This window comes from Falco cherrug, chromosome 12, assembly GCF_023634085.1.
Source record: "Falco cherrug isolate bFalChe1 chromosome 12, bFalChe1.pri, whole genome shotgun sequence".
Lineage (NCBI taxonomy): Eukaryota > Metazoa > Chordata > Aves > Falconiformes > Falconidae > Falco > Falco cherrug.
The window spans coordinates 25,506,955-25,646,944 of record NC_073708.1 but is presented as its reverse complement, the minus strand read 5'-3'; the positions used below and the strand labels follow the sequence as shown (position 1 = coordinate 25,646,944).

The window sequence follows — 139,990 nt, the reverse complement described above, 5'->3', positions numbered from 1 at the left end:
ATTCTCTCCTGCACATCCCACTGCTAAAAGCGCTGTCCTGCTGCAGAGCCTCCCCAGGCACCCCAACGATGAGCTGTGAACCCTAATGATGGGAGAGGGGATCACGGTGTCAGACCAGGACTGATCCCAGACACGTTTAGGGGCTTCGCAGGGCATCCATACTGGGGACTCAACACACAGACGTGGGGTCACCAGCCCCATACCCTCCCAGTCCAGAGATGAGACTCTCTCCAGGTCTCTGCTCCCCATGGCTCCACCACCCAGCCCTTTCCCAGGTGATGCTCTGCTGAGTGGGATTCCCTGGGGGACACATGGGGAGATGTAACCCCCCAGACCTGCTCACCCAGCATAACCCCGTCCCTCAGACCTGAGGGACTCAAACCTGCCAAGACCTGCAGAGGATGGGAAAAGGGACTAGGGTGTTCCAGGGTAGTCAGTGAGCCCCCACAGACTGAGGGATGTGTTAGATCTAGTCTCACCTTTGCCAGGAACAGGAGGACTTTAGCAGCACACCGTCTTCTGCTGGCTGGGCTCACTGCTAGTAAAAGGATCTGTGTTTAAAAAAAGAGTAAACAGAAAGGTCCTAGGACTGTTTGGCACACAGGCTGAGAAGAAGGGGTGAGCACAGGTGTTTTCCTGAGCAGCACTAACACCTCTGCCCTCCCCTTGGGGATCCCAGGGAAGGAGGTGGGTTTGCTGCTGGTTGCAGTCCACATCCAGGCGGCAATTGCGGGGCATTGCTAGAAGGGGAACTGAGCCCCCTGCCCTGCTCAGCCCAGCTCCTGCCACCAGTCAAGGGCAACAGGGTGATGTGGGAAGGAGCTAAGCACAGCTGAGTTCTCGCAGCCCTGATGCAAGGCACCTGGGGCTGGTGCCACCAGTTACCAGTGGGATCCCAGGTCTGGGTTTCCCCTGGATCCACCTCCTATTTAAAATCGAGGGGGGCCCACCCCAAAAGGAGTGTGAGGTGTTGGGGTTTGCTGGTTTTATTTCTCCAGTCCTAGGAACAAAAGGGGAATCCGGAGATGGAGGCTTGAGTCCCTGCAAGGGCAGTCAAATCCCACCTGGCGATCACGTTTGATCCCCCGGGGTGAATTTTGAGGTGGGCTCAGCAGAGATCCCCAGAACCGCACGGGGACCGGTGGTGTGGGCGGGCTCCCGGGAGCTCGGTTGGAGGGGTGGGACGGGGCAATGGGTTTGCCAGCGATGCCCCCCCGAGGGACACCGGCCAGCCCGCCCCGCGCCGGCTCCTGCCTCTGCCCCCGGGTTCCTCCTAACGAGGTTTCCAGCTCGGCTGAACCCCTGCGTTGCTTTCAGGACCGCAGCCGGCCGGAGCTGAGCGGGGCTGGGGACCGGGGGGGCCAAAACCGCCGTCCCCATCCCCCGATTTCCCTTCCCAGGATTATCGACGGTTCGGGTTACACCAGACAAACGCGAAAGCGGAGCAAGTTTGGGGTCGGGGTGCAGAAAATATATGTCACTGATTCATGGAAAGACGGGGGCGGGGGTAGTTGAAAACCCTGTGGCGATGCTCCCTTTGAAAGGGGGCGGCTGGGGGCTGCTTTCGGCGGTGGTCCCCGCGCCCTGTGCAAGAGTTTGTGATGGAAAGTCTGCAAAAGCCATTAGGACTTTTGTGCTGGGGCACTAGAAAAGCAACGCAGACACCACTCACTTTTCTAAATAAACATTAGTCTTAAAAAGTTTGCACTGCTGACCCCCGCAGCTCTGATTACTTGTAATTCTCTGAACCATATTTTAAGGCTTCAAACTTTTTCTTTTTCTTTTTCTTTTTTTTTTTTTTCTGTTGCGGGTTTTGTTCGTTCCTCCCTGCAGCCGTGCCACAGATGTGCCGCCGGTGCTGTGTGCTCCGGGGGCGGCGGGCCGGGCCGGGGGCCCCTGCCCGCCCCCCGGGCAGGTCCTTATTCCTCAGCCCCGCAGCCACAGCCCCTCCACATGTTCAGCTGCCTCCACGTTCCCTCGGAGAAGCTTTTTCTTCCGTTCTTCTGGTTTTGGTTGTTGGGTTATTTTTTTTGAGAGAAAGGTTAGGACCACACTCGCTATCCTGGTGCAGAGATGCTGTTCCCCTCTTAGGGCTCCCCGGGAGGGCAGAGGCATGCGGGGCTGCGGCCCCATCCCCACCAGGCTGTGCCCCGAAACAGCCCCAGGACCCCTCCTCAACCCCCCCCAAACAGCCACATCTCCGCAGCGCGGCGGAGGCAGCTGCTCCGAGGTATCATCAGTATAATTGGAGGGGTCACATGTTAAATCCTCGCTGTTGTTCGCGGTAATGTAGCTGTGTCCCTCTGTTGCACATTTACCGATTTCTCTCAAACCAACCATTGTCACAAGGTTCATTCCAGGAGGAGTGATCCAATGGGTTGCCACGGCAACTATAATGACATTAAAATAGAGACGGCAGCCGCGGCCCCCCCCCCCCGGGCACAGCCCTCCCTCCCTCCTTAAAAACAGGCAACAGCCCGGCAAAACCCCGCACCTTTCCCGCCGGGGCAGCCCGGGAAATAACACCCGTATCCAGATGCAAACAAGGGGGGGGGGGGGGGATAGTTATTTAAACCTTCCCGGGGGCAAACAACTGCAGCGCGGCGGCAGCTGCCCCCCGCGCCCGCGGAACGGAGAATTCACCGGTTCTGGGCCGGGGGGTGCGGGCGGCTGGGAGCGGGAAGGAGCCAGAGCCCATCCCTGCCCCGGGCGCCCACCGGGAGCGGGGCAAACGGTACAAACCTGGAGGTTACAAAGCCCCCGCCGAGGCACCTGCGGGTTGGGCAGTGAGACCCTCTCCCTCGGCCCGGACCCGCGCTGGAAATCCACTTTTCGCCACTTGGTTTTGGGGGAAAAGTTCGTTTCCGATTGATTTGCTTTTGTTATTTGTTATCGGCGCTTTCCCTCTTTTTTATTTTTCCCCTCGAAATTTGGGGCGAGGAAAAAAAATGTTTAAAAAAAGGACTCGTGTTTCCTATTATCACAAGACACATTTCCCTCTCGATGAATATTTCCCATCTGTTTTGTCCCGGGCACATAAAGAAGGGCGGCCAAGGAATACTGTGCAAAAGGAAAATTCTGGGAATATCGATTATAATATCAGATGGATCTGGCGGGGGGCTCCAATATGTGCGTTTTCCATACGGGAGAATGTATTGCCTATCTTTCGTCACCGGCAGCCGATAGGCAGCGCCTGAAATCGAGCTCTCCGGGATTTCAGCGACGCTTTCTCGAATATCTTTCCCGATCTCTGAGCGGGACCGGGAAATGAGTCTTTTCTATCAATTTCTTGCCTTTTTTTTTTTTCTTTTTTTTTTTCTTTTCACCACGGGAGCAGGAGTTTACCTGGCAAGGACGGAGGGGAAAGACCAGACAGCTCCTCTCACAGCCGTGGTTCCATTTCCTCCACCAAAATGTGCCCGACACCTGTCTGCAGTTGGGGTAAATCTCCACCCGGGTCAGAGCCCGCAGCGTGCCCAAGGCTAGCAGCGCCAAAAAAAAAAGGGAGATTCGGCGCAACCCGACCCGGATCCGATCCGCAGCCCGTTCACACGCTGTTTGCGGCGGCGGATCGGCTTCCTGCAGCCGGCCTCGACGGCAGAGCTGGCGGGACCGGCTCCTGCGCCCGCACCGGACCGTCCGCGCCGAGCAGCTGCAAAGTGCCCGGGGCCAGACTGGGGGGAAACTCCGGGGTCCCCCCTCGGAGCGCCCGTCGCGGGTGGGGAAGGAGCCGAGGCGCTCTGCGACAGCGACGGCGGGGGTCGGGGCTCCGGGGTCTGGGGGGCACGGCTTGGCCCCGGCCTCCTGAGGGGCTGCACGACCCTCCGGAGCTGCCTCCCTCGCATACAACCTCTGCGCTGCCGTGCTGCCCCCGGCAGCGGGGGGCACCCTATTCCTAATGCCACCCACCTCTGAGCAGACATGGGGGGGGAGGGACACGAGGGGACTCCCGCAGCCTGGCCACATGTTCCCCACCTCCGTCTGCAGATGAGAAACGCATTTGGGTTGGTGGGGTCACACACAGCCGGGGTGGGCGGCATCGCCAGCCGCGGTTCCCCGAGGGGAGCCGGGGGTGCGGTCTCCCCCAGGAGCTGGGGCGGGGAAGAGCGGCCGGAATGTGGGGAAGGACCAGCCGGAGCCGCGGGAGAGACGGAGAGGTGGCCGCGGGTGGGTGTCCCCTCCCGCAGGGCTAACGGGGGGTCTCGGCCCCCAGCCACAACTCTGGCTCCACGGGGCAGAGCGCCGGGCATGAGGCACCCTCCGCGGTGCGGCGGGAGGGGACCCCCGGGGCGGGGGGAGGCTGCCGGGGGCGCAGCCGCGGCTCCGCTCGCCACAGTTCCCGGGAGACCAGAAATGCCCTTTCTCGACGGTCTTCTGAGCTCAAGAGCCGTCAGAAACGTCCTTCTGAAGTGATCCTCTTGGCAAGGGCTTATCGAAAGGGAGACACAGAGCAGGAGCGTGTCCAAGAGGAGATGGGAACGTTGTGGGGCGGGGGAGAAAACGAAATTAAAAGCAAATCAAAAAGTAGAAAGAAAGAGTGAAAGAAAGGTGGGAAAACGAAATTATCCTCCTTGGGAAACGTGTGTGAGCTTCTCTTCAGCAATGCAGAAGGGAGGCCTTTCCACTAGGGTGGATAAATTTACTCGTGTCCCACATGACCGAGGGTGGGAGACCCGGAACGGGGAGGGGGGGGGGGGGGGGGAAGAGAAAGGTCATGGGACTGGGATTTGGGTTGTAAGTCACAGAGGAGACGTGGATTTCAGTGCCGGGATCCGCGTTAGGTGGCAGCGGCCTTGCATTTTGCAAGAGAAGTAATTAAATAGGGAAGGAAAAATAAAATAAAATTTAAAAAAGGGGGGGGGTTCAGAAATAACCCCAGTAAAATCTCGGGGTTAGCAGTGGGAAGGTGTGTTTGGGGGACACAGAGCCAGGAGAGCATCGCTAGGGAGACCCTGCACGCCTGGGGAAGGGGTTGTCCCCCGCACCTCCCGGCCGGCGGTGGGTGCTCGGCGCTGCACCCCGCACCGGCTCGGGGGGCGCCGGCCCGCCTTGCCCCGGCTCCCCGCTCCCGGCCGAGCCCTGCCCGCTCCTTTTGTTGCCTCTATTTTGCGGCCACGTCTCTCTCCCGGGAAGAGGAGATCACAAGAGCGCTGGAGGCGGGAGGGGGGCCAGCAGCGCCCTGCCAGCCGCCTGGCATCCCCCTCTCCTCGCCCCCACGCACCCTGCCGGGTCCTGCCACGGAGCGGAGTCGCGGTCCGAGGGCAGGGGGGTCCGGCTGGCTGGACCCTGGCACTTTTTGGCCCCGTCCCCAGACGGAGGAAGTTTTTCCTTCTCTACTTACTTTGTTCAAATTTAAAGCGACAGCGGCGGCTCCTCCGTCCCCGGCCTCCCGTGGGTGCGCTGAGCTGCGGCCGCGGGTGCCCCTAGCACGGCACCTTTCCTACACCCAGGGTCTTGCCCTGTGCCTCCCCCCCTCCCGCCCCCTCTTCCCAGCATGGGGAGCACCCCAGGTAATCCCGCCCGAGTCGGGGGAGGATTCCCACGGGTTTTGCAGGGAGTCCCGCTGGAACCAAGGGCTCCCGTGGGCCCCGCAGACGGCTCTGCTGCTGAGGAGTGACCCGGGGGGCAGCGGGGGCTCATTCAGGTGACACGGACTTGCCGAGACCTCCACGCTCGCCTCCGCCTGCGGGGAAAAGGGGAGTATCTGGGAATTTTTGCGAGACTGAAAGGAATCGCCGGTGTTGGTTCAACGCGTTTCAAACCGCCCGTACTAACGAAAGAGGAACGTAATTTCACTTAAAAGGCGAGTTAAAGCGGGGAAATCGAAATCTGATCGAAAGGGATAAGAACAGCCCCGAAAAGCGCCTCCCTGCCACCCTGCGGCGTGGACCCCGACGCTCGACACCCAGAAAGGAGCGGGGAGGCGGGGGGGGGGGCTGGAAAAACACCACCAGTTCGGTAGCTAGAAAGATCCCGAGGCACCGACACGAATCCCCCCTGTAGGAACGGACACAGAAACTCATGACACCCCTCCGGGCTCCCGGCCGACCTCTCAGCGGGGACATCATCTCCCTTGCCCGTTTTCATTCAGGTTTACCAGACCTGCTTTGGTACACGAAGGGACGAATAATTATAATTCACTCCATATCCGTCCGTATCATTTACCCGGGCCCCAGGGGAGGGTGCGGGCAGGCAGGGCGGTTAGGAAGCGAGGCAGCCCGCCTGCCCGCCGCTGGGAAAGGCCGCCGGGCTCCGGGATGCGCCGTACCGGCGGCGGGCGGGAGAGCCCTTCCCGGGCGGCGGGCGGCGCATCCCGGTACCGTCGACCCGAGAAGATCATCAGCACCTGACTGACCAGGAAGGGTTGGAAACTCGCGTGAAACCCTGTAGCGAGTGTTTTTCCTCCCGGCCGGGATCGCGGCGTCACCTGTTGCTGCCACGGGCTTAAGGCGCCGAGTTGCATTTTATTTAATTAAATAATAAAATGCGAACCGATCCCGCACGGGCACCGGGCTCCGTCCGAACCCGGGGGGAGCAGGAACCGGCACAGGTTCGCCCCCGCACGGCCCCCCCGGTGAGCGCACCGGCAGGCCGGTGAGGGGGGGAGGACGGGGGGGTGCTCCCGGGGCCGTCGTGCTGGGCTCGTGGAAACGCGCCCTGAGCTGCCCCGCAGCCCCCCGGGCACAGGCAGGGGAACCGCTGAGCCCCGGGGTGGGGGGCGGGTGGGGGGCCGGAGGCTCCCCTAGTTCAAAGGAGGGGAGGCCCCCGCCCGCGGCGGCCGGGCCAGATTCCCGGGAGTGGACGGAGCTGGAAACCTGGAGAGCGCGGGAAAGCGGCCCCCCATGGACCCGAGCCGAAGCGGGTGAGACTGGAGAGACCGACAGGGAGAGAAAGAGGGAGGGAAGAAGAAAGGGAAAGAGGGAGAAAGAGAAAAAGAGCAAGAAAGAGACGGAGAGACCAAAACAGGGAGAAAGGGAGAAAAGGCAAGAGAGGACAAGGCAAAGGAAAAGAAGGAGAGAAAGAAGATATATAAGAGAGAAGAGAAGAGAAAGAAAAATATATAAAAAGAGAGAAAAGAGAGAAAGCAAGAAAAACAAAAAGAGAAAAGAAAGGGAAAGAGCGCGAAAGAAAAAGCAAAATAGAGCTGTAAAGAGGGGAGGGGAGAGGGGAAAGAGATAAAAATAAAGAGAGAATGAGGGAGAAAGGGGAAAAGAAACAGGTAAATAGAACAGAGAAAGAAAGAAAGAGAACGAGATTAAGAAAGAGAAAAAATAAATGTAGAAAGAAAGAAGAGGAAGGGACTCAGAAAGGAAAAAAAAAAATGAAAAAAAGAGAGAATGAGAAAGAAAAAGCCAGGAAGAGAAGGAGGAAGGCCAGACGAGCCGTAGCTCGAGAGGCGAGGGGAGAACGCGGAGCCCCGGCCCCTTCCCCGCCCGACAGATGGACGCAGGGACGAGTGCAGGGCCCTGACCTACCGCGAACATCTCCAGGAGGATTTCAAAAGCACCAATTTAATTTCCAAAGCAATTTTCCTGCGGCTGAGTCGGCTGCAACAGCTTCTCCCGCCCTCCCCAGATCGGAAAATGGGATATTTTTTTTTTAATTAAAAAAAAAAAAAAAAACACCTCGTGTCTCTACTTTCTGTGCCGGCAATGGAAATAAACGAAAGGGAGATGAGGAGGGAAAGAAAATGCTGGAGGGCAGCTATTTTCCAAAGTTACGAGGCAGGAAAAAGTTTTCAGGTCGGGCACTGGGGCACAGGGAGACTGGGCGTTATTATTAAATCCTAAATCCACCGTGAAAACGGGAGTTTCTGCGCAGCCACAGGGAAGGGCCAAGGCAGTCCCGGAGGAAGGGCCGAGCTATTGGAAAAGATGCTCTTGATGTCTAAAGGCGGTTTCCATAATCCAGGTTGATTTATTTTTGTTCGGGGCTGCGAGGAACTAGAAAGAGAAAACCAAAAAGCTACCGGAGAAAGGAATAAGATCTTGACCTTTCCTAATTCTCCAAATCGGCAGTAATGGAAAGCAGAAGGTGCCAGGGGAGGAGGCGGGAGCGGGGGCCGGCCGGGCCGGGGTCCCGCAGCCCGCACCGGCAGGTCGAGACCAGCCGCCAAGGGAAGGGCCACTCGCTCCCTTCCTCGGGACACGCTCTGCTTAACATGGGCTTAGTTAAGCGAAAGCAGAGGAAGAAATTATCGGTGTTCTCTCCCGTTGCGGTCCCGACGGGGATATTCCGGGACGGGATCGTTTTATCCCGCCCCGATACATCCGAGGAGAAACCCCCGTTTTCCCCCTCGCCCGGGCTGCACACACAAGGAAAACCGCCGCGAAGGGAATACGCAGAGAGCATCGCGGTTTTGTTACAACCCCTTCATCTGACATATAGAAAAGAGTGCGGGCACATTAGGAAAAAAAAAAAAAAAAATCAGCTTCACAGGTGCGTGACCAAAGCCAAAGGAGGGGAAACCCGCATCCCTTCGGCCCCGCTGGGAAGCAGCCGCTGAGCCGAGCCTCGGTGCGAGAGGGAGAAGGGAAAAAACCCAAAATTGCGACACAGGATCGGGCCCCGCGGGGGAGCTGGGTCGCCGCCGGCCCGGCTTTGCCCGAGGTTTAACACTGGCAGAAGAACCACCGAAAGCAGCCCCGAGAACCGGGAGGGTTCGCCTGCGGACGAGAGGGAAGGGAAATGCCGGGTCGCCTTTTTTGGCCAGGGACTCCCAAGCAGCGACTGCAACAGCTAATTATTTTCCTTTCAGTGCTCGGTTATTGCTGGTGTCCTCCCCGCCTCCCCCCCAATAAATAAATAAAACCCTCCTTTAGGCAGCGAGGCGTGAAAAATGATCCTCGCTGAACGCTTAAAAATAATGTCCCGTGAAGATCGGGGCTGTGGAGCCAGCCAGCCCCGTAATTAGGAGCCATTATCCGTCCTGCCTCGCAGAGGCGAGATTCCACGTTAACCCCCCGAGCCGAGCCCGGCCAGAGGCTCCTGGCCCCAGAAGAGCCCCCGAGCCCTTCCCCGCCGTCCCCCGGAGCCGGTTCCCGGGGGGTCTCCGCCGACACCCCACACACACCACCACCCACGCCAAGCGAAGCAGATATTTGCGGGTGGCGTGAGTTTGACCGGGGCACGGAAAGAGCTCGGGTGCTTGAGGGGAATTTAGGGGATGGGAAAAACCTAAAGTTAGAGACGCTTGGGGATTTCCCCCGTACACACACCCCTCAAAAAAAAAAAAAAAAAAAAAAAAAGGAACCCAGCGGCGCCGGCGCCCGCAGCCCCCCGCAGGCCCGGGGGAGCCGAGCCCAGCCCGGCCGGCAGCGGGCGGCCCTTCCCGCGGGGTGTACCGCGGCTCCCGGGTAATGGGGGGCAATCCCCCCGCTCCCAAGTCACCTCAGCTTCAATCCCGGCCGGCGACCGCGGCTTAAAAAACCCGCAATGACTCCGCAAGGCAAAAGAAAGGGAACGGAGCCGAGGAAAGGTGACTCAGCCCCAGAAACCCCCTAGCCCCCTCCCCTGAGCGTGTGGGGGAAGGGGTCTCTCCGGGAAAACACCGCTTCCCTGCGGAGAGGACCCCCCTCCACCCCTCCAAACCCGGAGACCACCAACTTGGAGAACCCCCTGCCCCCAGCGGGGGCTGCAGGGGTGAGACGCGCTCCCTCATCCCCACGGCCCCGGCTGCTGCTACCCGCTCCCGGCACCCCTGGCTGATTTCTCCCCCACACTTCGCAAACAAACACCACCCCACCCCACCCCCCAATATTTTAAATCGCTACTTTATAAGAAAATAACTCGTCCTGTCCGTCCCGTCCCCCCCCCTCCAGACACACAACCACCACCCAGCCTGGCTGCACATCGCTTTCTTCCTTCGGATCCCGTCTCCTCAAAGCAGGCTCGGTTATTAAAGGAGGCTGAACAAAGATAGCCCCGAGAGCAGCTATCAGCGCATTTTAACTTCATCAAAGACTTCGGGGGAGAGGGAGAGGAGGGGTCTGGCACCTTCTAGTAATGAGCTTGTCAGGAACACCCCTGCCAGAGCAATTGAACAATTTGCACACAAGCAAAAGAAAAGGAGCGGGGAGGGAGGGAAGAAGGGGAAATGCTACAAAAGCCCCTTCAATTTCCAACCATGTGCTTGGCAATCTGGAAAATAGATTCATTGGCCTCCTCTTTTCTCCCATGTCGAGTCTTGTAGCCCCTTTTGTAGGAGCTGGACATGAAAGGGAGACAACCAAGTGCCGGACACGAAGATCGCTTTTCAAAAGCAAATGTGTGTGAAGGCGAGATGTGAGACCGCTCGCTGCGGGGAGGCGGCACGTTCAGGAACAACATCAACAAACTGCGCGGAGGTTCGAGGTGGCACAGACAGGGGCAGAGGAGGGGGGAATAAAAAAAAGGGGGGGCGGGGGGAGAGAAAAGAAAGGCCGACACACACACCCCTCCCCCGGCGCACACCGCCCGGCTCCTGCCCCAGCCCCGGCGGGCCCCGCACAAAGCCCCGCTCGCCCGGGGACCGGCTCCGTCCCCGGCTCCCTGCCTCGTACGTCTCAGCTTTTTTCTTTTTCTCCTTCTCCTCCAGCCGGCTGCAGGGGCAGAAAGGCCTCGATTCTTTAGATCAGGGACCCTGCCAACAAACAAACCAAAGAGCCACGTTTGGTCCCTGAAATAAATTTGGGGGGAGGGGGGGAGTTTGGAGGAGAAGGGAGCGCTTAAAGATGTTTATTTACTTTGTAAGTTGTTGCAAAATTTCGGCGGAGATCAAGTTTCATTCGGTCATTCAAATGCTGCAGGCCCAAGGGGGACGTGTGTGCGGGGGGGGGGGGGGGGGGGAACCCTCCAACTTATTTTCTCATGTGTCAACTTTTCCAAACAAAATAAAAGAAGGCGGAGGGGTGGAGTGGGGGGAAGAGAAGGGAGAATCTTTCTCCCGGCCCCCACCTCCCTCTCCCTGGAAACAGGCAGAGGGTTTTTTGGGGGGCCGCACACCAAAAAGCAAACAAAGAATAATAATAATAATTTAAAAATATTAACAAAAAAAATAGTAATTCCGGGGGGGTCCTTTCCCTTGCCGGCCCGTGGACCCAAAGCGGGCCCCCCCCCCTCGCTCGGCCGGTTTGCCAGCCGCCGCCGGCGGGGGGGCGGCGCGGAGCAGCCCCGCGCAGGCTGCGCGCCCGGCCGCGGAGGGGAGGGCGCAGCCCCGTGGGCCCCGGGCGGCGAAGCTCCGCGGCCGGCCGAGCGCCGCCAGCCCCGTGGTGGGTGGCAGCCACTCGCTTCCCCGAGGCCCGAGCGGGGCTCACGGCTCTCAGCGTGACAAAGGACATCGCAAAGAACGATTTGGATTATTATGATTTTTTTTTTAACCAGGTCACAAACATTTATTAATTTACACCAACGGTGGACAAAATTCTGTTGCCTTTTCCACATCAAATTATTCACAGATTCTCTCAATAAAATAGATATGACGGATGCACAACCAGTGAAGAGTTAACTGGACTCCGCTCATTAGCTCCCGAATAATCTATATACAAATAATTACCAATACACCAAAAAACCCACGCACGGAGGGGGTGGGAAAACGGGGATAAAAAAAAAAATAGTAAGGGAATTCTCCAAAGTTCCTGGCGGATCGAATTTTCTTTTAAACGTGCATTTGAATGTCTCATTGAAAAAAAAAAAAAAAAAAGAAAAGAAAAAAAGAAAAAGGAAAAAAAATAAACCGCAGTCCTGAGTTTCACCGACTTTTCTTCTTCTTCAAAATAAAGAAACCCTAAACAGTGCCTTTTAAAACCAAACCCGAAGCTTCAAAGAAACTAAAAATAAGATCGAACCGTTAAAACATTTTCTTTGAGAGCAAGGGAGAGACAGACACACATGGTAAAAGCGCCCGGGAGAGAGATTTGCAGGGACGCAAAAGGGCTCGCTGCGACCGGGGGGGCTGCAGCTCCCCTGGTCACTTCCCAAGGCGATTTGGAGGACCCCGGCGGAAAACCCGCACCTCTCAAAGGAAACATTTCCGACCCTAAGACTGTTCCTTTCTTAACTCCCCCCCCCCCGCCCCTCACCCCCCGCAAGACGTTGCGTGTTCAACCAGCCCAGGTCCCAGCTTCTGTTACGGCCACTTTATAAATACGCTTTGGCCCTTGCGGGATGAATTCGTGTTATTCTTTCCCCCCTCCCGCCCTTCCGATTTATTTTTTTTTTCTCCCGAGCAAACAGATCTGGATGCCACAGAGCCTGGAAATAAAGTAAAAATTAAGAAGAAAAAAAAAGAAGAGAGAGAGGAAATATTTCCTACCTTAAGACACAACAGGAGGTGATGGGGGGACGGGGAGAGGGAAGGGGAGCAGTTTCGGAGGAGGGGGGAGAGCTGGGAAGGGGCCGTTTGCTTCGCGACTCTCCCCCCCCCCCCCCCCCCCCCCCCAGCACACTTTAAAAATGACAGCTGCTCAGAGTTGTGATTTTACTGGAAAAGTTCTGGGCCGGCTGCAGGAGCGGCTCGTGTGCCAGGCTGACCTGGGGCTGTGCCGGGGCCAAGGCGGGGCTGAGCACGGCCAGGACCTGCGCCGGGGGGCCCGCCTGGCCGGCGGGGTAGGGCGCGGCGGGCGCGGCGCTGGGGTTGGTGCTGGGCGGCGGGGGCACGGCCCCCCCGATGATGTTGTCTATGGAAAAAGAGGGCCGGGAGGGGTGGTTGGTGCTGCCGCCGCCGCCGCCGGCGGGCGTGGGGTCCGGCTTGAGGGTCTGGAGGAGGGCGGCGGGCAGGGCGGTGGGGCTCAGCTGGGGGTGGTAGAAGGACTTCCTGCAGTTCAGCTCACCGCCCAGGAAGGAGGGCAGCCCCGAGGCGGCGGAGAAGACGGAGGCGGCGGCGGGAGGCGGCGGAGCCGGTAACGGGCAGTGCGGCGCCGGGAAGGGGAAGGCACCCGCGGCGCCGCCGCCTCCGCCGCCGGGGTGGTGGTGGTGGTGGTGGGGGGGGTAGCCCTGGAGCTGCAGGCCGTAGTTGTAGCCGTAGGGTCCGTAGGCGAAGCCGGGCAGGAAGGCGGCGGGGTCGGTGGCCCCGGCCCGCAGCAGCAGCTCGGGGTGCGGCGGGTGCAGCTGCTGCTGCCGCTTGAAGCGCTTCCTCCGGCGCAGGAAGCTCCCGTTGTCGAACATGTCGGCGGACTCGGGGTCCAGCGTCCAGTAGTTGCCCTTGCCCGGGTTGCCGGGCTCCCGGGGGATCTTGACGAAGCAGTCGTTGAGGGAGAGGTTGTGGCGGATGCTGTTCTGCCAGGCGGGGAACTTCTCCCGGTAGTAGGGGAAGCGCCCGCTGATGAACTCGCAGATCTCGCTCAGCGTCAGCCGCTTCTTGGGGCTCTGTAGGATGGCCATGGTGATGAGGGCGATGTAGGAGTAGGGCGGCTTCACCAGCGGGTTCTTCCCCCCCCGCGCCGCCGCCGCCGCCGCCGCCCGCGGGCGCCTTCTCCCCGGGCGCGGCGCCGCGGGCGCACGCCGGCTCCGAGCCGCCGGCGGGGGAGAGCCGCTCCGGGGACCCCCCCATGCGCGCCTTGGCGGCCCCGCTCCGCCGCAGGGCGAGCCCCAACGGATCGCCGCCGTCCTCCTCGTCCTCCTCGTCGTCGTCCTCCTCCTCCTCGTCCTCGCTGTACTTGCCCCCATCCTGGGGCGGGCCCACCACGTCGATATCCGCGTCCTCCACCTCGGAGAGCGGCTCTTCCTCCGGGGAGCGCTCGGACATGATCCCGCAGCCGCCGCCGCCGCTGCTGCCCAAAGTCATTGTTGTGCGGCCGGGGCGGCCGGGGCCGGGCTCCCCCCCCCCACCTAGCGGCGGCTCCCGGGATGGGCCCGGGGCCGTGCCGGAGGGCTGCGGCCGCCGCTGGGACTCCGCGCCCCGGCGCCGCCGCTCCGCGCCCCGCTCGCCGCCGCCGCTGCTGGCGGGGCCGCGGCGGGACTGCGGGGTGGTGGCTGCGGAGGGAGGGGCGGCGGAGGGGGCGCGGGGCGGGGGCGGAGGGACGGGACGCCCGGAGGCTGGGCAGGGAGCTTGCAAGAAGCGATAATAAATAATAGTAATAATGATAATAAAAGGAGAGAGAGAGAAAAGGGGGGGAAAAAAACGGGGGGGAGGAAAAAAATATAGCGGGGGGTGCGGCGGCTCCTTGGCTGGGCTGGGGGGAGAGAGGGAGGGAGGGAGGGAGGGAGGGAGGGGGAGGGAGGGGCGGGGGAAGAGGGAGGGGGGAGGGCAGAAGTTGGGAAGGCGGCTCCCCCCTCCCCACCCCCCCCGAGCTGGGACCCGGTGGAAACGCTCCCACTCTGCGCCTCCTGCCAGCGCTCCCCAGGCCTTTATACGGCCGCCCCGGCATCACGTGGCGCCCGCCGCAGCCCCCGCGGGGCACGGCGAGGGGCTACTCGGCCCGGCCCGGGTCCCCGGGGACGCGGCCCCCGCCCCCGGCGGGGATGCTTTCGAGGAAAGGCGCTGCCCGCTCCCCCGGCGCTCGGATGCCCCCGGCTACGCCTGGAGCCCGTTGCTGCGGGAGGGGGCGGCAGCGCTGGATAACACCCCTCCTCCGCCCCAAGCGTCCCGCGGTGCCGGTGGCTCGAAGAGCCCAATTCCTGCGGGATGCGACGACCGCCTCTCTCTGCCCGGGGGCCGCGGAGGGTCCTGTCTCCCCCCCCTGGGGGCTGCGCACCCCGGGGCTAGGGGCTGAGCTGCCGCCCTCGCCGGCGGGGACCCTCACTCCGCCAGGGCCTAGCCCTTGGCACCCTTGAGGGGTCGTGTGAATCTGGGAATCCCCGCTCCCCTTCTCCACGCACTCACGTCACCGACACGTCACCGAGCCCGGAGCACCCTGCCTGGAAACTCACCTCCCCCGAGGGCTCCCGCGGGCCCGCACCCGCGGAAAGGATGCTGCCGCCCGGCAGGTGCGGGAGGCGAGGAACAACGCTCTGGCAAGCCTCCCCCCACGCGAGAAATAACCAAAGCGAAGGCTACGCGTGTCCGCAGGGTGCTAGGACAGCACCCGAGTCCCACATACCCGCCCAACGGGGCTGGCCCGGCCGGGTACCACTTTCTGATGTGGCCCACCCGCAGCCCGGCCAGGCCCCGAGCACCCTCTGGGACAGGGAACCTCCTCCGGCCTCGGTCCCTGCTGTCCACCGCTCTCTTGCCATTGGTCCCCTCGAGGTGCAGCATCCCCCGACGGCTGGCAGGGAGGAGATGCTGGGCAGCGGGCACCCACCTTGCCGCTGGCTGCAGCCGAAGCGGGAGGATTTCCCTGTAACCAGAAGCACCCCAGGCCCCCCGGAGCCACGGCGGTGTCCCCGCGGGTGGCAGAGCCCGCTGCCCCGCCTGCGGCTGCCCCTTCCCAGGGCAAGGCCGGGACGGCCACCCCGGCGCAGGACGGGGGACACGGCCACGGCTGCAGCCGCCAGCCCCACGCCCCGTGGGTGGCTGTGGCAGCCGGTTGTCCCTGTGCCTGCCGCGGACACGCCGAGCCACACTCGCACGGGTGGGGTTTTTTTTTCCTGTTAGAGGCTCTGCAGATAGCCTCTTTCCCGGGGGAGGATGCTTGGGGAGGGAGGAAGGGGAAGGTTTCCTCCAAGGGGATGCCAGGGGGAGATCTACCCTCCACCACCACCCACCCCCCCCCCCCACACACACACACCAGGGCAGCGTTCAGCAGTGTGAGAATCCGCGGTGATGAATTGCCAGTCGCTGCCGTTAACAGGTGCGAGCATTTGGTGATAAAATCTCCAGCACTAATACCGGGGAGCCGGGCCAAACAGCTGCGCGGCCCCGCTTCCAAATGCCGGTCACAATTACTCAAGCCCTAACGACTCGGTGCACAGGCTCGCCGAGCTCGGGGGGACCCCGAGAAGCGGGCAGGAACGGGCAGGAGCGGGCAGGAGCGGACGGCGCTTCGCCTGCGCGTCTGCGGCTGAAGCGGCTGTCACGGAGCCGGAGCCTCTGCGCGGGTTCGGTCGCATCCTCCTTCCTCGCCGCCAACGCTGCGATCGGGGAGGATTTCTCGACATGAGGGGGAAAAATAGACATGCTGAGGGTTGTTCGGGAAGGTGGGAAGTCTATCCCGCGGGCGTGTGTCAGGGCTGGGGGAGCTTTCCTGAGCCCTTTCACTTTTATACTCCTCCGATGCCAATAACCTGCGTTTGCAACACATAACGCTTACCTCCCTCTCATATGTGTGTATATATATATTCTGCTATATATATTTATATTCATATATTTTTCTATTTTTTTTCATATATAATATTAGCTAACACGGATAAATGCTTCGGAGACGCCGCATCTTTCCTACCGACTTTGTTTAAACTCTCCGTTCATCAGCCCCGCGGAAAGGCGATGGGAAGAACAAATGGAAGAGAGCGGGGAGGGGAAAGACCCGAGCCGCTTTCCATTTTTATTAAGTAAAATAATAGTTATGCCTCCCCTACATAAACGAAAGTGTCATAAAAAATTCCGAAGCAGCTGCCAGAGATTTCGACCACACACACAACGGGGCGATTGAATTTCCACTTGGTGCATTTCATGGCAGCGAGGAACGGCCGGGAGCTGCGCCTTGTGCCTGTGCAGGGCGGCGAAGGGGAGGGCAGGGGGGCAGCCAAGTGCCGCGCTGCGAGCGGCCGAGGGCAACGGGCACGGCCGGGGGATGCTCCGCGCCCCTCCGCGCCCCCGCGGAGCCCGGCCGCAGGACGGCTGCCTCCCTATCGCCCTGCCTGGAGGCTGATCCCGTACGGCTCCAAGTGAAACAGATGTGGGTGTCTGCTGCCCGGACCCCCCCCCGGCCCCGGCCCCGGCCCCGGCTGCCGGCTCTCCCCCTGCCTGGAAGGGCGGGCAGCCCGCCGGAGAAGTCCCGGCAACGGGGGCTCCGGTGGAGCCGTTGGCCGCTGTACTCGTGGGCATCGGGACCCCCGACGAGCCCGGAAATGTGGAGGGAGGAGGCGAGAAGGGTCGATCTGAGGCGCCTGGCTGTTGATGGGATGCGGCTGGTGCCTCGTCCCGCTCCGCCCGGACCTCCCCCTTCAGCATCGCGCATCCAGAGCCGCCGCAGCTCGAGAAACATAGTGTCCCGATCAGCCACCATCGACACGGTTCCTGCCTCGTGCAAGGCAAAATACCGTCCCCGTTTAAGTCGGGAACGACCCAAAAGGAAACAACAGTGAGTGAGTCCCTGTCCCTGCATCTACGAGCGGCTCCTGTGCGCCCAGCCAGTATTAGCCTCGGCTTGGCCATGCACGACCGGCTGCAGAAACAAATCAAAACGAGAAAAAGTACCTCAACTACACCCGTCCAGAAATGATTTAGAAAAGGGAAACCCTGAAGTGAAACAAACCCGGCGGTGGGGTCCCGCACGCGTGTGCGCACCGACGTGCTGCCGGCAGCCACGCGCGGAGCGAGCGCTGAGTTATGATCCCGGGTTTGTGCGCCGGGGTGAGAACTGATGCGGTCTCCCGAAAGAGAAACTCTATCGATCTATCCGAAAAGATTGCCTTGTCATCGTCCCACTGTTCCCAGGCGTGCAGGGCTAGGAGGGAAGCATTTTTCCTTGGGCGGATTTAAAATTTTTCTGCTCTCCTCTCTGAAGCATTCCCTTACAAGCAGCCTCCCTTCCCATCTCCCGTTTTAACCCGACTCTGCTTTACATTTCACGTTCAATTCCGGTATCAAACGTGCGAGGGGCTGAGAGCTGGCGGGGTGGGGAAGAGTCTCCAAAAAGTGTCAAAATTAGGGGCGGAGGGGGGAGAAGGCCATCAACAGATCAGGATTTTTTTTTTTTTCCTCCTCCTTTAAACTGACTTTGTCTGTCCTGCCTGCCTTGATGAGGCGTTTGGTCCAGGGGTGTTGGGTCGGCGTTTTGATGCCCTGCAAATGGCTTTAGCAGGTGGATCCCCGGCCGAGGTTTCCCCCCCCCCGGGTCTCCCGGTGCCCCCGCCCGGGCAGCTCCGTGGGAGCGGGTGGGAGCCCCTGCAAGCTGCCAAACGGCAACAACCACCAGGCATTATTTTTTTTCCACCGGGAAAAGCTCATTCCCCCGCTTGTCTGCCGAGACCGCTATCTGCCATTATTTGGGGGGGTGCAGGAGAGGGCGGGGACACCAACCCCGGAGCACCGCGGGGTGCGATCGCTGCTTCTGCCGTGGCACTGACCATGTCCTCGCCTAAGGGAGGTGGTCCTGGCCGGAGCATCCCCCGGCGCTGGGGTTTACCGGGGGCAAAGCCCGCATCGGGCCCTGCAGCATTTCCCTGCGCTGCCTTGGGCAGTGCGGGGGGTTCAGCTCCAGCCCCGCCCACGTTGCTCCCAGATCCTTCCAGATGATCTGTTGGTTTTGCGATACATAATCGTTCTTGTTTCCTTTGCCAGGCAGCATCTAAATTCGTTTATTCTTATGAGAACTGCATCGACATGTCCCCCAAGGCTCAGTGATGGATTTTTCTGTATTACCTCGTTATCAAGCTTGGCTGACCTCTAACTTCTCTGAAAACATGAACAAGACAGACCTGCTGCTGCCTGGGCTGCCCCAGGGGGCTCTTTTTTCCACTTATGTGATTTCCTTTGATATTATTTCTCTCCTTTCCATATCCAAGGCTCAGACCTTCACTGCTCCCTGCAGTTCAACCTTTTTTCCAGCCCCGTAGCGCCAGCTCCCAGCTTGCAAAGATCAGTTTGCAGCCTGCACACCAAGAGATCCCAGTGCAGGGAGGTAAGTGGGAATGGTGATGCCAGACAGTGGGAGATGCATGGAATTCCCAGTTTGGAAACCACTGGAGCCAAGTGCCTGTATCCATCCCCACAGCACTCAGATGTTGGACAGCTCGTCTGTTGACTTGCATTTTCAATTGCAGGTGTCTCCAAATCCACACCAAAAAAGGCCTGGATTTCAAGGGAGGCTTTTCTCAGGCACCCCATATGCAGGGCTGAACCCCCATGAACCTCTGGAGAACAAGTCTCCCTGTCTTCCCTGCTCTTCAGACAAATGGGAAGCTTCTCTCCCCCCCCCCCCCCCCATACCCACGCATTTATTTAGGTGCTGTCATCTGACTTTAGGACCTTGGTTTTGGACTGGCAGTTCAAAACCTTTGACTGCTGCTCTCTATTCATAACTGATCCCATCCCACATGAATTTGAAGCCCACCAGGCAAGCTCATACACAGCTTAACACTCAACTGATTAACTCTGGCTCAGTATAAGCTTTTTTTTTCATCCTGTTCTTCAGCAGTCTGACATGAAAAGAGATGGATACGCGCGCACACACACACACTTACATGGCTTAGAGGAACACAGTGATTTGGAGCCATAAACCACCAGGTGCACTTTTGAGACTCACCAAAGCCAGCTCTCCTGGTTGCCATAAAAAACACATTAGCCAAAGGCCGATGCATGTGGAAGGCAATTACGCTCTGGCACATGGCAATGTGTATAGAACAGCCTGGTAACTGTGCCTACCACACAAGGAAAAATATCCCTGTGAAAACAAGCCTGCTAAATCACTTCATTCTTCCCTGAATCCCCTGAAAATAAAAGAGAAGATTTTTTTTTTTTTTTGGGGGGGGGGGGAAGATCTATGTGGGAAGGAATCAGATTTTCCAGAAGCGGGTGTACCAGTGCAAGAACCTAAATAAATGGCCAGATTCACGAGGACGTAGGAACTTGTGATGAGGTTTCCAAGTCCAGGTTTTCCATATTAGCTTCTGCTCATGCCAAATGTGCCCGGGAATTCCCTGCTGGTCAGTTCTCTGCATTCAGCTGTTCAGCAGCCTGAGTGCCCACCTCACCAGAAATGCCAGCTGAGGACCCTCAGCTTGGGGGCCAGAAGCAATACAGAGAGAGGGCCTTCAAAGGAGAAAATTACAGAGAAGGTGGAAAATTACTGCAACACAGCTTGACCGGGACAAAAAGTGGTTTACTCCTTTTAATTTTTTTCTGCATGCGGTAAATGCCTGGGGATAGCAGTCTTTGCATCTGTAAGTATCCAGTGATCTCCAGCTGGGCATCAGGTTGGGGTGAATCTGCTGTATCCTTGTGAAAAATCAGCCCTGCACATACATGCTGATACCTACAGATCTGCCTTGCAAACAGGTTCATAGATATGCTTTGCATCTTGTCATCAAATAAGACTATGCTTCAGTCAGCTGGAGACTGGGATGTTGCTACTGCACAGGAATACAGCACTGGGCTCCTTTTCTCTGTTCCCATCTTGGTAAGGAGCTGAATAAACAGAGGGAAAAAGTTTGCAATCCAAAATATGGGGAGGGAGGTGCATGCATGCATGCAGAGAAGCAGGGGCAGAGCCTTAACCCTTAACCCTGTCCTGTTTATCTAGCGAAGAACAGGCAGGTAGAAAAAATGGCAAACCAGGCATCACATAGTCTGGAGCTCAATCTGCATGGGTGGGTGAATCTCAGCTGCTGCCCTGCACGTGTACAGCTGTGGCTGCCGCTTCCTCCACTGCATCTCCACCAGGTCACAGCTTCACCCCCCAGCCCAGCTCCAGCACCTCCACACCCCAGCAGATCCTTCCTTCAGGTTCAGGACCCAAAGTTAGTCCCTGCTTTGCACACTGGGGTACACAGCTCTGGGACATCCCAGGCCGACTTTGTGCCAGCATCAGTGTGCCTGCAAGGGACCATTCTCTATAAAATAGGTGCTCTGCAGTGAGCAGCAGGTAAAAGGGACACACGAGAAACCCGTCCTCAGCATCTCCTGACCAGTGTGAACTTCTCCTGCCCCTTTCTTTAAATCACCAGAAGAAACCGCTGCCCCAAGCTTCACAGATGCAAGAGAGGGAAAGCCTATCAACACACAGATTAAAATTAATCCAGCCACTCTAGGGGTGTTGAAGCTTCACGTACACACACATCCCCCCTTCTTTCACTTACTGCAGGTGAGCCTCTGCTTATTCTTGCTGGGAAGAGGAAGCTGCATCACTCAGATGGAAGAAACAACACCAAAGACTGCTGGAGGAAAGGCTGGTGTTTCACATCTGGCTTTATGTTACTTGGAAAAACCTGATTTCTGCAGGATGGATACTCAGCATCACCCAGCTAACTCGATCCCACCGATGCCCATTATGAAATGCCTTTTTCTTATTACCACTTTCCAGGCTTTTATATAGTCTACATGTTGAGCATTAAAATTATGTTATAAGAGATTGTGAGGTATTTGAATTAGTTATCTGCTCCCTGAAAATACATTGCTGGGGTCCTGCGGGGGAAGCAGATGGGTGGGCTTCCATCCCAGTGCAGAGATAAGCATGCCATCTAGAGGAAATCCCCTTCACTGCCAGGCCCGGCAGCTGAAAATTATCCAATAAAGCATAATTAACCTCTGGCTTCAGAGAAAATCCTCTGTCTGTGCCCTGCTGCTCTGGGCTGCTGCACAGGCATGTCACAGGCCAGTGACGCACCAAGGCACTGGGGCAGCTTGCGAAGGTCCCAAGTGCTTCAGGGCCATCCTAGCCCGTGCTGGCACATGCTGACCTGTCCCTTTCCCATAGGTGATGTCAACTGCCCAGCCCCCACCCTGGTACGGATGCTGTGGTTGGGTATAAAGGAGAAGAAGACAGTGTAGGTGTTTCCATAGCCCATGGTCTCTACCATGTCTGTCTCTGGGAAAGGTAAGGAGGCTGCACATATTGCAGGATAAGAAGGCTGTATATATCGTGAAATGCCCTTGAGTGCTGCTAGCAGCAGTCCTGGACCTATGGGTGCCACTGCCCGAGCCATAGGTGAGGGCCCAGGTGCATGAACAGAGGCAGTGGCAGGGTCACCTTCTCCACCAGCAGCTCCCACCCTGTGGAGCACAGCCCTGAAGAACCCCTGTGGAGCTGATACGGATGTGCAGAGTAGAGCCCAGCAGTGGGGCTGGGGGTCTGGCCTCCTGTGGGGCAGATCCACATGTCCACTCATTTTTTCTAAGGAAAACTTCCCTTCCTGGCTGACTTCCCAGGCTGGACTGCTCTCATACACTGCTGCTATCATGGGCACCCTCATCCAAACTTCTAGGCATGGTTGTAAGTCTGGGACATGCGATGTGGGAGCATGTGGGACAGCAGGTACCGTAAGTCTCGTACCCTCCTGTAGTCAGAGTCAGCCCACTGAAACCCTCAGGATCTGTATCCCACACCTTCCACTTTTTCTCTTTTTACCGCTACCAGTAAATAGCACACTTGCAGTCACCAACACAAGACTGTTGTCCCACTAATAAAAACAAACTCCTTCAGCCCTAAAGATAATTGAAAAACAGTGGTCTAGGTCCAAGCAGAGGGACAAGTGCTACTGCCCAGCAGGTAGCTGCCTTGTAAAAACAGGAAGGCTTGCAAAAGGAAAAACTTCAGAGATGGAGAAAGAGCAGGGAAGATCTCACATGAGAGAAACCTTATTCTACAGAAAAAGCAGGTGCATGCTTAAGCAAAGAACATTTGGAGAGGAGCTGCTATTGCATTGATTTGCTCATATTCTGCAGGACTTTTTTTAATCTTTTCTTCGCTTTTTTAAAATGAAGATTATTCCTGCTTTTCTCACCATTTCAGAACCCCTCCAGGGTGCTCCTATTTGGTGCTCCCAGGCAAGGCTGAACCCAGCAACACCCGCAGCACCTTTTTGTTTTTATCAGTGATCTTATTTCCATTTTGCACCCTCCTCACCTTCTTCTCCCCAACACCTGTGGGGCCTGACTCCTAACCCATGTCTCGGAGATGCTGCTCTCACCATCCACGCGGTTGTTGTTCCCCCTGCTCCATGGCAGGGAGGGAAGGCACAGATATCCCTGTAGCTCATCGCAGGCGCTTGCCACTCACATGGAGTGAAAGGCTTCGTGGCATCACCCAAGGAGTCTGTGTGCTTTATAGGTCTCTTATTTCCTGTCATTACCAAGAAGAGCCTAGCTGTAATAAAAATCTGGGCTCCGATCCTACAAACACTTATGCCTGAGCTTAATTCTAAGCACGTGAGCCGTCAAAGGGGACTATTCATGTGCTTAAAATTTAAGCATGTGCTTAAGCGTCTGTAGGCCTGGAGTCTGTCAGAGCGGGGATTTGTGCCTTAAGCCCATATTCTGGGTCATTATCCTTTTCATGTCTTCTCTGGCATCTCAGAAGATGCTTCAAAGGGGAATTTTCAAGTTCTTCAATAAACTTTGCCTTCCCGAGCAGCCTGGATTCTTGCCTATTCTGTGGGGCAATTCTCTTCTGTTGCCTCCCCTCCCCCTGTTAGCGATAATCCTGTGCTATTTCATGCTTGGCCAGACAATTAAGCCCTCTTGCTGCTTGGCTCTGTCTTTGTTATGTATAATTGTTCCAAATAATTAGCCACTATTGCATGCTATTCTGAAACTACTTTGTATTGCAATTATACTTAGAGGGTGAGCATCAGCTCGGGGAGAATCCAAGCAGCAGACAGCCTGGAAAGAAAGGGCTTCGAGCTGGGGGACGATGGATACGCGCTTAAACCAACACTGTGGAAAACCTAACAATAAGTAACCAGCGAGGAGTAAATGTTGCTTGGAGAAGGTCTGCGGCTGGTGGGGTCTGGGCGGCAGAGCTGAGGGCGGGCTGCAGGGCCTTGGTCAGGGTGTCACCTGGCTGCCACCTCGTGGGTGCTGGCTACAGTGCAGGAGGCAAAACCATACTGTCACTTCCACGGTGACTTGGAGGGAGCATCTTAGCCAAAGGGCCAGTTTTGTCATCTCTGTACAATGCAGGGAACCCGCAGCTGTGCTGGGACGTGTTTGGGGTCTGGCAGGGAAACGTTCCCTAATCGTGCCTTTGGAATGGCAAAACTCGTGCTTTCTTGAGCGTAAAGACTCCAAATAATGAGATCAGTTCAGCAGCCTCCTGTTTTCCCAGCAGCAAACACATTTCTTTTGTGGACAAGTACTGGAAGGGACGCTCAGAGAAGTTACAGCTCCATCTAAGCATCTTTTTGAAACCAAAAATAATGTGGCACAGCAGAGCCCCCCTAGCATTACCCAGTCTCTTGCCTTTCAAGCACAGAACATCTGAAAAGGATGTAACCAAGACCTGAGTTGGCCTGACCTGCAGTGGTGAATTAAGTCCTCTGCTGAAGATCTGCTGGGCAAAAACCCAGGATGGCCAGCGACAGTGTGTTTAGACAGTTCTGTGCTTTTTGAGATCCATTTTCTCCAGCCAGGTTAGGACACTTGAAGACTCCTGAAAATGGATCTACAGGCTGGGTTTGGCTCCCCACACTCAGTTAGCCGAAGGAGTTTTAAAACAGAGTAGAGATGTGTGTGGTACAGATGGAAAGCATCCAAAATGTCTGAGGCAGCTGGGCCCATTCTCTGCAGATGTGGATCTTCCTTTGACTCAGCAGAGCCAACACAAATGGAAAACGAACTTTTCCCAAGCATGTACGTAAGTGGATGAGGTACATCCTTCCTGCGTGCAGCACCCTGAGATGCCATGAGCCAGGGCTGCTTGTTGGCATTGGATGGCACAGCTGATTCAATGCATGCATAAACCCAACTGTTGCAGTGTAACCACTTCAGCAGTCCCACTACAAAAACCATTAAATGAATGGACCTTGGATGCTCTCCCAAGAGCTGTTACGCTGCCAATGCTCAGCCTCTGCCACTTTGCTGCCTAACCACAGCCTTGCTTCTTAGGTGCTGTAAGTCAGGCCAGCTCCCAGCTCTGCCATTCACGTACACCTCACAGCACCTTTCAAACACAGTCAGGCTGCCAACAAGGCTCACCATCGGTCTGTCTCTGTCTGCCTGTCCGCGCCCCGCCCCCCGCTTTGATCAAGGGCCCAGATTCTTGCTGTGCTTCCACTTGATTCCCTGTTTTCACTCTAGGGAGAAGAGCTGCAGGGGGACAGGAGCACCATCAGCCCTGCATCTTGTCCTCAGCGATGGTCTGCAGCAGATGCTTAGGAAAAGGGTAAAAGAGGGTATAGCCAGAGAAATCCTCTCCGAAATCTTCCCACAGCCAGTAACTGGCGTTTTAGGAATTTTGCAGCCTGAGGGTTGCATCCAGCCCACTGTGTTTAATACCGACCCTCCCTGAACGAGCCTGACGCTGTTGGCATCTCGGCCGGTCCCCACGCCTGCGCCACGTCCTGCCCCCGGCGGCCGGGATGCTGCGGTGTGAGCCCCGCCGGGTCCCCGGGCCCGTGGCGGGGGCCGGGAGCGGCTTCCCAGGGCTATCCACTGGAGGTCAGTGTTGGCCTGAGCACGGCAGCTGTCACCCCAGCTGTCACCCCCGGCCACCGCGCCCTGGCCCCCCCCGCGGGGCGTTACACCCGGGGGGTGAAGTGCCGGAGGGCAGGGCAGCGTTGCTTGGCTCCGTTCAAACACGGCGGCTCCATCACCTGCTCCTGCCCGAATATGAAGGATCCCAATATAAAGGACCCAAATATAACGTAGCTGGGGTGGTGACAGAGCCCCGACACCCTGAGATGTAGCTCAGAGCTTGGGCAGTGCTGACTCCCAGATGCTAATTTTTTAAAAAATTCACTATCAGGTGGCAAAGCCAATCTCAGCTGGTCCCACTGTACCCACTGCCCACCTCCCCATTGCCAGCTGACTTTACTGACTCAATCTTGACCTCAGAAAGACACCACTGACTGTCTTCAAGCCTTCAAGCTTTGCAAAGAGCAAAGCACTGTGTAGAATAAAAGCTGGTTATGGTGTAAGATTTCCAACGCTGGGACTGCCAGTAGGCAGCTGGCAGCATCCAGGCAAAATCTAACACTACCAGAGGGACTGACAAGTTCTTCAGGAAATGTACTTTGGCTAAAATTTCAGCTAATGCTATGTTTGTTTGCACCACAATGGAAAACACTATTTATAGCTTGGGAATATCAGCTGGAAAGAGCATTTCTTACAGCTTGTTTTAACCTGTTGGGGAAGAAGCACAGAGGTGGGACAAGCACAAAACATGCAAAACGCTGTCATATGCAGACAAAAGTGGCAGCTTGGTTGGTCCTCCCTGGGCAGCCACTATTTCCCAGAGAAAAATAAGCATCTTTTCCAAGGTGGCAGTTCATTTTGGTTATTTGTTTCTGAACGTGCAGCCTGAGCGATCTGAATTCAGTCTGATTTGCAAAGGACCATTCCCGGAGCAGTCAGACCGTCTTGGCGATAGGCCAGATCACCACCCATATCTCTTTGGTGCTCAGGATTAAGTCCAGCCCCCTCTGCCTTTCACGGGTTTGAGACTGGGCTCTCCCCACCGTGGGATGTCCAGAGCACCCCTTGCCATCACCCTGAAGGATGATGTTCATTCCACAGCCTCAGAGAGCAAAGAAAGTTCTGCCCCTGGCTTTTGTGTGACCAAGATTGAGATAGTTATGACTGTCATTACTTAATATTCCCTAAACTCCCTAAATAAAGAAGGGAGGATTTCAAAGGAGACTTGGTTTCACAACTGAAATCTGGGTGATAATTACTCCTGTTTCATTCAAATCCCTCTTATTCACTAAACAGGGACATCCAAAAGACACTAAAACAGATGAAGGGCTCAGGTATAAACTTTACAAAGCTTAAAACTACTCTGTCCCAGCAAGGTTCATCCTTTACATGACATTTTAATCCTACTCATTTGCTAGATTCACCCTAACTGTAAACAAAGCTTTGAAATGAAATCTTAAAAGCCTGGTTGCGATACATTAAGTTAACCAAGAAGACACTCTTAAGGCATTACTTTAATGACAATCACAATAGAAGTTGCCAGAGGTTTATATGTGTGAGGATTATTATCTAGAGAAAAAAGAAGAAAAGGGGACTGTTCCCCATGCTTTCCAGCTTGCTTGGCAGCGTGAGGCCGGTGGTGAGGGTGGTTTATCGCTGCTTGCAGAGGGCTCTGGGCTGGGGCTGTCTGGCAGACAGGGAGATACAGGGCCCTGGGAGGGCGTGCAACAAAACACTGCACACCAGGATTTGTCCCGACACACCAGGATGGGGTTGCCCGCTCTCTCCGAGCCAGGTTTTCAGGGATCCATTCCACTTTGGTGACTCTTGCTTCATGACAGAGCCCCTTGGCTGAAGAGACCTACCTCTTACACAGACACAAGGGCTGGGTCTCCTGCAGCTGCCCCCCACCCAGACATCTGGAGTTGGGTGCTGCTTTCCAGAGAGCCCCGTGACAGGAGGGCATAGGTGGCTGGGGGACAGGAGCAAGCCACAGCCCAGCCCTTCAGACACCCCAAGCCCCACTGGCTCCACCAGCACTTGAGTTAACACCCAGAAACACCAGGAACTTGGAAAGCCCTTTCAAGTTCTGGCTCCCAGCTCCTGCAGGGCTCCAGGGTGGCTGGGGAGGAGCAGGCTCAGCCTAGTCTGAGATGTCCTGGCTCAGCCACCTCTTCCTGGTGCATCCCACCCAGGCAGAACCACAGCATCTCCTGCCCACCTCCTCCACCCAACGCTGTTTTCCTTTCATTCCGGGACTTGGTTCTTCCCTACCTCAGCAACCCTCCTGCTCATGGTGCAAACCCAGCAGAGTCCCAGCCTGGCACCCACTGATGCTGGAGGGAAGGTGGCAGACCCAGAGTTTTTGGTGCATCTCTGGCTCTGACCCCCTGGATACTTAGGCAAGCCTTGAAAAGTGCTTTTGCTTACAAAACATTACAGGGTCAGGTCCTGGGAATGACTGAAAGCTGTGACAAGCATCCTTTCTACCGACTGTCCTTGCAAGTAATTATTTCAGCATCCCCCCAGTTCATCTATGCAGACAGTATATTACAGACAGGAATGGCACTTTGCAAACTTTAGTTAGAAGATCTCTGCCTATAGGTATCTTCTGTAGAGAGCCAGAGCATTTTAAAGCATAAGTTTTTTCACAATGTCCTTTCTGAGCAGGGCTATCGCTAAGGGAAAAGCACAGAAGCTGCTGCTGGGACTAGTGTGAAAGCTGAAAATCTGAAGCTGGAGGGACCAGAAAGGATGCTCAAAGCCCAGCAGCTCAGCAAAGGCAGCAGACCAGAGCTAGGCCAGTTTTTAGAGATAGATAAAGCCCCGATTTTAAGGAGGCCAAGAGGAAAGAAGCATTTTCTTCCCTCCCCTCTCATACCAACCCCACTCTCAGTTTCTATGGAGCACACAGGATGAAAGAATGAAAAGCCACAAGCTCCCAAGCTGTGGGCAAAAGCTGACTCCTTGGGTACCTGCCTTATACCCAGCTTTTGGTTATGACCAGCAGCTGGGGAATGAGATGCTCAGTTTTGCACCAAATCTCAACTGACATCCAACTCTTCCTTAAGCAGAGGAAAGGTGCAACAGGAACTAGGAGAAACTGCTCTGCTTCAGAGGACACACTCAAAAAACAGGAGAGAAATCCTATCTTGTCACTTTTACCTGGAGGATGTTTAAATTAAAAGCTAAATCCGGGGCTGGGGAATTCTGCCTTCAGACCTGGTGAGACGCTCTGGCTGGCAGTCCTGTAAATAAAGAGCAGCAGCCTGGCCAGTGAACAGGATGGAATTTTAATGGATTTTGTTGCTAGAAAGAAAAGCTACGATTTCCTAATCTGATGTGCTAAATCTGAATTTCACCTGCAAGGGATTCCGAGAAGAGAAGACACATTCCCTGCTGTGCAAATGGAAACCTTCTAGTCTAGTAAGAGCTGTGTGGACAAACCTTGCAGGTGATGGAGAGCTTATTTCAGCTTTGCATAGGTCAGCATTGGTTAGTTACCATTCACTTTTTAAAAAAACTTAATAAAATAGACAGCTTTAGAAAGTGTCACTAAAAATGTAAGACATGGCAGTGTCACACAGCAACACAAGTCTGTCTCCCACCAGTTACAAGACTGATAATTTCTTCTCGCCAAGGTCTGGCCAGAGCCAGAGGAACAGCAGCACTGCACATGTTGGAAGGAAAAGCTTTATTTTAAAAAAGTCCTTTCTAACAATAAAAGTTATTTTTAAAAATAGTAAAAAGAAGTAGGCAGGGTGGTTGGAGTTTTTTTTCCTACAGGGGAAGGAAATGATAAACATCTTAAATATTCTTTTAAAATCCAGTGAATTGGTTTAGCGTTTGTTGTTGGAGTTTTTTTGATAACTTTCATTCCAGTTACATAGAAGGCACCCAGGGAAGAGAGGAGAAAGCTCATTTGTGAGACAATTCCTGCATGTTACACCACATACCCATCTCCTGGTTGTGCACCGCCTCACCCCGTGGGGGATGCCCTGCCACAGAGGGCATCCCTGGGGTCGGGCTGTGTGGAATGGACATACCCCAGGTGCAGCAAGCCCTGCCAGGCAGATGCAGCCAGAGAGCACCTTCTCCAGGAGAGGATGGAGCAGAAAATAGCTAACCTTGCCTCCAGTTAAAAATAAGCTGAGAAAGAGAGGAGTTAGGTCACCCCGCAGGTGTGTGTCTGAACACAGCCAGAGGCCGGGGACCCCCGACACCACCCCAGTCAATTCCCACAGCGGGGAGAAGTCCGTGTGTCCATAAATGTTCATGGGAGCCTGGGGGTGTCCAGCCAAGCCCCCCTGGCCCCATCACATGTACCGCTCCAGGCCGGCGGGGAAATTGGGCTGCCTCATGTAGGCATTGCTGGAGCCAAACTGGCCGAGGGGTGATGTGGAGAGCCCCAGGAGCTGCTCACCGTGCTCAGCGCAGGCAGGGGGCCGCATGGCCGGCAGGGCCAGTCTGTTGGGAGCCCCGTAGAGCTGTGGGCTGCCGGGTGAGTAGCTGCCCTGTGCCACGGGCAGGTGCGGGGGTGAGGTGGCGTAGGGGTAAGCCAGGGTGTTGGGGCCAGCTCGGCCCAGCAAGCCAGGGCTTACGGGCTGCGCCTGGAAGCAGGGAGGCTCGGAGCTACCAGCGGAGCAGGAGGGAGCCAGCTCGGCCCCAGGCAAGCCCAGCGATGGGTGGCCCAGCTCAGCGGGCGGCGAGGGCTGCAGGGCCTGCTGCCCGCTGATGAGGCTGTCGATGCTGAACATCCTGGGATGCTGTGTTGGCGGTGCTGCCCCAGCTGCATAGGGGTGGAAGACGGTGCTGGAAAGCTGGGGGCCATAACCAGGCGAGCAGAGGGCATTGGGGTAGGGTGCTGTTGGTGCTGCGGGGCGGCCGGCGGGCGGGGGCGTGAAGGCGCTGGAGTTTTGCATGTAGCCGGGGTAGGTGGTGATGTCGGTGCGCTTGAAGCGCTTCCTCCGGCGCAGGAAGCTCCCGTTGTCGAACATGTCCTCTGCGGCCGGGTCCAGCGTCCAGTAGTTGCCCTTGCCGGGATGGCCGGGCTCCCGGGGGATCTTGACGAAGCAGTCGTTGAGGGTGAGGTTGTGGCGGATGCTGTTCTGCCACTTCTTGGGGTTCTCCCGGTAGAAGGGGAAGCGCTCGGTGATGAACTTGTAGATGCCCCCCAAGGTGAGCTTCCTCTCGGCCGCGTTGGCGATGGCCATGGCGATGAGGGCGATGTAGGAGTAGGGGGGTTTGCCCCGCTGCACCGGCCGCTTCCTCCGGCGGCCCCCGGCGGGGGGCGGCGGCTCCTCGGGGGGCGGCGGCGGGGGAGGGGGGCTGCCCCCACCGCCCCGCGGCTCCGGCTTCACCGGCGGCGCCTGGCCGGCGGGCGGAGACCCCCGGGGTGGCCCGGGGGAGCCGGGGCTGGCCGCGGCAGCGGGGCTGGGCGCCGGCAGCGTGCACATGCCTCGCAGGCAGGGGAAGCCGGCCGCGTTCATATACAGCCCTCGCCTTCCTCCTCCTCGGAGGATGGGGCGGGGGGGCGGCGGGAGAAAGACCCCCCCGGAGGGGAGGGGAAGGGGGGAGAGGGAGGGGAAGGGGAGGGGGGCAGGCGCCGCCGCAGCTCCCGGCGATGGGGAGCTCGGTCCCGAGCCGCTTTGCAATATATAGGGCGGCCGCCCCCCCGGAGGGGCGTGCGGGGCCCAGCCCGCCCCAGCCCCTCTCCCCCGGCGGGAGGGGGAAGGCCCCTGGGGAGGGGTCCTGTCTCCCACGCTAAATCCCCCAGCCTCTGCCCAGGGCTCCATTCCGCAGCCATGCCCCCGAGCGGTCCCTCCCCCGGGGGTCCCGGGTGCCAGCGCGGCGGCCGGCTCCGCTGCCGGCCCTTCCCCGCGGGCCCGGCTTGCTCTTGAGCTGGTGTTTCCTCCCGGGAGAGAAACCGAACAAAACGAGCCCCGGCGGCCGGACCGGGGCGGCTTTGGTGCCGCAGCCGGCCCCAGCAGCAGCACAGGTAACCTCCCGCCGGGACCCCCCCTCGGCTGCATTTCGTTGGCTTTTTTCCCCTGGAAAAAGCGCTCACAAGCGGCCCCAGACGCAGCGGCGGCAAAGCCGGGCGTTTCTCCTGAAAACCTAGCCTCTGGGGTTAGTTACTGCGCAGCCCGGTGAGATCTTCTGGCTAAGGAAATCCTGGGAAAAGTTTTTTCTTCTTTTGCCCTGAGGGAAAGGAAAATGCTGAGCAGAGCTCGAGGCTGCCTGCTGGTACCCGCTGCAGGGTGGGCGAGGGGTGGCATCTGGGGGGAAGCGGGGGTCTCTGTATCGCTGCAGAGGGACTGAGCCCATGGCTGAAGCTGAAGGAAGGCACCGGATTTAGAAAGCCCTGCCAGGTTTCAGGGAAAACCTGTCCAGATGTCATCCTGCGCTCCAGGTCGGCTGGGTGGAACCGCAGCCCCCCATCCATGTCACATGCCCACACCAGTGCTGGGGGGCTGCTGGCTGCTTTGTTGGCACCAAAGAAACGGGGCTTTCACACCATCCTCACCCACTGCTGCTGAGCATCACCTCTAAGCCAGATGCTCACCTAGGGAGAGCCCAGCCCGGCACAGGTAAGGGAGCCACTGCATAAGGGTGGGCTGGATAAGCTGGGAGGGCTTTTACAGCCAGATCACTGTAGTTACATGTCTTATGTCCTGAGAAGACAGCTGGAAATGTCTACACCATTTAACACAGTGGCAGACCCCTCCGTATGTCCAGCATGGAGTAAAAATCGCAGCCTTCAACTTTTAAGCGGATTGAAAGCATCTCCAACAGTGGAGCAGGACACAAGTCTTTTTCCATGGAGGCAAATGATCTTGACCAGGCTGTATCCTCCTCCTCCCTTCCTTTTTAAACTGAAAAACCACCCAGCCTTTTGGAAAAGATTCTTCAGCCCTTTCATTTAAACATTTCCTAGTGGTTTTATATTAATGGATCGGGTTATTTCTCACCATCGCTCATTCTCCTGCTTGTGTTTGCATGTAGTTTTGTTCTTGCTTTATCTTTCCTGAAGATATTTGTGTCCCTTCTTCTATTCTCCAGGGCTCAGGCAGGGAATCGTGGGTCTAACAGTGCCTGGTCTGCCACAGACCAGCTGCTGCTGGAGTAAGCCGCCTCAGTTTCCCTTCTCCCAAATGAGGATATGAGGATAACAAGAAGAGCGTAGATGCTGGCTGGAGGACAGAGAGCAGGTGAGAATGGGTGAAATGCAGCCTTAGAGAAAGGTGCCTTTTGCCACAGAAGACACAGATCTTCAGGGAGGAAAGAGAAATCAAGGGCATGACTGGAACCATTCATTCACCTTGGGAGAACTGAGGAGAAAACAATGGAGGATTCATATTTCTCCCAGAGCAGGCATTGACTTAAATCAGAAGTATCAGAATATGGCCAATTAATTTCAGTCAGAGGATCTGATCTGACTTTTCCAGCCACTGGAGAGTGCAGCACGACAGACGCCCATGAAGGGTGTTACCAAAGATCACTCCAGAATGCAAAAGAAAATCCCTGGGGGAGATGGAAACCTTCAACTCTGCAGACATTAGCTAGTGAGATTTTCATGTCAATGCACGGATTTTAAAGTATTCTGATCTAGCACGAACAGGTTTGGGAGGGAAAAGGATTATGGGGTGTGAAGGAGGAACAGCTTTTCTCATTCAATCATACCAACAGCCCTTGCCTATCACTTGCTCTCTCCTTTTTTTACTAGTCTAAACATCGGAAAAGGAGTTGGAAATGGAAACTCAGCAGTATGGCTGGGTCTGGAGCTGCCTGCACCTGGGATCACATTTAGCAAAGGAAGAGACATCTCATCTGCACAACAGGGTACGAAGACCTGACTGCACGAAGTGTTTATAGCCCAAGACCCTGGTCTCATGTCATTTTACACACAGTGGGAGAAACCCTGACTCCATCTCAGGCTGTGGGCTGGCTGAGGCTCCAGCTGGTGAGTAGTTACTTTAAAGCTGATGGGACCATTCAAATTATTTTCAGCTTCACAGATGTCAAACTAGTTTTGACAGACGGATAAAACAGCAGGACAGAGGCAGGCAGGAGCTCACAGGCAGGAAACAAACTGTGTTTTACTATCAGAAAGGGAAAGCCAAAACAGACGCAGATTCTCACATATGCTTTATCACTCATGGTGCTCTTCCCAGCCCAGATCTTTTATAAAAAGGTGGAAGATGGTAATAAAGACAGCTACCAAACAAATGCAATCTGGATCTCTCTTTAAAATGGGGTGATGATGAGGGAATAAATCACATTTACTAAGTATGCGTAAGTTTTGCCAGCATCTGCTGCCTTCGGCATCAGTTCATCCTAGCTCCCAGAGCTTTTTCAACTGCTCTTTTACCTCCAGCCCCTGAACGATTTTGCGCTAGAGCTGCAGCCTCCTTTAGAAGTGTCTCACACGCAGATCACTTTGCAGCATGGGTGAAATTGCTTCACTGCAGAGGGGCAGGGCTGTGCACCCTCAGAGAGCTGCTGTTCCCAGCACCCCATGCACTCAGGGAGATATTGCATCAGTGGTACCCACGCCACGTTTCCAAGCTGCTCTTTAACCCACATGGTTACAGAAAAACATGTGTTTGCTTGTGCCAAAACAAAGCAATCCTCTACTAAACTGCATGCAGTATGGGGGTAACCGGGTGGGATGTTCACATTCCTTAATGTGGCTGTGCTGAGACACCAGTGGTTTTGCCCTATCTTGAATGAAACTGTAGCCTGGATAGCTGCACTGGGCTGAGTTGCGTTTGGAGCATCCCTGTTTGCAGAGCCCTCCCCTTAGTTGTGAAGCAGAGCCATCTGTCTCTCAGCCACCCCTTCCTCTGCAAGGAAGAGGGGACAGGAGCCCTGGGAGCGAAGATTCCTGTCCCAAGGGCTGTGGCAGTGAGCAGTCCAAAGCATCCTCCCGCCTCAAATCCACCATTGGCCTCTGGGTGATGCTTCAGTGACATATCACCTGCTGATGGTGCTCTTAGCATGGCCCTGAAATACCCCATCGCTTACTAATAACCAAACATTCAGGGACTTCCTTGGCCGAAAGCTGCATGAGTATGGCTGCCTTGAAATAACACCCGTCAGGTCTATTCCCACTTTCAGCACATCCCTGCCTGAATCCATCCAGGCTCTACACTCCCAGATGGAGACCCTCAGAAGAAGCTTGAGAGATCCTCCCACCACAGCTACTCTGTGTGATGGCAAGGCTTCACCACCAGAAGGTGACCCGTGTTGCTCACATAGGAGCTTGGTACATTGGGGTGAGGTGACTACGGTGTGGACGGGGTGGGGGGAAATCCTTTCCTCCTGGGAGATTTCCCTCATGGGTTGCCACCTTACAGAGGACATGGTGTAGAACAGCAACGAGAGCAAAACAGGAGACATGGAGGGTTGACTTTGTGGCTTGTAACCACAACTAGCACACATGCAGGAGTCAGGGCACCACACCACTTGGCTGCGAGATCAGCAGCCGTGCAAAAAAACAGCCCAGGACACCAGGCAGTGACAGCCTGGCGTCAAAGGAGCCACGGTTAAACACCCTTCCTGAGCTATTCCATTTCTTCAAGATGCAAGAGGTGGATAACCAAAGCAAATTAATTCTTCCTGAGAACTAACTCTTTAAATCACTAATGTATCTGTAGGTAATCGTGCAGCAAGGTCCAGGCAAAATAATTTCTTCACAAAAAGTATAGGTAAAGCATTTACCAGACTGGGGAGCATCAGGGAAAAATTCCTAAAGAAAGAAACTTGCAAACTATTCTTCACCTTTGTGGGGAAGGTGGTCTTTCCCACCACAACCAGTCCAGATTTTCTGCCCCAAAATAATTTTGATATAAAAATCATGACCTTTTCTTTTATTCCTATGGAAATAAAGGGGATGGCAGAAAAAAAATATTGTTGTCTGTTTACCAAAAGTAATATTCTTAACAGAAGCATCTACTTGTTGAAACTTGAAAAATATTCTAAGGGACTTGAGCTATTGAAAACCACGATTAAGGGGCAAAATTCAGTTTGGAGTTTCAGAGGCTTGGCTCTTAAAAACTTCGGTGTTGGGTTTTTTTTTGGTTGTTTTTTTTGTTTTGTTTTGGGTTTTTTTTTTTTGCAAGACTAACCTCAATATTTGGGGTGAATAAATACTTATTTTCCCCTTTCCCTGGAACAAAAAAAACACCAGAATTCCTGCCTCAGGTCTGTACCTTGTGGCCAAAACCCCAGCCTAAGAAAAGGCCAAGCACAAGGGTCAGGCTGGTTCCTCTGCCTGGTAGCTCAGATGTCCTGCCTCGTTGGTGGCTTCAACACACCAAGAGCAGCAAAGCGTGTCGTGCACAGGGTTAATAAACAGTTCAATATTTGTTTTTATAAAACAATATGAAGTACTCTAGAAACTCAAAGGGGCGGTTACAATCATTGTAATATAACCACAGCACAGGTCAGAAAAAAAACAAACCCCGTCTTGGTGATGCTGCCCTGATCAGGGCACAGCCTTGACTGTCCTCTGACCATCCTGGAAGGATTCAGGCTATGCAGCACCCACTCAGAGGCAGTGGAAGAAACCATCACACATAATAACTGAGGACAATCCCTGTAAGAGCAGATCTTCACAAGAAACCTCCATCTCCTGCTTTTCAACTACCTCCAAATCTCCTTAAAAATTGTCCCTTCCCACCAAAACACTGATGCACACTGACCAGGTTTCCCAGGTTTTGTCCAGAAGACGCGAGGCAGGTGGTTAAAGCTCAGTGCCCTACAAGGTCATTCAATAAGGCTCGGTCACGGCCCCTCACCAGAAATTTTGATGCTTTCATCATAGAAACAGGCAGCTGGGTCCATGGCAGAACCTGGGCAATAGGGCCAGCCAAAACCCTCTACAAATCCATCTGAGGATCACAAGAACGGAACAGGCAGGAAAACTTAGCCTGCACACAGGCACGGCAGCAGGAGTGCACTCCCACACTATTTCCCTCTCCCTGACCCCACACGTTACCCCAAGCCCTCGCCACGCCGGGAAGCCCTGCCTCTGCCCCGGTACTCGCTGGCTGCCACGCGAGAGGCATTTCTGCTGCACAGACCCCGTCTACACCACAGCTCCAGCTAGTCCCCCAAACCTGCCAAGGCTTACATTTTTCAATGAAATCAAGGAACTGAAGCTCAAGTGCCCCAGGGTGCTGTGCACCAGCACTCCCAGGCAAGGACTTCACTGCAAAATTTTCCCTTTTCCTTGTCCATTTGCCACTGTCTTACAACTACCAGACCAGCTAGCTGCAAGCCTAGGCAGACAGTTAAAAATCCCACCATGCAAGCTCACTACCAGCTCTCTTTTTTTCCTGTTTAGTGCTCCTGCCAGCAGTGATTTCATTCACTCCAACCATAATAGCCTTTTCCCTCCCCTTAGGCCAGGAGCACACCTCTGTCATGGAAAATTTCCCTCCATCCTGTACCTCCAGCCTGATCTGCCTGCAGCTGGGCTGGCAGGTTGTTGTTTTTTTTCTCACCACTTAAAATGCTTTTGAAACAAAGGCTCTTTAATCCCCCCAGCCACCCTAGTCACCTCTGGCAATCCCCTCCTGATAGTTCAGGGGGAGCACCAACCTCAACAGAAGGTACAGGGCACTCCATGAACTGGTAGGACCAGGTGGATGAAGGCTGGGTAGGACACAGAGTGTCCTGAGATGGTGGGGATGGAGCAGGCATGGGAGTGTAGAGAGTATCCCAGCCAGGGTGCCAAGGTGAAGCCGCAAGATGATGATGGTGACCTTGGAGGAAGAAGAGCAGAGATCCTCCCACCCAGCCCACATACTCACTTAGTAGCCTGGAGAGGGGTCTCCAAGGCCCACAGCACCAATGGGGGGGGGGGGGGGGCAGGGGCTGGCAGTCAGGCACAACACCTCTCCTGGGCATTCTAAAGCCTGTACAGAAGAGACAAGCCCAGGAGCAAGACAACTACCTTCATGTTCCCCAGACATAGAAGGGGTGGCCTGGCCACTGCCCAGCCCTTCTGCCCCAAATGGGGACATTTCACCACGTGCCTGTGTCGGTGGAGAAGCTGGCCATCTGGAGGGGACACAACTTGGCTAAGGTCACAAAGACTTCATCCGCCTTTGAGACCACCCCACAAATGACCAATAACTAAAATTTCATGCAATGATTTCAAAGCGCATGTGGTGCAGGAAAAGGGTCTCCAGTCATGACAGGGCAGCGTTCATCACATCATCTCCTCGTGAGAAGGAGAGAGAGAGATGATTCAGACATATCAGACTGGACAAGTATGAATCACAATGTTTGTCTCACATTCCTCCTAGCCAAAACCATCCCTGCCTGGTGCTACTTGGGGCTGGGAGAATCAACTCAGACATTTTATTATTTTGGGGTCCACAGAGATCCGGTTGATTCATTTCCATCTTCTGCTTCTGAAGTCCTGTGGACACTGGGGTCCTCCAGCTGAGATGGGAATCTCCACATCACAGCTGTGTGGGATGCAGGTAGGCAGCCGGCACCAGCATATCCAGGTCCTGGGCAGTTTCTCTCAGAGCTGAGTGCCTGGGGAGTGTGTTTGTGGTTCATCCATCACCACTTGCTCTGGAGGACCACACCACACCACTTCTCTTTCTGCAGTGGTACCCCAGCTACAGCCTGGCTAGTCAAGATGTGGACTTCAGTGAATTTCTTCTGTTTGGATGAGAAACAGTTAATACCAGTCAGCAGCATATTTGGGCCAGCTCTATGACCTAGGGGGGCCGGTTCCCCCAAAAGCAGCACTTGCACCTCCTCAGCCCCTCCAAGCAGTGTAAGCCATGGGGACCGTGGCCTCTCTGCTGGGGCTCCAAGCCCCTCTTACACCTCTTTCTGTTGGCTTTTTGTCTTTCTGCCTGCAGCTCCCAGGGCTTCCTGCAACTCACTTTCCTTGCTCACAGTCCTCACCCCAGGCACTATGACACAGGTCACAGATTTGTCCATCTCGTGGCAGGAACCCTTGCTGGTCCACACAGAGCTGGACTTGAGAGAGGTCCAAAGCCCTTCCACTCTGCGTCCTGCTGCTTCTCTGTTCATGTTGCCAGCTCAGAGCCACTTTGCAGCCTGGACCAGAAGTGTTAATACATTGCTTGAGAGGAACCGCAGCTTTTGATAACATCACAGGTTGAAGAGGTCTCGGGGTTCATCTAGAAGGTTGGCAATAAGGCCAATCCCATCTGGCAGTGCCACCTTAAGTATAAACAATGAGATGGATATAGACTTGAAACCTGGCTTGGATCCTGGTTACCCAGCAGGGTAGGTGCAAAACAGGACGTTGACCTTCCTTACCAGCTGAGCATGGAAGAAGCTCGGGCTGCACCACATCTCAGCCTCAAGGAGGGCCCATGAGCGCAGATCAGAGACCACGTGATGTCGACCTCAAACACCCCTCTTTAACAACATCCCATACAGTATGTCCCTGGGGAAAGGACAGAAATTATTTTTCCCATTGGGGGCACTGGGGATAGCAAGTCGAGCATAAAGGACTGACTCATCTGGAGTAAAGCAGCAAGCCAGTGGCATAAGCAAGACCACAGTCCAAATATTCTGATGGAACCAAGAATTTTACTCATGTTGACTTTGCAGATGCATCCAACTAGCATCTTCGGAAGCTTTTCCTCACCTACACCATGTTGTTTGAATTACACTGCATATATTGTATCCATTTAGGTTTTATTTGCATGAAATACATTCTTAGCATGACTCTAGGATGGGGCTGATGGCTTAACCCTACAGGTTAAGTTTCCTCTGAACCTCCATAATTTAGCTTTTGAATAGCAATGGGTGAATAACAGACTCTATGGTGGAGTTTCCTGACTGAAAAACCTGTGGTAAAAGAGCATAAGATCCTTCTTTTCCCACTGCAGCCAGAACTTCAGTATTTGTCTCACCTTTCGCTCCACCTGCTCCATCTGATGGGCTTGAGAAGGCTGGTGTCAGTGGCGAGGAGGCTGTGTGTGAAGCATGGCAGGCCTGCTGAGACCTGAGATGCCAGGGAAAGGGAGGGATTTTTCTCCCAGGGATGAGCAAGAGGATGCTTTACTCTTGCAGAAGAAGTGTTGAATGAAACACTCCAGCAGAGCTTTGCAATGGGAGCCAGGCTGGGAGGGAGGTGGTGTCCCATAGTGCTATGGGAAGAAAATTTCAAAATGGCATGAAATCATCAACTAGGAAACAACAGTTGAAGGTCCTCAGGAGGTAACAGGGGCACGCCTGATGCAGATTTCTGCAGGTCCAGAAGTCAGAAGACAAAAAAACTGAGCATCAGCTGCTCCCTTCCCCTTTCTTAGCCAGTTTGCTGCACTACACACACTCCTTTGGAAGATGCTCAGATGATTGAATATTACTCTTTTTTTTTTTTCCACCAAACTTGGAGCGCACAAACTTTGCACAATTTTTCCTGCCTTGTCTGTCTCAGTAGGCACGGTATATCTTCAAAGACTTAAAAGATCAAAAACGGGCAACTTGTCTCCACCACACAGGGAGGGTAACTGAGGCAGAAGGAGACACACAGGAAACCTGAAGCAAGCCTGGGAGAGGGTCAAAAAAGAAAAAAATTCAGGATCTGGTCATTGTTTTTCCAGCATACAGAGTCCGGGAGACGATTGTAAGAGCAATTTAGGAACCTAGCTCCAATCCAAACAAATGAGAGCTGGGTGTTTGCATCCTGCCATGAAGTTTGTTTGTTTTTTTTTAAATATATCAACAGCAACAAAAAGCAGTCCTAAGATGCACAAACACATTCAGGCAGAATGGAAGCCTCATGAACAGTGCATTGACACTGAGATATTTGAGATACACACTTAACCTCAGGGCTGAAGGGGTTAAGAGGAGCAACCAGCAGCATGCCAGCACCCACTGGAGAGCTCAGCAGCTTCCACCACACAATTAGCTGGTTGCAAACAGGTCCTAGTGGCTTTGCTTTGTAGGGCCACAAAATTCAGAGGCTGGCAGCTCCCATGGGCTTGTTCTTCTACCGCTTAGTCTCCCCTTGAGGAAAAGGGGGCCAGACACAGCCTCCAGCAATCAACAAAATCCCAGAGGATAAAAGATGAGCAAAGAAGGATGGAAGGTCTTTTCAGCAGTCAGGTGTCTGTGCTGCAAGTGTCCTGTGGAATGGAGGCTGGTCCCCTTCCCAGGGCTGCCAACCCTTGTGTTTTCTCAGAGTGGGAAGGATTTATTCACATTTAATTGTTGGGTTGTTTGGGGTTGGGTTCTGAGTTGTTGTTGGTTGGTTTTTTTTTTTTCTCCTGACACCACAGCTGAGGAATCCCAATTGCAAAGGAAAATGTGAAAACCGTGATCCTTCTTGCTCAGCCCCAGAGGGCAAAGAAAGATCTAGTGTTGCTAGTGGTGGTGAAAGCAGGCAGAAAGGGAAAAGTGATCTTTTTCTTTTTAAGCCTGTCTCAAGAATTTGGCTGGCCTAAGTGCCAAGCCTGAGGTGCTTCAGGTCCCCCATCACCAGCTGCCAGGAACATATCCCAGTGCTGAGCAGACCCCACAGAAGGTATGTCAGCACTGGTTGAGCAACAGTACTTGGCCTCTGGAGATAGGAAGTCACTTCTCCACAAAAGCCAAGACTGACTGAGAACCTCCCCAAGGGAGCAAATCACAGCATGCGTCCTCAGTCAGCAGGAGCCATTGCCAGCTGCTTTCATGGGGCCACCAGCCAAGAGCTGGGCTTGGGATAACCGTATCAAAATTCATTAACCTAATTATTGCTTGTGTTCCTGGGTGGCTAGAGAAGGACTTGGGCAAGCAGAATAAACATGCCACAATAGCAGGTGGTACCTCCGCATAGCCAGTGCCAGGACTTGCAAGGAGGCTCTGCCTCTTTCTTCACTATTTCCCCTACACACCCTCAGATTATAAACTTTACAACTCCGTACTCAGCAAGTGTCTTGTTCTGCAGAGACTCAGTGCCCCAGAGGGGCTCACAGGCCATGTTCAGGCTGATGCTTATGAAGAAACTCCTCCATTTCTACCCATTCTAGGGTGGCAATAGTAGCACCAAGCTCAGTCTGCCATGGAATGCTCTACACGGGATTCAGACCAGAGCCCTGCACACCATGTATGCTATGGGAGCAGGAGCAGAGCAGTCCTGTGCAACCTGGTGTCCTTGGCTACCTCCAGAGTATCAGCGCACAAATCTAGGAAAAGGCTCTGGACAGTTTACCTGTACATGATGAGGGTGGAACAGGCTAGTTTCATCTTTCTGGTTGGGGTGGAGGAGATTTCAGGTGGATTTGACAGCTCTCAGCAGTGCTTTGATCTATTGACTTAGACAGGATCAGACTCAGACTGGTGCTGAGCACATCCAACACCCTTCTTCCCAGGGTAAGACCCAACCAGGACACAAAGTCATCACTCCCCATATGTATCTGGGGAGCTCCCCCACAGACCATTTGGGGAACAGGATGGAAAAGATCCTTGGGATGTAGGAAAGTGGTGGAGGTTAATTTCTCAGGTGGGACATCTTTGCTCAACTACATAGAAGAAATGTGTTACCAGCCTTGATAATAGGTTGATAGTTGCTGACCATTGCTCAGCAGAGTTACTTGGAGACAAAGCACCAGAAATAGAAAGGGAAAGGTTGAATTTACGCCTGGCGCTCTGGTGGTGTTGAGCGATGGGTCTGCTTTCACTATCCTACTGCAGCCTCCTCATATTGAAAAGCGTTCATCGTCTGCCTCAGAGGTGTGTTGCAAGGGTTAACTCATTAACCTGCCCATCCGAAATGGTACAGGGAGCATGAAGAACATCCGTGCCCCGTGTCAGCACCATTTACTGAATCACACCTGAACTTCTGGACCAAGAGTCTGGGAAGCAACAGAAAAAAACCACGGCGAGGTACCACTGCCAGCCTACACCAACAGTGCCAGACCAGAGCACAAGCGGTCACATCACCACTGGCCTGGGCTTCACGTGTCACTGATTGACTCAAATTTTAATTATGCCCAAATATCTCCACGTCTCCCAAAACACAAAGCTTTCAGCCAGGCAGTTCCTGCCAGCCGAAATTTCATAAAGAGCAGCTAGTGACTAAGACAGCCCAACCTTCAAGTCAGATGTTAACAGCTTTGGACAAGTGTGGGATTTTTACACCCCTATCTGCAGGAAAATCTGATGTTTAGTGCCCTGACTGCGAGCGGGTCACTCTTAAACCCCTGAACATCCCAGGCAAAAAAAAAAAAAAAAAGAAGAGAAAAGAAAAAAAAAGGAAAAAAAAAAGAAAAAAGCGCCTGAGGGGAATTGTACTGGCTCTAATCCCTTCTGCCATTCTGCATATTCATGGAACATTGTCATAACACATCAGCGGGACAAAAGGTCTGTCGGCACCTCCTCCTCATTCCTTTGATAAACCACGAGACAAATGCTGAGTAAACACTTGGAATCCATTCACTGCACTATTCTCATCGGGATGAGAAAGGGCTCCTCTTTCTTGCAGGCCCAGAGCTGCTCAGCCTAATAAAGTACGGCCCACGGCCCGTGAAAAGAGAGGCCTATGGATGATGAAAACATGGATTATCTCATTTCACCCTCCTTGTATCAGACCCTGCTCACATTCTGAGTGCACTTGGTCTGACACGCAATTACACACACAAAAAAATAATAATAATAAAATTAAAAAAAAAAAGCGCCAGGGGAAGGGAGTGTTTGGCGAATGGAGGGACTGTCCGTGAAATTTCACAGATGACCTTTCCCTAGTGGGAAAGTAATTTGTTTCTGCCCCAGCCATCGCCAGGAGCTTTTTCATCAATACCAGCATTCCCTCGAATATTGCAGTTGGTGGGAGAAGAGATAACACTTCAGACACAAGCTTTGCAGGTCACTTTAATGGCTGGCGCTGAGCCCCCCGAGAAGTCAAAGGGAATTGTTCCTGGGCACCCCGTAAAGAGCTCCCTGGCCGCACCGCTGCCTCGGCTCTCTGTTGCCTGTTTGGCAGCGGCTGTAGGCAAAGCCTCGTTCTCCTTGCACTTGCATGGCTGTAAATCAAGAGTCCTGAGGTCAGCCAAGTGCCTGGAGAAGGAGGAGTGACTTCTGCGCCTGTGGAGGGATGCAAGCACCTCAGCGGTTTGGGACCTCTGGGTGAAAAGCGTGATGCGAGCCAAGTGGATCAGGGCATGAGATCTCCTGTGCTGGAGGTCAACGAGCTCCAGTATGGAGGTGAAACCATCCAGTTCCCTCAGTCAGGCTTGGAGCCCACCAGAGCACAGAGCAGACTGGTGGGGCTGGGACCAACACAGCTCCTTCAGCCTTTATTCACACCCCACAGGCAGGCAGAGACACTAGAGACATGTTGTCATACATCTAATAACCCCGAAAAAATCAGCATAAAGGTCCTCCTTACCATTAGGCGTCCAGTGACTTGACCAAGGACGTTGATCACTGAAGTCACCCCCAAGAGCTTTCTGACACCTACAGCAGCCTCCTCCATTGCCCAACTTTCTGGAAGCTGAGCTAAAAACGCCTGCAATAAACCAGAAAAAAACCTCACTTTAATAACCCAAAACAAGGCAAGGAACTGGTTCTTTTAAAAACAATCATCTGAAGGAAATATTTTCCACTTAAATATGATCCTTTATTTGGAAAAATATGAGCAGTTTTCAAAGTGAAAATTAATTTCAGAGGTAGTACACAGGGAATGAGCATACTTAATGCAATTGTGCCCACAATAGAAGACAAGACACAGTTATGGATTGCTGACATGATTAAGAAACAATAAATAGACTGCTGATTAACTAGGGTCTCTTATAAATAAATGTTTCCAAAACCTGTCCACTAACCCAGGGATGAGCGTACTGGTTGTAAACAGTGTATTCCATGCTTTTGTCTCTGACAAATCCTTAAGTTCATCCTTAAGTTTCAAACAACCAACAAAAAACACAAGCAGTTGTTCCTCATGGAACGTTGCTATTCAAATATTTACATTTTACAAGGTGTTTGTTACAAAACCTCCCAGAGGACTCGGCACAGTCTCACAGCAGCTCCAGTTGCTTGAGTAAAACCCATGTGAGCCCCCAGCCAAGCAGGCGATGCTGTCTGTTTGTTTTCCCCAAGCGGGTGACTCCCCTCTCCCTAAGCAACCAAGACGCAAAAGCAAGTGTGAAACTTGCAGGACTTCCAAAAGGCTGTTTATTTTGCTGCCCGAAAGCAATTTTCAGGCTAAACTGTATTTGCACAACGTAACAGCCACATTGCTCTGCCCCAGAATGGGTAACGAGCAGGCTGCTGCCAGCCACCTACAAACACCTACATGTAACCTGCACAGCACTTCATTAAAAGAGTATATTAATGCAATGATTTCCTTCCTTGGATGATGCTTTCATTTCCCAGTCACTGCATTTTAAATATAAAATAATAATAATACTAAAAAAAAAATATCAGCCATGCTGTTAAGCCCAGGACCTCTGGGATTAATTAGGCACACAACTCCCATTCATGTCCAAATGATCCCAACAGTCTTTGGGATATGAGCCTCAGGGAGCTCATCGCTCAATATTTCTTGTAGACATAAGACTCCATGCAGTTACTCTGCCTGCCCAACAGCAGCTCCAGCCTGCAGGGCTTTGGGGCTCTGAATTCAGCCCCAAGGGATAAATATTGGTTTTGAGCATGCAAAGATGCAGAGCAATCTCCCTTCTCCCCTGCAGCCACCGCCAGCAGCCACTGGTACCAGCCACCCTTGGCTCCCTTCCCCAACTGGGTCCCAGCTGGTGGAGGACAGATCAGTTATGAGGGGGAGCAGGAACAACCCTCAGCCTGTTCTGGGCTTTTCCAGGGGCTCTCATATACTTTGCACCAGGTCCCACAGCTTCTGCACTGTTCACCAGTGTCAGGATGCAGGCAGCTGCACTCCAAACAAGTCACCTGGGGTTTACATTCAACCCAGGGCTGCTCCGAGGATGCTCGGTGCTTGGCCAGGTAGGGGGGTTCATACATCTCACCCCAGCCCGTTGCTCTCCATAGCTGGCTCTGACACCCTGAAGAGCTGCCAGGCCCTGGGGAAGGGTCAGAATTTGGCCCTGAAGATTGATGGCGAGTTTTTCCATCGACTCCTGCAAAAGCAGCTTTGGTACCTGTTGCGTCCTGTCAGTAGCTCTTGGTTTAGAGCATCCAGCCTTAAATCGACAACGTTCCTCTCAAAACCCGATAAGTAATTGGGGGATCTGCTAATAAGGCTTGTCAAAATCAATTGGGGTTAAACACCTTTAGCTACAATAACAGTCATCTGACCCCGGGCTCCAGAAACCGCTGGGCTCAGAGGAACCCTGGGGGGTTATTCCTGGCTTCCCATTGCTTTGAGACAGATAAAAGAGCAGACGATGCAGAGCTGGGTAATCCGTTCAGCCCATCCCAGCCATGCACTGAAGTGACAGCTCCCAGAGTTTCTGCAGAGCTGGCTCCTCCTGGGAATTGTGTGTGGAGGGGCCAATTTGCTCAACAAAACCTGGGCAACCAGAGTTTTCTTAAATTCAATTGCCTGAAGGAGAAGGCAAATAGCATTTAAGCAGAGGAAAGTGCATTAAAACCACATCTTTGATACAATGGCTGATACACCCCATGCTGCCAACGCCTGAAATGATAATATTTTTTTTCTTAAATAAATAGCTCAGCAGCAGGATCCCAGCCTCCCCTAGCACAGGGAGGCTTCACGCTGCAGCAAGCCGCATTTCCAGCCCTCCAGGCCAAACTGCTTCAATGCTTCCTCTCTTTGCTGGGCTCATTACCAAGGGTGGACCAGCTCAGGAGGGACTGACAGCAATGCCCATGCTGTGCTGAGGATTCACACATCCAGAGGGCACTTTCAGCTTATGTTTCCCACCAGCTCCCAGGAGGCAGATGGAGGAACATCAGTTAGCACGGACATCCTTCCTGGAGTGGTATGAAGGGCTCTTCCTGCCCTTGGGAACTTACTGCCTTTAGAGAGCTGCCAGCCCTCGTCACAGAGGAAGGCAAAGCAGGGTGGGTCAGAAAGTGAAAGAAATATTCAGGGTTGGGGGCACTTCCATAACCCAATGGGCCTCTTGCTGTTCCTCCAGTTATGGGATGCACCACCACCACCTCCTCCCCAGGAGCTTTTCACCTGTGCCTTCCTCCCTCCTCCATCTGGGAAGCGCCTGTGACTGTGGGGGTATTGGGGACCTCAGGAGAGGGTCTTTGGGTATCCCAGGGGAGGCTGCCTGGGGACCCGAGACCCTGGGCTAGACAGAAGCTGCGCAGGGGAAAGGGACACAGCTCTTGCGCTGCGCCCCAGGCAGGATGCTCAGTGGCTGGCTGTCCCTTTGCACAGCAGCAGCTAACTTCATCCTTAAGCACAACATGTGATATTTGAGTGAAGTCAAGCCTATAATGAGGGATTTCAAATTGTCCTGTCTGGTCTCAAAACTTCTGTGGAAGTACAAGACAGTCAAAAAAAGCATCCCTTGCCATGCCTCCACAAACTGTAGCGAAAGCTGCCTTCAGGTTTCCCTCCCTGGAGATTTCAGTTTCTCCTGCTTCTGCAAGGATCCTAACAAGGTTGTCTCTGCCACACTGGTCAGTTAAAACTTCTTATCTTGGCTGGGGCCCAAAAATCCAATGCCAAGGTGAAGAATAACAGTACAGAGAGAAAACAGTTATGCCAACATTTCCAAACAGATGCATGTGAAGGCAAAGGGAGGGCAGCAACAAAACCTGAACAGAAGAGGAGATGAAGGGGGTGATAAGAGGGAATACCAGCAGGGAAAATGGGAAGGAACTAACTAAATAAAATCTTTCCTTCAACACTAGGGAAGAGCTTGCATCTGTGAAGGATGTCACACCAGGGACATCTGCATTGTCACCAAGAATCAGCTCCTGGCTTCCCCTAAGCCACTCTCTGCCTCTCTCCTGTGAGCCCAGCCCCAGCCAGCAGAGACCAGACACTCGCATGTGGGACCCCAGCACGTAAAACCTTCACTCCTGAAAAGTGATTATGGTCCCAGTGGAGAAAAAGAAGCTTTTCATAGGAATCTGAGAAGGGAAGCATGGGTTGTGATTCAACACAAAAATCAGCTGAGAAAAACCTGGGGAAGGCCAGCATGGAAGGTGCTGACCCCGGGGAACAGCAATACTTGGTCCTTCCTGGGGATGGGATGCAGCCAGGACCACCCATGAAGTCCTAACAGCCCTCAATGTGTATATTTATCTGCAAGCCCAACAAAAGAATTTAAAAAATAAAATCTCAAGATCTCCCTGCATCCAGAATCATCTCCCCAGAGCTACTGCAGGACAGCTGTACCACCTGTCCAAAGCATGTGTGTGCTGCTGTAAATCAGGGGTTACAACCACCCGCACAGCAGATGACATTATTCTGCTGAGATGGCTTAGCTCCTTGGGTGACATCAGAGGGGATCAGGCTTCAGGCAGCATCCCTTGGATGCTCCTGGCTGTGTAGATAGGGGCAGCCAGGGTGAACATCAGCTGCTGGGTTCCCCTTTTCGCCCACCCTCAGGGTGCAGGAGGACAGCTCCGGGGCTTGATCCTCTCACTCTGGGTCTGCACAAGGGAAGGGGAAGGACTTCTAGTCCCTAGCCCTCTCCTGAGCAGCTGCTGAAGGGGATGCGTGTGTCCCTGTGTGGGAAGGAAAAGGCTCAGTGGGTACTGGGGAAAGGCAACACCAGCCACACCACTGCTTGGGACAGATGTCAGCTCACGTGTGTCACATTTTATAAATCAGAAGTGAATCCACGCAGTCCAACACACTTCTGGTGCCAGCAGCAAGACCCTCTGCAGGGACACTAACTTGCACCTTCACCTGGGCTCTTTTTTACCAAAACCCCAGAAATACTAAATGTGAAGGGAAATTCAGAGCAAGTTGAAGGACTCTGCACAGCTCCACTCGAAGGAGACTAATTTCTAAAGAGAGTCTAAACCAACTGTCATCGGCTGAGGGGCACATTGTCCCTCAGAGCAGTGGCTGGTGCCATATAGGAGGTATTCAGTCTAAATTAACTCTCTCCCTAATACCTGAGCAAACATTTTCAGCTTGAGACTTAATATCCCTGGACATGTCTGCTGTCTCCCAGGTGAATCCCCAAATAAACAAGGTCAGCTCAGCTCTAATGCGGCTGTAAAAAGCTGTCAGTCAGCCCAGGAGGTCTGGTTGCAAGGTCAAACCAGTTCTGAAGGTTGCTGGGGCCAAACCTGGCCTGTCGCTCATTTTAAGTGCGGGAAGGTTTGTTTTCTCATTACGATGTCAGGTATCCCAAATTTAGGATTAGCTGTCGGCCGCCACAACATTGTTCTTAAAAAAAAAAAACACAAAAAAACCCCCACACCAAACCAACAAAACCCCCACATGCACACACACATCCCCAGCCCCAAATAAATCTGTGTGCCGAGCCTGCCTGCAGCTGGGAGCTGAAAAGAAACCTGCCCTTCAAGGAAAGGGAGGAGGGATGTTCTCACACATTGTGTGACTGTTTCTGGCACAAAAGAACCCACAGTAGCACAGAGCAACATCCTTCAGTCAAAATACACACTTGAATTATGGTTTCTCCACCAGAATAATCCACTCCCTTTGCCCAGCACATGGGGAGTGAGGCAGGGCACTCTCCATCTCAAGGGTAACACGTGGAAGCTGTCCCAGGCCAGCTGCGGGCACAACAACTTTGCATGGGATGGATGCTTGGTGCCACATGGGAAACGAATGCATCATCTTCCCCACACCTCACCAGCTATTTAAGAGTGCAAACCAGTTTGCCTCTCTGCACCCTTTCTCCCAGCTACACGTCACTGTGACCAGATGATGCTCTGGGAACAATGGCCAAACCAAACAACCCACCAGAGTCCAGTCCAGCCTCAGCTCGGTCCTCCCACCCGCCTTGCGATACCAGCAGCACGTCACAGGGATAACATTCACAGGCTGGGGGATGAAAGGGAACATACAGATGTGGTCCTCAGGAAAAAGACCTCCATGGTGCTCCCCAACCACAACACTGTTTAAGCAGGGAGAGGTAGTCTGTCTGGGGTGGATACTATGGAAATAAGTCCACAGGGAGAGATTTATTAAAAGATCTCTTAGGGTAGCTCATCCCTTTCATAAATCATGGAATCATTTAGGATGGAAAAGACCTTTGAGATCATCAAGTCCAACTGTTAACCCAGGACTGCCAAGTCCATCACTAAACCATGCCCCCAAGCACCCTAAGCATCTACGTGTTTTTTAAACACCTCAGTCAAGAAATTTTTCCTAATACCCAATCTAAACATCCCCTGGTGTAACATGAGGCCGTTCCATCTTCTCCTGTCGCTTGTTATCTAGGAAATCAGACCTACCCCCACCTGCCTACAGCCTCCTTTCGGGGACTTGTGGAAAGCGATAAGGTCTCCCCTCTGAGTTTCCTCCTCTCCAGACCAAACAGCCCCAGTTCCCTCAGCTGCTCCTCATAAGACTCGTGCTCCAGACCCTTCACCAGCTCCATTGCCAACCTCCACCATAAAACTCACTTGAGCTTTCATCTCCCACCAGCTCCTACGTTAACTGGCTTCAGCACTTCACCTTCTCCTGCTAAAAGCAGCATAAATTGATCCACGGCCAGTTTAATCCCTTCTTGGGGAGCCTAAGCAGCCCTCCTCCTCCTCCTCCTCTCCCTTGGTGTTAAGGCACAGTTTGCTCCTGCTGGTGTTTGGATGTGGTGTTCCTGCTGGCACAGGAGGCTGGCTGGGCAGGGACTGTCCAGGGCAGCCCAAGGCATGTGCCAGGGACCCCGTCCACAGTTGAAGAGGAGGGGGATTTTTCATCCTGTGTCTCAGGAGGGAAGGATGGGGAGCAGGGAGCTGCCCTGGCCCCTCAGCAAGAGAAAGAAAAGACAAATAAGCTCCTTGGAGGAGGAATTACCAGACTGCACACAAAGAGGCAGACTTGAAGAGACTTGTGCCAGGAATGCCTGGAGTGAGACAGGCTGACGACTGACAGCAGCACCCTCCCTCCACAGCAGGCGTTGAGGCGAGCCTGTGGCAAAGAGCTGGAGAGGCACGTTCCCCTCAGCCCCTGGTGTCCCCACACACCAGGAGAGGCTTGGTGTCTTGATGTCCCAGCGCACAGCTTGTGCTGTCACACTCCAGCCGTTATGGAGATGAATGAACCAAGTGGACTTTTGCTGTGATACCTCAAAGAGGTCCATCAGCACCCACCCCCATACTAAGCAGATTCAGTGGAGGTTCTCCAAATCCCCCAAGAACCCAGCCAGTGTTCCCAGGGCAGTAGAGAGGGCAGGTAACCTTCAACTCTCTGGGGCACACAACTGTGCTCGCCAAGGCTGTCAAAAGACCCCCTTCACCTGCAGCGCACCTCTAGGTTTTGCTACTAAGCAGCTATTTCAGCACGTACATGACCGAGGAAAGCATCTCAGCTGCTGGGGTGATTTATGGGGAGACATCATCTGGACGGCTGAACATTCATGTGTAACTATATAAAACCTTGGGTCCCAAGTCACGACCAGATTAAGAAATTGCCATCCTCCATGCCTGCAGCTCTGAGCTACAGTTCATTGCCACACCTCCAAAAGGGAGTTTTTAACCCAGACCATTTGGTTACCCAGCTAACTGCTCAGCCATGTAAAACAGTTACAACTGCACAGCACATGGGATGGGGAACTGGGGCATTGCTGGAAGAGCAGTTGGGCCAGGGAAAAGGTCATTTTCAACAGAATCAAGTGAATCATCTGCAACTTAAATGAAATTGAGTTGACGCTATCTGCTGCCTAACCCGCAGCAAACTTCCAAAATTATATCTCATGGTGAAAGAAACCTTCAGAAAGCAGACAGACAACAAAACCCTGTAGAATGCCTAGGGTGACCATTCATCACCTGCAGGGCTACAGTGTTTCCCCAGAAAGCTTCTTCAAGCTGTCCATCCTACAGACAGTTAACAATATCCAAAACTGTTGCTTTTTCCCCTTCTTTCAATTTTCAAGGTACGTTAATTTCAAAACTAAGAACAGTTCTTGTTTCTTTAACATCCCCAGTATTTCAAGTGCAACTTTGTTTCAACATCCCCAGAACTGTGTTTTTTCAACAATTAATACCACTCATCTTTTTCAGATCCACTCAGGACCTTACCTAGATTTAATATTTATCTTCCTGATCTCAAAGCCAAGGAGAAAAACGGAAATTTCTGTCTTCTGCTCCTATAAGACAATACTGTTGCAGCATTTGCTGCCACTTCCAACCCAGGCTATCAATGCATTCAGACTTCAAGCTTAACTCATGTTGCAACTCAGCCTAAAGTACCTGATTCTCAGTTTCATCCCATTACATCACACTCTCAACATCCTTAAAGAAATCCAAAAAACCACCCACCTAACCAGAAATTCACTTCTTGCTGAGGACCGCGAGACACTCCCTCTCCCAGACTGCCCCAGAGATGTCTCCAGAGCTGCTGTCACAAGCTCCTTGCTCTGCTGGAGGTCACTGCATCCACTGAGGAAGGAAAACGATCCACCCAGACACCCACTGCTTAGCCTAACTCATCACCACTTGACCATCACAGCCTTTACTCATTCCTGCAGCAGCTTACATGTAGGTGCTGCTCCATCTTCTCTCCTCACTTCTCCACGAGTTTCAGCGGAATCCACCTTCCAGCACAGGCACTGGTACACCGCAGCAGTAGAGAAACTTTGACCAAACACCAGTTCTCTTCCCTTTCCCAAAAGGCATCATTCCCAATTCTGGAGCATAGCATGATGGATGTTTTCACCACTATCAACAAACACAACACATGATGAAACCAAATGCTCTCACAGTTTACAAAGCGTGTTCCTCCCCTCTCCTCCTGCCTTCCCTGCTTGAATTCAGAGATGGCCAACAACTATTAAACACATCAATGTAAATGTTAGTAGATGGCTTCTAATAGGAAACAAAAATGTTTTGAGCAAAGCTAATTGCCGGGAAATAAGGTCGTTCCAATATTTCAGTGGGGGGTTATAAATCTCTTCGTTCCTGCCTCCTCCCAATGTTAAGGTTTTACAGATGTTACTGTCAGAGGGAGAAGAATGATTTCAGATGCTTGTTTCCACTTTACATAAAAAAAAAAAAAAGGCATAAATGCATGCAGCAAATTGCTGTGCGAGTTTTCTTTCTTGTAGAAAAAAACCCCACAAAAGTCTCAACAAAATACAGAAAATCTGCACTGGGACTCCTAAAATCTTATAATGGTATAAAATATTCAACACACCAACAACTAGCAAACTTTAACACATAATGCAACTTGTTCAGTTGTGTTGACTGCTGAAACGCTTCTTCCAGTCCTATGCTCCTTTTTACCCTTCTCCACCATCAAGTGTTCTCTGGAGGGACCCTCTAGCCCCACAAGGAGATCAGGAACCAGGCAAGTTCTTCCTGGGCTGAAAAAGGAAGAGGAGAAGGGGCTCAGCAGCCATGTAGGAGAGAGCTCTCTCTGCCAAAGCTAGATCTAGACCCAAATCCAAATGCTAAGAGGATGGAGAGAGGGAAGAAAGCCTCTATTTAGTACAAGAGGATGGTTAGATAAGAGGAGGAGACCTGGTGGCTGTCTCCGAGTTGACTGGACAGAGGAATTCACCATTTCCACAGGAAATATCCATCAGCAAAGGGCCTGGCTCAGCTTGTTGCCCCTGGCACAGCACGGCTGATGAGCTCTTGTGAGCCCCCAGGACCCCCAGGATTAGCCCCGCAGCCCTGTGCTGACACCCCACGGCACACACCGTGCATGGACACACAGCGTGTTTTCTTCAGAAACCATTCCTCAAGCAGCAAAATCTTGTTGAGAAAAATGAAAACAAGGCCTACAAAAATAAAGCACTCAGCTGCACAAACAAATCTCTCCCTGGGAAATCAGCAGACACATGGAGAGGACCAAAGGCAGACCACCACAGACCAGGGGTTAGTCCCCGCAGGAAGGTGCCCAGCGAGTTTCTCACCATTGTGTTAACTGGGGTAGTGCAGGCATTAAACAGGAGGATTATGCCGTGGTTCCTGCTTAGCACCACCACAGGACCTCAACCACCTCCCCAGCCTAGCTGGTGTCCGTGCTGTCAGCCATGTCTGCAGCCAGCATCCAAACAAAGACTTGAGGGGGCTTTGGATGTCCACATCCAAAACTGCCTCCGCAAAACCCAAGGTAGCTCAAATTGCGATGGAGACACATACACAAAGGCATACCAGTTTGCTCAGCTTTGACTCAATGAGATGATTTAACACTCACAGGTGTCGGTGTCACACATTGCAGTGTGTTAATGTGACCCTTTTTCCCAGCAAAGCTTAATCCATTATTCTCCTTCATTTACCTTTAACTCCTTGATACCACCCAAAGGAGGGGAGGGCTCTGCTTTTGCCATGCCTTCCACCCCCAGCAACCTCTTTGGAGCTTACTGGTATCCCTCCCAACGCACCAGGCTTGCTCCAAACATGCCTGATACAAGCCAAGGGGCCAGGACCTCTCACACGAAGCATTTGGGCTGCTCTATTTTTCCATTCCAGCAGAAGCTGTACCTCTCCTGCTGAGAAGCCTGGAGCCGGCACTGAAGATGATGGGTCTGTTCCAGATTTACACTATTTTTCCTTACTCTCAGAGATCACCGCTGAGCTGTCTCTCATCCTGCTTTGGCATCTTCTCGCATTTTAAACTGCAATCATACCCCACAGAAAAACACATATCCAGGCAAGGGAGCATCCAGCTCAGCTCCTCCTACATTCCCAGGACAGCAGTATGACTTCTCCAACCAATGGTGGGGTTACACTTTGGATCCAATTTCCACGAGACCCAAGTGGCACCCCTAAAATATATGCCAAGCCAGAAATAACCCACTGGGACAGAAGAGTCGAAGTCCAACATCTCTCTCATTCAAAGAGGGATCACATCTCTCCCAGAAACCAGACAGCCACCACACATGAAGCAGGAGGTACAAGTCTATCTTAAAATCTCCCGATACAAGTGGCTGGCCCCCGGCAAGGAGGGGGCTGTACAGGGGTGTGCTCCTGCAGCTTGTGTGGCTGTGCTTCTCATTTCCCACCACATGGACTACTCTGCAAGACCCACAAGTGGGGGGCCAGCTGGACCTGGGACCAATACCTGCATTTGCGGAAGAGAGATAATAGAATGGCCCATTTCAGGATCAGCTTGTTAGATTGCAGAGGCCAGCATGGCACCCCCAGGCATCCCTGCATGGCAGGTCAGCACCTCCTGAGCCATGAGCTCAGGAAACCCACCGTGAAGGAGAAGCCCCACCACCTCCATGCAGGGAATGGCTCCAGGTCCTTGCAGGAGCGGTGGCACAGCCACCAGGTGTGCACCCCAGCGTGCCTGTTTTGGGAAGGCTCCTCCGCCCCAGCTATAAATACCAGTCCTGACTGCACGATCCCCAGAGGCTCGCTGTGTTCTTCCAGCAGATGTGCCAAGACAAGCCGACGTGAGGCTCCGTAATCGGCAGTTTGTTGGTCTCCTGGGGCTAGCGAAAGCCCAGATTAGACTTTACAGCTGACTCGAACGCGCAAGCAACCAAGCTCTGTTAGGGCCACAAGCAACAGTGGAATGATTTAGGAGATGGGACCTTGAAGTTGCCAATTATTTATCTAGTTGATGACTCAGACAAGCAGTTTTACTGTCCAAACCTTGAGGGAAAACATGTGGAACTAATCAGGCTACGCTGAAAAAAAAAAAGTTCAAATTAATATAAAATAAATTGAACAATGCACACAATACCAAACCTGATTTTTCCTTCCAAATAGGCATTGTATCTAAGAGAGATGCTTTTTCTTGCTCATTTATTATTCTTTTGCTTTTAAAGGGCAATGCACGGCAGCAGAAGTCATTTCTGCAAGCACAACAAAACATAATCTCTTCACAAAGAAAGGCAATGGCTGTTTATTCAGCAGGTCCTTTCTATTCATGACGTTGCCATCTGAAAATAAGAATGTCATTGAAAATAATAATAAACCAATGTATTTTTGTGATTACCCTGGAAATACACCAATTTCAGTGTTAAACCAACCCATAAAAGCAAGGTTTTATGCTTAATAGGTACTGTGAGTTTGTTGCCTGTTAATGTAGACTAAAGAGGGAGACAAGATGTTTTAGTAGTTTAATGTTGGCTGGATGATTTGAGGTCCTCTATCTTTTGTGCCCCAGAGCTCTTGAGAAAGTCACTTCAGCTCAGGCATCCAGCTCCTGATGAGTTCATTCGCACAGAGATGCACATTTTGGGATCTTGCGGGATTTGGGGCCACCATGCTGCATAGTGATGTCCAGAGCCCTCACCCTTGCCCAGCCAGGATGTATGCCGTGTTAATCTCTAATTTCAAAGGTGCACATATGGCTAAACACTGAAACTTTTCTTAAAAATTATAAGTTTTGCTGAAAATTCATTCCTGAAGAGGGAGACTCAAGTACCAACCACATTAAAACAAGATGCTTAGAAACAGGATTGAAAACTATTGCACCCAGCATCAGAGAGGGCATAGATAAAGATGAGTCGGCTTAAACCCGACTCAGCCAAGCCAGCACTCAGCCTCCCACCAGCTCTCCTCTAACCCCTCGCATCCCTCCCCAGCACAGGCAAAGCCCTTCCCCCCTCCCATCAGGCACCCCCCACCTGGGGACCCCAGGGCTTGACTCCTAGCCAGAGGCTCCCGCTTGCCTGCCTGTTTCCCTGCCTCCTCCTCAACACGAAGCCTCCCAGATAACATCAGGCCAGGGCAATTATGTCCTCCCCAGGCCAGCAAACTAGATTTTCTGAATGACCTGCCCAGATCACATCTCATCAGCCTCACGCATCGGTCGGTGCCAGGACTCTTCCTCTGCGCAAGTTGCCAAGTATTGTCCTGGAGCCAGACGGTTTCCCCCTCCTCGTGTTCACCAGAAGACTGACCATGTCATTGCTGGAGCCATTCATTTCGTGCACGCTCCAGTGACTCGTGTCCCCACCCCTGCCCCAGGTCACTCTGAAACTTGCCCTGCCACCATGCCCTTCTCATTTGCCTTCTCCTCTCCACCACCCCTTGACTGACTTGCTTGAAGATGCCCCTGCCAAGTGGGCTGTGGTCGGGAGTTGGGAAGGGAAAAGCCCACAGGTCAGCAGGGGAAGGTACCTGCTGCGAGAGCTCAATTCATCCCTGGCAGAGGGATTGTGTCTCACCCGAGATATGTCTCCCTCTCAGATCAGCCCAGTGTTCTCCAGAGAGGGCTCAGCAGTGAACATCCCGCTGCTGGTCCATCCCCAGCAGCTTCCTGGCAGCTGCTGGTGGTTTGTCTCGCTTAGGATGGTATTTCAAGCCATTTCACGATTGTGTTTTCTATCAAAGAGCAGCAAGAGCCCAATTGCTGCCTGCCTCACCCTCCTCCAGCCCACAGCCGTGCTTTCACCCAGGAGACAAGGGGTGACCTCAGGGGCTCCTCTCGCCTGCAGAGAGAGGGGACCAGCAGGCATCCCGGGTGCCTACTGTCCACCTCCTCCCTACCAACGGGTGCCGGATTTAAGATACAACAACGGCCTCAAAAACAAGTCTGTTGACAGACCTGCTGGCCCTGCCACCTTTCCCTGCTGTCACTAAACCAAACCTTTCATCAAGAACGTGCCTTCACTCAAGCCACATGACAGAGGAAACCAGGCAAACACTGAACAGCGAGCAAAGAGCACACCTTAAAACAGGGCAATGGCCTCGTGCAGCAGCCTAGGGACTTTTTATTAAGGAAGAGAGCTAACCAGCACTCAGGCCAACTTAAAAGATTGTGCAGCATGATGGCAGCTCCCGTTTCAAGGGAGAAAAGCAGAGGGAGAGGGGATTTGGAGTCAGACTAAACCCTTGCGGCAGGTACCCATCAACACGTACCCCAAGGTCACACGTGGGAGGCAGCTTCTTTAAAATAGCAAGACAGCTTGGGGCTTTATTTACATTCAGAAAGGCTTTTTCACTCTGCTAGTGGTAGCTTCACCCCCAGGGACCTCATAGGTTGCTGGTAGTTTCACTCCTAAAGAAGCAGGTTTTGGGGACTGCCACACCCATGCAGAGCCCAGACAGAGGTCCCATGTCCCCATGGATGCCCACCTGACAAACCCATGCCCAGACAGGCTCTCACCACTACAACACACAGCCCAGTGTTGTCACCCCACTGGCGTCCTGTCCCTCGAGCATACATATCCTAAAGGTGGGGGTCAGGCTGATGCAGCCTCTGCCTGTGGCAGCCAGCAGCAGCACACCTTTCCACCTCCACGCAGCCACTACTCACAGGCACATTCTGATGGATGCCTAATTTTAAACACACCAGCAGCTCATTTCCTCTGCTCAAACCATCACAGGCTTAAAAACACAAGCCTGGGATTGTGAGTTTGCTGGGGAATGGTGGGTCTGTCCCCACAGCCGGCCACAGCAGCAGACTGGGGAGCCAGCAGCAGCTCAATGTGGTGGCATGCAGTTCTCATCTCTACCCTGCCTCTCGAGTGTTAAAACCACCTTTTTGAGGCAGAAGAGCCACAAAGGCATCACCTGCACATGAGCCAGAGAGCAGGGCTGGTGGGGTCACGGCCTTTGTGTCCCAGCTCTGTTGCCTGCAGAGGAAGGGTCAGGGTTTACTCACGCAGTTCACTTGCCCATTGCTTAGAGCTTGCTCTGACTTAAAACTGAGTCATAAAAAGACCAAGTAACTCAACTCCCCAGCATCACAGACGCTGATCTGTGGGCAGGGCTGAGCCCTGGCAGGCAGAGCTTGACTCCAGCCTGATAAACCAGGGCAGCTCTTCCAGCAGGTTTGCTGTGCTAAGGAGCTGCAGGTGCCCAGCAATGCATTTAACCTTCAGCATTTCTCTTTCTCCCCTCATCCTTTGCTCATTTTCTCAGTTTAAATTTAAGGTCTGTGGTATAAAAACAGCATGCAAAATTTTCCAGATACTACACAGTGAGTGGAGCTAGCAATGCTTCCTTAAAGCTTATAATACAGGAGTTAGAGAGAGTTGGGTAGGATTTTTTTTTTTCCTTTCACTAAAGCTCCAGGAGGTGATACAGAAATCCAGTCTGCTTTAAAAAGAAAAAACCCAAACGTTTGTATTCCTTGCGGCTACTGGAAAGAAAAAAAACAAACGAAAAGAAAAAAAAAAGGGAAATCAGAAAACAAAGAAAAAAAAATACAAGCTTCAGATGATTTCTAAGCAAATTTCATGCTCTCTGAGTGCCTGGCAGGCTTTCCAGTCACGCAGGCTTTGGGGCACCAAAGTCCCCTTGACTAACATCAAGCTTCTCAGCAGCTTGGGAGTTTTGGGACATTTACTGGCGGGGAAAGGGACCCGCAGGGTCACACAGGACAGACCTGTGCCCAACAGAGACCTCTGGCCAAGGGATCCCAGATTCTTGTGCTCAGGTGGCCACTCTGCCTCCAGCAACACCCAATGCAATACAAAGAAACTACTCAGCCACACGTCCTCGGCACTGCCGAAACCCACCCCCAGCACCTCCCCCTGGCACAACCCAGCCCCTCTCAGACAGTCCAAAGGAGCCAGCAACTTTTCCCCTGAGCAAGCCAATGCAGTAATAATTAAATCCAGATCTCTTACCTCTGCTCCTACCCTGGACCCCAAAGCAGGGGCTGCAGCACCACCATTTTCCTCCCTGGGCGTGAGCATCCTGGGCTCCGCTCAACAATTCTGCACCGACTTCTGGGGGCCGCAGGAGCCCAGTTAGCAAGTGCCTGTCCTTACCCATCTAGGCTGTGTTCCCTTTCCCTGCTGGAACTGATTAGACCAATTAGTAGCACATCAGGGTTACTCTGTGTTTGCACCAAGGACCGACACCTGTGGGTATTTGCCAAAGATATTACCCATTTCTGCATCCTTTAGCCTCGCCTTGGCTGTTTGTGGGGGCTCTCATCTCCCTATTTTTATCCTTTTCCCCAGAGCTCGTATTTTTATGGGACTGCGCAGTCCAGAGAGGACAGCAGGGTAGATAAGGCAGGAGTTAATTAATTTCTCATGATGGAAGCATAACAACCAAGCTAATTAAGGCTATTCATATGCCTCCTGTCCTTAGCTGCTGTGGTGATCCTGCACCTACTCAGCGAAACCTACCTGCTCTCCCAACAGGACTTAAAATCTCCCTTCTCCCCATCACAGTGTCAATTAATAGATCAGTCATTTTTTCACTAATTTTCAAAATTAAGATTATGATTTCTTACTATTATCACTAAGGTAACTCATGCCTTATAATTTTAATTAACTGATCTTAAATTTTAAAAACACACGTTATCTGAAGCGTAATGATCTAGTCTTTTATTCTACAGCAGAGATGGATGTTAGCAGGTTGGATGCAACTGCTGAGAGATGTCACATCCTTCGTGGAGGACAGGACTCCCAAACAGGTCCTAGTTCTCAGACTCAGCCCACAACTATGTTAACTTGTTCTTGATGCACTTCTCTATGAGCATCAGAAGGTGCCCTAAAAAAATTGCACTGATGAATTTCCCTGAATAAAATACCTCCTCTCAATACTTTGGACAAACAACAGACCTTGTTTAACATCCTGACCTAAACACCAGGAATAACTCTGGGGGTAAATGACTCTTAACTCGTTGCACTGATGCAGTGAATTCTTCTAAACCACAGTAAGCCTGACCTTCCTAAGGGACCTTGTCCTGTTAACTGCACTGAGTTAGCAGCTAGCGTGGTCAAATCTGAGCAGCTTCTCTTTGTAAGCAAAGGCTATTTCACCTTTTGCCACCCATTTGGGCTGTGTTTCTGCTGCGTTTCCGAGTCCCTTTGTGCAGTGATCTCCCCATCTGCAATGCAGGTTGCTTAGAAAATGGGAACACATCTAAGCACAGAGGAATAGATTTACTGTGAAGGGGCTGCAAAGCCATCAGTGCTCAGTCCCCAAGGGTTCTGCTCTGCTGTCTGCCAGTGAAGTGACAGAAGACCCAGGTGTCACCGGAATAGCAGGACACGCTGGGCCTACATAGGGGGCTGCTGCTGGTGCTGGTACTGCTCACACCCTGTGCTCAGAACTGCTGGCCCCAGCACAAGGCTTTGTCATTGTAACCCTGCCAGCACCTCCAGGCCCCTCTCCTCCACCCTCCACCAGCCAAGATGCCAGCCCCATCCTGCCTCTTCCCATTGCCCTACCCTGAGCTCCTCTTGGGAAGCACAAGGCTGTTACTGCTGGAGGATCCCCAGGTAGTATCTGCACAGCTGTGGCTGAAGAAGTAAACTAGTCCACGCTTTTCCATCAAAGCCCTTTGGAAGGAATAACAGGATGGAAGGGCAATTAGGAGATTTTGCCAAAACCCATCAATCAACAGACAAAACTCTTTAGGTTTTTGACTGTGTAGCTACAGTTGTTTCCCTCTAAAATTCCCCAGTGAAAGGGAATGCAGTGCTTACCCCTCCGCTTTTCCCAGCAGCTTCACTTTTAGCGCTCCCTCTGCCAGCCCAGGACAGATGTCACTCCTGAGGCACCCTGGGATGGAGCAAGACCAGGAATACTTCTCTGTTGTGGTACCAGGTATGCGACTCCTTTGCTAATGGAAAGCTCTCACCCAAGCCAATCTCGGAAAGTTGCCTAGTTGGTTCAGGATGGGAATGACAAACCTATCACGAATGTAGTGGCACAGAACAGCCACAATAATTAAGTTGGCCCCATCTAGTTGTTCTCATTAGATGCAATTAAATAAACTGACAATAAAGCATGACGTTCACCGTTGCCAAGTTACCAATATAGCAGATCTCAGCGCAACAAAATAATCCATGCAAAAAGAACTGTTTCTTTGTGGGGACTTTTAAAAAATGTTACGCCAGTTAAAGAAAAGCCGTCTTTTTTTTTTTTTTATTAGAAATCAGCCCTTTCAGCATAGGGGAAACACTGTGCAGCCTGAGAACGACGCTTGGAAGCTGCATCCTCCTCTCCGCGAGCCTTGCACCCCTCCTCGTGGTCGGCTGCAGCAACTGTCGTGTGAGCGAAATCCTCTGCTGGGCTTTGGCTTCCAAAAAGAGCGCAGCTAAATAAATGTCTGAGACACGCTTCCAGCTCTGGCACCGAGTATCGCCTTCTCCAGGTTGCGAACATCTCCGAGCTAGAGATGTAAACAACTTCTCCTTCTCACTAGACGTTAACTATAAGCATGCGTTTCGAACGTAATTAAACTGGAGGGTGTAGATATGTGTGACACATTGGAACAGTTACACTACCCAATCTTAATGTTTGTTTAAAGGTTACTCTTGGATGAAAGCTGGTTAGAGAATAAATAGCAGATGCTGAAGGCATCCATTATGTATTTTTGCAATTAGCAGAAAATCTTGGTACTTTTCTTAAAGAACATACATAATTTTGTGGGATGTTTATTGCTGGAAGCAATCTGCTCTCGCTAGCAGGAACAGCATCCAAGAGCCCAGGGAAGCGTCACAAGAAGTCACACATGGTAAGCCAAATGCAATGCTTGCTTCAGGAACAGCACTTAAAATCCTGAGCTCTCTGTCTCAAGGAAGTGGTCAAATGCACTTTCTTTCCGCAGAAAATTTTAAATTAGAAAGAACATGGTAAAATTATCCCCATTTCTGTTTTCCATGGACATTTTGACTACCCAGCAAAAATGTGGCTGCTGATTATGCTTTCATTTTAAAAATGCATCCAGGTCGTTTCATGCCATTGTCTTCTATGCCCATGGGCTTCTCCCATGGTCCGGCTACCATCTTCCCTCTTGGGGTAGGGAGATACTACTATACTCTGGAAAATCTTGTCCATCCAGGATGCATGGCCTGGAAAGCAAAATGGAAGTAAGGAAGCCACTACAGCTCCCAGAGAGCATCTCCCTCTCACAGAAGTTTGTGTGTGTGTGGAGTATGAGGTGAGGGAGCAGCTTAACTTTGGACTGTGCCAGTCCCTCCCCTGAAATAAAGGCAGCGATGAGTTCCATCATATCCAAATGAAACCAGAGGAAGTATTCAGCCAAGGACCGAGGTATTTGGGTGAGAACATAACATGGACCTCAAGACACCTGGTCACCACAGCTGGAGGCTTCAGCTGGTTCTGCTTTAAGAAGACAGTGGTATTAATGCCCCAAACAGCAACCTAAATAGCTCTCTGCTCAGTCAGGAAAGAGGACCACCACATATTACACCCTCCCAATCCTCTGACAGATCCTGATAGTGCCTGAAGACCTCCACGAGAGATTAAGTTTCACTCCTAAGACTTGATCCAATTGAGAATCAATTCTAAAATCTCTTCTCACATCTTATGGTACTAAACAAAAATGCATGCTGAGCACAAAAAGTTGTACAAGATACCATTTCCACGTACCATCCATACTCACACTTCAGTAGTTGCACAGCTATCTTTGCCATTTCTTACCATGAAGAAACTGCATTGTCCTAAAAAGCCCTCCAGAAGAAAGCAGATAGTATCTTTTGGGATGGCGCCTTGTATTTTCCAAGAGCTGTCTCACTGCAGCATCTATTAGAAGAAACTGAACCAAACCCTCCTATTTGTAAATTAGAAAGAAAAAGCGCAACTCGGACTGAATTTGGTTTAGGACTGAATGGTTCGCACTGTGCTTGAGAAGCATTTTAGACAAAAGCAAGCTTTCTGCCAAACATTTGAGGGGGAAAAGAAAATTTCTGCTTTGCTGTCTGAATGCAGTTATAAACCAGGATGACAAAATAGTCTGGCATTGCTGCCCACAATGAAATAAGCTGTGCATCTCATCCTTTGCAAGCACAACTCAATTTGTCTTCATCCTGCCCTGTTTAGCTTCTACAGCTTCACCCTGAAGACAAATTCTTTTCTCCACAAACCCTGGAATTCAAGGTGGCAGAGTCAATGAAGGGAGACAGGCAACCTCTAGGCAGGGAGTGCTTTTGCATGCATTTCTAGACAGCATAATCATGAAATAGCTACACTAAATGCAAGCATTGTTGCTGTGTGGAACAGATATCTATCTAAAGCTCAAGTCTGACTAGCAAAGCAGAATTGACCGAGCTTCTTTAAGCGTCTTTGCTCCCCTCCTTAATCATCTCACTTGCTTCCATTGAAGCAGAACAAGTCATTGCTAGTTTAACACCTAGTGACTGAGGAGGCCAGCTGCTGCTAAGCACTGTGCTGAAGCCAGCCAGACACATCTGATCTCACTCATAGAAAAGAGCACAGGTACTACGCTGAGATTTTCTGTAGCCGGGAGAGAAAAAAAAAAAAGCAAAGCACAATGTGTTTGACGTCAGTTTTGCAACAGATTATGTACCAAGCTCATTGGCAGAAACAGGTTCCGATTGCTTCAGCGGAAGGTATTTAAAGATTTTGTTCCTTTTGCAAGGCACATAGAGATTGGTAAGAGCACCCCCTTCCCCATCCCAAAGAGCATCTGCAATTCAGAAAGGTAAGGAAAAGACATCAAAAGGCAGAAAGCAAAAGAGGATCAAGAATACATCAGCTGAGCAGATTAGAAGGCTCAATAAAGATGCCTATTGTTACCATCAGAAATACTCCACAGACCACAGGCTGAAAACCACCATCTTACACTAAGCAATCTTTGAAAAATAGCAGAGCACTGCAAAATTAAATTCATCTATGCCCCCCTGTCTCCACCGAGAGATTTATAAAGGTCTGCAGATCAAGAGTGTGAGAACTGCTGCTGGATGAAACCAAAATTTTGAGTATTTTTGTTGCTGCCTCCTTTGTTACCTGATTAGCCGAATCCTCTTTGCATCATCTCGCAGCCTTCCGTTATTAGCAGTTAACCCCGGGATCTTTGGACTGTGGCAAGCACACAGCACCAGGTGCCCCGTCTCCGAGTCCTCTGCACTGTGTCTCGAAGAAATAACCTGACTGTGCCAATGGGCCCGGTGTTGCCCCCCCCCAGCAGAAGGCCAGCCGATAGCCACACATCATAGCTTTCAGATAATCTGTATCACAACAGGCACCGAACTGGTATTGAACTTTAAGCAGAACAGTAATCCCCTAAGCTGCTACTTTCCTAAATGCTGGCGGCTAGAAACTGCCAACCAGTAACAACAGCTGGCAGCTCCAGTCTGAATGGGGAGGTTTTTCCATTTAACTCTCCCATTCTCCCCAGTTCAGCCCGGGTAGCAGCACACAGATGTCCCCACTGTTGTAAGACACATCCTTCTGCACAAGACCTTGGCACTTCATCATGAACCGTCTCTGCTTATTAAGGACAAATGTTTCTAGCAGGGAGCATCTTACACCGAGGCAATCCTCAACCGTGTACTTGCGGTCTCCACCCGCTCCCACTCCATCAAATTGGCACCTTTTGGGCAGGGCTTTTCTGTTCAACTTCCCCACTTGTGGGAGTGGGAAGCTTGCTTTGGGGCAAGCTGGCAGAGCCTTGCCGCTGTCAGCCAGCCCTTGAAGAGACACCACAACCTCCGGGGGAGGTTTTAGCAAACCAGTTTGGGCTATGTAGTTTTACCAGCAGAAAGATACCTACCACTGCTGGAAAATCCCCTGCTTCCCCCAGCCCTTGCAGGCCAGCTCTGCAAATCTTTTTTTAGAGTAAGGTTTCAAGTTAAACATGCTGTTTACTGGAAACCTGCACATGAATTAAACAGCCCATTTTGGGACAAACCTTTACACAAAATGTGAAGTCTTACTTAAAAAAAAAAAAAAGCCTGGCAACCTCTGTTTGTATTATAAAGAGTCTTATGCTGTGCCAATCTCCTTTAAGGACACAGTCTGGAGCACAGCACATAGGCACGTGCTGCAACGCAGCAGAACGACATTCAGGAAATCAGCTGGTGACTGAGCAAGGAAGCATGAGAAATTAAGACAAAAAGCATCTCCAACAGCAGCTGCGCAATAGGTTTGCATTTCCTAGTCCACTTTCCTTCACAGATGTGCCAAATGAATTGTCACCGCACAACTATATGACTAGAATAATTTGATAAACCTATATAATCGAGAAAAGGTCCCAGTTCCACAGGCATTTGCCTGAGATCTTATCCTGTGCCTAACAGGGTCTTCAGGACTTCAGTTTTGATGGTGAAAACTGAACTTTTATACACATACCTGTGTGTATGCGGCCACACAAGCTATCTACACTAAGAAATACACACTTTATATAGATAGATATGAAAAATATCCTGTGACAGATAACTGCAAGCCAAGCACTCATATTAAGCCACAAAACAAAGTTTATTGGATCTCCTCAAATTCTTTGTACAGTTTTGCTGCTAAATAGACAACACATTGGCATATCACCTTTAATCTTTATTTCAATCAGAAGTCCAACTTGAAAGAACCGGTAACACATTTAATGGCATCTTCAATAAATAAAATGACAAAAAAAAATCTATAGTCTTTGCACAGACACATTACAATCCACTCCAAATTCAGTATTGCCAAAACACTGGGTTTTTTCTAAAAACTTGCTTCAAAATGTTTTTTTTTCTCTTTGTTTCAGCACTTAAATACACGGGAAAGTATATCATGAGAGAAAACAGATACTCCATTCTGAACAGAACTTGTAAAAACCAGTAACTTAAAAACAAAAGATAATTGAATCTCTCTAATTAGATTAAATAATCCTGTTTGAAGCCTTTTGGGAAAAACCCTGATTCTAACCTTCATATCAAAACATGCAGTTTCACTGGATCCTATCCTATGTCAGCATACTTATACAATAAGAATTAAATTCCATGATTTCTTGTTTTTTTTAAAGGGGAGATTGGTAAAGCAGAAGCATTAGCCTACCACACACACAAAAGTAGTCATGGTCCATATATTCTGCAGCAGTAAACAGCTATTTGTACTCGGTCCATTGCTTGAACTCCTACCGCACTGGAAAAGATACTGTAGTTTACCCCTCGTTTCTGTACTCGTCTCTTCCCCAGTCCAGCAGCCTCAAGAGCCTCAGCGAGATGAAGATACATGCAAATACAAATCTGCCTGCGCAGATCAGATTGCAGGATGAGGACCAACACATCTGACTCTAATTAGAAGCTAGGCCTAATTTAAAGCTTTTCCTAAAGAGAGAAAGCCATCAATAAAGAAAAGCTGAACCCCAAGATTTCCAAATTGCAATTCCCTGTAATTTGCAACACCTATTAGCATATCACAAACCAATTACAGTGTCAGTTAATGTAGGAAGAACCACTCTATCACTAAAATTAGTTAAAAGACTCATCTTCAAGCCTTCTGGAGCCTTCTTCAGTGAAGGCTTAGGGCATGCAAGGAATGCATGGCTGGGCCCCCACCGACCTATGCATACTATATAGGGAGAGAAAAGGTTACTTTAAACAAAAGGCAGAATTACACCACATCTGTGCAAACATTTAAACCAGTTTGTTTCAACCAGTTATTTGCTTATCCCAACTACTGCTGCTGACTATACTCGGCTAGTTCAAGAGAACATGATAAAGCAGGGCCCAATTTGTTTAACAGAACAAAACTTTTTTCCTGCAGGTATCTCCCTGTCAGCTAACATCATAACAGAAGTGCAATAATTTACAATATTTTCGAACAGTTATTAAAATGATACAATTTTAGGGAAACAAATTCACTAGTTTAACCATAAAAATATTTCCCCAGGTAACAAATCTTAAAGCATTCAGTAACACAGTATTTCAATAATAATAATAATAATAATACAGAAAATCCCTTCCAATTCTTAGAAAAGACAGAACTCTTAGATTTTTCTTATTGTACACTATTTAGGAGTTTTGCCACCTTGTGAAGACCATGCTGTAATTAAGAATATAACTACCATTTAAAAGAAGTGAGAATGGAAATACTGACCTGACTTTGAAATTATATTCTTAACCTTTTGCAAATGAAGACAAGGTAAAGCCCAGAGCCATGTCATCCAGGTACTCAAGAACTTACAAGACAGTTTACATCCAGAGTCATAAGAAAGCACCACTTTCCATAAAGTACTTTGTATGTCTATTGCTGAACAGCATATTAAATAATTCTGCGAGAACTGCTAAAACAGATTCTCATACTAACGGGAGCTTGAATTACAGAATTCAGGTTTGGGGATAACAGGGAACTTTGTGACAAAATTAAACTCTGATAAAATATCTGCTAAATTTGGTCCAGGCATCCAAAAAACAAACAAGGGCACATGGGTCTCTCATTGCTTAATGCTGTTCAGTTGATCCTTTAAATAATAATAAAAAAAAATTATATGGCAATAAGGAATAAGAAGGGCTGCCCACAACAGGCACAGAACTGTGACACAATAAATAGTCTCTTCAGAGAGATGTTTTAACTGTGGCTTTGCCATGTGAATAACTGAACTTGTACTAATGGAGAACTCTGAAATTTGTGTACCATACCCACAAAGAAATGATTTCCTATTTAAAAAACAGATCCATTTGTAATTAACTGCTTTTCCAATCATCATTAGATATGTGAAAAACAATTTAAAAAAATCTTTTAAAACAATTACAAGAGTGGACTGCAGTAGCAGCTATTCAAGCAAGATTCAAGCACAGGTTTAAACGAACTTTCAAGACAGGAATTAGCCTTCTTTGTCAAAAATTTGTACAACTTTTTCAAAAACCTGAAAAGAGAGAGAAGAATATTAATTTCATTAAGTGTTAGTCAAACAGGTAGTTCAAGTTAAGCCAGCACACACAATAATTGACAGTATTTTTTAAAACATGTAGATTTTTCTTAGAACATTCACAGTAACTCATTATTAGTGAAACTGGCATCAGTCCAGGAAACTGAGACAGAGTAGCAATACTACTTCAGAAAAGCAAAAGCTCATGAAAGTGAAAGAGACAAGACACTGTAGAACACAGAAACATTGAAAATTTGTTTAGTCCAGCTCATGTTCAAGCAGAACTAACTGATTTCTTAAAGTTATTCACATCTTAATCAGTTCTTCAAGAGTCAAAATGACAGTTCCACAACCTCCCTCAGTAATACACATCAGTACTTAATTAGCACACTAACCACATGCACACACATCTCGGAAAAATGCCAAAAATATGTACCCTGCCACTGTCATCCTCATGGCTTTTTTGGCTTATATACTTACTTCATCAACAGATTTAGAGGCATCCACTTTTCTGACTTTTCCCATTCTCTCATACAAATCTATTATAGGCTTAGTAGACTGGAGATATGTATGAATTCTAGGAGAAAGCACAGGGGGAAAAAAAGCATTACATAGTAAAATATAAACAGAAGGGAACTGAAAAGTTTTGAAGATAGTACCTCTTTTCCAGACTCTCCCGATTATCATCACTTCTACCACTGCTCTTGCCTCTTTCAAGACAGCGGTCAATACATATCTACAAAAAAACATGAAAAGAATGATCACAACCAAGAACACAAGGTGCTATCTTGAAAGCAGGAACAAAACAAAAATCCTGAAAACCTAAATAGGCCCGACGCACAAAATACTGTCCAGATATGGCGGATGTAACCAGAATTCACGTGGAAAGCTAGATTCATCCAGAGAAAAAGGATGATAGCTTTACAGTTCATCAGTTTACAGAAATGTGGGCTCTTCAAATGGGATTGAGGTCAGTGGAAGTAAAAGCAACGTCAAGCTCTGTAGTTCGACTGGGTCTCTGCAACTTGAGACGTTTAAAGAAGAAAATTACCCGATTTTCAAGGGTGTGTTCAGACTTTCTGAAAAGAGGCATGTCAAATTAGGCTACTAACACATGCCTGCACTGAAGGAAAGTCACTGTATGTTCTCTGAAGAATTTTTTAAGGCTACATACTAAGTTATTGTAAGTTACAAGCGTTCTTACTTGACGTTGCTATAACAGACTTAAAAATCAAAATTTAAGTAAAAACTGAAGAACTAACCATAGTTAAAAGCTACCCAATGAACTAAGTTTTAAAACCTAAAGTAAGGAACACTGATCCATGTCACTTCATGAATACATTTACCCTACTTGTGCAAGAGGACAATGGTTAACAATTTTTTCCTACAAAGTACACCCATAATAAAAAAAAATAATATTTAAAAATCCAGAAAATCTTGTAGGCATTTGTCTATTTGTAGATCTAGTAAAAAATTAGAAACCCAAAATTAACACCCCACCAAGTGAAAAAAATTAAATTTTATTTAAGTTTTTAAATAGAAAAAAATCTACCTCACTTGCTCTTTGAGCATAAAAGATAATGGCAATTAAGTTAAAAAAAAAAAAAAAAGGTTAAAAAACCTCTTACAGAATTGGGAAAAACAGTAAAAGGAAGAAAGTCAGCTTAAGGTGCTGGGATTCTCAGTTTTTATGCTTCAAGGGCACTGACATACTAAAAAGACAGCATATCATGGCACTTGTTAAATGAATGCAATGTATCACTGTCAAAATGCCCTTGTAATCTAATGGCTTGCTGAATAAAATGTTAATTACTGGCTATCCTACAGCACAGCTCACAACTATGAAAATAAAGACTGCTGCTGCCAGCACTTTAGAATTAAAGCAGACATTGCTATCAAGTTCATTTTGGACTAAACAACAGTTACTAAGAGTAAACAGAGTAACATGTTCTGAAAATTAACCAAATCATTTTCTAGAATGTATTTAAAGTTTTTATAAATTTTCCTTAAAAATGCAATTGCCTGAAGTACTTCTTCAATATCATTTATTTGTACATGATTATACCCAAGGGCAAGTAGCTGCCTGCTATTTCAAAAACATGCAGTTTTTCACCTGCAAAAACAGGTTGCGAGAAAATCCTTGAAATTGACGGGCGAAGTTTTTCTTCTACTCTTACACTAGTCCATTCACTGCCTACCAGTTTCATTGTTGTTCTTGAATGATTCTCACAAAAAAGCAAGAAAGGAAATTATAGAATAACACACTTTGTTACCTCATTGTCACAATCAAAAAACAGAACAAAAGAAACATCCGCCTTTCCATCCATAGTCTTATTCCAGCCTTGAAGATTATCTTCATTCCTGGGAAATCCATCAATCAAGAACTTGTTCTTCTGGGAATTGGCAGCCATTGTTTGATCCATAGCCTGATAAAAGAGAATTCAATTCATGATCTCCTGCACATACAACCATTTATCTACTTATTAAATTAACCCCAACAAGTTGACATGCTAAGTTGAGAACCATTTATCTTGGGATTATGCAATTTTACAAAGTGTAATTTTGTCTCTCAGAATCACAGAATGGTCAGGGTTGGAAGGGATCTCTGGAGATCCAATCCCCTGCTAAAGCAGGTTCATCTAGAGTCTGCCTCTCTTGACCTGGGGAGCCCAGCACAGCACTCCAGGTGCAGCCTCACCAGGGCAGAGCAGAGTGGGAGGATAACCTCCCTCAATCTGCTGGCCACGCTCCTGCTAATGCACTCCAGGATACCATTCACCTTCAGTGTATGCTAATTCCTTCACCGATGCACCATCTTTCAAACTGAAATCAGTGTTTCATAAAGCTCAAAGTCTCGTGACTCACAATCCCAGCTTTAAAGTTGATTTTCTACAGGATACTGGAAAGCGCTGTTACACAGTAAGATGTTAAAACATCCCTGATCTAGAGTTAATTCTAACAGAAAAATGCCAGATCAATTTAGTGCCATGAGCAACAGAAGCCTTTTCTGTCTTAAAGGAGATACTGTGGTTGTTTTCCTGAACATCTAATGAAGGCCAGTGCATTTCCTTCCACAGGAACATTAGCAGGTGCACTTCTTCACCTGGCTATCTGCTTTGATAAAACTTACAGAAACTTAGTGCCTTTAAGGCCCCTACCCTCCGGTCAAATATGACTGAGCTTATCAAGACGTCCAAAAGCTAGTTAAGGGAAATAAGAAACAGAGAGTTTCACCGATTCCCTACAGCTACTGAAAAAATAAATAAATAAATAAATAAAACCCCCATTCTCACAGATCCCCAGGTATCAGAGGCCATCACCTACTGTCCACCAACCAGCCAGAAAAACATGAGTAATTGCCAAGAGAAGTTCAGTACACAGTGCACACACCTACGTGTCTGCCATTTCATAAGAGTCATACTGAAGGAAGGGCAATTCATCCCGAACGCAGCCACTGCTTTGTCACTTAGTCTGCAAGAGTGAACCAGCAAGGAAACAGCTCGCTCCTTACCCTCTTCAGCAAGCTGATTGTTATTTCAACTGGTACAATTTCCCCTTCCTTAATGTAGTTCTCAATGAGTTCTCCATACTGTGAGCCTGGCCTTTTTCGTTCATCCCGAAGGAGGTCACCAGCAGAAAGGTGCGTGTACCCGTATTTCTGAAACATACAGAACAAACAGGCGTAGATTCCCATGAATTAGTACACGTGCAAAATTAACATCAGTCAACAGTGTCAACCACATTTATCTTCGCATTACAACATAAAAATGCAGGGAATAGCATCTTGCTGGTGATGAATCTATTCAGTCTTCAGCACAAACTCTTGACAACTCAGCATACTCTGTATACACAGAAAGCACAGCAGTACAGTGTCCTGGGTAAAACGCTCAATGGGGTTTTGGTCAGGTATTCATGTACTGTTTTCAAAGACAATTTTGTCATGTTTGGAAACGAGACCATCTCAAAGTCCCCAAGGCACTTCCTAATAAGTTACACTGTGCAATGAGATGTTTAACAACCACCAAATTTGATACAAACTATATTCCACCCTAACAGTTCAACTACTTGAAAATTGTAAGTGGTTATCAGCTACAAAGTCTTGATTTACAAAGTGAAGAAGTTGAGATAGCGCCTTTCCTTGCTATGTTTACACAATAGGTTTGTAATTTTATCTAATTACCTGGTTAAAGAAAAGCACACAAAGTGATTCCAGGTCCTTTGGAGCTGGAGGACTGTTTCAAGCACAGCACAAGCCAGAAATTCTACGTTCCTGTTGCAGTTCTGGCACAAACTTCCCGCTCTACCTCAGTCAAATAATTTATAACTCTGTGTCTAACACTGCAGCTACACAAACAGTCCTACACATGCATTCCTCCAAACCCAGCCCTGCATGCCTGCCCCTGCGACCTCCTTCCTTGGGATGAGCGTGACAACTTGGAGGGCAGCCCTCGGGTGAGGCTGGTGCCTTCTCCTAAGGATGATGTGGCAGATGAAGGTAAACAGTTACACTGGTGCCACCCTATGTCACGCCACATACAGTAAACAAAAAGAGAGATCAGGGCCAAATCTATCAGCCAAATCTATCAATTAGATATCAGTACGCAGGAAAACAGCAAACACTATTACTCTCTTCCTTCACCTCAACCTATACCTAAAAAAAGTTGCTAATGCAAAAACCCTATGAAAAGTACCTATTACACTTGAATTTCTCAGGCATTTACCATCATAAATAGACAACTAGTGCAAACATACAAATACGCTATGACCAAAGAGAAATGCATTGCTGTAATGGAGGCTTCAGAGCACAAAACAACCATTTTCTCAGCTCATTTAACACCACAAGAAAACTAACCAAACGTACTATGCAAATATAGGCATAAAAACAGGCAATAAAGACAACTCTTCAGTTATTACCTAAGCTAGCTATACATCCAAAACAGAGTATACCTATACATACTCATCCTAAAGTTTTTAAACAAAACAAAGGCAGCAGCAAAAAACTTCAAGGTTATCAGCTTGGTTACAGCAACACCCAAAACAAATTTTAAAAAAGGTGTCTGAGCAGCATAACAATGTGACTGCACACTTTTTAAGTCTGTGAACTTGGGATTTAAAAACTTGGCTACTGGACTAAGTACAACAGATATATTACACAAGCCACTAAATGACTTTAAAACCATTTCAGTTGCTTTCCAATTTCACCCACAAAAGCGTGGAAAGTTAGTTCTGCCATAGTCATAATTTAAGAAGGGATATAATTACCTAAATCTCCAAAAGTCTACACAGCTGGCAAAAAAAATGGAAGCAAGATCTTGCTCTAAATAACTGTGAAGAAAAAGCTCCACAGACATCCTCTATAAGCTCACTGTACTCCTGCTTTAATGTGCATTGCATTTGGATATGCCTATTTAATTGCAAATCTAAATATTAACTATGAACTACAGAAGCTGTACACCAGAATAAATCTTTCCTTATAAGCAAGAAACCTTACTCTGCTAAACCCTAAATTAACATGTAGTAGTTCTTGCTAAAGTTAAAGAATGATGATATTTTTAACATCAACTTTCTACAAAGGAGAAAACAGGAGGAAAATATAATCCCTTCGGTTTTAGAGGATTACTAAACCATTTAATTTTCCTTGGCATTTCCCTTTTCATGCATGAAAACGAAATGGAGTCAGACAATTTTTGGAATTCTTGGTCTTTTGCAACAGCAAACTACAATACTTTTTAACAGCTGAGCAGAAAAGTAAAAGATAGAAGTGTTTTAAAGTGCTGTTGTATAAATAGACTTGGTTTAGATAATAGTAAATTGTATTCTACAGTAACCTTCAGAATGGATTAACCAGGCAATAAGAAAAACAAACCTCTCCTTCAGGGGCAAAAACATCTATTTGTTAACTGTACTGAGTCAAGAGCCAAAGAAAACATGTCAGTTTAAACAATGCAAACAAGCACAGAGAAAGGCCTGGCTGCTGCTCCATACACCGAAGGCTTCAGAGATGCAGCGTTCACACTACTCTTGCCAGTTTTAATCAATGCGTACAGGGCACGAAGTTTTCTTTCATCTCAGGCAAGATAAACCCTCAGCAAGTGTCCTGAACTGCAGCAAATCACATCTTCAAGAACTCACTAAAAAGACTGTGATGTAACTGCACGAAAAAAAGGGGGCAAAACACTCTCACGCCTTGCCAAGGTCTGCATTGTGCCAGCATGACTTTCCAGCAGTGCCAAGTACATCTTGATGCAATCCCCAGAACAAGACTTGCTGCAACTACTGCCTAATTCTTCTCCTCCGAAATCAGAAAGGGCGCAGGACAGTGGCTGCCAAACAATGAAAAAGCAGTTTCACCAGTTCTCAAAGGACGATATATGCTAGATTCGGAATATCAGACTGAAAGGAAGACCTGAAATAGAAACTAGGTTAAAGAAAAATTCCCAAATAATTGGATGCCAAGCACCTAAAATCTGGACATATTTTTAGATTACACAGAAGAAAATAGAATTAACTATTCTAAAACTTATTTCAGAGGTACTGTTTTCTGCTATGCTAGCAGACTGGTGTGACGTTCTATAAGAAGAAAAAAAAGATTAAATTGGTTAATTGCTATTACACAAGTTCTCATTATTTTAATAACTATTTTTATATTTGGAGAACCATAATCCAAGTTTCTTGCAAAAATTAACTGTGAACGAAAAAGGTAAAAATCAGCTGTCTTCGGTACCACTGTAGACAGCTTCCTCCTTTGCTTTCAAGAAAACCTACAAAAAAAATAATCCCAGTGACGCAGCAAGGCAAGCTCAAGTTTCCATCAGTCCCACCGTAGAGGTGTTTCTCAGAACAGCACTTAGCAGGACTGAATAGAGCAAAGCAAAACATTTCTCGCTGGCCGGGTAAATCGGCCCCCATTCAGCAGGACAATCTGGGACATGCAAGCTGTACGTTCCACATCTCCAAATTACAACCCAAGCCTGCAGCCTCCCTGGAGTGCCCTTCTCTCCCCTGTCCTACAGCCACTCGTAGCTTCCTTCTGTCAGCCAGGATTTGCAGCTTCCACTCCACAGACAGAACATGGTTTGTTTTCAGTAAATACAATAAATAGATTAATACAACTAAAACACATGAGTCATATCCGTGTCACGCTTGAGTAAGGTGGAGTCTACCCTAACAATCTTCTCAAGGCAGTAAGAAAGGATCAGCAGCAGGCAGCAGCTGCTGCTGGGACGCCTTACACAGCCGGCTTTTGAGGGGCACAAGGTTTATTTCTGATTCAGCCCTGTGTGGTCCAACAACACATCTCTCCGCTAAACACACAGCTTGAGACTTCCTTAAGTAAGCAGAAGCCAAGAGAAAGCAAGAGAAACACAAATTACTACTTTGACCTTGACTCCTATCTTGGCTTATCATTGTTACTCTGAAAATGAAAGTCACAGGGCTTAAGATCTAAACAAATAAAACACACTTTTATTGCCCTAGTTCTGACCTGTCATATCTTGGGCAACATTAATAAACAACTGAAATTTGCTGTATACACAATTCAAGAACTAGTTAAAATAAAAATAGAACCATGTAAAGCCTGCAGCTTTTGTTGGCGTTTTTTTAATAACCTAAAAAGCTTTTGTCTGTCCTATTGGCAATTAGCACATCGAATTAGAACTTTGGGGTACAAACTATAGTTTGTATAGTTTATTATAGTTACAAACAGTAACAGACCTTGTGTCTTCTTATTCCAATTAAAAAAAAAAAATTGAAGACATTTTCTTAGTTTGAAACATGTTCTTGCCTCTGGGGGAGGAAAAACAAGCAAAAAGCCACATTAGCAAAACCGAATGCACAAGGGTATCCCACAGAGAGTGCCCCCAGGGAAGTGGGGAGCAAACGGAACACCCCAGGGCTTCAAGAACACTGAGCTCAATAAAAGGCACTGAGTATGTTTGGGAAAGTCCAAATTTCATTGTCCAGTGTTCTGCAAAATGGAAGCATGTAGAGATAAATCTTCAGGGGGTAGATTTAAACAATCACTCATCATGTCTTAAAAAAAACAAAGTTCAGAAATACACACTTATATTCCAAAAAACAACTATGAGAACATAAGGCTAAGCAGAATACTAATACTTGACACTCTTGAAAGAGATTTCAGAAATTGAGCTTAAAGCAAACAATTTTAAAAATGTTTTTATTTCAAGGAAGTTAATGCTGTCTCTCAGCAGACTTCCAGAAGACAATTAATACACGACAGCAAAACCAAAATCCACTGCTGCTTTCAAAGGAGCGTTTCTGATACAATAAGTTCTTCTTTGCATTGTTTCCTTCACCCTAGGAAATTTCCTTATCATATATCCCAAAGCAACTTAACAGCTTTTTCCACTTGGATATTAATTTATGCTTTTACAAAAGGAGAAGGCTCAGCATCCCACCTTGCTGAATTAAGTTTAGATTTAACCACAAACATATAGAACAGGGCTGTGGTGGAGGTGCATTTCAGGCAAAGGTTGTAAGGATTTCAAATTTAAGTACATGAAAGCATATTTTGTGCAGATTTGAAGAACATTTTTTTCCTTGACTTTACCACAACCATTTTATAAGCAAAGTTCAGAAGTCAGCAATACAACCCATTCATTTTGTCCTACACGCACATCGTAATATCACAGTCACAGAACTCACTGTAGAAACCATGAAGATTATTACAAGAACCTGCATTCAAATGACATCATTCAGCTACCTGCTCAAATATTCTGCCTCACACAACAGCTACGCAACAGTCCCAGATGATGGCAAGCTCCAGCTAACAGAGCTGTGGGAGGTTTCAGGGGTTAATCTGCAGAGCTGGAAGGGAAAGGGCAAGAACTTTAGAGGGAATTCTGCTTTATCCTTTCCTAAATAGGACGAACTGGTCCAGAGCAGCAGTTCTGCTGCATTTGCACTTCAGCGAGAATTCTGTGAGTTTGTGGAACATACAGGAGTTGTCCCTCAGTACTGAAGAAAACCAGCTTGGTTCAGTTGTCTCCTCCAACCTTATCTGTGAAGATAAGGAAACCTAATCTCTTACCTGCTGTTCCCTTTCGAACACTGTGTCAATACCCATTTCCGCTTGTTATTCTGTCTTCTTCCCTCAAATAATGTCTCCATTTTAGTCCAAACTTAGCATGAATACATGCCTTCTCCAGAAGGAAGGACTCCAGCACACACACATATTGAACAGTTATGATTTAGGCTAGCATTTAACAAATATGTATTTTGCCTACATCATGTGATAGGCATCACCCTTTTCTGGGAATGTAAACCATAGACAGCAAAACAATTACAACACCACTTTGAGAAATCATTCCCAGGTAGTACATAATACCCTCCTTACTCCATAAAACACAGCTACCCTTGGTTTTTTAATGAAAATCATATAATGCTAAAATTATACAAGATCTCACCTCAGTAAAGTGAGACTTCTTCCACACGTGATGTGCTCTGTCCCAAATATCTAGTATGAATAGCAACCAAGAAATATTTATAGCTTACACTGACTTTCTGTTCAGCATAAACTTCAGATTTACAGCAAGATACTGGGTCAGATTCATTCCAAATGTAAACCAATATTATTCAGTCCATTTACAACAGGATGAATGAGGTTTATTATTACTCCGTTACAGCCCCCCTTCTCTGTGGCAAGCCGCCAACAGGACTTAAAATCCAAACAAAAATACACCTTCAGCTTAAAGGTTGCATTGACTGCACACAGGCTATTCAACAGCCTGTATTCAACCAGCGCTCTCTGGGGGGCTGCCAGGGGCCAGGCCAAAGATGCCTGCTTAAAAAGGTGTTGCTCTCTAGTACCTCTGCTGCATTTCATCCACACTTCCCTGTTCACGTCCCATTTTTCTAAAGATCTCCAAGCAGGCTCGTATCAGTCCAACTCCCCCTTCAGCCACCTCAGACCCTCTCTCCCTCAAAGTTTTGCCAACAGCTCCTGCAGAGGTGTCTGAACAAGCAGGAATGCCATCCATTGCAGTCAGCAGGTCCGAGTGCTTTCTACTGTCAGCCCGCTGACCTCAATACTTCTTCCCATGCAGTGAACAGGATTAGCAGAATTAAAGCAAGTTTACATTTATTAATATTTGGACTTCTCTTTCTGGGCTTAGAAAAGAAAATACATACTATACAAGCAAAGTTAACTTTCTTCTTTCATTTTTAGCTGCAAATACAATTTGAGTAGCAATGACTCATTTGAACTCCTAACAAAGTGGTCTTCATCCAATTATATTAGTCTATCAAGCCAAAGGTATTTATACTTCTAAACACAGGCCAGCAGCCATACAAGATACTTCGGCCCTGAGGCTACATTAATGGTTTGGTGAAAGCCATTAATGACAGCCTATAAGATTCCCCTACAGTTTAAGCTCATTTGTTTGCTGTGTGCCAGGGGCAGGATTTGACCTTACCGAAAAGGCTTTATGAGCGCTATGAACCTTTCATTCCACAATTTAATTTAATGAATAAGCCGGTTTGAATGAGAGTCTGTAATTTGAGGTTAAAATCCTTCAGAACTAAAGTTATAACTGCATTTTCCAGTCTGGACCACATTCGCATAACTTAGTTATACAACACAGAGAACTAGGATATAATGGCAGCGTGGATAAACTGTAACAGTACTGCCAGGGCACCACCAGAATAGATGACACACAAAACGTGCCTGTGGCAGGAGTGGCAGGGATTTTTTTCCACCAACGGCTTTAGAAAGATGGGCTTTGCTACAGTTCTTAATCGTGTCTTTCAGTCTAAGTATGAATAAAATTTGATCCTACGTGGCTTTCAATAAGAAAGATATATAAAATTGCAGGGGGCGGGGAAAAGTTGTTTCAAATCCTACATATACATCTCGGGAAGTATTCATCCTTAACTACTGCTGTAATCATCCACTTGGATACACTGCAATTATCCCTGCCTCTTTGGGTTTCTAAAGGGACAGTACTACACCATGCAGCTTTCACCGTTCTTTCTTAGATACTTATTCTATTGCAAAGGGCTGTAAAAATGTGTTTGGAAAACTGAAAATGTCAATGTTCTAGCAGAAAGTCCTAACTTTTACTGCCAGTTTCGGGCTCTTTGAAAAGAGAGACCAAGATTAACCATCTAGGGGGTCAGGCCATCCTTTGACCTCTGTTGTGTTCTGCCACAGAACACAATTCTGCCACAATTCTAGTTCAGTTTTTTAACATTTGACTTTCACAACTTACAGAGGTGGCACCAGCTCAGAAAGCCAACGCCCTACGGTACCAGCCCTTACGCCTATAGAGCAGGCCTGAGCCACCACGGGCCTGGAGCCCACACACTGGAGACCAACCCGTTCCCATCCACCCTAAACCACCGTCGCCGTCCTCCCCGGGCCACACACCCGGCCGCCCGGGGCGGGCAACCCCGCAGCCCCCACCGTCACACCGGCCACACCGGCCAGGCTGGCCGGGGCCTCTGGAGCGCCGCGCTGCCGCCCCCCTGCCGAGCCCTGGCGGGTGTCCCACAGCCCGGGGCGGGACCGTGGCGGGGGGTGCGGTGGTGGGTGGGGAGGGCGGCGGGGCAGAAGGGGACAGGCCGGCCCCCGGCTAGGCCACCTGGCAGGGGCTGCGCGGCGGGACCCTCCCGGGGAGTGGGGACAGGCTGCCCCAAAGGCGACCACGCCAAGGGCAGGCACGGACTCCCGGGGGGGGTCTACAACCTCCTGAGTGTCCCGCACCCCCAAGCCACCCGCCGGGATGCGTAGTCCCGTACCCCCCCGCCCCGGCAGCGGGTGCGCGGCCCTCACCTCCACGATGCGAGCGCACTGCGTCCCCTTGCCCGCCCCAGGCCCGCCGAGGACGAAGACGACAACAGGCTTCATGAGGAGAAGGAGGCGGCGGCGGAGCAGCAGCAGGACAGCGGCGGCAGGGCGGCGGCCAGAGGGCGGCCGTGGAGCGGGCGGGGAGCGGCGGGCACCGAGGCCAGGGCTGGGGCGGGGGGGTTAGGGCTGAGGCACAGCAGCCGCCGCGCACCCGCTGCTGAGCTGTCCCCGCCGAGGGAAAGTGCTTCCGGGTTCCCGGCGGCGCGCGCCGACCGGGAGGGGCGGGGCTGGCACGTGCGCGCGGGGACGGCAGTGGGCCCCGGCAGTGCGGCTGCTTTCCGGTGCGCCGAGCTGCCAGCCGCCCTGCGGCGAGCCCTTCTCCCGGCCCCCGTGTGCAGCGTGCCCTGCGCCGGCCTCCGGGCACTGGCCCCGAACACAGCGTGCCCGCCGGGACCGGGGAGAGGCGGCCGGGCTGTGCCGCTGCCGCGGGGGCTGCTCCTGAGGGGACCGCCGCGCCCCCCGGCCGGGCACCGAGCCCCGGCGGCTGTCACAGGCCTGTGCCTGGGTGCAGGCCCTGACCGAGCCGCGAGCGCTGTGGGTGGCTCACGCCGCGGGACACCGGCTGGGAAAGGCCGGGGCCGGAGCGACGCTTTAGCATGACCGGGCTCTGTTGTGTCGGTTTATTTTGAAGCCGCCGGCAGCCGCCGCCATTCTTTCCCCCAGGCCCGGCGATGGCGGCGCCCCGCGCTGCCATGGCAACCCGCCGCACTGCGCCTGCGCGCCCCCGCCCTCCCGCTGACCGTTTATGACGCTGCTGGTAGTTTTAAATCCCCTGCGCGCGCGCTGGCAGTTGGTTCCCCCCGGGTCCGCTTTGATTGGTCAAGCGAGCCGTTTCCCACCGCGCGTCGATTGGGTCGCAACAGGGAGTGGGGGCGGGAGCTGAGGCGGTTGTGCCTTTTGATTGGCTGGCGCGGTTGGCGGCGGGGAACGAAGGGTCGGTTGTGCGCTGAGGCAGGCGCCGAAGTGGGGCGGGACGGGCCCTGCCGCGGCGGGAGGCCTGGCGGTTGCTGGTGCCTCCCCGCAGGCAGTGCGGCGGCAGTTGGGCCTTGGGGAGGGGGTGTCACTGGCTGCTCCCCGCCTCCCTCAGGAGACGCTGGCAGCCCCCTTCGGGTGCCCGGCGGAAGGAGGGGCGGTTGCGGCCAGGCCCTGGGCTCAGCCCCGCGCCGGCGCCCCTTGGCAGGGCGGAGAGGAGGGGTCAGAGCTGCGGTCGCCCTGCATGGACCCCGGCCCGGATCTGAGGTACCCGCTCGGCGCCGGGGAAGCGGCTCTGGGAGGGTCCGCCGTGCCCTTCCTTGCGGGATGAGGGGGTGGGCATCGCCCCCCGCCCGTCGGGGCACACGCCAGGCCCGGTGCTGCGCTGCGGCTCTGGTTATAAAGAACCGTGGGTGTGGGGGTGTGTTTCTGACCCGTGCTTGCCAAAACTTAGTGAAAATAGTGAGGCTTGAAAAAAGTTTCCCCTTTTTACAAGCCTAGATTTGGGACTTATGTTTTTGGGCATTGGCCTTTTAATGACAACTAGTTACCTGTTGCTGAAAACATGAGAGCTGCCTAGAGTACTGCCTTAAAAATGAAGTTCTGTCCTGGGAACTTAAGGAAATGCAAAGAAAGAAGCTTGGCAAAGTTTGACGCTTCAAATAACTACAAAGGAAGTTCTTGTTTATTTGTTAATAACTGCTGAGATATTTGCTGAATGATACAGACTGTCAAATGTTTTGTATTTTACTTAAACGTGGTTTAGTCAGCTCTTAAAAAATGTAACACTGCTTGTGTAAATAAGTTGGTTTGATTACATACTAATTTCTTAAGGCCTCTTTGAAGTCTAATTGCAAGTTTTGCACTATATTATTTTAGTTAAGCCAAGGCTTTGTTTTCGAAGTCTTCAAAGCCTAAGTGGATTGAATGCTGGCTTTAAAAAGTGACTTAAACAGGGCTTTTGGGAGCTGATCTAATGTTTGCTAAACCAAGATTTTCTGAGTGCCATGGGAGTTTCTAATGACTGATAACCTTTTCCTTTCCTACAGTATATCCAGAATGCTTTTTCTTGAGCTTTATCTGCAAACTTGTATTTTAGCCTACACATTTTCCAAGACTACATAAAGGAACTGACAGGTGGCAAATGAAAATTTTGTGTTGACTTTGTAGTTCATATCCTTGACATCTTCAAAGGACAAAGTTGCTACTTTGTTGGCCTGGACTTGAAGCAAAAAAAGTACCAATGGTTTATATCGCCTATTTGTTGTTTTTCTTACAGCGTCACCCCTTCGTTGCTTCTTACAAAGTATGTTTGGAGGTACTAAACTAATCCATTTTTCTTTTTTATCTGTGTGATCTTCTTCCCAGATTTGCTCCCGAAAGGATGGTCCCTTTCAGTTTCCCTTTGACTAAGTGTGCACTTTGGGACCCAGTCCCTATGGGTAATGTCATTGGCTCACATATTACCTGTTACAGGTATGAATAACTTTTTTTAAGTAGCTAAAGGTTAAAATAAATTAAGAATTATATGATATGAAGCCACATTTTATATTTTGAGTCTAGTGTATGACAAGGCACAAAGGAAAAAGAAACGGCTCGTGTGTTTCTTTTATCGGGATTTTCATCAGAAAGATCTGAGTTTCCCTTTCTGTGGTGTAACACAGTGAACTGGGTTGTGAAGGTGCCTCAGTCAAAAGTAACTTAGAATTTCTTTCCATTTCCTTCGCATATGGAAACATGTAAAATTAACTGCGTATTTGTAGTTTTCTTTAACATGTTTTTCCTGGTCTTTAAGTATTTACAGAGAAAAACTGTTTTCACTAAACTGGATATGGATAGTGTGCTTTAACTAAAATTTAAAACTAAGTATTTTGGTTGCTTCAGGAATCTGGATTAAAATGCAAAAAGTTCTGTTCATTTTTTTTTGGTTTAGAATGAGTTTAGAGGCAAATCTGAAGCACTTGTGAATTTCTAGGGTAAGATATTCCAAATCTGATTTGTAAAACAAATGGAGGGTAAAAATAGATCCGTATTACTTAAATGGGTAACTTTTGTGTCAATATTACAAAAATCTTACTGTAGTTATTTGAGCAAGTGTATGCATATATGTGCATATAAGGGTGGACAGCCCTTACGGGTTAGAGAGGCCTCTACTTGTACTTGCCATATAATGTTCTTTGAGTTAATATTAAAACCTCCAAGTTTTAACAGAGTTTAAAATAAATTACTTTTATTTTTATGGAGGCATGTAGTTAATCTTGAGCAGGTAGGGTATGTGCCATCATCACAGTATTCACATACACCAGTAGCTTTGCTTTCAAATTTGACCTCTTTCTAAGTCAAAATCCGATAAGCTATCTCAATCTAAAATAATGTTAATGTATTTACTGCCCTAGATTCCAAACTTGCTTTTTTTGACTAAATGGTGATTTTATAATTGCCTCATCTTTCTGCATACTTGCATTCCTGTGTCACTGAGCCCAGTCTGCTGCTACTTTAAGCATCCACACTGAATATCGTGCTAAAATGAGAGAATACTACATCAAAATTAGTTAGACTTTTTGGCCTATTCTACTCTTTAAACTTAGGAGACTTTTTAAGAGTTTCTGTGATTTGGTCTTAGTGTTTCTAACTTCTTCCTCCTGCTATTAAAATAATTCCCTTGTGTTCATCTCTAGTTCTTGTGACAACGTTGTGCTTCAGATGAAGAAGCTTTTCTCCCTCCTTACTTATTCTCCATAGAAAAGAGCTCTTCTCTCTCCTTGCTATTTATTCTCTATAAGAAAAAAATGTTTCTCCTCAGGTGTTCGTTTGCTGGGCTAGTCAAGCCAAAATATTCTTGTTGAGATGATCACACGGAGCATTCTGTGGAGCTGCTTCAGTTAAAATATGGCTTTCTTGAATATGAATAGTTGGGGTGATGCACAGACCAGGAGCTAAACTTCCATTGGCATTTTATACGATGTTGTTAATTCTTACCTTTTTATTCTTTAGGGCTTTGGGCTATTTCTGTATATTTTCTTTTTAAAGGACAAAAAAACCTCTGGACACTATTACAATATAACAAATACTTTTTTGAAAAGCATTAAAAATAATTTAGGTCCTAAAATTGCTTGTCTCTTTTTAGAAACCCAAAGTTATCTATGATGGAGAAAACCTTGCGACTTGCCTATCGCCATGCTAAGCAGAATGAGAAGAAATTATTTTCCTGTTTTTTGCTTGGGACTCTTGTGGTAGATGAAGGTAACTTTAAACATCAGATAGACAATATTGGTTGGTTGGTTAAGCTGTTATCAAGGAGCCTGAGTTGTTGCTTGTGGACTCTAACTTTATTTATTTTAAAGATGGGGAAGGCGTAACACTAACAATAGACCGCTTTGATCCTGGTCGAGAAGTTGCTGGTGGATCGGGCAAAATTCCAACTGCATCTGTCCCTGGAGACTTTTTGATTCCATGTACAATTAATGCCTGGGGACCTTCTTCAGATAACATTATAGTTCACAGTGCTGAAGATATCAGCATGGCGTTCAAGGTAGGCAGCTCTTGGCAACTTCTGGGCCTCTTAAGCAATAAACTGTCTTCTATGCAGGAGACTGGACCATGCACAGGGCTTGATTTCCAACAACCATAAATTTCAAACACAGCAAAGTTGTGGCTGAAGCTAGACTAGTTGATTGTGTGAAATGAGCTGCTCGTGTGTCATTGAAAAGTGTATCGGAAATAATATCAGTTAGTCTTCACAGGTGTTTAGGCATCACACAGTCTTTAATCTTGAACTAAAATCTTGCTGTCTGACCAAAGTTTTTTGGTTGGTCTGCCCACCAAAACCAGCAAGACAACAGGGATTGCAGCAAACTTGCTTAAACAAGAAAAAACATTTTTTTCTTTCAAATCTATCGTGAGTAAGTTGCAGTATTTGCATAGCTGTTGATCAAGTATCACTAGGCAAGTGACTTGCAAGAAAGCATGTAAAGTCTATGTAGGTTAGTAGTTACAGCTGAAACATGTGCCTGTCGCTTCTGTGCTCTGCTGTAGACATACAACCTGGTAAAAACACCTTCCATTCCTGTAAATGTTTGCCTGTAGTTGTTTTTTTGTGTATTTTATAATATGAATGACGTTTGTTTCGCATCTAAACTTTCTCATGATGGTACATCCAGATGTTAAAATATAAATTTCTTGAATGCAAGTAAGAAAAATTGACAGATCACCTTGAGCCTTCTAGTTGCCTGTTATTTTATTAATTTTTATACAATTTGAGTAACCCAGGTGTTTTAATACATTCTAAATCAATACTAAGATATGCATAGCTTAATTTCGTGTGTATTCTACATTATTCATTGTATTCAGTATAGCCATGAGCTTTGACGACCTGGGTTAATAGCTTTTTACACAGTGCCTACGGCAATAGTAGCTATAATGGAATTATTTGAGTTCCTAGTGTAATACAACTTGAATCATGGTAGCCATATGAAGACAATTTAGCGTATTTAACTTCTTTCTCTTTTCCCTACTTCTAGGGCGTGCAGCACAGCCTGTGCAGTAAAGAATCACTGGATCTTTCTAAACTGCTCACTGTTAGAGCTCACATTGTTTTCACAGAAAACCTGGATAATCTACATTTTACTTTTCACTGGGCTTCTATTACCACAGCAAATATCTTGGAATACACCCCTGTGAAGTCTGTCCCAATTATTCCCACAGCCCTAGCAAGAAATTTGAACAGTCCTATGAATATTGCACAGGTTCAAGGAACTTATAAATGTGGGTGAGTAAAGGGTGATGCTAAAACTATCAAAGTACCTGGTGGTTTGTTGCATTTCCTAAAGCAAGTTGGTAGGCAAGATCTCAGCTAGTGCTTTGCTTTTCAGTAAAATAACTGGCATAAAAATAACATAACTTCTTGTATTTGGAGTAAGTTAAAACATTATAAACAAGAAATGTGGGTGGGGCAAAAAACTAGTTCAGTAGTTCTTGCTTTTGACTTCAGTAGAAGGATCTTCCTACTGGGGCAGGGGACACACCTCTAATTAATGTAATAAATATAAACAGCATCCAACTTTTTAAATCGTATCAGTGCTTGCCCTAGAATGAAAATCAGATTAATATGAACCAAAGCTTTTTCTGTTAATCATGCTTATAAGATGGTATTAGGGAATCGTCATTCTGATTGATAACTCATTTAGTGAACTATGGATGGATCAGGGGAATAATTTGAAGCAACTGAACATCATTTTGTTTGGAGAGAGACTTTATGAATGCTTCTCACAAATTACTCTTCAACTTTAACATGCGTTGCACTTCTGGATTTGTTGTGAATACCATAGTACTAAGTAAATTTTGTCCTTGATTATTCTTGGATATGAATGGAATTGAAAAGCTGAGGAGTTGCTGTAAGAGTAGAGGAAAAACGTTTTTGAATTTTTTTTCTGACCTTTTTTACTTAACAGTATTTTCTGAACTTGTATTTGTGTCTCCAGGATTTTTTCTGAAAGACTGCTGTGCAAAAAACTAATAAAATGCCACCCTCTGCTTTCTTTCAGCTACCTTACTATGGACCAGACACGAAAATTGCTTTTGCTGCTTGAGTCTGATCCTAAGGCTTATGCTCTGCCATTAGTTGGAGTGTAAGTGTTTGGCTCAGTTTGTACGGATTAATACACTTAGTGATTTATGATGTATTTGAGGGATTACGTGGTGGAAGTTTGGTAACAGAACTGTCTCTAATAGGACATTTCTTTTCACTTCTAGTTGGCTGAGTGGGGTTACCCATATCTGTAGTCCTCAAGTCTGGGCCTGTTGCTTGCGATATTTATTCAGTTCTTCAATTCAAGAAAGGTAAGTCACTTTTATCTGTAACATATAGAAGCTATTGGCTGACTAAAAATGTATTCCACAGAAATGCATGGCAACATGGGCTCTGTTCAAACATATTTGAGGGATTTCAGTGATTTGTATGTTATACAGGAGGTAAGGCTGTCTGTTTTAAATGTTCTTTCTGGTTTTGACTTGTGTCTTGCAATTTTTCTATGACTGAAGTGTTAGAAAGCTGGGCTGGTATCTCAAAGACAGAAGAGGGTAAACATTATCATTAAGGTCGCTGTATTTTAGCTTAAATAAGAAGCAGGAAATAGCAGTTTAAACAGTGGTGGGGTTTTGGTTTTGAACTTTTCTTATGGGTGCTTTCTTTGACATAAGCTTTCTCCGTGGTTGTATCTGACCAACATATTGAAGCATATTGATTTGAAGCTAATACTGTCGTCTTATGACTTCCTGCTAAATATTCTGGGTTTATAATTTTTGCATTCTGATTTTTTTTTCTTTTTATTGTGATGTTAGTAAGTAATCATTCCTCATTCTCTAAATCTTTTCACTTTTTTAACATTTGCCAAGTTGTATTTATATGGAAGCTGGAAGGGAGTTCAGGTGTTTATAATTTAAAACTGCTCTTCAGGTAAATGAAACTTCAAAATATGCTGTATGCATAAGAATTTCTTCTGCTTGGCCACACTTGCTTTTAAATTATTAAATAAAACCCCATTTGGTGAACAAATGGGTCTGTAATTACAGAATAGACTTTTTTTCCCTTAACAATTTGAATATGCCCAAGATAAGAGCCCAATTAGATTATTAGATAGGCAAGTTAGATGCTTGACTCTCATTAACTTTCCCTGACTCCATCTTGGAAGTGTATTAGGCAGATTTGATGAACCATGCAAACAAAATTAACCTCTGCAGACTAACTGCTTGATCTGTGCATCAGACGTTTTAAACTCTTAAGTTGTAAGTATAATTTTGAAGTTACGTGTGAATACATTTTTCAAGCATCTTGTTTCTACTGCTTTCTCTATCACATCTATTATTTAAACAAAAAACAAACACACACACCCCCCAAACAAGCACATTACAAGTGCTATAAAAAGAAAAATTGTTTTGAAATAGTACTGCCTCTTCCTGGAAATGTACATTATTTTCGTTATCCTTGATCTTTTGTGCTAAATGTTAACTGTTGTTACTCACTGTTCTCAACCTATGGAAAAAAAAAGTTATAATTTTTCTTAAAAAAAAAATATCTTTTTGCTCATGAGCATTTCTTGTTTATGCTCGTGAGCATGGAATGTTTAGGGGTAACTGAAGGAATAAGTGTCTCTATAATACATCTTCAATTGAATGGAAAAAAATCACAGTATCATTTTTACAGATGTTTTCTTCTATGCTTTGATTGATGTCTTCCAGGAATTCATTTAAAGTACTAAGTGATCTAGAAAGTAGACAAATTATTCCCTTTGCTCTACTTTGATTTGATTCTTGCATGTGGCATCAGTCATAAGTTTGTCTGCTCTATCTATAGCACAGTACCACTCAAAATGCAGTGATTCACCAGTTTGCTAAGCTGTGGGATAGCCTGCTCAGTATGTTGAGAAACTAGGGCCTTCTTCCTATTTCTTGTTTGTTGGTTCTTTTTTTAAGATGTGGGTTTTTTCTCTATTTTAGGGTTTTTTCAGAAGCTGGGAGTTTTCTTATTGTGCTTTATTCATTGACACACAAGGAACCTGAGTTTTATCAGTGCATTCCATGTAGTGGACAGACTGAACTGGGGTTTCGGATCTTAACTTGCAGTGAAACAGTACACCTCTTCAAAGTAAGTGGCTTGGTTTCCTACTGCATCATGGTACTTTAAAATTTGACTATTAGTGTAAGTACTTCAATCAAAACAAATTATAGTGACTCCTTCTTTAAGGAGTTTGAAAATGATGTAGCTCTAGAAAGCTACCTTTTTACAGTGATTACTGAAAATTCCGTTTGGCTCTCAAATTGAGATGTGACCTCCAAAGTCAGCAACTGGGCCCTTTTCTGCTAGCACTAAGAATTTGCCTTTTAAAATGTAAAAGTGCCGTGTTGGACTTGATTTAGTGCTCTTTCTTACCAGTGACCTTTTAACTTTATGAGCAGAGATTCTAATTTCCTGTAGTGTTTGTTAATCTGGTATGCTGTGTGCATGCTGGACACATCTAACAGCTGGGATGGGTGGTGCACCTTGGTGCTTTCTGGAGAGCGAAACCAGGTGTTTGTGCTTTGCTTGAGCTTGAATGCAAAAGCGAATTCAGTGGTTAACTGATCTGCAGATCTCTTGCTGCACCATAGTAAGAAAGCAGGAACAATTTTATCTTTTGTACAAAGTAACTATTTGAAAGAATTTGATGATAGAATGCCTGGGAGATAACTAAGGAGGTTTGAGGAAATCCTAGGAAATCTGGGTTCCTTACATGTACAAGCCTAGGAAAACAGAACCTGAAGTTGAATTGTTAATTGCTTGATAAATGCTCCTGTGCTCTGGCAGAGAAGCAGCTAGTGTAATGTGTCCTGTGCTGTTTACTCCGTTCTCTTTCCAATTACATTTCCCTGTTCAGGGGTGCCTTCCACCTTTCACCTAGGTACAGCTTAGCTTTCTGAAGATTACGCCTCTTGACAGGGGCTCACTTCTCTTGTCTCCAAGACTTGCCCAGCTGTGGTGTGAAACAGTATAAAAACAGTTGCTGTTTCCGATAGTGGTGGAGGCTTGTGGAAGAGTATCTAAGCAGTTACAGCAAGGAAGCATCTGCTCATGGCTATAAATAGGCCAGCTACTTTACAGAGTAGCAGGGGGAACAGTGTTAAACAGGAAGGGAAGTTACATACCTCCTTGTAGTGGTGAAAGATTTGAGAGTTGAAAGTAGAGGACAAGAAACAAATCATCAGATATAACCATCCTTAAAACACATGTCCTTGGGAGTAGTGCCTCGGTGATTAAAAGTTGAAAGTTTCATGCTTCACAAATGCAGAAAATTCCATTCCAGAATGTTGAACCTTCAGACAAGAGCTCTATCCAGTTTGAGTTGAGTGCAGAAAACCAAAATGCAGAAACTGAGTTCTTCAGCAGAATTTGCAAGAAACTACCTATCGGAAGGTAAATCTTTCAGATGTCATTTATATGCAAAAATTAAATATTTATTGGATGAGGGTTTTTTGATCTCTACTGTGCCAGGTGTCAGTTCTTGCATTAAAACCTTTGTTTCTGCTTTTGTTTATTTCTAGAGTTAATAGTCTTCAAGTAAGACAACCAAGCTGACCATATTCTAAGAGAAAGTTCTCGTAGTTCTACTCTTGATACTGGTGGTTGTAATCTATGCAGTGGGTGTTTCTAAAAAGGCTTCCTTACTGATGGAGCTTAGTTCACTGTATTAAGCTTTCTTTGAGATCTGTCCTTTGAAGCAAATCTCTAATTGAAATCTAATTAAGTTGCTAAAAATTCCTTTTTCCTTCTAACTTTTCAGAACTGTGAGACCTAAATAGGTTGAAACTTAATGATTTTTAAGAACCGTATTCACCAAATTTTTATCAATGACTATAATGGCCTTTATTTTCCTTCAAATGATATCACGATCTTTACTGTAGCACTCCCTGTCTTTCTAATATAAATCAGTGCTTTGCTGTTAGAATGTCACTTACAAGGTGTGTATGTCTGGGGGTGTGGGGAGGGTTAGTATCTCTGCCTAAAAGCAGCATTCGTATTTTCACTCTTTGATTTTAGAACCATATGCTGTGTGAGCTCCCTAGCTAACAAGGGAGGAGATGTATAGCAACTGCTACTTGACAAAATTATGCTGATACTACACTGTAGATGGCACAGTGAAAAGCATGAAGATCCATGTTACTGCTGCCAAATCTGACGAGCAATCATTTTTAGTTTGATTTCTGTTGGTTTTAGTTCTCCCCTAGGCTGTTCACCCAGCAAGTTGTCAGCCAGCGATCATGACTCTGGTGTAGAAGATGAGGATTTATCCCCCAGACCAATTCCAAGTCCTCACCCAGTGAGTCAACAGGTAACTAAGTAAATAATTGTTTTGGGCATCTCAGATGTGACACTTAGAGCAGCAAAAATCGTTGTAAGGGGACTGGAGAGCATAAAGTTTCTGTCTCAAAGTGCTAGCAGGGGAAAACAGAACTGAAGAAATGGACCAAGAGTCATAACTCCTGCTCTGGTTAACCTGCCTTTTTTCCAGGGTTATAGACATAAGGATTATAGACACTTCAAATCCTGTATATGCTAGCATTTGGGAACAGAGATAGTGGTTCTCCTTGGGGAATCTTACTGCCATTAAATGGAAGAGCCACGGTGTTGTGAGGCAAAGACAGAGGCACCAAACTTTCTTATGTATTTCTGGGTAAATCAAATAAAGATCTGCTGGTCTGTCCTTTTATACTGAGGCATATACAAATATAATGAAATAGTAGCCCTCATACAGCATAGATCTAGAAGGATGTGACAGTTGTGGATTATAAAATAGGTTCTGTTGCACATTATCTAAAGGGTCAGGAATAAACAGAGAGAACACACAGTCTACTTCCTGAAGGGGAAAGATCCATACTCTGAAATGTGCACCAGGATGACATGGAGCATTCATTTGATAGACATGGCTATTATGCTGTATGAAAGCAATTTTGTCTTCTAGGAGTGATCCCAGCGATCTTGCTGCTTTTTCTATATCCGGATTCTCCAATTTTTAGGAAAGTATTCAATGTGTAGTTGGTTTGGCATTAGTAATGGTCATATATTGATTTTTAATTAAAACATTTTCTTTGAAATTCTGCATGTGAAGAGCTGGAAGACAGTATTTTAAAATTATCTTAAACTTGCCTGTGTAATTGTTCCTTCAGATTACCAGGATCTTTCCTTCAGTTCCTGAACTGTCACTTGTTTTGGACGGGAGTTTCATAGAATCAGGACAAACCTCTAAGCCTATGGGGACTTCAAATGTTAAAAGTTTACCCTCGACGCTACATCAGCCTATTAAAAAGAAGTGGTGCTCAGGATCTACCTGTCACCCCACTCAGCACTCTGAACACAAGCACAACTTTTCTGCTAATATGGGAGACCCCTCTTTGAGGCAAATACCAAGCCATTTAAACCAGAAACTTCTGACTTCAAGGCCTTCCAAAGGAAAGCAAACTCTACTACAGCAACAGATGCACTGTAAGAAAGCTTGCCCGCAATCAAGAAAAAGTTCTGGATCTTCTTCTCCATCAACCCCTTGTAGTGGACCTTCCCCGGATACATCTGTGCATCACCCCAGAAAGCCATCAGAAGGACTTGTATTAAAGCCTGATGGAATCGCACAGCAGGGAGAGCCTCCAATTAGAAGAACGTCAATAACCAGTTCCAAGCAGCTTCCTGCTGTTACACAGCCAGTCCTTTACAACTCTGCTTTTTCACCACAGAGCTGCAGAAGACCACCGGAACTGCAGGTGCCAGTTCAAGTGCCACCTTGCTGTCCAGCCAGCGCATGCAGCTGTCAGTTTCCTGCTTCTGTCCAATATAATCTGATAAACTCCTGGCAAGGAATTGGTAAAATAAGCCCCAAACATGGAGTGGAAATCCAATCAGAGATGGCTCAACAGAATCCATGTGCAGTGCTCCATCAAAATATCATTTGCCCAAATATTTGCTGCAATCCAGGATATACCACAAGCAGCCCTATGAGATATCATGGGGAAATGGGAAGCTGTTCTCTTGACAATAGCTTATCACCTGGAATAAGACTGCCTTCAAGTGCAAGCCCCTCTAGTCCGCAGTTTTGTGCAGCCCACTCACCGTGCCTCCACATGCCTGCTTCTAAAGCAGGATCAGATAATGGAATGATGGGATTATCTCCAGATGCATACCGGGTTCTTACAGAACAAGATAGACAACTCAAATTACTTCAGGCTCAGGTTTGTGGAAATGGCAGCTTTCTTCTCTGCCCTCTTAGTGATTATGCTTTGATAGTTCCCCTGCCAAAGGAATTAAATTAGCTGTTGTTTATCCTGGTTGGAACAAGAGAGCCTATCATGCCAGCTGCAGTTTGGGGATGGAGGGGAATCCTGATTAGTTCTGCTAATTGGTGTCCCTTAAATTAAAACTATTTGATTCTTGCCTAATTAAATTTTGCATTCATTTTTAATGTATTTCCATAACATGAAGATTTCCCTTTTAGCAGACTGTTTTAGAATGCAAACTTATACACCTTCTATATAAATGTTTTCATATGTATGTGTGTGTGTATATATATGCGTGTCTATGTCAAAGAAAAAAAAATTAATTGCTTCATAGGCTATATATTTTGGAATTATTGTAAGCATACAGGTGAAGGTGAAGCACAGGACATTGTTGTGTGTTGCTTTGTCCACCTTCAAGCCTGCAGCTTCCTGAGCTATTGAGGCTGTTGCTTTGAAAACTTCAGTTGTCTGTCTGCGGCACGCTAGCAGGATTCATCAGGTGTTTGTTGCTGCACTGGAAAATTGGGCTTTGGTGATCTCGCTAAATTTTGTTTTGATACCAAGTTTCTCCAAAGTACTGACCTCTTGAGTTACACTGCTGGCCTGGTGTTTTGCAGCGTATGATTTGGGGCTGGAGAGCCAGAGTTTACATTTTGCTGCTGGTGATGAGTAATAGGAATGGGATAGTTGCTCATAGTACAAATTTTTCCTGCTTAAGCTAGAAAATTATAACTAAAATATGCTCTAGCTATAGTTCCTGTATGTAAAATCAAGCTCTCAAAGCATGGGTTGTGCATAAGAGAGGGAAACCTCTCTTTATTGCATAAATGCAGCATTCACCGTTGCAGCCTTTCTCCACGGAGCTGTGAACTACTCGGTGAACAGGGTGGGTACAAACACTGAAGATTGCCTGGGCAACCTTAATTTTATCATTTAAGTGCTTAGTTTTGCAATTTAATATAAACTTGTTTTAGCATGGTGTAGGGACAGTTGGCATATAAATGCTTGGCTGGTAAGTCGGTAATAGGCTTTGTATCTGAATGAAAGGGACAGAGAACACTTCCAACAAATGCAGTGCAAATAGGCTTTACTCAGGTTGTCTTGGTGTAGTTCTGCCAGCGTGCTCCTCTTCTTTTCTGGCTCTGCCAACATCAAAATTGATGTTCTGATTTATGCTGCATGCACTGCTGAGAACTGGAAGGTTATCAGATTTCTGTGGCAACGCAGCCTGGATTTGAGTCCAGATCTTAGAGGAGCCCAATTTAGTAATTCACTTTTGCCTATTGTACTTTTATATTTTATTGTACAAATTACAACATTCTGATAACCGTTAACAGATCCAACGCTTGTTGGAAGCACAGGCTCGTCAGGCTTGTTCCTCTGAACCCGCCGCTGCAGTTAGCCGTGCTCTACAGCCTGAGAAGCAAGGGGACCTTGTTTCTATGGAAACACAGTCCTCGCCAGGTTCACACGTGAGGAAAAGTGTGAGCGTTGCTGTGAGCACAGGTAATGTTTTATTCTTTAAAAAATAGAATGGCGTCACTTTTTCTGCATGGTTTCCGTGATTTGTTTGGGCACGGAGGGAATGTTTTGCAGAAATGCTGAATATATGCAAGCATGCACCTGGATACAAAAACCAGTTAAGTTCTCTAGTTGTTACTTGCAAGTTTAGGCTGGAGCTACTTTTGTCTGCGGGCTGCAATGGCAGTGATTGCCATCACTAGAATTGTTTTTACAAAAGCTTTGGAAGGTCTTCTAGTTTAAATTGTGCTTTCCTGAAAGAAAAAATACACTACTTTTTTCTTTTTTTTTTTTTAATTAATACTTTTCAAAACAGTGTAATAGCTTCTGTCCCATCTGGTATTCTATTAAATATATTATTGATGTTTTTCATAAGCCCTGCATTTACATGCATGGAGAAGAGCCTGTGTTTGCTTGATTTCTAGCAAGTTACGCAGCTGTGTCTGTAAAGTTACATATTGATGTATTGGTTCCTGTTAAATCCATGGAAATATTGTGGTTAGTCTGGAGGAAATTTTCAAACTGGCTCAAGGTCAATGCATTAAAATGCTTTAATACAACCATTTAATTTCATCAAGTATGCTTTGGAAGAAAGTAGGACTTGAACAATGTTTTGGCAACTCTTAGCTGAAAAAAAACTGAGTGTGAGGAAACTATTCCTCTAGCTTTACAAAGCCAAGGGGTCTCAGAAGATAGTAATGACTTTCATGAAACAGGTAAATCTCTAATTCACTTCTAGGTGCTAGCCTATTTTGGAATACAGCCTCAGAAAAACAAGATGACTCCATACCACAAGGAAAAAAAGAGGATGAAGAGATTTCCAAGGAAGACATAAGCATTTCAATTAATGCTGAGCAAGATACAAGTAGTACAAGTATTGCTTCTTCCTTAAAGGTGGTTGACATGCCCAGCTTTGTAGACAGTATTCATCTTGTGGAAGAGGGAACTAATCAGAACACTCTCCAGTAAGTAATAAGAAATGTCTTGTGTTCACATAATAAGCGAAACTGCCTTTCATAAGTTACTACTGGCACAATTATTTTTTTCAGGAATTATAAATAGTCACCTGACTTCAGTTGTTGTGTTCTTTCCCTTCTTTGTTTTTTTAATTATGCTTTGAATTGTACAGCTCACCAGATGACAATTGCCTTTTAGAGTATGCATTTATCAGTCATGCACGTTTAGCTAGCCTACCTATCAGCAGGAGCTGATGGCAAAAGCCTTTAACTTGGAAAGCATGTACGGTGCTGGCAGCACTCCCTTTCTTACCTTAAATCCTGAGGGGGAAAGGGGACGCTGCTGTAGTCAGTTGTTTTCCTACAGTGGCTTTTACCTGTCAGCATTCAGAACCCTTTCAATTCTGAGAGGCTTAGGATGAAGGGTTTATGATTATGTGACTGTTCCTTGAATTTCACTACATTTTACACCTAATTACTTTGTGTGTAGTGAATACAGGTACTAACTTCACTGCTGTTAATATAATTATTTTTAAGAACAGATTCTTTATAGTGCAATGACTAATCTCAAACTAATTTGGGAAGCAACTCTAAAAATATTTTTAATTATCTATATGGATGTTGTTTTTACACAGGCAATAGCTCAACAATTTAACACTTTTAACGACCTAATATTCTCTTCAGTATAAAAAGCAGAAGAAGGCAGAATACCCTTCCAGTTAAATTAGGTTTTGAAAATAATCATATTGGGAAAGATGATGGTAATTAAGCTATAACTTAAATATTCATAGTCCTTGACTGAAGTATTATCTGCAAACGTATACTGCTACTGTAAATGTTACTGATTCAAATCAGTGTTTTGAACATTGTACTTTAGAGACATGCCATCTTAAGGTTCTCTCCAACTTGGATTCATAAACCTTTAAAATAGCTGTATAAGTACCTTATAGTGAGAATGTAGAGCATCACCCAGATTTCTTTGAGGAGGAGGGGAACATTTTTAGGAATGATGAATAATTGCTAGTGTAACAGTAACTGATAACCTACATTGGCTATCTAGTATGTGACGTGATTTAAATCTTATCGCTTTCAACACAGGCAATTGATCAGTTGAGTTCTGAAATTCCCTTATCTTACACTTGTCTCCTGAGGAGGAGCAGGAAGGGAGAGGAGGGTTGCTTAGGGATCTTTTGGGGATGATAGTACTACTGATATGTCTGGTCTCAAAAGGTTTATGCGATGCACACACCAGCTGGTTGAAGGGGATGCAGAGCATCACGTTGTAACTCATTCTAAAATATTTACCCTTTTTATCTGGAAACTTCAAGATAGATTATGGTTCCTCTTTCACATCTGCTATTGAGAAATATTTCAACTAAGTGTTTGTTCTGAGTTCATATACTCAGTGTGCATTGCATATGTGCGTACTTGTAACAGTGTCTTTGAGAAGTTTTTAAACTACCACAGAAGTCTTGCTATCCGTTACCTTGGTAAAAATGGCTTTTTGAATAACTTGTGTTTCAGAACATGTGGAAGATACTTATTCCTGAAGGCTTTTAAGTGTCCATAAGTGTCCACAAAAACAGAAGACCAACGCCAAATTTTGATTAACTTCATCTGATTTAAGCTTAAGTCACAGAGAATTACTGAATTTTGACTAGTCCAGAGAAGCCATGGCCATTTCCACATCATCATTTCAAAAAATACTTTGAAAAAAGTAGTTTCACGCTGTGAGGTATATTTTGTCAGTCCTCAAATGACTTTTGAAAGGAAATGACTGCAGAAAGGAGCAAAGCCTCAAGCAGTAGACAATAACTGCTTGAGAAATGTTAGGATCTGTTTCCATTACTCGATTTTTGGCCTCTTCTGGTGTTCTTGAAAAGATGAAGTGCATGCAGTGATACTTGTGCTTCTCCTGTTTGAAGAAAATACCTAGCTATCTCGGTGTTCTCTTCCAGAAATGGAAACGTTTCCCAAGCGCTTGTTGGCAGCTCGTCCTTGGGAGGGAGCATTAGCATGTCTTTACAGACCGAGCCAACGGAGGGAGCCAGCAACCCAGCGGTGGTAACAAGTGAGCAAAACCCGGAGCCACCCACCTCCTTGCTGCCTCCGCATCCGTCAGAGGATCAGAAGCTTTACCAGGACTTACTGGTAATTGATGTAAATTGGATATTCTGCACCAAATGCAACAGTCAAAACGGTACACTGCTGAAGTCATTTGTTATTGGCACGAATGAAAATTGCGTGCAGTTTTCGAGTTCCTGTGTTAAGCTCTACAGAAAAGCTCTAAGTTTGTGGCTCCTCATTTGTTTTTTTAAAGTTTAAGTGGTTATTCTGTACTTCACTCTTCCAAGCATACATGAAGTACTGTCAAATAATAATTCTTTAGTTCAAAGATAATGTCAGTTGATAAATTCCCAAATTAGTGCCCTTTAAAATAGCACAGCATTTTACCTTCAAGTCCCTTAAAGGGAAGATACTTTAATCTCAGTATGTGATGTGTTTAAATTCAGAACGGACTCTTACAGAAAGCTTGAAATGTAAGATATTCCAGCGTTTGACTACATGGCTGTGAGTTTACGTGATTGCATCTGAATGAATCTGATTTTGGCTGCTTTGTTAGAATAAGCTCTTGACCTATAGCTGAATTTTAATTTCATAAGAATAAACCAGGATTTCGGGTCTTGACAACACTTGCATGTCATGATGTCTTTGTCCATGTGGTCTCTCCCTGCCTTTTTTCTGTAGGGCCAAGTAAATCACTTCCTAAAGTCCTCAGAAGAGCAAGATCGCTTGCCTGTAAAATCAGGATTTGTTAATGGTGATAGTCCTAAGTATCAGGGTATTAATGATACAACAGAAATGGCTTCAGAGACAGACACGGGAGTGGTGGATAAAGAGAGTGTGATTAGTGCGACACTCAAACAACTGAAGAGTCTTGGAGTGACACTTGATTCACCAGGCAAAATGAAGAAAAATACCCACAAAGTGGAGAATGCCAGGTAAAATAGTGGCTGGTTTGAGTACTAATTTGCAGATTCAACCAAAAATGAAGATTGGCTCAATGATTAAAGAGGTGGGACTGTGTTCACTGCCACTGGGCAGTGTTTGGCAGCTTGATCCACATTTCCTGCAAAGATGAAACGCTGGCTCATGCTATGGGTATTTCTTATATTATGGGTTCAAGAGCTCTGCTAGCAAAACTCAGATTATTTAAATATAATGCAAGTAGCTCTAGCTCTTGGAGCACCTGGTGATTCTTAAAGTATTTTGCATGCAGTAGCACACAGTTCCCTAGAATAATAACGAAACTACTTGAGTAATTTCAGTCCTTTGGGCTATGTCAAAGTATTCCAAAGAAACAATGGACTTGGGTGGGTGAATGTTAAGCAGCTGTGTATTTTGTCACTGCTGCTTAACCCTTGTCTTGCACTTCACCAGTGTAAGTGAAATTATCATGGCTTTGATATATAATCAAAACTGGTTCTGTCCTAATTGCTAGTTATTGTGAGTGCTTTGACTTGAAACGGAAGGATAAGCAGACGTAATTTTTGAAGAAGGTGTTTGAGGCACAGGAATTTACTTACGTAGCTGCTTAGGCATAGGCTCACTGCCTGGTACAGCTTCACTTTTATTCTTATTGTCATCTTGATGCTAGTGTATAACTGTTAGAGAAGATTAATTAGGTATTTTTTTTGTTTATCTTCAGCTACGTATCAAAAGCTGTTTCCAGTCATACAGTTTCTAAGATCTCTTCTCTCCTCACCTGAATCTCATCAGGCAATTTTCTGGAATGTCTGGGCTACCTTCTTGGCTGGAGAGTCTGTCAGTGTTCTTTGAATGTCAATAATATGCTAATAAGTGAACCCATAAGACAAAACTGGAATTCTTGGGGGTTTTTTTCTTCAGACTTGGGGAGCAGGGTGAGATTCTTCCTTCTGCCATTTTTATGACTAATAAACAACAGAGAAAAGGTCTACAGCTCAGTAGGGAAGGAAACAACAGTGCAACTCTGTAGTGTAATTAGCAATTGTTCATCTGAGCCAGGAGTTTACTCCTCCCTAACTCCAGAATCTGTGCTTGGTGAAATAGGCAGACTCAGCCTTCGAGAGGAGGAGTTTATGTGTATGTACTAAATGCACTGGTTTGTGACCACTACCAGTGTACCAGAGCTTGTCCTTCCAGTCTTTAAACACCTAATATATGCAAGGAATTGGTATACCAAGCAACAGAATGAATGAACATTTCCCTTACTGAAGGATGCCTTCAAAAACTAGAACCTTGCAAGCTTCTGGAAGCAGACAGTACGTCAGAGTTTCTGTGAAACTCCTGGAATTGGCAAGCGTTGGGAAAGAGGAAATTATTTTTGGTCTCTCATTGGGCTTGTATCTTTTATCTAGATAGAAGTTCTGAGTTGGATGGCAGCATCTAGAGTCTTAGGATCAGAGACATATAACGTCACGTTCTCTAGTGAGACTAGACCAAGAGCTCAAACCTGCTTTAAAACCAAAACCAGCTCTGAAACCTACTAGGGGCCGGTTCTTTTTCATACAGGGTTGTGGTTAGTATTGAATCAGATTTGGGGGGGGGGGGGGGGGGGGTGTATCATGGGTTCTCTAACAGTGTGTAGGTACTGTCGGTGTGAGTAGCTGGAGAGCTGCCTTTTAGTATGTGCAGAATGTATGATCTCAGAACGAAACAGCCTGGTTGAGCCTGTGGTGTTCAGAAAGAAGGAAAAATTGCTAGTGGGCAAAATTAAATTTTCAGATTGTATTGTGAAATGCATACTTTTCCTGTAATGCTAAACTAATTTTTTGATGCTTTATTTCAGCATCTTAGCATGCATAAATCCTGAAGCAGTGGTTCCTGGACTAAATTATATGTCATTTGCCAATGTCAGCATGTGTGGCTTAACTCCTAACGTTGTTGATTTGAGCATGGAGGCAAACGCTATAGCACTCAAGTATCTCAGTGAAAATCAGTTATCTCGACTTTCTCTCAGCCGCTCAGGCCAAAATCCTCCTGCAGACTTCTCTTTCCAAGATATCTTGCATGCAAATATGGACAAGAGCATGGTGGGTCTAAGCTTAATTTCACCAAACAATATGTCTTTTGCAACTAAGAAGTACATGAAGCGATATGGGTTGATACAGGGCAATGACAGTAGCGAAGATGAAGAACTACAGGTTCAAGATAGCAATTCTGACGTTGTCAAAAGCAAAAGTATGGTGGACAAAAACTGTACCCCTGTGTTGGATGGCTTCAACCACTGGACTGAACTATCCAAAAGAATTGATGGAAGACTTCCCATTCATCTAAAAAGTCACAGCAGAGAGCTGACTACTAAGGTTTCTCCACCAGAATTAAACAGCCCTATATTAAGAAATATTACAAGTGATTTTTTTCCTCCCAGAGCAGATCAAGCAGATAAAAACTCAGTTCAGATTTTGAAGGATTTAAAATCCAAAACCAAATTGTTACCTGGGAGGGTTGAATTCACTGAGCAACCTGGCAGGAGGGACAAAGGAGACATTCAGGCCTGCCCTAGAAATCTCCATACTCCAGCCCTTGAAACGTTAGACCAGTCGAACAGCATGAATTCTGTTGGCACCATTCTTGATGTGAAACAACTCAGGCAGTTGCCAAAGTTGTTCTGAACATCCCCTGAGAGGGCTGACAGCCGCTGTTCAAATCTGAGAGGGACCTCTCTGTAAAAGACTACAGGAAACCAAGGATTAAGCTATCTTTGAAGAGGTCGCTCTGTTGTAGCAATGTGAAACTTTCAGAACTGAGTTTTCAGCCCAGGTTGGGGGCAGCCGCCTCTAAATGTCTGGTTGCGTCAGTGCTGATCAGCATTGAAGTACGTGTGCACTTTTGTTTACAGTTAGGTGTGATTTTAAAGTATCTGAAAGGTGGATGAACTTGAGCCCAAGGTGTACTCTTAATATACTTTTAACGACAAAGGTTATTTAAATGTTCTTCTGTTGACTTTTTTGAAACGCTGACTTTTACATGTTGGTGCCAACTGTGAGCCATCAATACTGTGTGTGGCAGAGCAGGGGTAACAGAGCTAAAGCACTAATTTCTAGAAATTTGCTGAAATTACTGGATTACTGTGTGGGGGCTGTGTCTGGTGGGAAGGGAAGTATAACTGTGGCTTTATTTTGCATAAAATTATTTTGAATTCAGCCAAAATGGCACGTGTAACTGTATCATGAAATCTTGGAAGGAAATTGGAAAAACTAGCACTTTTGAAACTTTTGTGATGTTCTTCATTTTTTTTCTGAATGAATGTTTTGTATTTATTTAAGAAGTACATATTGCTCATAAAGGTCAGAGTTTCCATTAAAAAAAAAAAATAAATCTTCAGTTGTCTGTTGTAGCCTTTATTTAAAGCATATGCCACATTGTTTCAAATGGCTAACTGGGAAGTGTGAGGGTGTCACTTGCTACTGAACTCTTCAAGAATTCCAATACTGGGTGGTGGGGTAATAACGAATATTTTATTTCCTTTGTTCTGTATTAACATAAAAATATTATTTCATTGAGCACTACAGTCTATTTATTTAGTGAAACTGCCCTTTTCCCTAACCCTGTGATAACTGAATTCTTCAACGTGTGGAATACTGTCATTTATTGTTTAACAATTCCATTTCTGCTAAGGTTTTGTTTTCTGATCAGATGTTAGGTGTAGTAGGTGGTTTTGTTTCCTGTGTGTTGTCAGTTCTGTAGTAACCCACTGGTGCTGGAAACCCCAGATATACCCAGTGCTGGCCAGGACAGTGCTGCTGCCTTCGGCGCGGACATCCGCAGACAGGGCTCAGCCAGCGTGACACCTCTGCCCTGACCTCCTGGTCTTGGAAATGAGACACCAGCGCTGGAAGTGACAGTTTATTCCCGTTCCCACTGCTCGTGACAGGAGGACAGTGTGGAATGACAGTTGAGCCATCTGTTTTCTCACTGGCCCATAGAGAGAGCATCAGCATGCTTTAACAGGAGTTTGAACAAACTTTGTTTCAGTGATGGCATTGTCTCAGCAGTTCAGCTGATGGCGCTGACCTTGTCTTTCCTGCTCCAGGAGTGTTAAACCAGAGATTAAAACGCCCCACGCTGAAGTCCCAAGCCTTTCCCGTTCAAAACCAAAGGACTCCGCTGTTATTTTGTGGTTTGTTTGAGTAGGCGCTAATTGCTAATTAATTTATTACAGAATTGGGGGTGAGATAAGCCATTTGGTATGTCATGGAACTAGTACAGAGAGAGGAAGGCAGCAGCTCCCTTTGAGCCGCGTCAGAATTTCTCTCATGCAGCCTCTTCCATCAACAAGAATATTTGCTTCCTTCCAGGAAAGGTGCTGCTTTGCTGTGCTGAAAAATAAAACCTTTCTCAGTCCCTGAATCTCCCCTGGATCAGGCACAAGCTTATTATCTGGCAGCACATTTTCTGCTGAATCAGTCAAAAAATAGTTAATGTTTTTGAACATTCCAGTGAGATGAATGAGGCAATTCATACCTCTGAGCTATTGTTGTAGGGGTTTGTTCTTTGTTTCCTATTGTAAAATGTCTGGAAACACAGGAAGATGACAGTCGTATCGGTTAATATTTTAAAGGCTTTCTTCAAATGCTCGAGGGCTAGAAACAATTTGAAAACAAAAGCCAAACTACTTGCATGCAGCTCAGGACAAGGGTGTGGTGTTAGGTTAAGTTACACAAATCATCTGTGACTGGATGGCAAACCTCTGAGGGAGCAAAACATTAATTTACTTGACCAGAACAACAAAAAAACCACCCTTCCCTACAGCGGGGTTTGCCTTTTGTTGCTTGTTCTTGAACTTGCTGTAGTTCAATTTCAAGATGCCTGGATTTTTTTCCTGAAGCATCTACTGCAGCTTGAAGCCAAAAATACGTGGGCAGCCAGGTCTGGCTTTGTTAGCGCCGAGCAGTGGGAAGTGCTGCTGGATCCCTGGTCAGGCAGTGGCACGCGTGGAGGGGCAGCCAGCGCGGGTTCAGGGTTTATTGTTGGGGTTTCTTCCTCTTTTTTTTTTTTTTTTTTTTTTCCTTTTCTTTTTTGCTTCTGCTGTTTCTAGCTCTCTTTTATTCCAATTAAAGGTAGATATCGATCACGCTTGCTCAAAAGGTCTGGGGCCTGCTCAGAGCATCACCGGCATCGTTATTCTGCGCAGTTTGGTGTTCCCTGCCCCACGGCGGGGCTCGCTGCCCCTGCGCCGCGGGAAAGCGTGGGGAGGGGGCGAGCCGCGGCCGTGGGAAGCCCCCCCGTGGCCGGGCAGCGGCGGGGAAAGCTGCCCGTTACCTGCCGCACCGGCGTCCCCCTTAGTCCCGGGATGGGGTCTCCCGGGAAGGGGCAGCCGTGCTGGCGGGGGTGGGCTGCCCACGGCCCCCGCCCCCGCGGGGGGCAGGCACGGGTGGGAATGGCCCGGCGGCGGCTCCCGGTGCACAGAAGATGCTCGGTTTCCTAATCTCCCCCGCCCAGCCCCGACTGTTCTATCTTTAACGCTTCCTGTTGGTTAGAGGAGCCGGCTTGAAAATGGTCGTGTTTCCTGGCGGGCGGCACGGCGGGCCCCGCGGCGCGTCCTCACCGGCCCTGCCCGCCGCCCCACGCGCGCCGCCGGCAGCCTGCGCGCCCCCGGCCCGGCCCGGCCCGGCCACTGCCCCGGCGGGGAGCGCTCCCACGGCCGCGGCCAGAGCGGGAGGCTGAGGGGAAGGAGTGAAAGGAAGAGTAACAGCTCGGGCATTTCCCCCTGCGGGAGGGCCCGCAGGTGGCGGGGAGACAATAGCGCGGCCCCGGCCCCGCCGCCCCCGCCCCACGGGCCGCCCCGCACGGCAGGTGCGGCCGGTGCTCAGCGGTTTCTCCCCCTCGGCCCCGGCTCCGCAGCCTCGCCCCGGCCCCGTAGCAGGGACCGGGGGGCGCCCCGGGAGGTGCTGGGCCCCGGCCCCCTCCTCCCCGCCCCGCTCCGGGAGAGATTTCGTTGATTTTCGGCTGCCCGGGCAGGCCGATCCCCCGCGCCATCGAAAGCCGCTCCCCGCCGCTGCCCTGGGGACCGCTTTAGCTGTGGGTGTCCGGAGGAACGGACCTGGGACACCCCAGCCACCCCCGCCGCTCCCCCTGCCTCTGCCTGCAGCCTCTGGCAATGTGGGGAGGGGGTCAGACGAGTCCCGTCGCCTCGCAAGCGCCGCAAACGTATCAAATAAACCCCCCCCGTGTCCCGCACCCGTCCGCCTCCCCGTCCTCCCGCACCCGCTCCGCTTGCACGGCGGCGTCGGCGAGGGCAAGGGCGTCCCCGTCCCCCCGGGCCCGCAGCCCGCCTCGGCCGCGCCGAGCACCAGCCCCGACGGGGCGGGCAGCCGCTCCCGGGCCCCGAGCCCCGCCGGCTGCCCCGCACTGCTCTGGAGCGACCGAGGGTCCCTTCCCCAGGCCCCTCTCCTCCAGACTCGGCCCTCAGCTCCGCTCACATCCCAAATTTCCCGAGGGCGAGGGGTGCCGGCTCGGTACCCGCTGCATTCCCCGTCCCCCAGCATCCCTCAGCTCGGCAGGGATGCTTGGCCTCCCCCGCCCCAGCAAGGGAGGTGAGACAGGGAGCTCGCCCCAGTTAAGCCCTTCAGTGAAAATACACAGTGTGGGGGGAGGAAGGCTGGGGCTGGGGCCACTTCTCTCCAAAACATCTCCTCTCGATGTGCTTAATTTACCTCCTCTTGTCCCAAAGCAGCCCACACCCCTCTCTCTCAGTATCTCCAACAATTTATTTTGGCTCATTAAATTTAATTAAGAACGGAGTAGGTGTTCCATATTTAATAAGAAAAAAAACCCAACAAAAAACAAAACAAAACAAAAAAAACAACCAAAAAAAAAGGGGCATAATAACCTCCAAGAGGACTAAAATAAAGAATTGCTATTCAGATGCGGGCAGCCACAGTGCAAATTTTTATTACTTTTTTTTTTTTTTTTTTTTTTGCAGTGTCTTTTTAAGAGCATCTAAGCACACACACATAAAAAGCTAGAAGGCATGCATTCCGGAGTTATTCCTATGCATATCCCTGCAATAATTTTCCGCTTTCCTTCGATAAAATTGCCAAATAATAATGAATCATTTCATAAATAATGGGTTTAGAAGCTTATCAGGGCAGGCGGGCCACTGCTGGGGTTTTATCTCTCTCGGCCACATTGCAGTAGTGTTCCGCTCTCCATACTAAATAGGAAACTGGACGTGATGTGGAATTAGAGCCTACCCAGCTGAAGCCACCCAACACTTACTACAAATATAGCCGCGATGCGTAGGCCACAAAATGGCTCCACTCACTTTTCCCAATGAAAAGCAAATGGTGAGTAGAGCGGGATCCGGCCCTGCAGCGAGCCGGGCGCTGGCTGGAGCGGGCCGGGGCTCCGGGGGGGGTGGGGGGGCACCCAGGGCTGCTCGGGGGGCTTCTGCTCCATGTAAGAGGCAGGCAAGGGGGGGAAAAACCCAGTCTTTACAGCGGTCGGATTTTAATTTTTTTTTTTTTTTTTGGTGCGGTGTGGGGGAGGAGTAGGACACGCTTTCCCTTTTGAAACTGTGGGGTGCGCCCCCCACCCCGGACCCCCGAGGGGGCGGGTGGGACCGGCCGCGGGGGAGCGGGGGGCGAAGCGCCCACCGGGCCCGGCTTCCCCCAGCCCCTGCCGGGGGGCACCAGCACCCGACCGACGGCCAGGGCCGGGTCGCTTGTTCCCGGGGGGGACCTTCCCCACCCCCACCCCCACCCCGCCCCCGGCTGCCCCCCGCCCCGGCCGCGCTGGGGCCGTTTCCCTACAAAGGGCCGGTGGAGAGGTGCGTTTCTGGGCTGGAAATTTCCTGCCGATCCGCTGCTGGAAAACAAAAGGATTTTGCGGAGCAGAGAACCAGCGGGCGGGGATTTAATGCCCCCCCCTCCCGTTTTTCTAAACGAAATCACCCCCTCAAATGAAGGCAAAATACTGCGGGTATTTTTGCGGTTTTGTGTATTTCGTTTTTAACGAAAGCGGGAGAAAAAGCCACGGGGATTACTTCGTTTTCTACGAAGGGGAAAAATCTTATTTTTTATGATTTCTTTGCCGGGGGGTGGGGGGGCCCGTCCTCGCCTTCCTGTTGATCCGCGGCGGGGAGCGGGCTCACCCCACCGCCGGCCCGGCCCCGGCCGTCGCGGCAGCTCGGGCGGGAGAGCTGCCTGTACCGGCCCCGTTAGGAATTAAATTTGCTCCATTAGGAATTACATTTTCCAACCGGGCGTGGGAGAAACGCCGCGGCCGCTCCTTGCGAGCCCAACGGGAGAAAAACAACTCCGTCTCCAGCCCCGTCTGGGATTTCCTCCCGGGGAGACCGGGCTTGCGATGTGTCCAAAAAACCGCCCAATACGCCCCAAATATAAGGCGCTGCTTTTTTTTAATTCTTTTTTGATGTATTTACTGTTTTCCACGCCAGGCCGTGGCCCTGTGTGCGAGGCGGTGGCTCCCGGTTGCGCGGCGGGGGGAGCCCGGGGGGGCCGGCGGTCCCCTATAACTGGGGCCGCCCCGGGGTGCCGTCCCCTCCTTCCCTCTCCCCTGTCCCCCCTCTCCCCACCGATCTCTAGCAATCCGGGCCCACGAGATCCACCCTCTCTCTCTTTTTTTTTTTTTTTTTTTTTTTTTTCTCCCCCCCTTCTCTTCCTCCCAGGATTTAGCAGTTTTATCCCGATGCGGGTGTCCTTCCTCTCTGTAAAGTCGTAAGTACCTTGAGGTGGGAGGAGTAAATTCAGCCTGACACTGAGAGCGCTTTTGTTGAAACAGGAGAGACTTGCGGTGTCCCTACTTAAATATGACACATGTGAGTAATCTCTTCCTATACAATATCGGAATAAGCAATTAGATTTTTCTTTCTAGAGGGCTGGTGGGGAGGGGGCTGGAGGGAAGGCAGAGAGCTTGTGCTTTGGGTTGCGTGGTTGGTTTTTTTGTTGGTTTTTTTTTTTTGTGTTTTTTTTTTTTTTAACCAGAGAGATGGTGAGATATGGCCCCCCAAATGGGTTTCCTCTCGCAATTCATCCCAGCAGAAACAAAAAAAAAAAAAAAAAAAAATACCCAAGGCAAAGGAGGGAGAAGGATGGGGAGGAGACCCGGTGTGTGGCAGCTCTATGTCCGGCCAAGTCTCTTATTTATGGGGGGGGGGGACACGACACCAAACCCGAAGGAGGCGGGTGTAGGAGAAACAGCATGGCAATAATAGCGATATCGCTGCCTGCCCTAGGCGCGAGGTGCCCTGTCGCGACAGTATTCGTTCTATGGCAGCAGCAGGGGGACAATGATGGTGTACGGGCGCGGACGGAGGGCTGCTCCGCGTCGGGCCCCTTCCTCCTTCCTGCGGTAGCGACTGCGCGGGGGCACTGACTCCGCTACGGGCTGCTTTAACCCCCTCTCCCCCAAAAAGTAGTTTCAGGTGTATTTCACTGTTTCAAAAATAATAATAAAAAATAAAAATGGGAGGAGAGGCTGAGGCTGCTGCCGGCAGGCCGGGCCGCTGTGGGGCTGGCTCCGTGGGACCCCCAAAACGGGGAGACATCCTCCAAGCGGGGGGCTGAGCCTCCTCCCGCCTGCCCGCAATCGGGCCGCACCGTTCCGCAGCCTCGGCTGGCCGAGCGCCCCTCGCTGCACCAGCCGCCCGCGCTGTGCCCCCCCCCCCCCCCCCCCCCCCCCGCGTAGCCGCGCACATCGCCGCCAGGCCCCGCTGCGCGGCTGCGGAGCGAGGGGGGGGTCCGGCCTGGCCGCCCCCCTGCGCGGTGCGTCGTGCGGGGCCGGGGCGCTGCGCGGCGTTACAGCGCCGCACCGTTCCGCGAGGCTCCGTGACGTCACGGCAGGGCCGGGGCGCTCCGTGACGTCACAGCACGGCTCAGCGGCGTGGCCCCCGCGGACCCCCGGCCCCTCTCGCAGGGGTGACGGGGCCGTCCCGCCCGCAAACTCCAGCTGATTTGGGGTGATTAATGCCTCCCCTTGCCCCCTCCCCCCCCCCTTGCCCCCCATTTTTCGCCTGTGAGGCCCGAGCCCCAGCAGACCCCCCCCGTCGGGGCGGTGCCCAGGGCGGGTACCCCCCCCACCCTGCTCCAGCCGGGGCCGCCCCTCACCGCTGCCTCTCTCCGCAGGACGATGGACAGGCCGCCCGCCCCGCCGCCCCCCAGTGACCCCCGCGATGCCCGCCCCCCCCGGCGGCACGACTCGGAAGCGGAGACCACGAGCGAGCCGGAGAGCAGCCGCGGGGGCATGGAGGCGCCGGCGGACCCCCAGCTGCTGCTCAACGGGGCGTCCAAGGAGGCGGGCCGGCCCTCCCCCGGGCCCCCCGCCGCCCCCGTGCCCGTCATCGAGCTGGTGCGCCGGGGGGGCTCCCTGGACATAAAAAGCCGGGAGGCGGCGGGGGAGGCGATGCAGAGAGCGCCGGGCGCCGAGCCGTGCCGCGCCGCTGAGGCCGCCTGCGAGGCCCGCATGGTGCAGCTGAGCCCCCCCGCGCTCCCGCTGCAGCCCCCCGGCAGGGCCATGCTCTACAACCTGGGCCAGCCGCTGGCCACCATCAACAGGTCCGTGTCTCCCCCCCCTCCCAGCCCACCCCCGGCGGGGGTCCCTCGGAGCGGCTTCCCGACGGGTGCCGCACTGGGCAGCGGGGCTCGGTGCCGGGGAGGGAGAAAGAGGGGGGGTGTGGGTGGGCAGCACCATCCTTCGCTCCGCGCGGGGCTCGGCGCTTAGTCATCGCGGGTTTGCATGCAACTTTGCAAAGGAAGAAAGGGGGAAAAAATAACCAGAAACGAAAAACTGTCGTTCCTAGGAAAAAAAAAAAAGAATGCACGGCAGAAATGCCGGGCAGAGCAGAGGGGGGCCGTCGGTAACCGCGCTGTTTGTTGAGAGCCGGTTTAGAGCCAGGGAGCGGGCTCCCGCTGCCCTCCAAGTCCCGCAAAAATCAGCGCCAGGGACGGGACCCGCTCGGGCAGGGCGGAGTGCAGCCCCCGTGTGCGGCGACCGCCCCCCGCGCCCCGCCGCTATCGCCTCTGCGGGGGGGGGCTGCGCTGCGGGGCCGGGCTGGGGATAACGGGGAGGGGGGCGGGTGTCTCCCGGCAGCCGCCAGCCGGGCTGTCCCACGCCGGGCAGCCGTGCTGCGCTGCGTGTCACCGGGCGGGAGCGTGTCGTGTGTCGCCGCACGACCCCGGGCTCGGCTTCGTGCTGAGCCCTGAGCCGCCCCCGAGGGGACGGAGCGGGGGGAGGCGGGGGTATCCTCACGGCCCCTCTCTGCTTCCCGTTTGCAGCGGGTTTTTCGGCGAGCCCGACACCTTCTCCATGTACGGCAGCAACCGGGTGAAGAGGAGACCCTCTCCCTACGAGATGGAGATCACCGACGGTGAGAGCGCTTCGCCCCTGCGCTGGCTCTCGGGCGGTGTGTGTGTGTGGGTTCCCCGTGTGCTGGAAGGGGGCGAGTTGCTTCACGGTGCCACGTGCTGGGATTAGACCCCCAAATCGTACAAGGCGAACGGGGTGAAGGCCCCCCCCCCCCCCCCCGCCCCCGCCGAAGGCTCAGCAGAGCTCAGACCTGTCCCGCCTGGCGCCCAGCAGCGTGCTCGGCGGATTTGCCTTCACGCAGCAAAGCAGTTCAGCGTATGGTTAATTACATCCCTGTTCGGCAAATTGCTTAGAGATTAAATCCGAAGGAAGCCACTAAATTTAAGTCTTTGTTGAAGTGCGGAGGCTGGATCAGGGCCATTGCAGTGACACTGTGTTTGTAAACCCTTCCAGCCAGGTCGCGATGCAGAGCCAGCCGTGGGCAGAAAGGTCCAACCTGCCTTTAAAGCGTCTAGAAACAAAGAGCTAAATTCTGTGCTGAGCTCTGCAGGGTCCCCCCGCGATGGTGGCCGGTCCCCGTGCCAGCTTGCCCGCACCTTGGTGCGGTACACATCCACAGAAACACCCCGCGCCTGGGTTGTGGCACAGCCTGGGAGGGTGGCAGCCTAGTGCCCGAGCAGGGACCCCAGGTGCGGGCATCCCCTGGGACTGGCAGGGGGATTTCAAAGAAAGGAAGGCCAGGAGCAGGAGGGCCGCATCCTGCTGCCTGCTCCCTGGCACTGGCCTGTGCTGCCCGCGCAAAGGCGTGTTCACCCAAGCGGTTTGCACGTGGAGGGCTGACAGGTTTATCTGCAGAGTTAACAGCCCCTACAAATGAGATCCATTGAAATGTGGTTTTTTCTTCACCATCGTGAACGCTGTATTGCAGTTGCTGGACAATTAATTTTCCTCCTTTTGAGCTAGCTGTCCCTTTCCCTCTACCCAGCTAATCTAAAATCAGATCAAATCATAATCCACATCGCTCTAAAATAATACAGCCCAAAATGACGGGCTCAGGGCATTATCTGCGTTCATCAGTCACTCTCTCCCGCTCCCTGCCCTCCTCCGTCTGCCTGCTCCTTTCAGACCGCGGCCCCGTGGGGCAGGGGCTGTCTCAGCCCCCAACACAAGAAGGTCTTTTTGTCTGGGTTTCGATTCAGAGGCTTAGTGGTTACGGTGAAAAGTCCATCAAATCAGTGTCTGACTAAAGCTTTTGACTTGCTATTAAATTCGATATTAAGGATTACAGAGATACTTGGTTATAACCAGGTTTTTGGATATGTGCTATAGTGCAGGTGTATAGATTGGGCCCGATCCTGCAGGATCTGGCTCATGCGAATTTCTGAGGCTGGGCTCAGAATTTTTTTGGAAAGAATAGGTACCGATGATGCTGTCTAAACAGGAGCAATTTTAGGGATGTGCATCCCCTGCTGAGGCGTCTGTGTGGTCTGCTGGGCTTTGCTCGTTGCTCTGATGGTCACCTGCTGGATGACACCCACGGCACACCGGAGCATCGCTCCTGCTGGTCCTCAGGCCTCGGGAGGTGCAGAAGGGCATGAGAGTCTTGCTGGGCACCTGGTGTTTGCTTTCCTCTGTAAGGAAACGAGCAGGGATTTTTTGCAGCTTTTCCTTTATCCATCTTGGGAAAAGTTTGGTACATCGAGTATCTTAAAAAATAGATATGAATGGAGATAAAAACAGTATCTGCAGGGGTATTCTGGAACTTTGGAAGCTCAGCTTTTTATTAGTTTTCCTCAGATCTCAAATTACAATTAAGAAAGCTTTGGTCGATCCCTTGGAACAAAATTCAGGCAAAAATTCTCAGCCGACTGCTTGAATTAATTACGAGGCAAGTTTCTTTATGAGAAATAAATCTCTTCTATCATAACACAGCTACAGGGCTTTTTTAAATTTCTCCATTGCTTGACATGTTTTGGCCAAAACCTGATCTCTTTCTGAAATATATGTTTAATTCGGTTGTTGCAGGAATCAAAAATCTGCAGGGTGTCAGAATTTGTGTAATATACTGGAGCTTGGTTTGGGTGCCCCTGGATGAAAATGAACAGGTCTTTTTTCTGATTTCTGACCTATTTATGAATAGATGTCTTTCAGTCAGCAACTTTCAGTGAGCAGAGACACATATTTGAAACCTGTGAAGACTGGAAATCTCTTGAGTTCTTTTTTTTTTTTTTTTTTTTTTTTTTTTTTTTAGTGAATGGTATCCAAGGAGTTTTTTTGTCATACTCTTATGGGAGTAAAATGGTTTTAAGTTGCATCTCCTTCTGGATTCAAGGCTAGTTGCTTTGTCTTGTCCAAAGAAAGCATTTAGGTGTTGCAATTGTATTATTGTAGTAGGTTGTAGCACATACTCCACTGCGTTATTAGGACTGCTGGGTAGCCTGGTTGTTGAGGTCCCCTTGATCCCCACCACCTTCCCCATGACCCCGTGGAGCAGGCTGTGCACATCAGGGACAAGAAACCTTCCCTTTCCATGAGCTCTTGCATATTAAGTCTTATGAAGGACATTTATGTGTTGTTTGGGAGTGGAAAAATTGGCTCTATTAAAGCATCAGACTGGGATCTTAGAGGTCAGAGATGAGCTTGTCATTCTGACATCCTCCAGCTTATCCCAGGGGCTCTTTGTGATTTTGGGGGACTCCCTGCTCCTGAGCACGCTTCAAGAAGTGAGTTGTATGGCTGCTTGCATGCTGGAGAAGCTGGTAGCGTTAATCTGGCTGCTTGGGCATGTGTCCCCATGCAAACCCTGTGGTGGGCTTATTTCGCGTGATGTGCTGGACCGAAGGACCTCTGTTTCCACTGAAGGGAGAAAAGTGTGATGGTGTTGAATGGACTGGAATGTGGGATTTCTCTTCTTGTGTCGCGCCAGATGGCATCTGTCAAGGTGCAGCCTGACTGGGATGCCTCCAAAATCACATCTGTTCAGCTGCTCTGCCACAGTCAAAGCAGCCAAGACTTTTGCTATGTAAGGATAACGACGACCAAGTGCCCCCTGGGATGCTGGTTTCACTGGGTGATGGCAGAGCTATGGCTTAAACTGCTCACCATGGCCAGGGACTTGCTCCCACCGGGCGGGAGTAGTTAGGCAAGCGTCTGAGAGGGGAGGCTACAGGGGAGAGCTGGTGTGGATGGGAATATCCACAGCCTGTCCGGTGGGTTACGACTCACCGATGTGTTACCTAGCAGTCTTTGCTTCATACTTTTTGAAGATTTTCACTGTCTGTGATGCTTCCCATCCTATGGGGGTTTCTGCCATGGCATTCTCCCAGACTTTCATGAGGCTGACGTGTGGAGACACCAACAGTATCTCCTGGAGGTGAGGATGGAAAGGATGAAATTATAAAAGCATCTTATAATAGCATCTCCTTGCATGAACTGGTTTCCATGGACCCAAGGATCTGCAGTCCTGATTTACCCCATTGCTGCTCCGGTGGCACAGTACTTTTGGGTGGACGTGCTTTTGGGACTCTTCTAGCGCAGAGACAATGTCTTGCTTGTGCCAAGAGGAGTTACCCTCATGATCTGAAAGGGGAATCGGTGAGTTTCGTGCATCCGTCCTGTGTAATGCCCCATCAGAAATATGGCTGTGAAATTAGAAATACGGCTGTGAAATTACAGGGATTTAACTGGAGTTCACGTGTAACTGAGCCAAATGGACACCTCTAGCAATTTAGTGTCAGGTAGGGAGCCTTTGCCCTGCGTCACTGAGGTGCAGAGAGAGCAGGCAGTCCTCAGCCCAGCTCTGAAACTGCCTCATCTTCCACCTGTGATCACCCTTCCAGCAAGGACGCTGCTTTCACTCTGTGGGTCACATTGCTGCCTCTCCTCATTGCTATGGGGTGAATCCTGCCACCCCGATTCATACAAACCATCCAGAGGGCTAGCGGCAATCCTATGATCTCTGTCAGCTTGGGATCCCGCCTACATCAGGGAGGATCTCTGAATCTTTCAGTTGTCAAAGCCTCTGCTCAAGCTAATTTCCTCCTCTCCCGATGATATGTCCTTAAGACTTTTTTTGGGATAGAAAATAAAACCATCTAGTGAGGTAAACTTTTAACAGAACCTTTGTTGCAGAGATACCTTAAAAATATAGCAGCCTGCTGCACATGTGTCATGGTCTAAGCCTTCCTCCTTGGAGAGCGGTAAATTTAGGCATCTCAGGAGACATCTAAAAAGACACAACTCCATTTTTCCCTTCCGCTAGATTGAACAGAAGTTATGGCTACCTCAGCTCATCAGGTTAGCTTCTAGTTAGCTGTTGTGCTAATGTCACTGAAGTAAGTTGGTTAATTTGGGAAATGGTGACCTATTCAGCAAAGTAATAAATGAGCTGCTATGCCCTGTTCCTAATTCTGCCTGGTTGCAATTGCAGGTCCTCATACGAAAGTGGTTCGTCGCATTTTTACCAATAGCCGGGAGAGGTGGAGACAGCAGAATGTCAACGGAGCCTTTGCAGAGCTTCGCAAGCTCATCCCCACCCACCCGCCTGACAAAAAACTGAGCAAGAATGAGATTTTGCGCCTGGCTATGAAATACATCAACTTCCTGGCCAAGCTGCTCAATGACCAGGAGGAAGAAGGAAACCAAAGGGGCAAAGTGAACAAAGACTCTGGGATAGTCCAGGAAGACCTCCTGCAGGACATGTTGTCTCCTAACTCTAGCTGTGGAAGTTCTTTAGACGGAGCGGCGAGCCCGGACAGCTTCACGGAAGAGCACGAAACACTAGATTCGAAGCACACGCGGAGCCTGCACCATGCCATTCTCCCCGTAGAAGGCAACGCGCAGCGGTGATGACCTTCGGCGTCGCTCCCGAAGCACCGAGGGGGGAGGCGAGACCCGAGCGTGTGGATGCTGGAACTTGTGCCCATGGGATTTGTGACTCTGCCTTTCTGCGGGGGCTCGGGCTCCCTGTCTTCCCCAGCCCAGGACGGAGCGGCTGGCGCGTTGGCTGAGGACAAGACCAAACCAGATGGACATTCGGTATTTAGGTACGTGATCGTACAAAGAAGAAAAGCATTGAAGTCATCTTCATTGTACATACTGCTCATGATGTGACTCTGCGGAGAGGAAGGAGATGCGGCCAGCCACCTCTTCAGTGTTTCGAGGGTTTTCACACCGTTCGACCACCATCGCTTTTTAAACAGCTGCCTGGTTGAAATGTGAAACTCCTCTTTCACTGCTGGTGGAGGCCATGGAGGCCACCGACGCTTTCCAGCTCCACGTGGTGCTGGAGACTGCTGAAACCCACCAGCGCTGCAGCATTTCTCCAGCCTGTGGCATATACAACGGGTCTGAGCAGGAGCTGGGGCCACGTGTTCCTGTTGTCTGAGAGCTTTTGACTGTATCTTTTTAAAGAGGTGAAAAAAACACCCTCAGCAAAAGAACTATTAAAAGCATTAAGACTATTTCTTTTTCTCTCCTTTTTTTTTTCTTTCTTCTTTTTTTCCCCCCCTTTTCTTTCTTTCCCTTCTACCTAACTTTGGATTTTTGGGGTTGTTGTATTTATGACGTGGGATTACTTCTGTTTAACGCTGTCATGCAGTATCCACTGAATGAAAAGGTACATAGGTGTTTTCTGCTGGCCTCCCAGTCTGCTGGTAATGCCCAGCAGGTGAGCTTCAAGCCTATTGTGGTCTCCTAGAGTTTCCCCAGCAGTTTCTGTAGAGCCAGAGCTTCTCTCAAGGAAGATGAATTTCAGAATTGGTAAGGGGGAAAAAAAAATAATTTGCTAGTGAAGCATCCCCTTGGACTGGGGATTTTTAAGTTCAAAAAGCGACAAAAAGGCAAAAGGAGTCGATGATGCATCAACAGTGCGCGTGTACATAGGGTTATAAAAGGGTTTTAATGGTATGCTTTGAATTTTTTGGTTTTATTGTGTGGAAATGGTGGTGGTTCAGCTGTGCCAATGTCTGTAAGCTGGACTGCAGCCCTGGATTTATTCTGGCGTTAGGAAGGTCCTCGCCTGCCCGAGGCTGGTAGGAGCCCACAGCCTCCCCCAGTCTTGAGAGGAAGCGCTAGAAGGAGCAGTGGGGTCAGTTCCGTTCCCCAGGGCTCGGATTGCTGCAAAGCTGATGTCTGCGCCTGAGCTGACCCTCTGGTCCCGGCTGCCTCCCTGGGAGGGTGTTTGGGAACAGAAGGGCTGGGGAGCAGGAGGCTGAGAGCTGAGGACCACACTGTGCCATCACTGCTGTATCAGGCCCGTCTCTCACCCATCGCCTGATGGAGCAATTCCCCCAAGCCCATCCCTGACTCTGCAGAGATGTCAAGGCACAGAAATCTCTACCGTGCTACAGTAAAAAAAAAAAAAAAAAACAACAAACCAAAACACTGACAAACATCCTTTGGAAGGGAAAGAGTCTTTTGAGCAGGGACAACTTCCACTGCACTCATTCCTTTCCGGGGGTGCTGAGGTACAAGGAAACACAGAGTTATCTGGACAGGCGTCTGCAAGCCCGTCCAGGCTGAATTCAGAGCCCCATCATTTCTGTCCCTGCTTGGTTTTAATGCCTCTTTGTAAATAATAGGTGGGAGGCTGGCGCGTGGGTTGGCACATTAGTTGCCTGGGAAGGGGTCCTGGCCCAGGCAAGAGTTCCCAGCATAGATCCCAAATCCTCCGAAACCACCAACCTCCCCCATCTTAAATTGGAGAAAAGGAGGAAAACTCCTTCCCCAGTCTGGACCGCCTGTGCATGGAGGGTTTGCTAAAGAGGGTTACCTGCATGGCTGGGCCTGGGGAGAGGTGCTGGCGGGTGATGGAGTGATGCTGGGGAAAGGGTTTGGGCTGCTGCCAGCACCAGGGGTAGGAGAGGTGGGCGGCGGGACCCTTCGGGAACGGGGGGGATATGCTGTTCACACAGGTAAAAGCCGTTCTTGGTTTTCAGCATTCGAAATAACCCTGGGGTGGGGTAGGTGGGGGTTTTACACCCTTTTTATTAAACTATTGCAAGAAGAAATCACCAATACTCAGAAATCCCTTATTCCCCACAGGTTTATTATTTTTTTTTTTAATTTTCGGTAGCTGAACAGTTGGGAAAATGGTACAACCTTGGTGGCACCCCCTAACACCCCCATGCTCATAGCCCTTAGCAGAGCACACCGTAGGTCTCCCGGGGTATGTACAGTTGTACTTTAATTGTGATTTGAATGGTACATTTCCTCTGCCCACCTCTCCTCCTGCCTGCTTCATCTCTCGCTGTGTGGACCATCGCCCCCCGTTTCTGTTGGAAACAGTGTTTTGGGGCAATGTACCGTGTGAGTGAATTCCTGCCTTATGATTTTTGGGTTTTTTAAGCCCCATCCCTTTCTCTGCCACCCTCCCCTGGGATTTCTGCATTTTTTCTGCAGAAACAAAGTAACCAGACCTGGTACCCTGAGTCTCAACCCACTGTGGATGTGCTATTTAGAAAACACATTTGTTGTAATGTGTGTGTATATATAAATATATATATATAATGAATATATCAAGAATATTTCTAAATAAAGTTTTACAAAGCAGCCTCCGTTTGCTGTCTGCCTCTCTCCCACCTCGTCACTCAGATCCATTGCTGCTTTGATATTTCATTCCTGGACATCGTGGGGTGAGAATGCCAGGATGGCCCACCCCCTGCCATCAAAAGTCATCAACAGGCAGCAAAAACCTTGCAAAAGGATCTGCTAATTTTTTTCTTGCTTGGCTCATGCAGTCCAGCTTGGGCTGGGCTTTTGCAGGGAGAGCAAGTGGGAGGAAGAGCGTGCCGGGCCAGCAGGAAGGAAGACGGGCGGTGGAGCAATCCCCCCGCTGCAGGCGAGTGTCACCAGCTGCCATGGCCTTACCCCCAGCACATTATTTGCAGGTCCCCCAAAGCCTCTGATGGACTTTTCCTCTCTTTTGATGAGGGGGATGTGGAAGGAGGGGGCTGCCGGGGGTGATGCTGCTTCCCTTCACACCCCACACACATTCAGCCACAATTTAAAGGCAACGACAGTAATTCCTCTTTTTTTTTTTTTTTAAAAAAAAGAAGTTGTTATCGCAGCCATATGCACAAATACTTTAAAAACTGATTGAGCTGGTAACATTAGTTAGGGAGTGTTTACAGGCTAACTGCTCCGTTGAACATGTGCATGTGTGTATATATATATATGTTAAATACGTATGTATGTGTGTATAACTACAGCACCATGCTGCAGATGGTGGCCAGCACCATACCCATAACATGGAGCAGATGAGCAGGAATGGCACCGCAGGTATTTTCTTGTCTGTAATTTGTTTGATTTTCAGAGTCATTACCTACTTAAGCAGGGTCTTTTAGAGCATCCCTTGCTTTCTTAAAGCATCCCCCCACAAGCTTATCTGCTAAACCCCCCCATGACCAGCAGCCTGGCAGGCAACCCTTGCTTTTAGAGTTTCTGGGTGACATTTCCCCCATGGGTGAAAGAGGAGGGGGGGTCCTTCTCCAGCTCTGACCTGGGGGTTGTGGGGAGACCTGTCCAGGCACAGCCCCAAGCTAGAGGCATGGGGGCCCTCACTGCCAGTCTGAGTAAACCCCCACAGTCAGGGCCAGGCTGGTTTCCATCCCTGGCACCGGGATGAGGCGTTGGGTGGGTGTGGGGCAGCGGGCGGCTGCTGGGTGTTTATCTGGGGTAGGGCGATCACGGCTGCACAGCTGGTTTAACCCCCACCCCCAGCCCTGCTGCCAGCCCGGCAGAGCTGATAGCTCACCCACTGCTTATCTCTCCCTCCCACCTCCCGGCCCTCTCCCTCCTTCCTTCCATCGCCAGCACAATTCTCCTTCCACCTCCTCTCTCTGCTTTTTTTCTTTCTTCACTTAAAATGTCCTTCATGGCCATGTGGCCTTTGCCACCAGTAAAGGGAAGAGCATCCTCAAGGTGAAGGTTTCAAACCACTCCCTGCACATATATATTTAATAAATAGCTCTATAGCCTACAGAAAGGGCTGGGAGGATGCTGATGCCACCCGCTCCGCAGTGGGATGGCTGACATGCGTCACTCCTGATGGACCCCAGGGATGGGGAGACCCTGGGAGCCACCGTGCTGGGACAGGCTCCAGGGACATGTCCCCAGCTGGGTGCCTGGTGGCCCTGTGTTGGCCATGATGGAAGTGCTCCTTCCAGCACCTTCTTCTCCAGAGTATCTGGACCTCACTGCTGCTTGGCCACCAAGATCAAATGTCACAGAAGGTAGCAAACATCATCTGCAACTTGTGTTGCAAGTGGTGATGAGCACAGCTCTGTGGATTTAAATATATGGGGAAAAAACCCCAACCCCACCTGTTTTTTTGTTTGTTTATGCAAAACAGAGGAGAAAGTTGGGAAAAGCACCTTAGAGTCCTGATCTCTACCACACAGGCACAATGACAGGGTGGTAGCCTGGGTGCCATGGGTGGCATTGCCCTTGGCTGGGACAGGGGTTCACCTCCCAGCAGTGGCATCACAAGGCGATGGGGGTTTTGGCCTGTCTCCTACTGCAGAAAATTTTCTGCAAATAGCAGTTTCTTTAAAAACTCGAAGTAGGTGCATTTAAAGGTATTTTGTTCACCCATGTTTCTAATGTGTCCCAGGAACCTGGCTGACATTCAGGCTCTGGTGGCACAATATTTGCCTTACCATTGCATGGATGACACCGGGGAGCGAGAGCAGAGGGGAAGTGGCATTGAGATAAAATTGAATTTAAGAAACCAGAGAAGGTGGGAGGGACGTCTATGTCCGAGACAATGAAAAAAACCCACAAAAACCCAAAATCACCCCAAATTTGGGCAGCTTTTATTTTCAAGCCCCATTATCTGGCTTTAATTACAGCCTTTCTGGCAAAGCGATGTTGAGGGCAGCCTGCACGGGCACCCCTGCCTGGGAACACCACCGAAGCCAGGAGCAAGGACCTGCTTCATTAAGAGCATTCCCACATTATTGAATTAAATATGCTCACAGAAACGACAGGACCCAAACATTCCCACCCCAGCAGACGATGGGAAGGCTCTGCCTCTTCACTATCACAGGCCAGTGACAACAGGAGGCAGTAATTTATGGCTTTCTGGGACTGCTCGATATGCTCCTCATCCTGGGGCTCATCCCCGACATTCCCACTGCCACACAAAGGCTGCAGCCGGCCAGCAGTGCCCAGGGGACACTGTGCTGTCACAGCGGAGAGGAGATGAGCAGCCAGCGGGATCCCCTTTCTCCTGCCAGCCCTTTTCTTCCTCTCTGGTCCTCCTGCCTCTACTTTCACCTTATTTCTTGCTCATTGATTTTTTTCAGTTCCCATCCAAATTCTTGGGTGCTGGAGGAGCTCCGTGGCTCAGCAGGGCTGAGGGTACATGGGAGAAGACAAGGTCACTCTGAGACCCTGGGGGCTCAGGAGGGGGGACCCTCACCACTGATGGGGATGCAGGATACCTCCTGTGGGGGGTCCAAACTTGTCCCCCCGGTAGACATTCCTTTTACCCTGCTCTCAGAGCTATTCTCAGCTGCCCTGGTGACCTTTCCGGGGAACAATTTACTATTGTGTTTTGGTGAAGCCCAGCCTCTATTTTTACACTCTGTTTTGCTGATGTGGGGAGCGAGACGGGAATCCAGCAGGAAATGGGAGGGAGCGTCTGGAGCACGGTTAAAACTGCACCGGCACTTTGATGTGCCGGGGCTGAGCTTGCCCGGCAGCACGTGTTGGGGCCAGGGGCTTCACTCCCTGCCCAGCTCTCCGCTAAATCCTGCATGGTACCAGCTTAACCCAGCCATGCCAAAGTGGGAATGGGTCCTACAGCAAACGGCTTGTGGCAAAGAGGCTATCAAAGCCGTGGTGGTGCTGTCTCCCTTGGTGTGTGCACGGTGCAAACTGAAAGGCAGCTTTCTTCTGGCATTGTGTTACTTAAGGGATGCTGGAAACAAGGGGAGGAGGTGACTTGCTGTCCGTGCTGGGAGAGGTTTGTGGACTTGCCCAGGGACATCTGGGAGAGCCCATGGCAGAGCATCCTGGGTCGCATCATGTGAAATGAGCAGGCTGATAGCAGGTGAAAGGGGCGGGTCTTTATGTGAGGTGTGGTTGAGCCATAGTCCTCCCTGATGTGGAACCCTGGTCTGGGCTTGTGGGGAGTAAGTGGCTCCAAATACGCCAAGAACCACAGCCTAGAGTGGCTAGGGGAGCGTGGCTGGCCACATGCCCCATTGGCCCTGTGTCTGTGGCAGAGAACACCAGCCCATCCAACCCTGGAGGTGTAGCTGGGGAGGTGGCCAAGCCCCAGGGAAGGGAGTGGGGCCAGCTCTGTCCTGTCACTGTCCTGCTTCCACCGCCATCATCACCCACAGCACAGCCCTCAGGGCAGGAGTAGCACCGTGCTGCCCCAAGGGTTTGCCCAGAGCCCACCAAAACCACAGGCAAGGTCCTCCTGCGTGTCTGAAGGGTCTAGCCACCATCTCACCCACTGCCCATCCAAGATCTGCCTGCAAGGGCCTGTGAGCAAGGGGACGCTTTACAGCAGCTGTCCCATCTCCAGAGCACTTCTCTCGCACCCCACCAGAGAGACATCCCTTCACACGCTGCTGGAGCTGAAATAAAACACATCAACACTCTCCCAGTCGTGTGTCTTGCAACCATCCAGCAATGCAGCATCGCTCTTCTGAGCACGCCATCTGCCCCGTCCCTGGGAATGTGCTGAGAGGGGACCTGGAGGCCAGCGCGGGTGGCCTGAGGGGCAGCCAGAGCTGGTTAGTAGCGTGCTGCCGTGGGCGCTGTGGGTGGGAGGCTGTTCCTCGGGGTTGGGGGGCTCTGTTTGTGCTGGGCTTATGTGCAATGGGTGAACTGGTGCCCTGCAGAGGCTGGGCCAGGGAGCAGGTGAGGAACAAACCTGGCTGCAGCTCCAATGTGGGGCTTCACGTAGCAGTCATGCATTGGCATAGACACTTGCATGCACAAGGAATCACGAACCTACTCACACCCCACAAATACCTGTCCATGGACAAGATCAGGCACCTGATGGGTAAGTGTGCACACTGACTTGCTCACAAATGCATGGCCCATGTGCTCTGACATGTGTGATGGGGCACGAACACCCTCACAAATGCACGTGCTAATTTTTGCACGTCCCACACCTGTGGGCACATCTGTGGATGCACCTCTGAGGACAGTCCTAAATAGAGATATTTGGATGGATGCGAACATGCAGTCCTGCAGAAGTCTTTTAAGCCATTCAAGCCCACGACATGCTCACACATGTGTCCCCCCTGCTCCTCGCACGCTCCCCTGCCGGTTGTCCCCACCAGGGTGGTTACGCTGTTTGTTGCACCAGCAGAAATCACTCCCAAGCTGCTCCCTGCCTCATCCGAGCAAACCGGGAGCTGCTTTTTCCCTTCTTCTAGGTCAGGTGGCACCAAACCATCCCAAGCAGGTACCGGATGCTTTTCCCAGGGTGATTCCGAGGGCGGCAGGGAGGGCCAAGCTTGCCGGTGTGCCAGAGGTGGCAGCTGTTGCCCCTGCCCGGGCTGGCGTGGGGTGGGGGGCTGCCTGCCCCATCCCAGGGGCCACCCTCCAGCCGGCTGCGCCCGCGCTCCGAGCTGCCCCTCTCCACCCTCCCGGGCAGCACGAAGGGCCGTGTGCCGGGAGCACGTTTTGTCCCCTCCAACGGTGACACTCCCCAGCGACGGCAATGCCACCGCCACTCCCCTGCGCGCTCGGGGCTGCTTTCCAGCAGGAGCTCGACGTCTTCGAGGTGCCGTGGCCCCAGGGGGCGTCCCCGTGTCCCCGTCCCGGCGGGCCTGTCCCACCCGCGGGTCCCGTCCGAGCCCCGTCCCCGAGCCCACGGGGCGGCCGGCGCTCCCCGGGCAGCAGCCTCCGGGCCGGCGCCTCCTTTGAACAGGTCTCGGGGAACCCCTCGCCGCAGATAAACGGCAGATCAAAGCCGACCGCAGCCGAGCGCTTCCTGCCAGCCCAGCGCGGCGGGGCCGGGGCGGCAGCGGCAGCAGCGCCACCCCCGCGGGCGCGCCCCGCCCCGCCCGCCAGGGGGCGCCGCCCCGCGGCAGCGCAGCGCCGGGCGTGGGGGGCGCGGAAACGGGGTCTCGTAAAAGGGTTTAGTGTTTTCTTGGCGTTTTCCAAAGAAAGTATGTTAAAGACTGTCCTTTCCCCTCTTCCTTTCCTTTTCCCTTTTCCCTTTTCCCTTTTCCCTTTTCCCTTTTCCCTTTTCCCTTTTCCCTTTTCCCTTTTTCCTTTTTCCCTTTTCCCTTTTTCCTTTTTCCCTTTTCCCTTTCCCTTTTCCCTTTTCCCTTTCCCTTTCCCTTTTCCCTTCCCCATCCCCATCCCCATCCCCTTTCCCTTACCCCCTTCTCTCTTCTTCCTTTTTCACTTCCCCTTGCCCTTGCCATCCCCATCCTCATGCCCATTCTCCCCTTCCCCCCTTCTCCCCGTTTCCCTCTCCCACCCATGCTGATCAGCAATCCAGGTCCCCATGGGGTTACCACAGGCTGCCAACCCTTACGTTACAACCACTGTATTTGAACATTGCAGCTGTTTTCCTGCAGAGTTTTGGGGTAGGAAGACACAGAGGAAGCCTGGGACAGCCGGCGTGTTCCCCCAGCTCAGCCAGGCCCTGGAGGTCTTGGTGCTTGCCGGGACGTGGGGGCCATGGGCTCTGTGCCAGTGGTCACCAGCTCGCCGTTGGCTCTGCCAGGGGAGCTGCCCAAGTGCCCAGGGATTTCTGCAAGGGTGAGTTGACCCTGCGAAGGCTTCTTCTTCCCAGTGGGAGCGCTGGTGGCTGTGACAACACCTTGCTATTTATTGAGTTTTAATTAATAGCCCGCCCAGTCCTGGAAACAGCCTCTCTTCCTCAATCCCAGGCAAAGGCATCTCTTGGGGGTCTTCACCTTTTGTCCTCAAAACCTATTCAGGGCTGAATTCAAGGGCAGCCTGTTCTCAGCCACTGTGGCACAACGGCACAGCTCGATGTTGTTTAGCCCTTTCCTATCCATCCCGTCCCTCCCACCCTGGCTCCCTGTCCCCAACTCATGGTACTCAGCTCAGCTGCAGCAGCATCCTGCTGAGGCTGGCAGCCTCCAAGCCTTCAAGAATGGGTTAAGGCTCCCAAAAGCTCCCCTAACTTCAATGTACTCTGAGAAATGGCTCTTTCACCCCTTGGACTCACATGAAATCCCTCTGGCCTCGCCATGTCCCTCCCACCCCCTTCCCCAGCAACAGAAATTGCTGCTCAGAGCAGAAGATGACATGATTTTTCCCATCTTCTCTACTACCTGCATCTGTTTGCTTGGGTGGCAGCCAGAAAAGTGACTTCATACATTTGATTCCCCACCCTCCCCCTTTATTTTTCATTTTATTTTTCGACGAGCCCAGCGCTTTCGCCTGTTGCAGAATCAAGGGTGAAGCATCCAGGCCAAATCCTGCCCCTGTGTTATGGTAATCGCGGCTGCCACCCAGCAGATGCAGCTTGCCTGAAATAATAAGGCTGTTTAACAGGCACGGAGAAGGAGAGGGAAGCTTTTGTTTGACACTTGCCGGGGTTGGAGTACACTTGTAAAGCAACAACTGGAGCTTGTTGAAAAGAAGTGGAGGTTATTAGATGTGTTTTGCTCACTGCCGATCCCCCCCTTATTTTTTTCCCTTCGGATGCCAAGGCAAAAGCTCCCTTGCTGAGAAGGAAGAGGAGAGAGATGCTACCTGAAAACGTGCTGCTTTTGCTGATGGGCATGGAAATAAATAGGGCTAGTGCCTGCTGGCAGGGCTCTGGAAGGTTAAACCCCATGGTTCAAGGATGCTTAGGCTGATCTCCTGTACTGGGGTGCTCCTCACGCTGCCCATGGCCCTTCTTTTGGCCCAGTAAGTCTGCAGGGGCTGAAGAAGGGAAAGCATCTTCCTCAGATGGTGCTGAGCAAGGGGGTCCTACTGAAATTAGCTCTTCTCTACCAGTTGGCGACCCAGAGGGTCATGCAGGGGTGTCCTCCTCATGGGGCAAGGCCTTCCCTGATGCTCCTCTTCTTTCCAGGAGGCTGGCACCTGCCTGTCATGAGACAGCAAAGCCAAGTGGGACTCAAGGGTGCACTGAGTTGCTCTCAGAGTTGTCAAAACACAGGGCTTGCCACCAGCAAAGGTGGTCCAGAATTTATCATGGCTGGTGGGCAATGGGTTACTGATGGGGCTGAAAGAAATTCAGGTGACTGCAGGAGCTGGGGTGACATAAAATCTCATCCTTGGGGGTTATAATCCCATTTTGAAGTGTTACAGTTTTGGATGGGCAAATGACTGAAGGTAGGTCCGGGTGCCACGGGGTTTTTATCTTCCCCCAGATAAGTGGGAACAAGAAAATTATTAGATGGGTTGGGAGTCCATCCATCCTTCTACCTCCCAATCTACCTCTCTGTCTTGATGCAGCTCTCACCAGCCTTATCTTTGCTCTGAAAAAAACCCAGCGATCCCCTTCAGAAGCCAGGAATAAAATCAATATATTCCCTCTCTAATTCAGGTAGCTCCCCATAAATCTTCCCAGCTTCAGTTTGGTCTCCTAGGACTCCCAGATCAGTTGGGAACCTATTTAATCAGCTGGGAAGATCAGCGCTGTTTGTTGCCGAAAGGCCCTTTGAACTCTTTGTCTCTTCGTTGAATGATGCTCGTGTCCCCAGAGGATTTAGCCAGACTGGCCCATTCTGTGTGACAAGTCTCAGGTTAATAACGCCGGGCGCTGGCAGCGCCCACCAAAGTCCGGCTGCGAGCCCAGGGTGCTGGGAAGAGTCAGAGCCCCTCTCTGCCAAGCTCTTATTGCTGCATCTGCCCCTGGCCCCTCACTTGGCTCGCTGCAAAGCTCCATAAAACTACACCAAATTGCAAGCCCAACAACGGAGAGCATCCAGCCTGGAGACAGGGGAAGAGAATTATAGCTCCTTTTGGAGAGGCTTAGCAAAGGATGGAGGGGGAGTGTGAAATCACAGTCCCCCCATCCTGGGGGTGCAGGCTTGGTTTTTTAGCATATTTGAGTGCATTTTAGGTGTTAGCTCACTGAGAATTAGCCCCACGCTGGTACCTTTGCTGAGGGATGGTGGCTTCTGGAAGAGGTTTCCCATGCTGGTCCAGCCCTTGGGAGCAGGGGGCTCGAGATCGCTCAGGATCTGGCCTCCAGGAAGCAATTCTAGAGCTGCCCCAAATCAGCAGGACTCCTTCCACTGGCTTGGACCAGTTTGCAAGCAGGGAAACATTGAAGTGTCACCTTCAATAGCCAGGTTTCTTTTCTAGGCTGTGTTGAATCTGTGCTGCAGGTGGCTGCTACCTGCCTCCTCAACAGCCTCCAAGCAACCCAGCCTGGTGAGAAGCAGCCAGATCCTCACCCTGTCTCCATCCAGCTCTGGCCCAAAGGGTCAGAGTTTCTTCTTCCTAAGGTTTCTGCTCTTCATAAACCACAACTTAGCATGGACCACCATCCAGACAGGCAAAGCAACCTAATCTATGAGCGCATTAGGGTGTCAGAAAACAATAATCCGAGAAGGAAACACATTATCTGGCCTTGTTACTTTACAAAGTAATTTAAATTAATTTTTCCCTAGAGTGGTTAGGGAGCACTGCAACTTGCCCTTGTCTATTCTCTCCGGCTAATGAAGCTTTACCAGCGACTGCTCGTGAATTCCTATTAAGACCTCATCTTAGAGGTTACAGGGCAAAGCAATTTCTGCTCCTGGGAAAGATGCCTATGAATTTGTAATTGTAAGTCCATGTTTGATAGGGATTAGCATCTGAAAGGGGTAGAGTGGTGGGTAGCAGAGAAAACATTATTTCAATTAGCAGAAGAAAAGCAACTTAACATTTGATTATAGTTTACACTTTTAATTTTCTACTATTCTGGCATCTGGGATAATTATTTCCTGAAACTGTCCACCCCCACCAAGCCAGCCAGCTCTTTCCTTCTCCTCCTCTTGGCCATCTTGGTTGAGATTCACATGGAAGTAGTTGATGAGTTGGGTCCTTTCTTCTCCCAGGCAATAGCCAGACTCACCAAATTTGGGTCCAGAGAGGAAGATGCTGTGCCAAGCCAGACTGAAATGAGACATGATGTTTCTCTTCACACTGAGGAAGTGCAGGATGAGGAGGATGGAGCTTTGCCCTACAGCCAGGCTCGTGGTCAGGCTTGTGGCCAGCAGCTTGGCATGGCCCTTGTGCCTGACTCCCAGGCAGAGCCCTGGTGCCTAGAGCTTCTCTCTGTGTTCAGAAATTACTTTCAGTCCCACCTCTCCTCCCGCCCCATAAAGGCAGGTGCCATCTACTCTGCAGGGACCTGGCCATTGCTCTAACCTGTGCTCCAGCTATTTTTTTCTGGCTTCTCTGCCTCCCATTTCCTAATGACGATGCAATCAGTTTTTGGGTGGGAGATTCCTCGTGAGAAGGCTTGTTGTTATTTAAGGAAGATCATGAAATCCATCCTTAATGAAAGGACAGGAGAAAACCCTTCCACCAAGTTACAGTGAAGCCTGAGATTATCATTTTTATGGGCTTCCAATCTTTCCTGCCTCATGTCTTATCAGTGAATGCAGCTGGAGGCTTCAAAAACCCTCCCAGCTTGCTGCTGATTTTATGGGATGAAGATTAGAGATGATCGGATAGTAAATTATTCAATCCATTCAATATCACTGGGCAGGAGGGAATATCCAGAGTGAAGTCAGCTCCCTTCTCCCTTTCTGAGCATCACGTATTGGGAACCCGGCTATCTGCCACTCCAGCAATGCAGCGGCACTTCCCCCTGTGCTCAGAGATGATTAGGGGGGCAATATGCCCTCTGAACAGATGGGAAAGCCAAGGGGGAATCACGGATGCAGGCTCATCCCCTGGCAATAAGGCAGATCAGAGGCAGATGGATTTTCTTCGTGTTTCAGGGATTTTTAGTTTGATTCCTCCCAGCCCAGAGCAAGGTGGGACAGATCAGGTAGGTGTTTTCTCAGTGTAATTTTCCAAGGTTGCGGGCCCCCAGGCTGAATGTGAATGTGCTGTCAGACCCCTGGCAGCTATCGACCCCAGGGATGGAGGAGCGGGGAGCTCAGAGAGGACAAATCCTGGCAGCTGTGTGCAGACAGCTGGATAGAGAAGGGAGCCCATTGCTGTCCTTAGATGTACGGAGCAGGAGCATCAGGCCCCAGCACAGAGGGTGGCCAGTGTGAATGCTGCCCAGAGATCCATGCCAAAAATCAGCTGGTGTAAAGAACATCATTCAGAAGGTCCCATGAAACATGCATGGACCACAATGATGCTACTGAGCAGGTCTCAAGGGAAAATTAAGCACATACCTGGTGCCTGATGCTGGGGCCATGCCTGGGCCCCATCTCAGATGGCTGCTGGGTACCAGCTCCCAGTGAGTGTCCTGCCAGGAGTGGTCCTGGCTGACCTCATTGAAGCATCCAGGCTGCCTGGGGGGGGAAGGGAAAAATCCACATCCTCGCCAAACAAAGGTCCAGGAGGGATCATGGCCACCACCATGTCACCCCCTTCTCCATACTGCTTAATCAAGGCTTGCAGTTAGCATCAGCTCTGGGAGACTCAGGAATGGTCCAATGAAATGTTTAATAAAATGCTGAAAGGTGTGTTTTCTCCTTGGCTCTGTGTGTGTGTGTGCAATAAGGGAGCAAACGGCTCAGCTGAACCCCAGGCTGGCAGAGGGAGAACGGAGCCAGTGTGGGGCGATGCCCTGTTGCCACACCATTGACAGCGGGGGTTTCATCAGCATGTAAATAAGAACACATATTGCTGTTTAAAGGCATTTTTAAAGAGGGGAAGTGAGGTACAGAGCTGTGATGGATAAAAAGCCTCAGTAGGGGCTGCCTTTTTCCACTGCTGTTTATCCACGCTAGGCTAAAAAAAATATGCCCTTTTCATAGTGGTTGTATCTCCTGGCTCTCCCCTGAAAGCATCCACCCCAGGCAGGATTTGAAAGCCAGTGTTGATGGGAAATGAGAGAATTCTGGGGCAAGGAATATTTGGCAAATGTTGAAAGAAACAAGTAATTAAAAATTGGTTTTTGTTTTGTTTTTCTTTTTGGAGTAGCTATTAAAATAGAACAAATTCATCTTTTTTTTTTTTTCCCCTAGGAAAAATACAATCTCTTCTTCAGGGGATGTTCAGGCTCACTCTCATATTTTCTTTATTTTTACGGGTCTTTCTGAGAGATGTGGAGGATGAAGGAGGGAAGGAAGTAGGGAGGAAGGAAGAAAAGAAGGAAGGAAGTGAAGGAGAAAAAGATGATCTCCTATATAACACAGAGCCCCACAATGTTTTTCAAAGAGGAACTAGCATCTGTGCTCTGAGCTGTTTCACCCAGGAACACATTTTAGGCTCAGGAATGTTCCTTTGAGCAAATATTAATTTTGGCTAAAATTTTCATATTTCTTATGGGAAAATCCCACTGATTTTTAGATAATATCAGCATAAATCTTGGAATTCGAAGACTTGCTGTACACTAGACCTGTTGTATAGGCAACTGCTCACATGGGTCCCTAAGAAAGAACTGAGCTAGCTCTGGGTCCACTTGGGTTTGACTAAATACTGCCAAGGTGATTTGCCCTTCTGTGCCTTAGTTTGCCCTCACCTGTGAAATGGACCTGTAGGGCTTTGAGTCACCACAGCTAGGTGATGCTGAAGGCTTAAATGAGAGAGACAGCAAGATTTCCAGCATGCTGCAGCAGAAACACATAGCTTCTCATCTCTGCAGGTCCCAAGCCACAGCCAGAATGACATTAATATTTACCAAAATTTTGGACTTTGCCCCTGCAACAAGGTTGCTGCCATTGGAGTGACTTGCTATTTTTCACACCCCCTAGGCAGGACCCAGGGATATGCACCCAAGCAGGTGCCACGGCAGCTTCTGTCACAAGAGCACATACCTCCCTGATAGCTGCCCTGGGCTAAAGAAGATGCATTGGAGCACAGGGGAGCTTTGAGATAAGCAAACAAGCAGCAAACGAGCAATTCCCTGGCCTCATCAGCAAGCCCCAAACAATTTAATAATTAAATTTCCTATAAATGTGGGAATGTGCACTGGTAAAGTGTTATTTGCTCCTCAGGAGGGACCCAACAGTAAGACCCCCGTCTGGAAGGTACAGCAGCTCTGCCTTCATCTCAGTGTGTGGTTTGTCATGTCCTGTCCCCCCAGCACATCATAGAATATGGGTGGATCCTTGAGATATTCCTATCCTTGGAAAATCAGCCCAGGGATGCTGGGCTGGGCAGGGCTCTGGGGTGAGAACACAACCTGGAGTACATGTGGAGGAGGAGCAGAAGGAACCCACTAAGCAACCTGCCACAGCCCCAGGCATGGCTGGGCGTGGGTAGCAATAGCAGAGAGATGTCTCAGACCTTGAATTTTCCAAGGGCAGCAGCAGAACTGGCTTCTCTAGGACTCCTGATCTGCCGATAAAGCCTTCTGCTCTAAACAGCTAGTGTTTTGCTGGGCTTTTGGTAAGAGTCAAGTAACAGCTGCAGATGTGGTGGTGGGAGTCTGTTACAGACCACCCGACCAGGAGGAAGAGGCAGGTGAAATATCCCATATGGAGCCAGGAGAAGTCTCCCAGCCGCCAGCTCTTGTTCTCCTGGGGGACTTCAACTTGCCAGCGCCTGCTGGAAATGCACCACAGCAGGGGGAACAGCCCGGGGGGTCCCTGGGGCGTGTGGCAGGGACCTTCCCGACACCGCTGGGCCTGTGGGCGACGTGCTGGTCGGAGGCCGTCTGGGGCACGGTGATCACGAAATGACAGAGGTTTTGGTTCTCAGGGAAGTCAGGGGAGGGGTCAGCAGAACGGCTGGGCTGCCGTGGGCTCCCCGAGGGCAGGCGGTGGCCTCCTCAGGAGGTGGGCTCAGCGCTGGGCCAGGCCCGTTAATGTCTTCATCGACGACCTGGGGGGGGATCGAGCGCACCCCCAGTCAGTTTGCGGACAGCACCAGGTTGGGTGGGAGTGTGGATCTGCTGGAGGGCAGGAGGCTCTGCAGAGGGATCTGGGCAGGCTGGACCGATGGGCCGAGGCCAGTGGTGTGAGGGTCTACAGGTCTCAGTGCCGGGTCCTGCGCTGGGGTCCCACCAGCCCCACCAGCGCTACGGGCTGGGGCAGGGGGCTGGGACTGCCCGGTGGGAAAGGGCCTGGGGGGGCTGGTGGGCAGCCGCTGAACAGGAGCCAGCGGTGTGCCCAGGTGGCCAACAGCACCCTGGCTGGTATCCAAACCAGTGTGGCCAGCAGGACCAGGGCCGTGATTGTCCCCCTGCTGCACCTCGAATCCCGTGTCTGGGTTTGGGCCCCTCACTACAAGAGGGACACTGAGGTGCTGGAGCGTGTCCAGGGACGGGCAGCGGGGCTGGTGAAGGTCTTAAGAGACCTTACAAGTCTTGTGAGGAGCAGCTGAGGGAACTGGGGCTGTTTGGCCTGGGGAAAAGGCGGCTGAGGGGAGACCTTATTGCTCACTACAGCTCCCTGACGGGAGGCTGCAGCCAGGTGGGGGTCAGTCTCTTCTCCCACGTAACAAGCGACAGGACACGAGGAAATGGCCTCGAGTTGCACCAGGGGAGGTGTACATTGGATGTTGGGGGAAATGTCTTCACCGAAAGGGCTGTGAGGCACTGGAACAGGCTGTGTGGGGACGTGTTGGAGTCACCATCCCTGGAGGCATTTAAAAGGCCTGGAGATGTGGTGCTTGGGGACATGGTTTAGTGGTGGACTTGGCAGTGCTAGTGGACTTTATGATCTTAAATGTTTTTTCCAACCTGAACCATTCTATGATAACAAGCAGGCAGCAAAGATTGCAAGCTCTGCGTGCTTTCCCAGACAGATAACGTGGAAGCAAGTCATGGGGAACGCAAAGTTCACTCTCATTTTTATTTCTTCACCAGCCATTCCTTTTTCTCTGTTACAGTATGAGACCGATTTTATAGGGCCTTATTATGGGCAGGTCCCTGTTGTGCCACTTCCTTTCTGGGTGCAGTAGGAGAGTCCCTACCCCATGGAGTTCGTAAGTAAAAACTGGAGGGTTGGGAATGGGATTACCCCATGTTGCAGGTGGGGATTTGGCCATGGAAAGGAATCTAAGAGAGAGCCGGGAAGTGGTGTTCAGTCTTGTACAGCTCAAGCCAGGTCCAGCTTGTTTTCAGGATACACTACATCATTCTAGATACAAGGGAAAGAGGAGAGATGAAGGGCAATCCGCAACGATGGGTATGTATTCCTGAGGGTGCTGCATGTTCCCAAATGTGCGTCCCTTGTGGGTGGCCACATGGGGACCTGGCACCCAGGCAGGGTCCGTGGCGGGGGGACGACTGACCTAGAAGCTGGGGAGCTCAGGTGCTATGAGGGGGATGCTCAGCAGCCCTGCAGGCTGGGCTTACAGGGATGCTATGACACACCACAGGAAGACTGACAATGAAACCACTGGCTCACAATTTTAAAATTCCCTTCAGGAATAACTCAAGTGGCACAGCTGTGAAGCCAAATAGCTTTTATTCTTCCTGCAGAATGGGTTTGTCAGCCATCCACACCCAGCATGGTCTGGGAAGCTGCTTAATTCGGGATCTGCAGTCTTCCCTGTCCTGCAGCATTTGCCCAGCTGATGTGAAGGGCCAGCCTTGCTGTCTGCTGCAGGTCTTCAGGTATTTCTACCTCTTCTGGTGTCTAAGAAATTTTGGAGACAGCCCTGAAGGCTCAATAAAATGAATGCCAAGTTTGCGCTATTTAACATCTCTCCGTTAAACAAGGCTTAGGAGGTGGGAGGCAGTACTTGGCATCAAGTCTGGTTTATTAACGGATGTTTTTAAGCTGCAGATGTGTTTTGCTGGGTTGTTAATGACACTTGTTGAAAAGGAAAGGGCAAGGAAGCGCATGGGGGCCGTGCTGGGCAGCTCCCTGCATCTCCAGGACTTGGGGTCCGTGGGGTGGGGTGGGATGTCAGAGCTGGGGCGTCGCTGGACCCCCGGCTCTCCTGCTGCAAGGGGGAACACTCGGGGGACACCCAGGTCCTGTTCAGCCACATTCCCCAAGCACCGAAGCCACAGACTTACCCATCTGGGTGTCTTTCTTCCTCCTGGCGATGTAAATGTTTTGTGCCTGTGTGCCCTTCCACGCCCTAAGGGGACTATCAGGTTCGAGTCACCGTGCCCCATATTCCCCGCCAGCAGGAGACAGGCACCTCCTTCCACCCCTTCCCACAGCAGGATTTGAATAACCAGGTGTGAGCATCAGCCTCCCTCGTTAATACGTTTGATAATTGACCAGGCGCTCATTCCCGTGGGAGGGCTGCGTGCCCGAGCGCAGCACCCTGCGAGGAGGGGCCGCCCGGCTGCTGCTCCGCACCCTGAGAGCCCGTGGCCTTGCCTGCCGCCATGCCCGCCCGCCGCCTCCTCCTCCTCCTCCTCCTGGGGCTGCTTCTGGCCCTGCAGCCTGCCTGCTGCCAGGAAGGTAAGTGCAGGAGGCTGCCTGCCCTCCCGGGGAAACTGAGGCAGGGGCAGGCAGGAAGGTGTGAGAGCCCCGGGCAGGCAGGAGCTGCTCGGTGGGGTGGCTTTGGGGGCAAGGGACAACTGTTAAAGAGCCTCTTGGGAAGAGAAAAAAAAAATAAATCCCAACTCCTGCCTAAGCTTTACCTCCGGCTTCACATCAGTGGGCAGTGGGGACGGGTGGGTGTCCGGTGGGTTGGGACGTCTTGCCAGAGCACCGAGACTTTCTACCTGTTTTGCTGAAGGCTGAAACGGCCATCCGAGGTTTATCTTACCTGCTTACATGGAGATAAAGCAGTTCTGATTTACCTCCAGCAGGACTGTGCACTGAGATGAGTAATCTGTTTTCTTAAGGATTTTTTTTTTTCTTTCTTCTCACTCTTGTCCCTGAGCAAGTGTTGTGCTGGGTCGCTCTCTGAGCTCACAGGTTTTCCTGTTAATCTGTAATTTTGATCATTGCTGAGGTGAGGGAGCAAATATTTTCCTCTGCAAGCCGTCCTCCCGTTCCCTTCCCAAAGACTTAATAGAGAACATTATTTTTAGGAAATTTGTGGAAGGACTTTCCTAATGCTAGAAATAACAAGTAGTAATTAAAACTCATCTGATGCTGCCAAAGTCCCGGAAAATTCCCTCCCCCTTTCTCCTTCTGATGCCCCAGCCCTGACCGCTCTTCCTGTGTTTGTTTACCAATTTGCTGAGGATTTAACAGTCTAGGGTCTACCCTGTCAGCAGGATTGAAAGTTTTGCTGTTGCCTGGAAAGAGAAAAAAACCCCAACCCTTTAATGAGTATCAGAGCCTGGCATGGCTTCCTCAGAGAGTGCAAAAGACAGGGGCCAGCTGATGCTTTCTAAGCATTTGGGGAAGATGGATCAAAAAGTAGGTCTATGTCTTCAAACCAGCCGTTGAGCATGGAAACAGGGTTAAAACATGTGCAAGGGCTTATGCTAGCTAGCATTGGCACTTCCCTTGGTCTCAGGTGTAATCACAGATGTGTGGACACTGATACACATCTGCCAGGGGCTGCAGATCCCGCATTGCTTAGTTTGGCCTAGAATAACTTGTTTGGGAGGGAAAACCACATCACTGCTATGGAGTGAAACATAGAGGAGGTGGCAGAGCCCAAGGGACAGGCTGTCCCACGAGGCACATCCCTAGTAAAGCATTTTTGCAGAATCACAGTCCTGTTTCCACAGGCGAGACTCATCTTTTAAGCCATCCCTCCTGGCAGGGCACTGAGGTGTGCTCTGGTGGGACTCCAGACAGGTGGTGCCCCCCAGGGCTGCCATCCACATACTTGCTGCCCGAGAAGATGCTATCAAGCTCTTGCCTCTGCCTAGTTCCCATTCTTCCTTTCTTATGCATGTGCAAGTTCCCTGCTCCCATGGGGGTATTTCAGCCTGATGTGCAGGCACTGGCTGCTCCCCCTGCCATCCTCACCTCTCCTTGCCGCTGGGCTTTCTGTGGTCTCTCAAAGCCAGAACCACTTGATTTTGGATTGGTATTTTTCCTTTTGCTTTTGGATGCTCTGAAATCTGGTGGAAATAGCTGCCTGAGTGGTTTCACTTGCAAAAACCTTCAGTACTTCCTGAGCATAGATGCTTGGAGGAGTTTTCCTACCGCTTCTCTCCTCCTTTGCTTGAAGATCATGAGATGCACATTTGGCGATTTCAGTCATTGCTGACTTCATTCCCTGCTTGACCTTGAACTCCGTTAAGCCCAGCAGAAACCTCACCGAGGGCTGGACCTGACCACCCCCTCCTAGGCTTGGGCGGGAAACCCTGACCCCGGCAGGAAAAATAAAGCACAACTAATAAATAAATGTGACTGAGATAACAGCCAAGGGCAGAGCGAGGAGGAAGCAGAGCGGGCCAAAGCTCAGCCTGGAGGCAATAGGTAGGTGTGTTTGGGGTGCACCCGTGGGGGTGGTGGGCAGCAGGGGCGTGAGCATCCTTGCCCATCAGGTAGGGCAGGAGGGGACCAAACCCTGCTCTCCCTCACTGCCACCAGCAGCTTGCTAATACAATGGGATTTCAGCTGAAACACCTTGATGCAAGAGGCAATTTCCATCTGAGCTCCTCCTGCTTGAGTTTTGGCCCTGGGACCTTGCAGTAAACATGGCAAGTGTCTCTGCAGGGAAGTGGGGGACTGAAGGACATTGTTCAGGGCTGCTCTTGCAGCCTCTTGCCCTGGGGGTGCCACCATTTTCCGGACTGGCATAGGTGGTGAGTCAGCTGGCTAGGTTGATTTTGCTTCCAAGAGTTAAAAAGAGCTTTGTTTTGTGGGTTGCTTGGTTTTTTTCTTTTTTTTTTTTTTTTTTTTTTTAATAGAAGCCTCTTGCAGTAAAGACTCAAGGAGCTGGGGGTCTTACCAAAAAGCACTCTGCCTCCCCAAAAGCAAAGGAAGGAGATGAGGGCTGTCAGCAGCAGCAGCAGCTGTGAATGAGAAGTTTGCACACACGGAGCACACAGCCCAACTTTATTGCTGCTAGTAAAGTTTATTTGCTGCTTATAGCAGGGATTTGTCTCCTGTGAGACAGATGAAGTGTTCAGCTGGCGTAAAGCTCCCTAGTCAGGCTGATGTACCAATTCACTCATCCTGTGGCAGGTCAGCTTCACAGGTGCTGGTGGTGGGGGCTGGGTCCAAGTGGTCCAAGTCTGGCAGGTAGCATCCCCCACCTGCCCCATCTGCCTGTGCAGATGGAGCTCATTTATGTGCAAGGCTTGGTGTTTTGATCAACACAAGGATGAAAAGCCATGCCTGAATAAATAGTAATTTAATCCCAAAGGGATGTGTCTGCATGGGCGAGGTCTCCTTTTGGTGTCCATGTGACAACACTTAAGGATGGGTTTGACTGCATCTGAGTGCTCCATCACCCAAAAGCCGGTGGGAGGCAGGGAGCAGCTGTCCCAGCAAGGGCTGGGACAAGGTTTCCTCTTCTCATCGCCCTGCCCTTGAGTTCCTCCCACATACAGGAATATATCTCACAGCCTTCCTACCTGTGGCTGGATCACTGCTCAGGTCTGGCTAGAGAAAAATGAACCTGTGAGTCCATCCCGGGCCATAGATGCTGCAGCCTGCTCCTGCCCCTCTATGGCCTGGCCCCCCGCCAGCCCTGCCTGGCCTTTGTGCTAAAAGCTGTTGCTCTGAATACTTCACCCTTCAGTTTCCCATCATAGATCAGTTTGCTGCTCTGGAAACTTGTTGAATGGTGCATTTTGCTGAAATCCACACCAAGAACCATAAGAGTGACAACTGAATTTTACACCATCCCTGTTGGGGGGTCCTTATTTTGCTGGGCAGTATTTGGAAAACCAGGAAAGATGTCTGTGGCACCTAGGTATGGAGAATAAAAATCTTACTGAAACCCCTCTGCCGTATTTCCCCTGTCACTTTGGGTAAACACTCTCCCTTCCTCCCCCCATGTCCCCCAGTCCTTTGTCCCCCCAACCCAGAGTCATCTGTGCCCCACTGCGTACATATATGTATGTATGTATGGGGTACCAAAGCTGCAAGGCAACATGGTCCACATGCAAAAGCCAGTGAAACTGCCATTATTTGCACTTTATTTCATTGCTGTCACCCAGGTGAATCTGCCTGAATTAACAGCAACATGCTCTGCTTGGGTTTGCAGGACCCAGCTCTTGGCTGGACGTTGCTAAAGTTGGACAGAAGTTTGGCAGATAAAGCCTGAAGGTGTATTTCTAACGTGTCCTCTTTTTTTTCTGCAGCCCGGGGCAATCTCCAGCCATGGTCACAGGGTGTCATCGCAGTAGTTGTGTTTCTAGTCTTGGTGGCCATCGCTTTTGTGGTTAATAGGCTCTGGTGTAAGGAGAAAGTGTAAGTGTGGGAGCCCCACGGGTTGCTTTGGGTTGGGCTTAGCTGCCTCTGCATGGGTCACTTCCAGCTGCCTCCATCCCCGTGCCAGGACTGGGAACACTGTGATCACTGTGCCAGGACCCAGGCAGAGAGAGCAAAGACTCCCTGTGCTGATCTCCCTGTTCTCTTCTCCCTGTCCTGGTCTCTGCTCCCTGTTACTTATTGCCAGGTTCAAGCTTGCACTGTCCAGGTGCTGCAGTGAGAAAGCGCTGCGTTGGGGATGGCAGAGCTGCAGCATCATGACTGGTGTGCATAGGCATGTGTCTTGAGGGGCTGGCCTGAGCCTGGTTTCCTATGAATTTGGGGGTGCAGTTACCAGGTGCCTTATATCCCTTGGAAAACAAGCCCAAAACAGCTTCGTTTGCAAAGCAGAGCGAGCCATGTCATCAGAAGGCACTGAGAGGAGCTGGGAGAAGAGGGAGGTAGCTGAGCCGTGGCAGCTGTCTCCACCCGGAGCCCACAGCACAGGCAAACCAGGTGGCCTCATTCATCAGAAAAGGCTCTGGCAGAACCATTACCTCTGGTCCATTGCTGGCCAAGTAAAGCCACAGGCTCCTGCTCGCTGCCCCAGGCCCACTCGCTAAGTTGCAGTAACTTGATCTTGAGTTTGAGCCCAAAGTCAACAGGGGATGAGGACTGAAAGTGCCTTATAGCTGGGTTCCCAGTTTCTTTCCAGTGGCATGGGCACTTTGGGCTTTGCACCCTAAGGTGCTGGAATCTTCTTGGATCTGCACATGGAGACTTGGGGTATATCCCGATGCTCAGCAGATTGACTTCTGCCCTAGGTGCATTTACAGGGGGCCCTTTGGGATGCATTTAGGGCCAACGCATAATGCAATGTAAAGAGAGAGATATATATATTTATATGGTCTGATCTGCAACTGCAGTCTTTGTTTCTCAAAGAGGAACCTTTGTCCTCAGGCTGGAGGAGCTCACAGCCCATGGAGTGGGAGGCAGGGATGGTGTTTCCTACCTCTGCCTGTGGCTGGGCTGCCTCTTCCCAGCCTGGAGGCAGAGGATGCTGAGGAGGGCTTGAGAGGGGGGGACGGTGGCTTGTTTTAATTAATCTGGCCTCTCTTCAGAAGAGTGGGCAGCGAGGCTCGGCAGCCTGGCACACTGCCAGCTCTGCACTGTCACTGTGACAGCAGCTATCAGCTCAAGCCACTGCCTGTTTATGCCAGTCTGCTCCTCGGAAAAGCCTCTGAAATTGCCCTTGGGCAAGTGCTGGAGAAGGCAGGGATGTGCACACTGGGTGGACCTGTGCCCACCCTCCACAGCTAAACCCCCCTGGTGCTGTTTGGGGCATGGCTTACTCCAGAGCTGAGCTTTTGGGCTCCAGCTAAGGTCGAAGACCTGATCCCTGTGCTGTGGTTCCTTCTTCGAGTGATCCAGACTCACATCTGAAAGCAAACAGCTCTTCTTTGCACATGTGTGCGGATGTACACCCCTCCTGTGCCAGGGCTGCAGCACTGGCAGAGCCTCGGCATTTCTGTCTGTCAGTTGGGACCCATAGGGAATATTTTGCAACAGATTACACAGAAGAAGACTGGAAAAACCAGTTAGCAGGAGAAAACAATCCCATGTATTGACAAATGAGTCTTGCTACCTGCCAGGCTGGCACTGGGAGTACTAACTCCAGAGACATGGGTTGGCACTCAGCAGCTGGGCATGACCCCTGCAAACCTGCCATGAGGGCATCTGTCGTTACCCATGTCTTGCTGGGAAGGGGGTTGTGCTGGGTGTTTGAGGCCAGGATTACACATCCAGGTTCCTTATTGTCTCTGTAGTGTCGGAGCAGTCCCTTCCTCTCTGCCATCACCATTGCAAGCTGCTCCCTGGCACAGCCCCTCTGTCTCTCTGTCTCAGCTGCTCTTGTCTCCCTCTCCAGGGAAAATGTCGAGACGGTGGTGAGTGTCGAGGACAAGCAGGAGGCTGTCATGTCCAATGGTCACGAAGGGAAATACCTAACTGCTGCAGCCGACTTCAGGTGAAAGACTTGCTTAGACCTCCTCCACATGGCTCCCAGGCTCTGTTCCATCCCCCGGGGACAGTTCAGACTTGCAGTGCTGCAGTCTCTCCCACTTGGGGTCTCACATGTCCCATGCACCTGGTTTTGGGGCTGTTATCCACTCCAGGGACTAAGAGAGTGGTGAGGGAGTACCCCCTCCTCCCTAGTCTTTCCTCATCCCTGCAGCTGAGCCCCATGGTCTGTTCACCACCTTGCAACCTGCCACACCACATTTTTCTTATACTACATCACAACTTTCAAACAGAGAAAACCACCAAAAGTGGCCATAGGTCAGCAGATATTGACTATCAAAACAGCCCTTGCTAGGAATTAGAGCAATTCCCACGCTGTGCTTGGCTTTCCCTCCTGGCAGCGGGACCCCTCCCACCCTCCCCACCTCACCCCTTGCTCGATGCATGGCTGGCACCAGCAAGGTCAGGGCTCCGGTGGTGGCTTTGGGGAGGCTGGTCTTGCTGGGGGCGAGCTCAGCGCTGTGCTTCTCCCTCCCAATGCAGGTCCAAAGAGAGCCAGCACGCTTACGAGAACACCCTGGAGCCGGAGGAGAGGGTGATCACCACTGCCATGTAGCAGGCACCCCAGCTGGCTGCCCTCTTTCCACCTCTCACTTTGCTTCCCGCTGTTGCGATGGGCATTTTCGCAGGGATCCTCTGCACTGGCATCCCCCGGGTGCAGCAGCTGCCTGACCTCTCCACAGCACCACCATCTCCTGATCTTTTCCCTTCCCACTAGCGGGACACACACCACCCACTAGTGGCGCCCACGCTGGTTCCCGGGAGAGGTCTGGAGATGCCACCTCTCCTGCCTGGTGGTCACCCTACCTGGTTGGGGAGGCTGATGTCCCCCATCCCAGGGGGGTGCTGACCTGCCCCAGGCGTGGAGGGGTCCACACTGGGTGCCTGGGACCTCCCCACACCCCCAGCTGCCCTCTGGGGAGCTGCTGATGGAAAATCCTCTCTCTTCTCCCTGTTTTCCCTTCCTTTTTACAACTGACACCATGCATTTTAACATCAGAACAAACCTTCTCCCCTGTATATATCTTCCCTGTGAGCAATAAAGAGAATTGTTTGCCCATAGGACAGCAAAGAGGGCTGTTTTGTTAAATCACCCAAAGGACTTTCTGGTATCTCAGCGCTCCCAGCCTTGGGGCAGTTTGGGCAGCTTGTCCTGGAGGAGGTGCTGCCCAGCACGGCGCAGGCAGCAGGCTTCTTCCCCAGGCAGGGGCTTGCAAAACACCATTTTCCTACAGCACCAAAACCTGATAAGTATTCCCTAAAACAAAGATGCTACAGTCCTGGTGGGGATCTCAGCCCAAAATAGACCACTTCCCACCGCCGGGAGCCCTCCAGGATGGAGCAGGGAGCTGGAGCTGGTGCCACTGCTTGCCATGAGCCACTCTCTCACTTCCCACGGGTGACTCTGTCGATGTCCCTAGCAGATGGTGACACAAAAAATCAGGAATGGGAGTAAACTAGGAGCCACATGAGAGTAAACTAGGAGCC

At 49.9% G+C, this 139,990-nt stretch overlaps 6 protein-coding genes and 1 long non-coding RNA gene across 9 annotated transcripts in view; 3 read left to right on the top strand and 4 right to left on the bottom strand.

Moving 5' to 3' along the window:
- The window catches only part of LOC114016166 (uncharacterized), a 1,671-nt gene extending 919 nt beyond the window's left edge, over positions 1-752 (bottom strand). The window contains exons 1-2 of the long non-coding RNA XR_003560482.2: positions 480-752; positions 1-82 (exon numbers count right to left, since the gene is read on the bottom strand). The exon at positions 1-82 is cut by the window's left edge and continues 83 nt beyond it. This is a non-coding gene — a long non-coding RNA (uncharacterized LOC114016166). The remainder of the gene's footprint in view (positions 83-479) is intronic.
- An 11,508-nt stretch (positions 753-12,260) lies between these two features.
- Positions 12,261-14,004, bottom strand: FOXD2 (forkhead box D2). The gene is given in 4 exon segments (XM_055724906.1): positions 12,261-12,915; positions 12,917-12,960; positions 12,963-13,413; positions 13,415-14,004. Coding segments are annotated over 4 exon segments (1,332 nt in total). The 5' UTR covers positions 13,763-14,004; the 3' UTR covers positions 12,261-12,426.
- Positions 14,005-29,466: 15,462 nt separating this feature from the next.
- Positions 29,467-30,639, bottom strand: FOXE3 (forkhead box E3). The gene has a single exon (XM_005440401.4). The coding sequence runs from the start codon at positions 30,637-30,639 to the stop codon at positions 29,467-29,469; it is 1,173 nt and encodes a 390-aa protein (XP_005440458.4).
- A 34,644-nt stretch (positions 30,640-65,283) lies between these two features.
- On the bottom strand, positions 65,284-79,695 carry CMPK1 (cytidine/uridine monophosphate kinase 1). The gene is made up of 6 exons (XM_055724614.1): positions 79,468-79,695; positions 71,188-71,334; positions 69,950-70,102; positions 68,336-68,412; positions 68,157-68,253; positions 65,284-67,673 (listed from the first exon to the last, which is right to left on the bottom strand). The coding sequence occupies exons 1-6, from the start codon at positions 79,540-79,542 to the stop codon at positions 67,632-67,634; spliced, it is 591 nt and encodes a 196-aa protein (XP_055580589.1). The 5' UTR covers positions 79,543-79,695; the 3' UTR covers positions 65,284-67,631.
- A 237-nt stretch (positions 79,696-79,932) lies between these two features.
- STIL (STIL centriolar assembly protein) lies at positions 79,933-103,117 on the top strand. Its single transcript, XM_005440345.4, has 16 exons — positions 79,933-80,781; positions 81,883-81,990; positions 83,642-83,757; positions 83,859-84,046; positions 85,035-85,282; positions 86,058-86,141; positions 86,266-86,352; positions 88,009-88,156; positions 89,352-89,461; positions 90,263-90,377; positions 91,213-92,265; positions 93,648-93,816; positions 94,571-94,796; positions 96,746-96,938; positions 97,536-97,789; positions 99,619-103,117. The coding sequence occupies exons 1-16, from the start codon at positions 80,759-80,761 to the stop codon at positions 100,442-100,444; spliced, it is 3,948 nt and encodes a 1,315-aa protein (XP_005440402.3). The 5' UTR covers positions 79,933-80,758; the 3' UTR covers positions 100,445-103,117.
- Positions 103,118-104,972: 1,855 nt separating this feature from the next.
- On the top strand, positions 104,973-114,562 carry TAL1 (TAL bHLH transcription factor 1, erythroid differentiation factor). 2 transcript variants are annotated; one of them, XM_055724924.1, is made up of 5 exons: positions 104,977-105,121; positions 106,465-106,614; positions 107,921-108,349; positions 109,070-109,161; positions 113,530-114,562. In XM_055724924.1, coding segments are annotated over exons 2-5 (942 nt in total). In that variant the 5' UTR covers positions 104,977-105,121; positions 106,465-106,612; the 3' UTR covers positions 113,949-114,562. The 2 variants fall into 2 exon arrangements, with proteins under 2 accessions (XP_055580898.1, XP_055580899.1); XM_055724923.1 differs by lacking the exon at positions 106,465-106,614 and having other exon boundaries at positions 104,973-105,121.
- A 2,645-nt stretch (positions 114,563-117,207) lies between these two features.
- On the top strand, positions 117,208-139,564 carry PDZK1IP1 (PDZK1 interacting protein 1). Of its 2 annotated transcripts, none has more exons than XM_055725114.1 (4): positions 117,208-117,380; positions 136,315-136,423; positions 138,351-138,449; positions 138,986-139,564. In XM_055725114.1, the coding sequence occupies exons 1-4, from the start codon at positions 117,350-117,352 to the stop codon at positions 139,056-139,058; spliced, it is 312 nt and encodes a 103-aa protein (XP_055581089.1). In that variant the 5' UTR covers positions 117,208-117,349; the 3' UTR covers positions 139,059-139,564. The 2 variants fall into 2 exon arrangements, with proteins under 2 accessions (XP_055581089.1, XP_027658537.1); XM_027802736.2 differs by lacking the exon at positions 117,208-117,380 and adding an exon at positions 131,611-132,550.
- The last annotated feature ends 426 nt before the right edge of the window (positions 139,565-139,990 follow it).

What these genes read in the sequence shown, in the direction of transcription:
- FOXE3 (XM_005440401.4), bottom strand. Translation starts at nt 30,639, where the DNA reads ATGAACGCGGCCGGCTTCCCCTGCCTGCGAGGCATGTGCACGCTGCCG.
- CMPK1 (XM_055724614.1), bottom strand. Translation starts at nt 79,542, where the DNA reads ATGAAGCCTGTTGTCGTCTTCGTCCTCGGCGGGCCTGGGGCGGGCAAG. An exon ending in CGGGAGAGTCTGGAAAAGAG is followed by an intron (nt 68,254 to 68,335) that starts GTACTATCTTCA and finishes GCTTTCTCCTAG; the next exon opens with AATTCATACATATCTCCAGT. An exon ending in CCTCTAAATCTGTTGATGAA is followed by an intron (nt 67,674 to 68,156) that starts GTAAGTATATAA and finishes CTCTCTTTTCAG; the next exon opens with GTTTTTGAAAAAGTTGTACA.
- STIL (XM_005440345.4), top strand. Translation starts at nt 80,759, where the DNA reads ATGGACCCCGGCCCGGATCTGAG. An exon ending in CAAGGAACTTATAAATGTGG is followed by an intron (nt 85,283 to 86,057) that starts GTGAGTAAAGGG and finishes GCTTTCTTTCAG; the next exon opens with CTACCTTACTATGGACCAGA. An exon ending in ACTAATCAGAACACTCTCCA is followed by an intron (nt 94,797 to 96,745) that starts GTAAGTAATAAG and finishes GTTCTCTTCCAG; the next exon opens with AAATGGAAACGTTTCCCAAG.
- TAL1 (XM_055724923.1), top strand. An exon ending in CCGCTGGCCACCATCAACAG is followed by an intron (nt 108,350 to 109,069) that starts GTCCGTGTCTCC and finishes TCCCGTTTGCAG; the next exon opens with CGGGTTTTTCGGCGAGCCCG. An exon ending in CGAGATGGAGATCACCGACG is followed by an intron (nt 109,162 to 113,529) that starts GTGAGAGCGCTT and finishes TTGCAATTGCAG; the next exon opens with GTCCTCATACGAAAGTGGTT.
- PDZK1IP1 (XM_027802736.2), top strand. Translation starts at nt 132,475, where the DNA reads ATGCCCGCCCGCCGCCTCCTCCTCCTCCTCCTCCTGGGGCTGCTTCTG. An exon ending in GCCTGCCTGCTGCCAGGAAG is followed by an intron (nt 132,551 to 136,314) that starts GTAAGTGCAGGA and finishes TTTTTTCTGCAG; the next exon opens with CCCGGGGCAATCTCCAGCCA. An exon ending in CTCTGGTGTAAGGAGAAAGT is followed by an intron (nt 136,424 to 138,350) that starts GTAAGTGTGGGA and finishes CTCCCTCTCCAG; the next exon opens with GGAAAATGTCGAGACGGTGG.